This window comes from Channa argus, chromosome 3, assembly GCF_033026475.1.
Source record: "Channa argus isolate prfri chromosome 3, Channa argus male v1.0, whole genome shotgun sequence".
Lineage (NCBI taxonomy): Eukaryota > Metazoa > Chordata > Actinopteri > Anabantiformes > Channidae > Channa > Channa argus.
Window position 1 is genome coordinate 28,343,489 of NC_090199.1, and position 123,036 is coordinate 28,466,524.

Sequence of the window (123,036 nt, forward strand, 5' to 3'; positions counted from 1 at the left end):
TTTGGAATTCCAATGGTTTCACTTGTTCTGGATCACAATAAAACTGGAAGCAACAGATAAGTCCTGTCTCTCCCGTAGGAAACCCTGTCAAACTCGGAAGAGAACATGCTCCACACAGAAAGGCCACAGCCAGCCAGGGATTCGAACCAGGGACCCTCTAGCTATGAGCAGACAGTGCCATAAATACATATTGTCAAGAAAATAGAATCGGGGGATTAAGAACAGAGCAACGTCAAAAGGCTGTATAAAGGACAAGACTTGGTTTTAAGGTTGAAATTAGAATTAGCACATATGTTTACAGGGATAAGCATTTAAGGTTGGGACAAGAGGAATGTTATGTCCTCACAGATACAATGCTCATAAAAAATATTCCACCCCCGTATTTGACCTTTTGTTTTATTACAACATTGAATCATGTTCGATTTAATTTGGCTTTTTTTTTTTTTACTAAAATGTACAAAAAAAGGTTAATGTAAAAACAAAACAGATGTCTACAAAGTATTAATGTAACTCAACTAAATCCTCAGTGGTGCAGCCAGTTAGTTTCCAAATGTCCCACAGTTAGTTTGAGATCACCTCGGTGCAGTGAATGTGTTGAAAGGATTGTAGTATAAATACGTTTATCTAGAAGGTCCAGTCACACGTGAATCGGTATCTTGGCAAACAACATGCTTATGCAATGACCTATTTTTTATTTCTTATTGTTTTGTTTCATTGGTTTAGATTTTGTACTGGACAGATTTCTGAAATATGTAAAGGGGTTGTTTACATATATAAAGTGGCCATGTGAATATGTTTATGTGGGGAAAGGAAAGAAAGGAAGCATTAGGAAGCAGGATTTAACCTCTTCTCATGTGGGATGTGAACAGCTTATCCTGTGAGTTCAGGGTCGCCACAGTGGATCATTTGTCTGCATGTTGATTTGGCACAGTTTTTACGCCGGATGCTCTTCCTGACACAACCCGCACTGCACAGCTGGGGGACGGGGATGGGCTGTTGGGGTCCAGTGTCCTGCCTACGGACACTTTGACATGGGGTCAGGAAGAGCAGGGCGCAACTCTACCAACTGAGCGACTGCTGACCCTACATTGTCACTGTACAAGAGGGAGGATTAATTAAAGTCTTTGATTTTAATGAGCATCATTATTTGGGAGGTTTTGGCAGGTAACACAAATGATAAATTGATTTCTGACGTATGTGCGAGATCCTGCTGCAATTTAACAACAGTTCCAAGGTTACAGATGTGAATCCTGAAGTGCTTCTTTATTTGATTTTTTAAACCAGAGCACAAAATATAACATAAATATGACACAGCAATTTAACAATAGTCCACTCAACAGTTATGGTAATAAATGCTGAGCTGATACAGTGACATTTTGAAGTACATATTGAAGTATATAGAATTAATAATCTGGGGACACTGAAAAGTATGTGTCTAATTTTGTAGCAATGAATGTCAGTCGACATAATTTTGGCCAAAATAGTTCACTCTGACATACAAATGTCAATCTCATGGTGGAGCTAGAGGGATTAAAATGTAATTCAGGGGCCCTGTTATTACCACTAAAATAAAAAATAAAACCCCTAAATTACTTGTTTAAGTACACTTTTTAATTTAAAAACCTACTTTCATGAGTTGTGTTGAAATAATGACACCTTAGTTTTAGTTTTGTGTGTCACGTGCGCTCAAATTTCTGCATTCATCGATGTAAAATCGAATTTAATTCATGGTTACTTAATAAAATGGACTTAACTCAATTTTGTTCTACCTCGAGTGCAGGATTTTAAGTCCTCACCTCCATCCACTTAACACAAAACAATTAGAGACTGTGTCTTACAGGACCTGCTGTACATGGCACAGAAATCTTAAAGACATTTTCATTTTTAAAATAATTTGCTTTACAAAGAAATTGTACTATTGAATGTCTTATAGCCAATAGTTCTAGTGGACTGATGGATACAGGACAACACAGCCTAACAGACTTTAACCTTCTGTCCTTCTACACATAGTGTTGGTTGTATTTAGCCATGTAAACCATTGTTGCCTCGTGTCAGTGGATAAGATAATTAGAGTGCCCTTTATGAATTTTTGGATTTTTATTTGTGCCAGCGTGTGTTAGAGCTTTTTCTTCTTCAGAAAAACTTACTTGAAAAACAATTGGCCACAATTTAATATTTATGAGTACCTTTAAAATTTATGAGTCAACTTTAAAATATTAGTTTAGAAGCCAGTAATTAAATGTATGCAGGCATTAAATAGAAATGTTAATTTCCTCTACACAACGTTGCTTCCACTTAATTTCACCTGACATTGTCATAACAAAAGCTGCAAACTGTTAATTGTCACCTTTTGCGTTAATGTTTTTGTTGAGCCATAACGTCAGTTTTTAAAGTGCATGATTCATTTTCAGCGTCACTCATTTTGAGTTTGTTCACATTAGAAACAGATGTTCCTCTACTGCCTTGAAAATGCAAGTTAACTCAACATATGTTAAGGTTTGACATAACCACACATTTTTTTAGTTTAAAGAGTGAAGACGTTACAGCTGCATGCTGTTGACATTTGTAAGTGTTTCTGACTGATTTCAACACTGTAGCCTTTGTCATGGTTTTTCTTTTCCTTTCGGCTGTTCCCTTTTTGTGGTCAGCCAAAGGGAATCATGTGCCTCCATCTCACCCTTTCTTCTGCATCCTCTTCTCTCACACCAACTAACTTCATGTCCTCTCTCTCTACATGCATAAATCTCCTCTTTGGTCTTCCTGTAGACCTCCTGCCTGGCAGCTCCAACCTCAGCATCATTCTATCGATATATTCATTATTCGTACCTTATATATGCACTATATCCATAGCACTATTTGTATTATGTAATAAAAAGAGAGAAAGTTTCCAATATGTTTTTAAGAGCTGAAATCGATCATTTTAAAGAATGAGTGGATAGTTGATTTTGACAAACTACAAAAAAAAAAAAGAGTCAGGAGAGTTTTACCTCTCAATTGCTGGACTTGTTTGCTTGAAAACTGAATTTATTGTCTCTCAGCACTTAATTCATTGATTTCATTATTTCAATTCATAATAAATGCTAATGTTTGTGGAAGTTCTAAGGTTGTTGGAGTTGAATGACAGCAACAATATTTATATTTACAATAATTTAATAAAAAAAGCTGGGTTGTTTCAAATACATTTCTGTATCACGTTTTAATGTGTATGTTTTAATATCTGTACAATATTTCAAGCCACATACAGAAGTTGCCTTTATCCAAGTGGTTGACCGAAAGACATAACAGCCTCACCTAAACATTCATCTGTTCTAGTTACAGTGTCATTCTTATTGGTGAGAAATGACCATTTGATACTTATTTTTATGTACAGAAGATCCCAGAATTAAAGGAGCACGTCAGCTCTTTCTCACATACCCACTGTAGGTTTTGAGAACCGAGCTCACTAGTCCAGGATTTAGCCGGCCTTTTAGAGGTTTGATAGCTGTTAAAAGCAGCAGAGTTCCTGCTCTGTGGGGTTGATGGGTGTCCTTGTTGCCAGTACCTAGAAAGAAAGTTCCAATTCCGAGGAAAAAATAAAGGTAAAACAAAGAAAAGGAGAGAAATGGAAGACAAAACACTTTGTCAAACTTTGGCTTAAATTATGTAACTGAACAATATTATTATATATTATTATACTCCACCAAATTCACTTGTGTGTGGGGACCATGAACTTTTAGTCTTAAGAATGTTATTGAAGTAAAATTATTTGTTGTTATTGGCTTGAGGTGACATAACAAGATGACACACAACCCAGAATTCCTCCATCCTCCTATATAGGTCAACAGCTTCTGGCTAGTGCCTTTAGGGGTCACCACAGAAGAGCATGTTCCAAGGTGGCCTTTGGTGGTTGGGCGGAGCCACACCTGGTGGGGTTGGATTCGAACCTTTTGCCCTTTTATATCCCAACCCAATGCTTTACCACTGATCCACCAGACCCCATCCCTCCTCCTATATAACTCTGCTCAACTGTGCAGGGAGCTGGAAAACTATGAAAGTGTGTATTGTGTGTCTTTTTGTTTTTTATAGACTTAACATTTATATTTTCAAAAGATTGGAAATGATCCTTTTACACCTACGAAGTACTCAGTGATCCTCCATCCGTCCATTTCCACGTTTTTTGGCTGGTCGAATAATTTAAACCTATCCAGAACTTTAAACGAACTCCAAGTTGATTCAGAAACACCTTAGGGGAAACATGACATCATTACCTTACATTGCAACATACAGTGCAGACAGTGTAGAAGGTTTTCAGACCCCCTTCACTTTTTACAATTGTTATGTTGCTGCCTGATACTACAGTCGTTTACATTAACTATTTCCTAATTAATCTACAGTCAATCAGTACTCCATGAATACAAAGTGAAAACTGAATTTTAAACATGTCAGTAAATGTATTAAAAAGAAAAAATAAAGAAATATCACATGTAAGTATTCAGACCCTGCAACAACACTTGGTAGTTGTTGCAGGGTAGTTGTAGCATCATGTTGTGGGGGTGTTTTTCAGCAGCAGGGGCTGGGAGACTTAAAAGCTGAATTGAGAAAATACAAAGATATTCTCAATGTAAACCAGTTCCACAGAGCTTAGGAGCCTTAGACTAAGCTGAAGGTTTACCTTCCAACATGCACACAGCCAAAACACCACATAGTGGCCCAGCCAGAGCCATGACTTGACCCTAATAAACATCTCTGGAGAGACCTGCAAATGGCTGTCCATCGACAGTCTCCATACAACCTCACTGAGTTTGAGAGGATTTGCAAAGAAAAATGGCTGAAAATCTCCCATCCAGGTGTGCAAAGCTTGTTGTGTCCTACCCAAAAAGACTCAAGGCTGTAATTGATGCCAAAGAGGCTTCAACAAAGTACAGAGTAAAGGGTCTGAATACTTGTACATGTGATATATATATATATATATATATATATATATATATATATATATATATATTTTTTTTTTTTTTTAATTTTTTAAATTTACAGACATCTCTAAAATCAGTTTATATTTACTGTAGTATCAGGCTGCAACTTAACAAAACTTTTAAATTTTTTTTCTAAATGCATTGATTAATCTATACAGTTTTTACAAAACACTGCAAACGTTACCATTTCTTCCTTGCTGTTAATGATCACGAGATGTGCTCCTTTGTTTACGCACTGTTGTTTGCTGGTAGTCCATGTGCCCTTTATTGGAGAAAGGAAGTAACAACTGCAGTGAAACCTCCTCCAGTCACTCGGGCAAGTTCCTGAGGAAACACACAACCAGGAAACAGTAATTTGTCTTGCTGTACTGGTAAATACATATCTCTTTAAAAAATGACTTGGCTGAAGAATTGAGTATTTATGAAACAGATAAGCAAGGGTGTGATTTAAAAACATACAGTATGGTTAGGAACTGGTTACTAATATTATGGCTGATGACTGTAAATGATATTCACTTGTCTGTGCAAAAATATATTAAACCATCTAGTGAAGACAGTACTTTCCAAACTTCCAAAAGATGCATGTCTTTGGACTGTGTGAGGAAAACCACGCAAGCAAAGGGGAGAACAAGTAAAGTCCACGCAGAAAAGCCGGGGATTCGAACCGAGGAGCTTTTAGTTGTGAGGCGGCAGTGCTAACCACTCCACCTTTAGGTAATTAGAATAATGGTCTGCACTTATATAGCATCTTTCTACACTTTACAACATTGCATCTCATTCACACACAGACAGCAGAGCTGCTATGCTGGACTGACCCAGTGGGAACAACTTGAGGTTCGGTGTCTTAAGCAGATGCACTTCACATATAGACAGAAGAAAATAGGAATTGAACCACTGACCTGCCATTACCTCTGGAGCCATAGTTACTCACAAGTAATGAAGCACAATATGGTCAGCGGTTCGAAAAGAAATCTCACCTGCCCTGTTGAAACTGCTTTGTAACTTGTCTTTCTCATCAATCAGATTCTGGTAATTGGCCAGGAGTTGCTGCTTCTCCGCTGTGTTATTGGCCAGTTCTCTGGACAGCTGATTAACATCTCTCGCATCTGGGAGGAGAGAAAGCAGAAAGATAGATACAAACGATAAATGTTACTTCTTTTGGTTTTCCAACATTGCCTCACACTCTTTCTCTGTAAATACTCACAGAATACACTGACTCCTACGACTGCAAACATCAGCAGGAAACACAGCAGTCCCAGACAAACTGTAGCCACTTTGAACGATGAACAGGTTTTACTTTTCTCTTCAGAAAAAGCACCTGTTCTCAAGGGTTTGATATCTGCAGATGTAGATTTGTAGTGTTAATAAATGACGGGATTATAAATGACTCTTACAAGCTATACTGTGTGTATATATGTATGTATGTACCTTATATTGTTGCATAAAACTGAAAATTAAAAAGGCTGCTACAATTATCCAACATTGGAGAAAAAAGACTCTTTCAACTATGCATTCATGACAATATGGGTCCTATTGTTTAATTTCAAATGTATTTACCATAAAATGACACCGTTGGATTTACATATTGAGTATGGATCAGGACATTAGACAGTATATTTAGTGCCTTATAGTAAATGCAGCCAGTATTAATGACAATACACAGCTGCACCTATCCCCAATCAGTCAATTCACCCATTTCTCCCCCAAGTCCTATTTACAAATTAGAAGCCCTGATTCAGGATATTACAAAAAGGAATTAAACGGTGTCAGTTTTTCAAAATAAAAGCATGGATAAGCAACTTTATCTTATCAAAACATTGGGAAATGTGCCAGATTATCAAACCAAAAGTACTAGTAAGCAACAGGATGTTACAAGGAAGCTGGAAAATATGGCAATATATGAAATAAAAGGGCCAGTGAGCAATAGATTGTTACTCGCGTTTTGGGAAATGTAACAGGCTTTCAAAATAAAGGCAACAGTGAGCAAATAGATAATATCAGGATGCTGGGAAATATGCCAGATTCCCAAACAAAAATCTCCAAATTCCTTTCTTAATTGATTTTTTAAAAAATTATTAAATTAATTAAAATTAATTATTCTTAAGAACAACAGATCTATAAAAATGTTTAAAAAAGTATCATTTAGGAACAAATGAAGCTGGAACTGACAATTATTTATATTCTATTATTTTCTAATTAATGCCCATTTCAAATCTGAAAACCCAAGCTGATATCTTTAAATTGACCAACTCAGTTAAAATTTTGAGTTTCATCCTGAGAAAAGCATAAGCGCAGTCATTTTGTTAAGGTTGTGGTTGTCTCCATACGCAAACTTCTGATGGTTCCTTCTGAGTTTTACCAAAACACACGGTACAGTTTCTTGTATATTATATGGTATTTTACAGACCTACCAGTTTTCCCTGGTCCTGTGTGAGAAGTGCTGCAGGCACCACGCAGCTCCTCCACATTGACATAAGTCTGTTCATTTAGATCCATCACAGCAGCACCTTCAGTCTGCTTTCAAATGTAGTGTTTGCCTGAGTGCCTGTTTAGCTCTATGTCTTTATGAAGATGCAAGTGGGCAGGAAACACAGAGTTATGCTTTGGAGTAATAGAAAGTATCTGTTCCTTAAAATGTGGTCACCGTTAATGTATGTAATATTATGTGTAATGTCTTCACATATAAATCACAACACCCATCAGCATGTTGACGGACAAACACAATTACACACCGACCCAAGTCAGCGTTGTTGCAATACTTGCCGGTAAAATGTGTGAAATTCTGGCATTTTCACAAATGTGTCATAATTTTGTGGCTCTATGGCTTAAGAGTTAGCACTGTCTTCTCAAAACAAGATACACACTTGTGGTACTGTGGTGTTTATGTTCTTCCCGTCTTAGTACAATTCCTTCCACTTTACAGGAAAAGGGCCCAGATTATCTTTAGCAGCGATGTATAGGTAGAAGTGGTGCAAGGTGGTAGAGCTATAGTAGTCTTTTAACTCGAGGGTTTTCAAAGGCGGAATCAAAAACGATTGTCATGGATAATTATCAGTAATTCTCCTTATTTAAATAAAGTCAGTTCACCTGATGTCAATAAGCCTTTTAGCAAACTAAGGAGTAACATTAACCAATGATAAAACTTTTTCAAATGAGAAAACTTATTTGGCTCTGATGATGTTCAGAGATTTTGAAGGGTCGTCCCATTTCATAGAGAGATATTCAGATCACTGAGGGGAAACTCAGAAATGAGGAAGAACTTGAAAACGAGGGGTAGAGGTAGAAACTATGAATTGGAATTGGGCATTTGTATCATTCTTGGTGAATCACCATCATGATTTAGAGATATACTTGTATACTTGGACCTGTTATCTGTCTCTAAGACTCTATCCAGGGTGTCCCTTCCTCCTATTCAATGCACAATTCTCTTCCAACAAGCCAACAAGTGTTAAGATTCCAGTACTCTGCAATAAGTGTGTTTCCATTTACCTCAACCTAAACTTAATTTTGTCTTCCATAACCAGCTATCTCTGTTTAACTTAGATGACTTTAACCTAGACAATGAGTAGACTAATTACTTTACTTCAACTTTAACGGTGCAGAATGATGTATGTGCAGTTTGACACTAGTTGGTTTAAAGTTTTAATATTGAGTGAAACAGTGACCATCTTCAGCAAACTCTATTAACAAACAAAATGTATACTTGTAGATTTTGGAATGTATTTATTTTTATATTATTCATAAAATGATATAAATAGTACAGTAAGTAGTATAGTAGCATTAGCTTGCCCTTCAGTTAGAAATACATTATTTATATTTTTTAAATGCTGATAAATCAGTTACAATTACTGCTTTATGTATATAACAGGATATTTGGTTGTCGGGTTATTAGAAATCCTTTTGAAAAAAAAATCCATACCATGATCATCCTACTAGTAGTATCTATAACTTCAAATTCGACTTATTACAGAATGAGAAACCCTTCATTAATAGATAAACTCACTTTATAAGCAGCAAAATATAAATCATGAATACACTTCACATCCATGCAACCCCAAAGTTGTACTTATTAATTGTTTATACCCGATCTCTAAAAAATTAGCCAGAGTTACAACTTATAAACCTTTTATACAGTAATGAATTGATGGGGTTTTTTTTATCTAAACAACACAGACCCATTGCTGGGCAATATATACATATGCTTAGATCTGGATCATTACACTATTTGATACTGCTATTTTCATACACACCAAGCAGAATTCTGTCACCTCTTTCTCTTCCTGAAGAGGTCAAACCTGCAGCCAATACTTGAAATGATGTAGAGTTTGTTTTTTCCCTGAGTTTGTCAACTCAATGCTGCCCTCTGCTGTTGTTACAAACTAAAGTTGTTCCAAGCAAAACTTTTACTAATCAAGCGGTTTTTCTGTGGCATCCCATGCTTGATTGAATAAATTGGATGAGGAAGAGGAGCAGGAAATGGATGCCTTACATAAGCAGACCTAACCCAAGGAGAACGACTCGTTCTTTTTGGCCATCTTAACATTTTTTCTCTATAAAAAATGTCCATGCTGGGCATTAAGACGACACTTTCTGATAAATCTCTATTTTAAGTCTTGCTATGAAATCATACTGTTTGAAAACAAAGATTACAACTTGAATTGAATGTTTTAGCAGACAGACTTAAAATTGTGAGCTTTTCTATTATTGTTTATATCTCAAAGCAGTGTATTTAAATGTCAGTCAAAGCTTGTTTTTCATTAACACATCACACCACGAGTTATGTTCATGGAAAGTAATATATAGTAAAAAAAAAAGTTTTAATTATATATATATATCTTTACTTACAGCTCATAATAATTTGAAAACTCTTGGTTGACTTGTTTGATGTGCTCAAAATTAAACTTAAAATCAGTTCAAGATCATTACAATAAAATCTGTTTTTCCAATATGGAATATACTATACTGAAAAAGTCCAATATGGAATATTATAATTTGAAAAAATAATGAAAGACCTCCAGACAGTACTTTCATTATTCAAATTTCCATTCGTGTGTATTGCAAATTACTATAAGCATCTACTTAGAATTTGATTGAGCAGAATTTGAGGGTTCTGATATCTGTTATCATTATTAAAACCTACACCCCAACATTTTAGTAAACATAATCCAGCATGATATGTGTATGTGTATGTTTATAAGTAGGAGTTCTCCATGGTATCATGTTGAGAATGTTTTCATCACAGCCCCCTTCCCACCAATCTCTCAGCCAGCCAAAACATTTCACTGCCAAGTAGAGGGCTCCAGCACCAAGGAGAAGCTTAATAAAGCCGAAACCACCTCCTCCGCTACCTCCATTTCTTTTCTTGGCTTCTTCCCAAAAGCCTAGAAGGAGGAATATACAAAGGTCAGGCAGCATCAATGCTCAATAAATGCTTTTTTATCATTAGAAGTAGCAGAAATAGTCAAGGAGTGTCTAAAACCATTGCATTACTAGTCTACATAGATATAGTATGTTCAAATTCATGTTGGTATGTTTTTGTCCCAGGAAATATTTTCACATGGAGGGGATTTTTAATTGTGGTGTTCACAGAATTGGAAATAAAAAAGAAAACAGCACATATCTCCCTTTTTAGGCATAAAAACCATATTACTAAATAATACACAGATTCACTGTCAAAAGTTATGTGGACAGGGTCTGGGGTTTTTTCAGGACACAGTAGTCACGGTGACATGGTAAAAGAAGTTGTGATGATTGCTGTGTCACAATGTAGTCAATTTATAAACGGAACTCCTTTTTGGAGTTGTGCCCACCCACTCTCATATTACATCTATTGCTTAAATTTGCTAAGTTGGAATGGTTTTCCAGAGCTCTATTCAGCCCACTAGCAGGTTTCCTTAAACTAGCTAACCAGAACAGAGAGCTTAAATTATCTGTTTTATTTAGAGCTGAAAAATTAGTACTGAAAGCCCCATCAGAGAAATAAGCAGGTTTCAGAACTAAAAATCCTTCAACACATACTAAAGATCTGAACCCATGATTAGTTATATGGCCTCTTTAATGCAATTTAAATGCAATTCAAAGTTGTGAGCACCACAAATAATGTTCATTTTATAGTCACTGTATTAAAGTGGTCAGGTAATCTCAAAGCCATGTAAATGAAAACCTTGACAAATAAAACTAAAGCTTTGTGCATGGTTCTTACCTGAGGTAAGAAAATATAAATGTAATTCTGGTGACCATTAAAGTAGGTTGCTAGTCACACATACTGCAAATTTACATATTAATATCTACTTGATGGGATTGAAAATTCTATCCTACTTAGTCCTTGTTCACTAATGCTGTTAGCATCCTTACCTTCATAGGGCTGAACCCATCTGCACGGCCAATAACCATGCCTCCTGTATTTATATTGCAGGTCATCGTAGATATCCACAAGTCTGCTGCTGTATGGGTTCACACTGCCAGCGTAGTAAACTTGCGGGTCATAGCTGAAGGATGGTATGGTGACATTTTGTTGCTGGTGGAAGGCATCTGAGCAGAACTGCCATCCAATAGTTTGCTCTGCTGTTCCTGCGGATCCACTGCAGGTCTGTACCACATTGAGCATTTGCTGAGCTGAAGGTTCAGGGTAGTATATGTCTCCTATAGCATTACCCTGAAACACCTGCATATCTCTGTAGTAGTCCATCTGAGTGAGAAAGGTGGTGAGCTCTAGCAGCGGACTTTGCAGGGCTTGGATCAGTTCAGAGCTAATTTCATAAGTTCTGTTAGGACAAAATCTCCCAGAGAATGCTCCATCATGCTCAGTGACATATACAGTGTCCACCACCCTGGATCTTACCTGGTAACTGATGATGATGCGGTCAATATTGTAAGTACTGCGGTTACCATCAAACCCATAATTTTCCCTTACATATGTTGGGAGGTTTGCAGAAGATGGGTAGGTTTCTGTGTTCAGGTTTCCAACTTCAAAGTACATAGCCTGGACAGAAAGAGAGTTTATTAACTGTATTTAAATGAGATGACTGTTAAAGAACAAACTTGTGAACTGTGTGAATGGGTAAATAAAAAAAAAAAATTGGTAGATGGAAGAGCATTTAGGTTTACAAAACACATTGAGAGCTAAGGGGAAACCTGAGCTTCGTAAACTAAACCTCATTTTAAATCCCACTGACACTGGTAAATAGTTTGATAACTAAAGATCTAGTTGTAGTAGAAGCTTGAAGGTCATAGGGAGTTGTATTGTGTCTTTGTAGATTTAGAGAAAGCGTATAACAGGGTGCAGAGAGAGGAGCTGTGGTATTGTATGAGGACGTCTGGAGTGGCAGAGAAGTATGTTAGAGTGGCACAGGACATGTATGAGAGCTGTAAGACAGTGGTGAGGTGCTGTAGGTGTGAAAGAAGAGTTCAAGGTGGAGGTGGGTCTGCATCAAGGATCGGCTCTGAGCCCCTTCTTGTTTGCTCTGGTGATGGACAGGCTGACAGATGAAGTTAGACAGAAATCTCCATGGACTATGATGTTTGCAGATGACATTGTGATTTGTAGCGAGGGCAGAGAGCAGGTGGAGGAAAATCTAGAGAGGTGGAGGTCTGCTCTGGAAAACAGAGGAATGAAGCTTAGCCGCAGCAAGACAGAATACATGTGTGTCAATGAGAGGGACCCAGGTGGAACAGTGAGGTTACAGGGAGCAGAGGTGAAGAAGGTGCAGGACTTTAAGAACTTAGGGTCAACGGTTCAGAGCAACGGAGAGTGTGGAAAAGAGGTGAAGCAAGATTTGTGCAAGCAGGTCAGAACGGGTGGAGAAAGGTGTCATGGGGAGGAGGTTGCAGAGCTTAAGATGTTGGTTGGATAGGACCATGAATGAGGACATCAGAGGGACAGCTCTTGTTAGATGTTTCGGAGATAAAGTAAGAGTCAGATAAGGTCAGATTGAGGTGGTTTGGACATGTTCAGAGGAGAAACTGTGAATATATCAGTAAAAGGATGCTGAGGTTGGAGCTGCCAGGCAGGAGGTCTAGAGGAAGAACAAAGAGGAGATTTATGGATGTAGTGAGAGGGTTGGTGACCCCTGAAAAGAAACAGCCGAAAGGAAAAAAAGCAAGTTGTAATAAAATGATCACACATTGTTGTTTATTCAATATTTACTGTTTTTAATAGCTTCCAGTGAACACGTCCCAGTCATTTGTGGGGTAAATTACATGACATGAAGTGAGTTGTGCTGCTTGAAGTGTTTTCATGGCAGCTGTATTTTTTTACGTGCTCAAAAATACTGCTTAACTTCAGAAATATGACCAATGAAATGAAGACCAATGAAAAAAATGTTGAATAACAACAGGCTAGTGGATCGGGGCTAACACAGGAGTGATATCATGACTTTTGGCTCTAAACTTTAACCACACAGTACTGCACTTTCAAATTTTGAGGGGCTTTGAAGAGACACATTTTAAAATGGTCAACATCGAAGGGGCAAAATAACAGTGAGAAAACATTGCTCAAACTTCAAATACATTTCAAATAATATTCTTACAATCGCATTTTAGCAGGCATTCTGCTATAAGTTACAAGTTTATAGCCTAGACATAACACAGAGAGGTACTCGCAGTGAGGAGTAGATTAATGTTATATACACCACTATTACAATGAAAGAATGAATTAAAGATCAATGCAAACAACAAACCTGACTTTTACTGTTGGACTTCCGTGGCCTGGTCAGTACAGGAAGAAGTCCTTAAGCATTCCCAAACCAGTGAAAGCCATAGGAACCTCTCTCTGGTTGACAATCTGACACCAACTGCAGCAACATATTGTGCACTTAATTCTTTCCTTTACATATAAAGTTGGAAACAGTCAATATCACCACAGTGACAATGTTCATAACCCTGCTGCTCCAAACCTCATATAGGGCAAAGCTGTAAATAGCCTACACTTAATCTCCATCAACATAATTCTTAATGTATTGTAACTAGAGGTGGTAGACATACACATAGTTAAGTAAAAGTGCAAGTACTTGAATTGATGTACTTCTACCAATCTAATGTACTCCACTTCAAGTAAAAGTACCACTTCCATTTCCTAACTGAAGGTGAAGACCTAAGTACATGTACATAAAAGTACAAAAGTGCTAGTAAGGAAAAAAAAACATAATGCTGTTAATAACATGAATATACACGTCTACCCCATGTATGTTGAGGAAAAAAGAAATTATGACAAAGACTAGTTTCTAGTAATGAAAGAAACTAATAAAACAGATCAATTTAAATACTTGACAGCTGGTGCATTCACAGTAACACTACCATTTATTTGTTCATTGGATTTTATATTGAAAAATGCAAAATAAGTTAAAAAAAAAAAGTACAATATTTTCCTCTGTATTGTAAGTGAACTGTAATTGTAAGTAAAAGTAACACACAGTGGAAATACAACACTGTATCTCTAATATCCTAATACCTTATAACTGGCTTTCCCTGAAGTGTTATTACACATTAATATCTGAAACCTATAAGTATTAAGGATGTATCATCTAATTTCTTACCTTCATGATTACTACAAGGTTTATGATTTTGCAGGTCACACATTCGTTGGCAAACCAAAACAGAAGCTGAAGACCGTGCCGTGGAAAAGGGCGACCGTACCCCGAGTTCCTCAGGTGTTCTAAAGAGCAGAGCTGCCTTTGAACCATGCTGCCACACAGGCACCCAAACACATACACACTTACTATATATCAATGAACACACACACAAGACATTTATTAATACACTCAGATTACCTTGGGACATACATATAGAATAAATATAGAAAGGAAAAATACAATTGCACAAAATAGAATTATGGGAGGTTCTTCATGGCAATGGTAAATATTAGAATTAAATTAAAGAACCTCCAGAACCGTTGGCTATAATTTCTCCTTCCAACATGAATCTGAAAACGGATAATTACTGAACGTTACTACTTTACGTTTAGCTTAAGGAAAACGTCGAGTTTTTAAGTAACCTTAAGGCTTTATTATGTAGTGACATTAGGCTAACTCGGTGTAGCCTAACGAAAGGCTGCATTTTCAACTATTTAAAATATAAACGATTGTAAGGTGTATATCACAGTAATTTGACGTTGCCCACTTTGATTTACCGTTTGTGGTGTTGTCTCCAATCTACGTCCGAGCTAAACTAACTTCCTCATTTTCTAAATGGAAAGCAAATACGTTCCTCGTGTAAATAGGATAGACTGTGCGTGCTCGTTCACGTCGCTCCGAAACGCACATTGAAAGGAACGTCCCTGCAGCGTCATTTGCGTGCCGCCTCGCCGCCGATGCACTTTTTTTTTTTTACCGAAAGCATAACGATAACGTTTTCGATTTCAGGTGAGTATTGTACCCTGAAAACGTACTTGCCTTTATAAACTTTTTCTGAGATATTGTTGTAATTCCACGTTGAATGTGATTTGTGTGGTGAATGTTGTCTTTTGTTTATGTGACTGGCAAATTGAATATGGTTGGCGGCCTGTGAAACAGCCCTTTCGCCTGGTGACATGAACCAGAGGGAAGGTGAGCGCTCCCAGCTCGTGGTGACCTGAATGAGACCTGAATAATCGAATCGTCGTTATGAACAGCCAGTGTATGCTAGATGTGCACGGGGGCCAGTCTGCATCATATTTGTTAGCTCAAGGACAGCAGTTTGTGATCGACGTGTGTCCTGCGTGATGTAACGTCAGCACTAGCATTGTGGCTAACGGGTATTGTTGCTACTGCGGGCGTTAGAGGGGCTGAGCAGTGTTAAAAGTCCCCAGTTGTATTTGTTCGTATATTACATTTTTTTTAGTAAAACGAATATGGGGTACTGCCTGGCACACGTCCTTCCCCCTCACCATTTATGCTTCTTTTTCTTGTACCATCTCCTCTCCAACCTCAATCACTTGTATTCTTACTTTTGACCACATGTCCAGGTCCTGCTTTCTTTTTCATCTTTCTTTTACTAAATTGCTTCTTCTTCTATCGTTTTATTTATCCTTTTGCAGCCCATGGATGAAGACTGTAAATTGGAGGAGGAAGATGATGGAGTGATCGAAGATGAAGATGAAATAGATCAGTTCAATGATGACACTTTTGGAGCTGGGGCAATCGGTGAGTCTTGCATAAAACTAATTAAAGTGTATGGGTACACCAATAGCAATTTCCAGACCAAGTAAAAGTGTGAGTTCTTACATTTTGTTATTTACAACTAACGTGTACAATGTAATAATGCAGTGTTTCTACCGAGTTCTAAGTCCAGAAATGTGCAGTGATTAAAGAGACATTCTGAGATCTTGTTTATGTTCTGTTTCTGATATGTGTTGTCCAGTTGGTAAAAAGGATGGTTACTTTGATCATCTCTACATTGGTTCTGTAGGTGTTGTTGAACACATCATGAACCTTCTTCATTGTTGCTATTGTTGTGACCTCACCTTTGAGTTGCTTTGGTAAAGTCACTGTAAACAAATGTACACAGATGAGTCCCTGTCACAGAATAAACAACCACTCTATCTGGCTTCTCTCCACCAGATGACGACTGGCAGGAGGAACACAAGCGCCTTGCTGAGCTCGATGAGCGGGAGCTTGGAGTGGGGCTGGGGTTGGGAGGAGGGGGGATGGGAGGAGAATCTGATTTAGGTAGAGCTGAGCACACATCCTCAACTTTTGTCCCTTCCTCTGCGGGCTCTCTCCCCCTTCCATGTTCCTTTCCTTTACTCAACTTCTCCTCTTCTTCCTCTGGACTGCCTCTCCCAGGTCAGTAATGAAATTAGAAGATTGAGTGAAGTTAAGAATTGTGTTCATTTGTCAGCAAAATTCTATATGGTTGTGGTTATTTTCTGTTTTTGACATTGTCTACGTTATTTTATAAAGTTAAATAATAGAGGTAGAAACAAAAAGTTATTTCAGTTAATGGGTAGACTAATAAAACAGATTGAAAAAGTAAAAACTGTTTCAGATGTGGAAGAGCGAGGGAGGGGGGGCAACTTGGCAGAGTCCCTGGCCAGACTTATTTTTGAGGCTGACCCGGCCATCGCTGGAGTTGGGGCAGCTGAGAGGCCCAGTCCATCCCCCAGCTCTTCAGGATCCAGCCTGCCAGCTCTGCAGGGGGTAGAAAGACAGAATGTCCTGCACCAGACCTCCCCCATCTCACATCCCACTCAACCACACCCCCTGCCCCCTGGCCCCTCTACTTCAGGTGAGAATAAAATGCATGAAAACTTTTTTTTTGTATTGGTGCCATCTGTTTTCTTTACCCCAGTACCTTCCCTGCGTTTCCATTGGGTATATTCTACATGATGGCGTTTGTGAAAAATCGTATTTTAGAGAGAAGGTGTGACACGTGATCGACATAGTACATAGTACACAGTACTCAGGGTATTCGTTTACTCTTAATTATTCTTAAAGCCTTAAATTAGATTTTTAGAATTTAAGGCAATAAAGCAAATAAATTCTAGCTTTGAATCCATTGACTCTTATTCAAAGAGACAGAATTTTTAAAAATATGGCAGCTGCAGCAATGTTTCCTCAATGTTTAAGGATGAGAGGTTAATACAAAACTGCTGGAATTACCATTACTCTCCGAACAGGTTTCTCAGAACACATATGACTTGATATTCAAAGAGAGGGAGGGACATCGAGAAGAAGTGAGCGTGTAGTTGTGGGAGAACAGTACGTGTAGCAAAGAATTACGAGGGCGATTAGCTGTATTCTGAATGGGAGCAGCCCTAATTTCTGGCCTTGTACAGTGAAGAGCAGTATGTTGACATGGTTAAAAGCAGCTGGTCTGTAAGATGCAGGCCAATGGTCTGGATGTAATTATACATGCAGCCAGATGCTGGACTCTTTATTTCCAAAGTTTCTGCTCTAAGTTAATGGGGATGACATGACTGAGTAATAATAAATACTAATACATTTTATTTATAGGCGCATTTCTCAACACTCTGGTGGGCTGAGGATGAACGTAGGGAGCGTGAGGGTGTATATGACTGAAGGAGGTCTGACAGGTATGGCTGTGCAAGGTTATGAAGGGCTTTGAATGTGAGAGGTAAAATCTTTTCTAGTTAATGTGGAGATGGACTGAGAGCCAGTGGAGTTGTCTGAGGATGGGGTTAACATGATCTGTGAAGAGTATTCCAGTGAAAATGCGGGCAGCCGAGTACTGAACCAGTTGAAGTTTATGGAGGGATTTTTTTGAGGCAAATCAAACGAGAGAGAATTACAATAATCTAATGTGTGTAACTAAAGCATGAATGAGAGTGGCTGTACTGTGGGGAGTGAGTAATGGTCAGAGGCGGTTGATATTACAAAGATGGAAGTAGGCAGATTGTGCTATATTGATGATGATGATACCCAGACTCTTAACCTGAGGGAGGTAGGCTTCACCATGTTGGCTGATGTTCCTGTATAATCAATTCTGAACTCAAAATATTCCCACCCTGGGAGTCCCATAATGCACCAGTTGCTGCTGACTGACATCAGGTCCATATTCACCAAATCCCTTATGCCATCTGTAGGAAGTTCATTGTGTGTTTCCTCTTACTTCATACTAGCTTCTTTATGACTGTATGTTTTACTTTGTTGTACTGCTTTGTGTTTTCCATTCTACTGACTGTTCTGCTCTGCCCTGCACTACTCCAGGCCTTCCTGCTGGCCCTTCTCCCTCATCCATGCTAAGCTACCAACAGCACCAGCACCTGCTGCGCAGAGGGACGGCTCCTCTGAGCCAGGTTAGTTTACACTTGTCTCTTTGTACTAGTATGTATACTACAAAACAGTTGAAAAAAGTTCTATCATCTTGAAGTTTTCCATGTTTAGATAGTGTATTTAAATCAGCACCTTGCACCAAAACACCATTATAAGGCGATGCCAGCTTATGTAATGTGTGTGTTTTTTTTTAATTATATTTTATAAAATACATACATCTACTCGAAAATTGGATGTTTCTTGATCGCCTGGAAGTCCGATGTGAATTAGTATTTTCAATCTATCAAAACGCTATGTAACCATCAGTTAAACTTTGTGTAAAATTATTTTCGCTTTTATTCAGTTTCTCTCATTCTCTCTATTAGATGAACCCCCACAGTATCTGGGAGAACAGTATGGGTTTTGGGCCTGTGAGTGTGGGACCAGGACTGGGTACACAAATACAGGTAAGAGACGGCCACTCAGCTTTGATGTATCTCTGCATAACTGAATTATTGTGTGACTACAGTATGTAAATCAGTGTACTTGTAATTTGATGGCCTTTGGTTTATAACAGAAATAATCCCTCGGTATGTACAGATTTTATTTACCATTTTGTTCTTGTTCAGGAGAGTCCACTTATGTCCATAATAAAAGAAGTGGGTCTTCCTAAACAACCTCCTCAGGGTAGGAATGATGAAGAACGGGATTTGTCTGAAAGGGTCCCGCCTCCACGGTCCTCCTCTCCTGTGATTGGCTCCCCTCCAGTGAGGGCAGTTCCTATTGGAACTCCACCCAAACAGCCCATGAGTCATGCTCTGAATCATCAGGTAGGAGCAGAGAACTATTCTCACTCTATAGTGCTTCCTTACTGCCTCTGTCATTCCTTTGTTACTGTCTCTAAGGACACAATGTACACTACACTAAATATTACGTGTCAAAAAAGAGTTCGATGAGATCAAAGCTTCTATTAGACATACACTACAAACCTGAACGTCTGTGTGATTACCTGAAGGAAATGCATGTGAGAACACAATTGTCAGAGTAACTTGGCCCAGACATCACTCAGACTTTATCCTGGTAGCTGCCTAGTACAAAGTCTGAGTGATGTCCGATTTAGTCCTCGTGTAAAGAGAGAACTGTCAGAAGAATTTACACCAAGCTCCTTTAATGTGCTATAAACAAAACAGACTCCTGCAGTGTAGTTTCATGTTTTGCTTCCTGCATACATTGACCAGGCAACACTCCTTGCTGAACTATTGAGGAGTTTCTCCTCATCTAACATGGCTGGTCCTCTGTGAAAATATCTAAAGCTGACTTTTGTTCCCACGTAGATCCTAGCAGAACACGATGCATTGTGAATGTCCCTGTTAACCCCATACTCTGTGTTTGTGTGTGCACCATTTGTCTGTATGTGTAGATCCACCATCCCACGGCGGTTCATGTGAGAGCCCCGGCCCAGCACAGATACCCTTCTCCTTTCTCTGAGCGTCTGTCACCCAACACCTTCCTTAATATGGCTGTGAGTTTTTCCTCTCCACCATCCCCTCAGTTGTTGAGCTTTGCACAATCAAAGAATGTCCCGAGAGCCTTTTTTGAAAGAAACTGTGTCTTGGCTGTAAGTGTGTGCAGTTTGAATAACAACTGGTCCTGCTCCAGAAGTAGTTCAGCCTGTAGTTCTTGCTAAACACCAAAGTGTCTTTATTGCCTATTTTTAAAAGACCTAATTCGTGAGGCTTAGCGTTGTTTGGTTTTTGACCCTCTGACAGAGCCAGACTAGCTGTTTCCTCCTACAGTCGTAATGGTCCAAAGTCTATATTTACCTTACAGATGTAAGAGTTGTCTTTTTAACTTTCTGCAAAAAAGTGCGTTTTACAATATATACTTTTTTAAATTAATATTTACAGCTGTTAATATGTTCCGTTTATGTTCAGAACTCTCCGCTGTGTCGTGGTCCATTTCCTCCCGGAGTTGGTCCAGTTCTGTCTCAGATTCAACGGGCCCAGCTGCTCAACTCTCAGGTTACTAACACATACACATGCTCACACATATAGGTTTTTTTAGGTTGGTATGGTGCTGGTACCAGATATTACTTTATGAAAAAGTAACTGTAATGATCTTACCTGAGAAGTCTGGTTGCCAGAGGAAACACAAATACAGAAAAAAAAAAAAGTTCATAATACAATTATGTCTAAAGTGATTGATTTCCATTCCATCTTCTCAGTTATGCTTTTAGTGTTAGACATTTTAAGCCCAAAAAGTCTGCATTGGTTTGATCAGCTTCACAAGATTATGGAAGCCTGGTACCTAAACTAGAAGGTCATTCTTTTGCAGGTTTAAAAAAATAATACTGGCACAACAATCCTAATATTGGAATACTGCACCTTGGAGGATTAGATTATCGTCTCAAACTATCTGTCTCTTTGTCCAGGTGGCAGGTTTTCCTCGTGGTGGTCCAGCACCTCCTTTGTTAGCAGGTGGAGGAGGCTTCAGGCCATTTTTTAGCGGCCCTCCTCCACACGGTCACCGAATGGGCCCACTGCCTCCTCATGCCCCCCCCAACCACACGGCTCCATTTCGGCACAACACCATGCACCTCCATCCCCAACACCACCGCATGCTCACCCAGCGCATGCAGAACCGAGGAGGGTAAGGAAGAGTGAAGAGTGACCCATCACACTCAGAAACCTCCAGTTTCACCTTCAGTTACAAGACGTTTAAAATGACATTAGATCATGGATTGTCTCTCCCCTGTAGGGACCGTAGCAGGACTATAGGGGACCGGCGCAACAGGGACCCATATAGTAACCTGATGACTCAGAAAGAGAAGGAGTGGGTAACTAAGATTCAGATGATGCAGCTCCAAAGCACTGACCCTTATTTGGATGACTACTACTATCAGGTTTGTATGACATGTACTGAGCTCAAAGCCTTTAATAGCAGGCTTGTTTTATTTGACCCTGAAAACTGTAAAGGATTCATTTCATTCCTACACACTCACTGATCTGCCAAACTATTACCATCACCTGGCTGTTGTTCTTCTGATTAATTGCAATCAATTAATACATTTTACTGTTTACTCTGTCAGTTAGAAAGCTAGTTGAAGTTCACTGTGTGTGTGTGTGTGTGTGTGTGTGTGTGTGTGTGTGTGTGTGTGTGTGTGTGTGTGTGTGTTGTAATACATGTAGAATTACTATGAAAAGATGGAGAAACGTCAGGAAAAAGAGAGGGACAGCAGCAGCAAGAAGGAACACACCACCAAGCTCATCACTCCGCAAGTTGCAAAGGTTGAACACACATACAGACCAGGTAAATGGCAAAATAACGCAAATGTTATTTGCTCTCCAAGGTTTGCTACCACAGCACTAGAGTCTTGTAAATGTGGACTTATGTTTTTTAAACAGTCCAATTTGCCGGCTCTTTGGGGAAGCTGACGGTCTCAAGTGTCAACAACCCTCGCAAGATGATCGATGCTGTGGTGACAACTCGCACAGATGATGAGGTCTGTTTCTTTTCTTCTACAATCATATTGTATTTTGTAGAAAACTGATTTAAACTGAATTTGCAAAATAACAGAATGTTTAAATAAAAACCATACACTAGTTTGTATTGCCATAATGTTCTTTCAACATGTCATTTCATTCTTGATGAGTGACTCTGGTTTGTTTGAAGTTCTCTTGGTCGGTTTGACTGATGTTTAATTTGTCTGTCTGCCACCAGGAGAAAAGAGAGAAACAAGTTTGGAACAAGAGGCGACAGATCTTGTACATCGTGGAGAAGGTAGGAAAAAGACAGCTTCAGTGAAACTGCTGGAAGCCCTCCTGTATCCTAAGTAAATCTGTGTGACCCCTTTCCCTGTTTCTCATCTGTCCCCATTCTCCAGATGTACAGTTTGCTGCTGGAGGTTCAAGACTTTGAGAAGCGTTTTATGATTGCACCAGAGGAAGAAAGGGAAGCCCTCCTGGAGCAGCATAAAACAAATAATGTGCAGCTGTACAACCTCCTGCTGGAAAAAGAGTGGGATGACAAGTAGGGAGGAGAGACAGACTAACTTGAACACAAATACCTACTATCTACAATATATTATGTGATTATGTTGTGACAGTACTGTACAGTACTGCGGAGAGTGGGCGTTGTCTAACCTCACTAATTCTTATTTTTTTCTCCTCTTGATAAGAGTGAGTGATGAGCAGTGTGTGATGATCATGTCAGTAAGAAAGGGCAAGCGGCTCATCTCCAGGCTCATCCCCTTGCTAACCCCTTCCCAGGCTGCCGCCGTTGTCATGGCGATTGCCCGCAACGTTCCTGCCCTTGCCAAGAAGGACAAGCAGGACCAAGTAAGCATTTCTCAATGAAACCTCATTTCTGCACAGACATCACCGCTAAAACTGCGGAACATTCCACAAAATGTCCAGTTTATGATGGAGCAGTGATCTTCCACAACACAGTGTCCATCTGAAAGAGGTGTCCCCATCCAATCCATGTAAAATACATAAAAATGTATAAAAAGTGAAATGAGTTGATGATGCAGTAACAAAATTATTTCCTCTACTGAGGAATTTACAGTGATGTTTGTTAGGATAGTTTAGGTTGTTCAGAAACACCCACAGTCATTGAATAGTGTTTTTCCTAAGGATAAGCATTAACCCATGTTGTTTGTAAAAAGAAGTTCTACTCATGCTCCTGGTCTCCATAAAGGTTTGTACACTTTATTGCCCTGTAATTTTAACATTCAAAAAAAAAAAAAACAAACAAAACATTTAAAAACAAGCAGAAATAACATTTAAATCATATTGGTGAAATGGAAAAAAGGGTAGTCAAATATTTTTGCAAAATTAAAAATCGAAAGAAGAAACTGACATGTACCTCATTATAGTTAGACAGACGCTACAGCTTGTTTTATCACAACTCTACCAACATTTAAAGGACACTGAGAGCATTGGGTTCTGTGCTCTGATGGGACAGATTATGGGCAGAACTCCAAGACCTGTGTATGTCAGACACCAGGCTGCCACTACTTATGTAATACCACCCAGAGAGGGATGGTGGTGGCAGCATCATGCCATTGGGGCTTCTCAGTAGCAGGGAAAGAGTGAGTGGTCAGAAATGACAGAATGAAAAAATGCAGCCTAAACCAGAGAACTTCTGTTGCTTCTGGACATTGTTCCGGAAAGAGGACAGAATGAGCACGCAATAGGGAGGCAACAGACTAAAGAAAAAACCGATATAATACAGGGCTGGGCAACCTAGAGGATCAGAAGTGAACCTAAATACAGGAGTGAGTGGAAGTAGAGAAACTAAACATGAGCAAGAAACTAAGAAGGCGAGAAACTAATCACAATGGCGCCAGGGAATACAAAAAAATACAGGGAACTGCTGGGCAGATATTAACAGAACCAATCACACGATCTGGACAAGTAGTAATAATTAACCGAAAGGGCTGCGCACATACAAGGACTGAATTAGAAACGGTAACAAATAATAAACCAAAAAATATGCTCGTGTAAAGACGGATCAGGAGCGGGAATAACAAAGACAAGAAAAAAGACAGTGTGTATATACAGCGGCAGGGATAAACAAATGGCCAACAGCTCACAGACCTTGACATGGTGAGGTCTTCGCGCATTCCCGAACTGAGAGTCTGCACTTTGTCACCCAGCAGCTGCCTGTCATCCCATCTCTCCAGGTCCTGTGCTGGTTGGTGGAGCCAGTTTCTGCAGTAATCCAGACATTGTCGAGTTCTGCACTCACAGACATGCTCCAGGAGCTTCAAGGCACTGAGGGCCAACTAGCTGCAGTACTGCACAACAAGGTATGCACGCGCACACACGCCACATTCTGCAGTGACGTAACCCACATCAGCTCAAAACAACAAAATGACTTTGTCAATGTTGTGTATTTTCAAACAGTCATGATATTTAAAGTTACCTAAACACTTTTCTTGTTGCAAAGTCCAACAAAGGGCCAAACACAAACGTTTTACCCAGCCTGTCCTTTTCTGTCTAGTTTGGTGTGACACTGTTGTATCTGATCCTGAGTGAAGGCGAGAGGATGCAAAGCTCTGAACCCAACTGTCAACTCATGGATGACAATCGATGGTAACCTGTTTGTCTCTCATTGTTGTTAACTTGTGTTTCTATACTAACACACATCCCAAACTGGATCGTTTCCCTTGGTTCCCCATTAACCCACACTGACCCGTCTCTCCCTCTCCAGGACTGAGTTGATGTTTTCAGTGACGAGGGAGTTGCTCAGTGTTCCTGCCTCCTCCCTCTCTCCACCACTCTTCACCCCTCCAAACCTCATCTCTCTCTTCTCAAGATATGTGGATCGGCAGAGGCTGGAGCAATTACAGGACAAGCTACAGTGAGTAAAACCAACATATGCTGAATTGGTTGTAGCATTAAATGTGTTACTTCTTTAAATATTTTTTGCTATTTTATTGTTGTAATAAGACTTTGTTCTTGGTGTCTCTCAGGATTTCTGCGTTGTCCAGGTAGAAGTTACTAAAAACATCGACAAAATCCTGTCCCCACTTCATGCAGACCCTGGTGCGCATTGGAAGAGTGTATGATGTATGAGTGGATGGGTGTGTGTGTGCACGCTCTTACGGTGAATCCATGGTGGATCATTTTAATCCAGCAGAGTCTTGAGTTACTTGTTTTTTTTTTTGTTTGTTTTTTTGTTTACTCGTGTGTGTGTGTGTGTGTGTGTGAGAGAGAGAGAGAGAAAATGACAGAACATGAGAGTCTGACATTAAAAATCAAATTTGCATTTTTAAATATCTTGTTTACGATTATGCCTGTGATGAACCTTCAAATTAAAAGTATTTCTATTATATAAAAATGAGGGCTATATTTTTTTTTTTCCCTACACACTCACAGTCTGGTCTCACACTGCTGCCCCCAAAATGGTGTCAAAATTTGTAAAATGACTCCCTTAATTTAGTATAACACTAAGAACTGTCACGATCGAATTGCAGCAGTTGCTACATCAATCCCAGCCATTTTTAAAAAATTATTATTAATTCTTAAATGGTTTTAAGGAAGCTTAAGGAAGAGTGCAGAGGTCTGGTTAGGTCACTTCACTTCCTAAGCTACACCAATTTTTTATTTTGTAATCTTAAGACCCAACCAAAACTTTAGTTAAATAATATATTAGACATTTTACAATTACAAATTTTTCTACACAACTAAGACTTGCAGACATCTTGATGTTTACAATTAGTGGAGATCCCCTTTACAACTAATGACAAGAAACCAGGGATCAAACCAGCAAACCTGAGATGAGTGGACCACGTGCTCCATCTCCTGAGCAAGCACGATTTTAATACTAACCAACAGTTGTTGATGTGTAAAAGTTCATATAATTTAAAAATGCAGTTCTATGTTCCAAAACTTGACAGTGAAATCTTTTTTTTTTAAGATTAATGTTCTTTGTTTCTTACATAAAATAGAAGAATACAATGAAAAAGGAGCAAAGTAATAATATAGTAATATGTAATACAGGCGACTGTGGCGCAGGAAGGTACCGCGGTCTCGCAGTTGTTGGTTCGATCCCTGGCTCCTCCGGTCACATGTCGAAGTGTCCTTGAGCAAGACACTGAACCCCAACTTAGCTGCTCCCAGTGAGCGTTGCCATCAGTGTATGTGTGTGTGTGATTGTGAATGGGAGAATAAGAAGCAGTGTAAAACGGATTACAAAGGCTTAGAGAAATAAAGTTGGATACAGGTGAATGTGTATTAAAAATGTCTGTTAGCTCACATAGGCGGCCACCCAGGGCCCTGTCATGCCCAAGGGCCCTCCTTATGGCATCATGAGATATATTATTTATATCTTAAATGTTTTTGATAGCAGAAATAAATGAAAATTAAAATGTGCCCTTTACATTGTGTTTTTTTTTCTTCCTTGAATGAAACATGCATAGCCAGAGGTACAACCTCATGTTTGGGGAGACTGTGAGTAAAGAGTCAGTCGGCGTTTAGTTCAGATTATATCAGGGCATTGGTGCAAAGTGAAAACGAAAATCTACAGGTGGGAAGGTGCTGGGATTATTAAGCAGTGAGGGGCCGAGTTACTCAGTTTTCATGGATTTAGAGCAAAACGATGAATTTTAAAGGACATGAAATCTAAATGTCAATCTTAAATATAAATTTCACGTTATATTTAACTCCTAAAGTATTGTTTCAATTCACAACATAGAGTTCAGAATGTTTGTTTGCCAGAAATATACATATTCTGTTTAGTGGGGTCATAGAATTATAGGAACGCAGAATAGTAACGTGGTCCAGTAAAATATAAAATATTTTACCTCTAGGATAAACATAATTAAATTTGGAAATGTCTGATAATTTCCATTGGCTACCAAGATGGAAAGGTTATCTGTTATCTTGGGCTGGTCAGTGTGTTTTCTCTGTTTTTCTCAATTAAAAATCTTTTTCATCATTATAGTTTGTAAATCATGTTATTGTTGATGAATTAGCAAATTCTAAAAAAAAAGTCTTAACAATGCAATGAATCAGTTTACTATGTTTTTTCTGACACATACCCACATGCACACGCTAACACAAATGACAAAAACATGTAACCACTGTGACAAAATAATTAAAAAAAGCATTTATTCAATTATGTTTGAAAGATGTTGAGACTATGAGTGTAAAGACATGAAAACTAATTACACTTAATGTTATCCATTAATTAATATTTTACTATTAATTCATATATTAAGGCGCGTGCAATGTTTTTGTGTAAAAATGCTAACTTGTAGAAATATATATATTGAAAAAACATAAATATTTTAACCAACAAATCATAAATGTATTTATACAATTTGTTTTATTTAGTGTCCTGCATTTATTGAGTATTGTGGTTAGGTCACAGAAACATCTTTCCAGTGTTTGTGGAGGGGAAGATGTAAGAATAGATCACCACATCATTCCAAACCTCTTCCTGTCTAACCTGCAGTCTGATACTGTCCTCAGTCTAGTAAGTCTCACTCAAGTAAATGTCCTCCAGTGGTTGTCACTGATGCGGCCCTCTTAACATTTGAGAAGACCACTCTTTCTGTATGTAAAACATATGAATTACAATATTTATAATTTTACAAAACACAAATAATATAGCCGACAAGCAGAGAAAAACAAAGCAAAGGTTTGTTACAAGAGATGAGCTACTGAAGGGAGCAGACCTGACACGATAACTGGAGCTTAGGAACTAACTACAAGGTAGTGGGGACCCCAACAAGGTAGAAGTAAAAGGTTCTATGTGTAGCTGTGGAGACACACAGTTTCTTACCAAGTCCTGGGGGTTCAGCCATACTTTCAGAAACGGGGTCTGTGGGTTTAGCCATACTTTGAGAAGCTTGTTTGATGAAACTGTCTGTGAACGTGTTTGTGAGATTACTGTTCTTAAACTTTTAGTCTGTCATTGATTAAGTTGAGAAGCAAATAAATGTTCAATGTTCGTCATACAACGATCTCCAGAGTGAAGTACTTGCTGGACCATCAGACACGAGTAAGATCCCTTCTACAAATATTAAATGTTCTGTTTTTATTCTGAAATAAACACAGGTATTAATTAGGAACAAAGAGGTTATTTGGTGAGTCACATCTGACAGAACTCTGATAATAACTGATTGTAAAGCCCAGCAGAGCACGTTAGTCTTTCCCTCCCCTTGAAATGTCCTCTGCCTGTCTTTGCGTTCAGTTTCCCATATTTGCGTTCACTCTTACGTCACATTTTCAAACGAATTAGAAGCTAAGTTTTTGAAATAGCTAAGATAAATTTATTAAAACTTGGATCCAGTTTTTCTTCATTATCACAAGTCGCTTTTGAATGTTTTAACACTTTTCCACTGGTTTCACACAATTTTTATAAAACTGTTCGGTATCAGAATTTATTTGACATATGTCCTTTATTAAAACCTAGGACAGGTCTTAAAGAATGGTCGCCCGAACAGGGACTTGAACCCTGGACCCTCAGATTAAAAGTCTGATGCTCTACCGACTGAGCTATCCGGGCTCTTATTTTGAAAGTAAAAGACCTCTTTTTACACAATTCTCGACAATTCAACCGAAATCATATTTATATGTTAGGTAACAAATATCAAAGCTCTAGTGCAGTAGCTGCCACAACACGTGTGTCTGCAAACAATGTTAAGCAGATAAGATAACGATTAAACAACGAAGCCCAGAAACGCAATTATAGACTAAGTCTTTCGCTCTAGGTTTACCTCATTATGGATTTGTGTCTCCATACACCATCCCCACGTCCCCGTTATCCACAACACTTCCGATTTCGGATTTTCAACATAAAAGCGCGTACATCAGCACATAACTATAATCCCAACAAATAGTTAAACATTTCAATTAAAACGTTACATGCGTTGTACGATTATCGCAGTTTGGTGTAAATAAGATCGACTTGAACTGTTCTTTGCAGAAATGCAGGTTCTCAGCGGCATTGTGGAGTTTGGTTACAGACTGATTACAGCAGGCAGAGGATCTGTAATGCCAACTGTCTGTAGCGTTAGATGTCAACCTTTATATTGAAGGCTCAGACAGACGAACAGGAAGTATGATCAGGTTTGGGCGCTGTGCATGAAACTGCGGAGAGGAATGGGAGGACGACAGACCCACCAGCTTTCCGATACAACAATTAAAATTTATAACACCCTTTTATAGCTTTTGCTAAACCAATGAATAAAGCCGTTACCGTGAAAGAGACGGATTCTGTCAGTGTACGAGCAGAATATATCAGAGGCGAGTGGGTGACAGCGGCCTGGTCGCTAGCTATCATCGGCTCGGTCTGTTCACTAACTGTTATTGTCGCAATAGCCGTATCCATTTGTTTCTCTTTAGTGCTGCTGTGGGAATAGCAACGCACCTCCCTATTTTATAGGTGCTCTGATGCTAATGAACACAAGATAAAACCACACATACAAAGTTAGTTTATCAATGGTCCTGTCGGTTCGTTCAACAGGTGGCTCCGTGGCGCAATGGATAGCGCATTGGACTTCTAGTCAAGCACTTGAGGAGTGATTCAAAGGTTGTGGGTTCGAGTCCCACCGGAGTCGCATTTTTGATTTCACCACACTAATTTCTTTCATATAAAAGGGGAAGTAGTTTGTTTTTTTTTTTTATGAGAGGGGAAGAGAGAAACCGTATCTTCCTCCACGTATTTCTCCCGGACAACGCCGATTTCTAACCAGCTTTCTCAGGAAAACAAAGGGGGGAGGGGCACGAACGTAGTCTGTGTTCACTTTGACACGTGACCAGAGGAGCCAGGGATTGAGCCAACAACTGCGAGATTGGTGGACTCTACCTACCTGAGCCACAGTCAAGAAACAGTGAAAACAGGAGACCATGACTAGTTACTCCAACCACTAGATAGAGTCAACTGTACAGTAGAATCAGACTGTGCAGTCTTGAGAAGCTCCAGCTATACCAGGTGACCGTGAGAAAGAACACTGATGACACAATCATCAGACAGGGCAGAAGAGAGAGAGGACGTGAGAATAAACAGTGGTAGTGACTATGGGAATGCTGAGGACAGTAGTGGCCAGAAGAGAAGATAATGCAGAGGACAGATGGAGGCACATGGTTCCCCTGAAAGGGAACAGCCGAAAGGAAAAGAATACTTTTTGCATAGGAACTTATTTTAGTTATGAAAAATCTATCTTAACTTACTTATTGAAGCAGCTTCTTCATTCTGAATAAAGTGGCTAGGGAACAGTTATATCCTCCGGAGTAGGCATTTTGTAGAGGCGAACTTGTGTATCATGGTCCAACAACTACTTCACTCCGGAGACTGTTCTATGACGAACATTGAACGTTTATTGTATTTGCTTCTCAACTTAGCCGGTGACGGACTAATTGTACATACAAGTTAAAGTACAGTAATCTCACATTTCATCAAACAAGCTTCTCAAAGTGTGGCTAAACTTACAGAACTCGTTAAGAAACAGTGTGCCTGCACAGCTACACACTGAACCTTTCACTTTCCCGTTGTTGTGGTCCACAGTACCTTGTAAGTCAGTTCCTTTGCTCCAGTTACATGTAAGGTCTGCGCCCTTGACTCTTGTACCAAACCTTTGCTTTAAGTACGCTCCCTTGACCACTGGACAACAAAATTAAAAGGTAAACTACAAAGGCAATCATCAAAGGCAGCTATTAAAGATGTGATGTCACTAATGACATCATCACTACACATAAACGTAACGCAATACAGTACAGTACAGAATACACAACATAAACAAAAACAGGAAACCCTGGTTGGCTCATACACCTTTGTTCCAACCCTGGCCTGAATAGGCTTGTTAATGTAGGAGGAGGGAACAAGGTGGTGGTATGGTGGACGTGTGAAGTGGTCTTAATCTTCCTGGGGGTGGATGAAAGGGCAGCGTGAAAAGAAAAATGGGAGAGCAATTGTGCCTGAGGCCTCCTCCTCTGTTGAGATGACGTACTCTTCTCTGTCAAAAATGTTGACCATGTCATCCTCAAATGAGTCCACTGCTAGAGGCCGTTTGGCTTCTCCAGTGTAGAGCTCCGAGCACTCTGCACTGGACTGCATACACTAGGTTGCTCTTCTTTTGTGTTTAGCTGTTTGGTCTATCGAGTGGACTAGTCTTTGTCTCAATGTGTCGGCGGGTTCGAGGTGAACAGGTATGTGGTGTTTTCTGAATATCCTTTTGAGCTTCTCTGACACTCCAGCCATTTAAGGCATCACCAGGTTTTTTCTTTGACTCTGAGTCTCTTCTCTGTCCGTGGACTATTTGTTGGACCTGGACAACATCTTATTTAAGACCCACTCAGGATAACCACAGGCCTTGGAAGCTGTCCATCCTCCTTCTTTTTGGCTTTAGAGGATGTTGGCTCTATTTTTTTCTGCGCTGTGGTGCAGGGTCCTGATGACTCCTATTTTGTGTTGTGGTGGGAGTCAAATTGTAGGCACTGGTCTGTGTCTTTGGGTTTCCTATAGCTTTCTATTTCTAGGTTGCCAGAAGTCCCAACATTCCTTGCATAGTCCAGGAAGGACACCGTGTTGTCATTGGTGTCCTGCCAGGGAAACTGGATGTTGTTGTCAACTGCATTTATGTGGTGTGTGAAACCCTGTACCTCTTGGATCTTGATCTTTACCCAGGTGTCATCTACTTATCTGAACCAGTGGGTTGGTGCTGTTCCTGGGAAAAAGTTGAATACTATCTTCTCCACTTCGTGCACGTATTGGCTGCCAACGATAGGTGACACTGGAGAACCTATGACACAGACATGTTCCTGTCTGTAGAAGTCACCTTTGTAGGTGAAGTAAGTTCAGAAACAAGTCTAGGATGGAGCAGATCTGATCTGGGTTGAGGTTGCTTCTGCTGTCTATTCTTTTCTATTCTTTTCCTAACGACTGTCAGGCCATCAGTGGTGGGGATGCTGGGGAAGGATACCATAGTTTCATCATTATCCATTTTCAGCTCTCTGACATTGACTGCAGAATCCTCTGAGTTTTGTATGTGCTGATCAGTGTGTCCAACTAATGGTAATTCGATGGTGGCCAACTGTTTTGCGATGTTGTAGTTACTTAGGTACTGCTGCTTACAATGGGTCTGAGGGGTGCACCTTCCTTCTGTATCTTAGTTGCACCATGCCCTCCGTGGCAGACGTGTTTGCTCGCTCCGCGCTCGAATGTCGGCTTTTCCTTCTTTCATAACATAACATAACATAACTGTTACACGGACACAACTGATACATGGACACAACTGCTCACGAATCACATTTTGTATTTGCACACAAATTATTTTTTGAATTGCACTACCGCACTGACAACGGCACTACCTCACTTTATTGCCTTTTTTAAGAACTGCACTACCTCACCTTACTGCTCTTATTTGTTTGCTCTTATTTTTTTACTTTTTTTATTTCATTTGTATTTTATTTTATTTCCATTTTTTGTAAATTCTCTTCTTTACTGTGTGACATTCAGAGTGGAGGGCAAAGTAAGAATTTCATTGTACAGGGAAACATGCGTTCTATCTGTGCATATGACAATAAACACTTTGAATCTTGAATCTTTGAATCTAGTGTCCATATATGCAAAGGGCAGCTTCTCCTGAATAAAAGGCAGCGGTAGGTCATCCTCTCAACGGCGTGGTCTCTTTCCAGTTAGTTTTTTTTTTCCACTTTTTTTAAAAAGAGAGGGTGGAAACACAACAACTAAAGACTATATGCAATAACAATTTAAAACCTGACTTTATATTGATTGACAGTAGGAGATGGTGAAGCCAATAAGGCCCCATAATGTTGAGTGCTGCAGCAGCCCTATAGTGCCCTTAACCTTGGCCCCACAGGATTCACATCTCTCCTCAGCATGGTTGTCAGAAAGGTGCTCTGAGAATCTTTCTCCATCCTAAACCCACAACAACACATTGAATATTCCAATCCCTGTGCTACCTGTGATGCCCCTGCCTCCCTGACAGCTGTGCCTGACTGAGATGCCTCTGCCTCACTTGAGCAGCTGCCTCTCTTTGAATTTGTTCCTGCCTCCGTCCTTACTTGTTCTGCTGATTGAGGGCAGGGGAAGAAGTAGTAAGTTCATAAGGGTCAAACTATTTGTAATTTGAGTTTTATGCAGAAATATGCATAATATAATTGTTTTCACTTGTAACACAGGATATTTAACATACTGAAGCTCTGTGACCACCAAAAACCACCTCTTAATACAATCTCCAGTAGTATAAACCTTGTAAAAGTAGAATTTATGTCAGAGAGGTAAATTTCACTGTGATGTTGCCAAGATATCCCAAAATTCACCCCATGGCCTTTAGCATTGTAATGTTAAGATGTAAGCTAATGCATTTAGAAGCTAGTTCTGCTTTAAGAAATGAAACCCAACAAATACTCGAACCACAATTTCATCTCCACTCATACAGAAAATATGTAACAGTAACGTAACTAGTGAACTACACGTTAACCAAGGATATGACAGCTACGCTACCGAGGTTTTCACTCACTTCACTCAATGTAATAAATAAGTTAAAATTTTCTCTTTAATTCATTCAGTGTTTGACAAAATTTACCTGTAACCTCCCTCCAGCGGCCGGAATTCGTGATAAATTTTTGATTAAGAACGGCAACTTCTTGAAGCTTGGCCGTTATGAACTCTACGACCCTCCCACCGAGAAAAAACGTCCAATCAACGGGCGAGCTTCTGTTAGGACGTGATTGGCTCTTTTGCCCCGTTTGTTCGGAGTGTTCGCATCTGTGTTCGGACCTCGTTCGGAAGTGTTCGGACCTGGAGGAGCAGCTGGTGGGATTTTTCCGGCGGGTAATAAAATCCACAGCTGGAACCTGTTTGGGGGTAATTGCAAAGTTTATCGACATCACTTACAGCAGCTACAGTATCACTGACCACTTTATTTTCCTCATCTTTATTGCCTTATCTCACTTTATTCGGGGAACCTGCAGTTATTGCTACACACTGATAAGTAATGAGTGAAGGCGATGTGCTGTGAGACTCCATCAATCTGTGGTCGTCGTCGTCATCATCACCACATTCCCAGGTGTTAGTGATCATCATGGCTCAAACGTGAAAGCAAGTACGGAACCAGCATTGTCTCTCCTCCCTGGAGCTGAAGCACAAAACACTTACCTGGTGCAAACATCTTGCCTAAGACTTCCATATCTTCTTGCTGTTCGACTGTTTCAAAAACGTACTATTTAATTTAAAATATGAAATAAAAACATCCTGCTTTATGTCATACAGTATTTATTTTGTGTCCAAATAAAAGAACATTGTACACTGAGGCATTTTGGGTACATCTGAGGGTAGAAGAACAGACAGAGAGATTTGTTTTTGGATTCACAAAAACAGAGGCCAGTGTCTGTTAGTTAAGGACAGATTAGGTCTGTGTGGTGATTTTATATATGAGCCAAAGCAAAGAAATTTGAACTTATCATTCAACAGCTCAGCTTTGCCTTGTTTCTGTGTGGGAACAAAGTAGTTGTGAGGGATGTTGAAAAGTTGTTTCCTCTTGTCACTGAGGAATTTAAGGGAAAACATATATAGGAAGGGGGATAAACACTGTTCTGGCCTTTGGTAAACTACATATTTGATAGTGTGTGTGTGTGTGTGTGTGTGTGCGCGCAAGTGTGTGTTTTTTGTGAGAGAAAATGAGACTGGCCTGCTCAGATTTAACATCCTAGGGTGATTACATTCCACATAGTATATTAAGGTAGAGGTTGTGAGGAGCTTACATTGAGGAACAGATATTCACTTGATCAAAAGTTCAGGTTTATAAGACAGTGTCAGTTTCTTAGGAAAAAAATATGGGATGAGTATATGACACCACTTCTTCTAGAGTTCCGAAGCAAATTAGTGATTGAGCTTCGCTCTTTGGGAAAAAAAAAAAAAACACAAACTATTTAAATTAAGGTAAAAGGCAAAACCGTCCATTCATATCCACCAACAAATACCCGTCATTTAAGAGCTGCCACACAATCTCTGCTTTGCTAAAGATGTGGCAGGTGCAGCAGAGCAAAATACAACCTCATGTTCTAACACCATGAGCCTATTTCCACAAGCTTACACAGACTAAACATTTGACTTTTCCCCCCCTCATCCATCTCTTTAGAGAACAGGATGATCTAAATTTAAAATGTGCAACTTAAAACAAAAGGGTAAAGGGAGTCCTAATGAGATCGAGAAGCTATGTACAGACCCTGAGGTTTGCCATTTCCTTTGTTTTCTTCAGAAAAGGAAGAAAGGTTTGTTGGACCACCAGGTGTTTGGTAGAGAGAGCAGTCCCACGCTCAGACTTAAGTGCATTGGTGCCACTGCATTTTCTTTGCGCCCTTTAAAACAAGCGTCTTTAATTCCAAACTTACGAGTTAATCTTCTGATCCATATCCAGTAAGATTGCTGTGAATCAGTCTTTCTGTAGATGTGGAACAGCTTCCATCCTTGCAAGAATTTAAAAAAGGACAAGCAGAATCAGGAGGTCAGGGGGAAAGGACGGGGATTAATGTTCGCTGCGTGGTTATCTGGGCGATAACGGTGCAGCTGTGGGGAAGGAGGCAGAGTTCCTTGGAGAGGTGAAGGGTGAGGTGGGGGAGAGGCGACGGGGACTCGCTATGAGGTCGCCATTGTGCAGCTTCCACAGCAGCTCCTCATTCTCCATAGACAGGCGCTTATTGACCTTGGACTCTTTCTGCAGTGTCTGCTGGAGTTTGGCTTGCTCACTGGACAGCTGCCTGCAGGGGGAGAAAGAGAGCTGTAAAAAAAACTGTGGCTATGACACAGAGAAAAACAGAAGGAAGAGAGCAAAGTGTGTGTGGATTATTACTCTGTGATGTTGCACTGTCAAGGACGAATTCTCAAATAAGAAGAGCTGAGCCATCCATATGTTAACCTCTCCCCCAAAAAAGAAGCACTTAACTAATTCTTATTGGACACATGACAGACTAATTACAGAACCATATACATTCATTCATGTAAACTTATTATCAGTGTCAAAGTTAATGTTGATATTGCATGTAGGCCTACAGTATCCTATAGACTATTATGAGGAAAGGAAAATGTGAGAGAAGTCAGTACTGACATAAACCCACATGAAAGTCAGACTGATGGATTCCCTGTAAAGTGAGTGACTTTTTACAGTTTTATTGTGTTTTAGATTTACCGATTATAAAAATGGCCTTTTGCCAACAGTCTACACTGAATGATCCAATAATGTGTGAAAAGTGAAAACGTATTCCGCAAAAGATTTATACATTTAATAAAGACGAAATATATAATCTCTCCTTGATAACAGTCTTCATGTCTTGGTTTCTGTCCTGATATGCAGTGTGAATTGTGTGATAATGTATAAACAGGTCTGTTTCTAATAGCCTAATTAGCCTGGTGTTCCAGGCCAGATTAATTAACCAGTAAAAGTCTTGTGTCAAAGATCGGATGAAGCCGATAGAATCACTAGATAGAGGTAGTGCAGCAGGGAAAGACAAGAGACAGAAAAATCCTGCTGCCTATGCCTCTGCAGAGAGATGAGTCATCATCACACCTCACTCCCACACACACACACACAGAGTAGGAGTATGTACTTTGAGAGAGCAGCATGTTTATCCATTCTGGCCTTGTAGTCCTCATTCTCCTGCTGGACCTTCTTCAGACATTCCTCCAGTTTTACATTAGTCTCCACCTGTGAAACACACAGTTGGATTGATGGTACAATTGGGGGTGTATGAGCACAAAAGAGGTTCAGATGAATGTATGTTTGAAAATTTCATATATGGATTTAATGTATGTGAGAGTGAATAATTGTGGCTTACCAGTTTATCCATCTCCATGAGCTTCTTCTCCTTTTGGTGCAGCTGGTTTGTCTTAATTTCAAGCACCACCTTCAGACTCTCCAGCTCCTGCTCCAGGTACAGTGTGTGGGAGTCCTTCTGCACAAACACAAATAACAATTAAGCTACTTAATCCTGTGTGGGTTACTGTGGCAGCTCAGACTACAAGAAAGCGGAAACAAAGCTTTTTTCTGAGTGAATAATATCTGTAGTTGTAATTATAGTTCTGACATTTTAGGGAGTTGAACACTAGTGGGCATAAGAATGTGTGTTGTTCAGACCCACACTGAGCTTCAACTACATGATGCTGACTGTTTGTTGTACGTAACTACAACCACAGTTCCCAAAAAATTGGGACAATGTTTAAAGCCTAAACAAAAACAGAATGCAATAATCTAAAATCTCACCAACCCATATTTTATTCACAATAGAACATAAACAACATATCAGGTGTTGAAACCGACATTTTACAATTTCATGGAAAATATTAGCTCATTTTGAATTTGATGGCAGCAACACATGTCAAAAACTTGGAACTGTAATGTTTACCATTGTGTAGCATCCCCTCTTCTTTTAACAGCTCTCTATAAATATCTGATAAGTGAGGAGACGAAAAAAAAGAACGTTGTCTTACTCTTGTCTGATGCAGGATTCCAGCTGTTCAACAGTCATGGGCCTTTGTTGCTGAATTATAGTTATGATGCACCAAATGTCTATTGCAGTTCAGCACCCTAGCAAATCTATTTTAAATAAAAACCCTTTCTGCTCTTTCTTGCACTTGCATTTCCGAGATGTGTTGCTGCCATCAAATTCAAAATGGATGGAGGGACTAACCATCTTGTACACCTTGTATGGACTTTACTTAAAATTAGCTAATATTTTCCATGAAATGGTAAAACTTCTCAGTTTCAACATCTGATATGTTATTTACATTCTATTGTGAATAAAATATGGTTTGATGAGATTTGCAACTCATCGCATTCTATTCTTATTTATGTTTTCACAACTTCCCAACATTTTAGGAATTGGGGTTGCACTTGGTGTGTGAACATGAAAGCAGGTAATGGCCCAGCTTAATCATCTCAACAATGAGTTTTGTCTTGTGCACTAACTGCATCTCTAACAATCTTCACTATATAGTTTGGAATTTACCAGATTTTTGTCTGAGAGTATCCTCTTCCTCCTTTCCTCTTCTGCCTGCAGCTTCTCATTCAGCGCCTCTTTCTCTTCTGACAGCTCAGATATTCTCTCCTGGTCAGAGGGAGAAAACAGATATTAGTGAACAAACAAACTGCAAAAAACAACAGAAGGGAGAAACAGGCAGGCCATCTTCTAGAAATAATTTCCATTCGGTGTGTGCTTGGCTACATTGTGTGAAAGATTTGCTTTCAAATTTACAACTGAACTCATCCAATGTTATGTGTGGAGTCTGGCAGGCAGCACACACTTCCTATCAGTTCTTCTATGATAAATCATCTCTACGTCTCCAAAGGAATTTGGAGAATTTAAACCTTTTTCCTTGAGTCCTAATTACAGATGAAATCGTTGTGGTTAGCAAGGCAACTTTTTCTCCAACCAAACCAAAAAGAATCTCCCTAAAATGTCTTTATCAGCTGTTAAATGAGCAAAACACTAACCCTCTAAGCAGCCTGCACTGGAAATATCCATGGATACAAACAAGCCTTTTACACATAATGTTAATACTTGCTCTTGCTATCACAGACGGTATGTTTATAGTTCCATAGTATAGTTAACTAAGAAATCCTTTACAATTGACAGCTCAAAGATTTGGCTTAGTGTAAAGTAAATACTAACACGTGAATGACTCACAGAGAGAGAAGTTTCAGTCTCCTTCAGTGTTTTCTCCAGGTTCTCTCTGTCTGTCTGATGGATCAGCTTCAGCTCTAAAAGTACACAAACATATATACAAACAAAGCAAGCAAGAAAAATCCCATAAAGTGATGACTAATGGTGAAAGTGCTCATTCAGTTTAAAATGCAGAGGTCTGTTGATGACAGTGTTCATCTGATAAGAGAATTAAAAGCAGTCCTGCACACACCCTGTATAGAGGCCTCATACTCCTGTTTAAGAGACTCAATCTTCTGGCTGTGACTCACTTCCTGGTTCTTCCTCTCAGCTTCCTGCCGGCTCCTCAGCTCCTCCACCTGGAGGATGCAGACACAATCAGTAAAGTACACAAAGAAAGCACCAGATACGGAGGTCTGCTGCAAACCACTCCGCGTACAGGTTCGTAGTTTGAGCTTCTAGTGCAGCATGTCATATGTACAGGAAATATTCTTTACAAATGTAGAAAAATAGGCCAAAAGTAGAATAACTCATTATCCAGAATAATATATATAAGATTCTAATTATTAATATGTTAATGTGTAGATATGTCATTTAGCTAGAAAGGTCTGAAGGCACCAGAGCACAGTATAATTACGAGTGAGCTTTCACTACTTGTACGTACATTTGTACATCAGAGTTAGTGTTAGAAATCCGATGTCTCACAGTGAGACACTGTGCTTCCTGACACTCTTTAACTTTATTTACATGTCATCAGGGATGATGACAACTGTTACAATGAGCTGTGGGAACACGAGCAGTGTAGAAGTAAAACTGCATGAAATTATTGTTTAATTATTGTTCTATAAATGACCTATTGAGGAGATGTTTGTGGAAATTGATGTAAATGTTTAAAGTTTTCAGTAGAGAGCTGTAGGAATTATCATTATATACTGTATTCTTATCGGGAACACTCAAACCAATCCGTTTCTCAAATCACAATAATAACTTTAAAATTGCTCAGACATAAAGCCAGTAAGAAAAATTGCTACCCAAAATATATAAAATAAATTTCAAGAGTCATTTTAATCCATAAGAAAACTTTATGTAAAAAAAGAGGCCTGAACCAATTTGAAAAGCAGATGTGTTTCTGGGTGAATACATGGAACAAACAAGGAGGAATTCAAATGTGTAAAACTCTCAATGGTAGACTGGTAGGAGAAGCAAATTATTCAGCAAAGGCTGTCTTCCAGTTTATTTATCACATGGAAAACTCCTAGGTATGTATATATTACTTATTTATCTAGGATATGAAGGAAAAATGACATGTGTAGGCGATTACGAAGGACAACGGTCATCATATTTTAGAGGGCTGACTGTAAATTGTACAAAGATACAATGATTTGTATGTTGACTTTAAATATAAAATAATAATAATAAAAAAACAACAATCAATTATTTATAATTAACAGATTAAAATGTTCATAGCCTACAGTAACTAAACTAAAAACTAATACCATAATCGTGTATTGATTCTGTTGGTGGTCCCAGCTAGTATTTGAGAAAGCCAAAAAAAGTCGAGCTACAGTACAGTCTACATTTGTTTATTGAGAGAAACATTGAATGAAGTTCAGCTCAGGTGAAACCTTCGTGAAGACAAAAACAACTATGTCAACTTGAAGGTCTGATGTTAGAAAATACTTCCACCTCCTCTCAGTCTCATATATAGTATGAAAACTGGGCTTGGACTTGGATAAAGTTACCAAAGCCATAAATATTATGTACATGTCTATCTTATACAGTAACAGCCTTTTTTATTTACAGACTCAGAGCATAAAGTACAATTTATTAATAGAAGTGAAGGGTTCCTTGTGGCTGTATAAGTATGTATATATATTGTTACAGCACATAGTTAAAACGAAGCCTAATAAACATTTTCTAAAGACACTGTATTATCAGTTTTCAAAAATGGCCCAGACCTCGTGCTGGATGTACCCATGTAACTGCTGAGCCTCTTCATTTTGCAATATATTTAACTGCAATTAAACACACTGCACATGTAACTATGGTTCAATTCAATTTTCAACTCAATTCAACTTTATTTATATAGCGCCAATTCACAACAAAGTCATCGCTCTCATTATAGACTATAATGATGTATAGAGAGAACCGAACTAGTCCCCCTGGAGCAAGCCCTGGGTCACAGTGGTGAGGAAAAACTCCTTTGTGTCCTGCTGCACCTCCCCAATAATTAACAAGTTCCTTCTGAGCAGCTACAGTATGGACCATGTGCTAAATCCAATCAGAGTGTTTATATTTGTGCATGAGCCAGGAAAATCCTCCCCAGAACCGGAGATCTTCGTGAGCTTCCATCATGTCAGATGTAAAGCACCGATTGCTGAGGACCAATTAGAGGTCAGTCTAAGGGAAGAAGGATGTGTGGCATCTCTGGCAGTTTCTCTCGATTGTCTCAGATAATAACATTTAGATTCAGAGAGCTGATCAGAAAATCACTAAACTGCTTCTAACACAATGGCAATTACAGATTGCCTCCCTATGAAAGCTGTGCAGCAGTAAATTACTACATCAATTTTTCAAAGACACCATGTCCTGTTGCATTTTGTGTGTGAGATCCATCTTTATCACCTGCCCTGTTTTAACTGTGTTAATATTTCATTACTAACAGAGTGTTGACAGTCCTCACAAGGGCAGTTTGACCGTTAAGACCTTTTTTTAGGTTTAAAGTTAGAATTATTAGGTATCATGGTAGGGACAGTGTAAGTTTGTTTGTGTGTGTGCACATGAGTGTGCATGCTCTGACCTGCTGTTCCATCAACATGCGACATTTGTCAGCCTCCTCCTGGTAAGTCTGGTGGACTTTGTCCCACTCTGTTTGGTAGAAACTTCTCAGTCTAACACAGAGAAACATATGATTAAAAACACCACAAAACATATTCAAGAAATAGCTGAATCTGTGCAAACTATCATATCATAAAAATCCCAACTATGTAAGGATGATTGTACAGTCTGTGATCATATCAGTGGAGGTGGATGCCACACCTGTGCTCCAGCTGTACCAGCTCCTCCTTGTGCTGCTCCTCCAGCCTCCTTAAAGCCTCACTGAAGCTGACGCGCACTTCTTCCTTCTCCTTCTGCAGTCGCTCATAGCACTGTGATGATGAGACTTAAAAGAGAGACAAGAGGAGCAAGAGAAAGTGTTAGATTGGAATTCTGTCCTGATAACATGTCAACTTCCTGCTACATTGTCAAACCTTCATTATTTAAGAATGTAAACAAAGAGCATAAGATCAAATTTAGTGAAACTTTTTAAAGCAAAAACAAAAAAGCAAGAAAAAAACAGATACAGTATGCACACATGGGTTCCAAGTATCCTCCTGGTCCAAATGTACGGAACAAGTTAGGAATCAGCCGTCTATTAAAAAACATATAACCTCAGGGATCCTAGATGTGGAGAGGAGGCCAGATGTGGAGTCAGTCATCACTGACTTAATCTTAAGACCATTCTCCTCTTTCCTGTTAAACACAGCAATAAAACTATCATGTCACATTATGACGGTTTAGATTGTACCGAGATTGGACTTGTCTCAAACACTTGGCATCTAGGCATATAATAAGTAACAGATTTGTGTGTGTGTGTGTGTGTGTGTGTACACGTATTTCCTCAGCAATCCCTTCCCTGACAGCCACATTCCAGTTTAATTACTTTTACGGTACAAATGTGATCCAACCCTGAAATGTGTGCAAGTCACTTTAGAAGAATGCGTCCTGCTGCATGCTTTTGATGACTAATCCAAACTCTCGCAAGCACACGCAAGCTTCCCTCTGCTTGTTTCGAGTGCGAAATATTTGGGAAAACACCCAGATAGAAGAATATGGAGCACCTAGACAACCTGAGCCTCTCACTGTTTTTGCGGAATGTGGTTTTCCCTGCACTCAGTAAAATGTTAGCATGAAGCAGCCAAACCAGACAGATGCTTGAAGAGTTTATCTGACCAAAATCCACCCTGAACAACTCTACTAATAATATAATAATAATATGATAATAATTATAATAATATAATATAACAACAACAACGATAATAATAATAATTTTAAAAACAAATAAAATAAAACAACAACTACAATAAGAATAATAATAGAAGACATCATACACGACTATGGTAACAACTGTAACAACTGTAACAGCTGGAGCAGTTGCCGTTTCGCTCTGAATGGAGCTCTATATGTGTGCATCTGTCATCGTGGTGATAGAAGCACAAAGCTAACAACAGCTGAGAGCAGCTTTGACACGTGTGCTTAACAACTGTGTGCGCGCGCGTTTCTTTACACAATGATTGGCCACAATACTAGCTATACCTGTACAGTCGAATGCAATCTAATGGTTCATAAATAGTTCAGCCCACCCTTTGCAGCTATAACAGCTTAAGCTCTTCTGGGAAGGTTTTCCACGAGGTTTAGGAGTGTGTTTATGAAATACATAATACACAGTGCTCGCAGTCTTCGCTCTAATTCATCCCAAAGGTTTTCTATCGGGTTGAGGTCAGGACTCTGTGCAGGCCAGTCAGGTTCTTCCACACCAAACTCACTCATCCACTTGCTTTGTGCACCTGAATTCATTTATTTGGATTGGTGAGCGAATACTTTTGGCAATATAGTGCATATAGTATGACAGCCAAATCAGCATTTCAGGTCAACTGTTGTCAGCAGTGAACAATGTTGCACAATTGAGGGCACTTGCTTCACATCGGGGACAGCATAGTGGGCTCTTTTGTAATATATGCCCAGATGAGAATTCATGATCACTAATGGTAAATGGTCTGCACTCATATAGCGCTTTTCTACCTATTTGCACTCAAAGGGCTTTACACTGCTTTTTATTCACCCATTCATACACACACACCGATGATGGAGCAGCGTTTCGCTCAAGGACACTTCCACATGTGACCGGAGGAGCCGGGGATTGAACCAACAATTGCGGGATTGGTGGACACCCGCTCTACCTTCCTTAATGACAGCTGTAAAGACCTGCTACTGCTCAGTATTGGCTAAAAAACCAGAAGCACCAGGTCAAGTAGTCAAAGTTTGCTGATTTTTTTTTGAGTAACATTAGTGTCTGAATTCAGAGTCACTCTTCTGTTCGTACAAATAGGTTTTCACATTCACACACTTATCTTTTTTCATTGCAGCAGAATGCTGCCCTGTAGAGCTGCTGTTAAGGAGAATGCTGTGCTGCACAACTATCAGGTTGAGACAAAGCACATTAGGGTAAATGAGGATTGGACTTGGATGGGCTGCAATAATTCTGTAACTAGGTCAAAACAGATGCAGCATTTACATAGAAAACTATTAAACCTACCAAAAAATACCCAGTGACCCCGGGACAGGTTGTTCCCATTTATTCTGATGTGAGGTTTAATAGACAGCTGTGTGTGCATATATGGGGTGACTGCTATATGTACATTGCTAAAATTCCTTGGCTCTGTGTGCAAAGAAATGAGCCAAAGGTCAAATACGCTCTAAGAGTAAAGATTATAGCCACTCCTGCTCAACACGATGAACGCTGGGGGGGGGGGGGGTCTTTTATAGATGAGCTCTGTGTGTCTGTGTGTGTGTACTGCATGTGGAGCCTGAGCATCTGAAATTCACAAGCAGTTTCAGAGTGTAGTATGGCAGCCAAATTTAAGATGCTATTTACAGCAAATGTTTGTGTGTGTGTCCTACTTGAATGTACTTAAATTACAGGCATGGTTATTTTCAATATCCGTGTGTGTGTGTATGTCATGTATAAAATAAGTTTTATCTATATATAGAATTTCAATTGTAATTGCTTTAAACCATCAATGCTTTGTTAAATGGTCATTTACCAAATGCTACAGAACTACTAAGTAGCTCACCCATGACACACATGAAGTGAACCGGAAGTTTCCTAGTTGTTGTCTGAAAACTCCCTGGCACAGCTTAGAGATACTGTGTATTTGCATGATTTATCTTCTAGTATTACTCATCTGCTGATAAACTTTATAATGATTTTTACTTGAGGTGTTTCTGAAGGGCAGTGGTTGACTGTAGAATGAAGAGAATGCCATGGCTGACAATATAATCATTTACTGTATTTGTGTCTGTGCTTTAAATCCCCCGATTTCATTCCAGCGGCCAGTGCTGGTTGCAGGAATGTTGTTAAATGCAGACACTACTGTCGCCTGCCCATTCTTTTGTTGTTACTTACAGTAACTAAACTAATGATGTGAAAATAAAACATGTGAGTCCTTATGTACACACCAACTTATCTGCACACAGGTGCACCGCAAAGATGACAGACAGGTTTTGGCCTTTGTTGAGGCTTCTCTTGCTCTAGGCCTTTCTTGAGAATGAAAGCAGCGGCACAAGAATTACAACTGCAACACTGAGTTTTGAATGGCAGTTGACTTTTCCTTGATAACCTTTAGTGTGGGTGTGTGTATGAGTAGAAAAATCATTTTCTAGAAGATCTCTTACCCAGTTCAGCACGTAGGTTTTCCAGTTCCAGTGACAGCTCCTTTTTCTGCTTCAGGGTCTCCTCACGCTGCACACAGGAGAATAAGAGAATCCACTTACACTTAGATATGATGACAGACTGATTGACTGGTACAAAAAGGCAAACAGCATGAGCTGGACATGCAGTGAGTAAGAGACAATTTTTCCAATATTTTAACACCACAATAAAACCAGAATGTAAATATTATATAAATATCTTGTCATAGGATAATCTTCTAAACAATATGGCTGCAAACATCTGATCTTGTGTAGCTTTAAATGAGCAGGAAAAACATTCAAAAATATCTCCCTGAGCAAATAAAGTTTTAAAACTCCAGCTACAGATGAACAAATAATATTCTGAAAGGACAACCGGAAATACCAACTCCCTGCCCCGCAGGATAAGACGCAAAGTTAGATTAAGAACTGCCTCATGTATTTATATGAAGAAGAGAGACAGGCATCAAGGAAAGCCCATTCATTTCCATTCATGTCACTAACACACACACACACACACACACGTGTCAACAAGTGGACGAACGCACTGTAGATAATCTTAGTAAAGAGCACATCTAGCTTTGAAAACAGAACATTGTCATTCTGTAGTCCCATTTCAATCAATTACTATGACGATTACTCATTCTAGCAAACACACACACGAACACACACATAAAATAAAAACAACTTAACAGCTGGGGAAGTGGAACTTACAATAAAAATGCAAGACATTCGTTCTCTCACACACCTACATACACACACACACACACACACCCATAAAGGCCATCTGCTCTCTGAGGAGTCAGTTAAGTGAAACAGCAGATAAAGACAATAATGTGTGGGGAAGGAGAGCAACAAGCACATAACCTTAATGTGTCTAGCAGAAAAGCACTGTCAGATTACTGGGTAAACAAGAGAGAAGATGATGGTCATAAGAAGGCCTGAGAGGGAAGAGTTCACTGTCACATTGTCTTTTTCAGTTTGGAATGAAACCCAGCAGCTATTACAATAAATGCGTTACACAAGGTGGAAAACAACTCCTTACTTATCCCCAACTTCTCATATTTTGAAAGGTCACTACAGCTCTGCCTGAAAGATCAACGTCCGAAAAGAGAAAGAACAGTGGCACACGATTAAACATAAACCAATGTTCATGTACACACACCTTGCGTTTCTTCTTGTGACGATGAGGGGGGCCCTTCCTGGGCTTTGCACGGGCTTTGCTGGCCGAGGAGCCCATGTCTCCGTAAACTAAGACACACTTATACACACATAATAAAACTGCTCCTCTCTCGTTTCTTCAGTCCTCCTTCTATCAACAGTGGATAACACAGACACTCGTGCTCTCCCCCCCTCTCTCTCTCTCTGTGTTACCAACTGCTCACTCTGCCATTTTCACTCCTCCCACTTTCTACCTGTTCACCACAGAGCTCCCTGTCCTCCCTCCTACTTGCATCTGGTTCTCCTCCTCTTGTCTGAATGCTCTGTGATGGAGGAATGCAAGTTATTTCTGCACCACTTTCCTTACTTCCTATCTTTACTCTTACCTCCTTTTGCCCCTGTCGTTTATTGACAAAACTTTAGATCTTTGACTTGATCTAAAGTCTGTTATCTTAGAGAAACTTTACAGGGCTATTTTATTTTTTAACAAGAACAAACATCATTTAAGGCAAGAGCACAATTTGAAACCCCTCTGTTTTCTTGCTGGAGAAAAACCAGCCAGCACTCTGTATGATGATTTATAATTTTTAACTCCATTTACAGAATATCTATTTTTTTATGAAATGCAGCTACTAAGTGTAACAAGTAGAGACATCCTAACCAAAAGATATCTACAAATATTAACTGCATGTACAAGCTGCTAAATTACACTCCCTCTTGCTGTACAGTATACATGCCAACATAAAACACCCACAAAGTGCAAAAAAGAAGTTGTACTGGAAAAACTACCAGTGTGGGTTTTAAGAGTAGAGTAAAGCACCACCCCCATTCAACTACACCAAACACCGACCCCACCCCCACTCGCAGCCCACCCTCAGGGGAAAGTAGCTCTGCACAAAGTGTTCCGTTTATATTGGCCAGTCACCTTTCAAGTGTGTAGGACAGATTAGATAACACTGGTATTTGGCTTTAGATAAAAACACACACGTTATCTCAGATACACAAATTAAAGAGCTCCAGGGCCTGAACTGCAGCTGCTGCATTCCTCCACATCTCCCTCTGCCCTATCCATCACACCCCCTCTTCACCTCCACTCTCCACCAGGCTTTTCTTGTCATCAATAAGTTTGAAAAGCTAATGCCATGGGTTATGCAATATTCACTGGAGTTGACACACACAATCACACTTTTACACTGAGTGTGTGCAGGGTTGTATGCTGATAACACTTAATTCTGAAGATAATGAGCTACTTTTCCTAAATGAAGCATGCAGGCAGATAACAGCTGTCCTCTGTGTCTCTCTCACACACACACACACTCTCACTGAAAACTGTGTGTCCTTGTCTACACAAGTATATGCAAGGTCATACAGTAGATATTTTCATTACATTGAAAGCAAGACTACAGTAAATAAATTATATATAAATGATTTAACAAGTAAGACCTGTTATATCATCTGTTATAAGTAATTGCCCCCCTTATGTATGACATAATGTATTTATGCATATGTACGTCTGTATGTATGGTTGTGTGGACAAATTTTACTTTAATTCATCGCTGTGGAAACATTTCGGCTTGCTGAAAGTTCAAGTGTTTAAAAATAAGACCAGGGTTTAGGGCTATGGATAGGATTGACTTAGGGCGAGTATTAGCATTGCTTTATGTCAATGTGTGCATGTGTTTGTGTGTGTGTGTGTGTACACACGATTTTGTCACATGGTGGAGACCAAAGTCTCATTAACCTTTGAGGATTTGTCATGTAAATAACTGAATTTTAAAGCGATTAATCTATTTAAGGTTAGGGTATATTAGGTTTAGCTTAGGGTTATGTGAAAGTGTGTTAGTATAGTATAGGGTTATGGTCAAATGGGTCATTGTGTGTGTCATATGTACCAAATTCGACCAGCTTTTAGATAAATATATGAAAAACCTATATTTTACATTTGGGCTAGGTATTTGGGAGGTACACAAAAAGGTGAGGCTGACCGGCAGAAGTGATTCATACTTCAACTGAAAAGCAGCTACATATTTATTTGATAAATCAGGTCAAGATATGAAAAATACACAATCTTACAGCAACTTCAGCTGATTGAGTAAAATGTATGAAAACAAGCCTGTAAAGGCATTAATTTTACCCTGCATATGCGTCAGGCTCCAACACACACACACACACACACCTAGCCAGAGAGTCTCATAGAAAGGTCAGTCAGAATTCAAAGTGGCAAAACAAGAGTTCATATACAAACATGGGCTTAAACATACACAAGGTCTGATGAATGGTTTTGCACATGGAGTAAGTTGTGCCCAGCAGAATAATGGTGATTGTGGCTCATCCAAAAAAATAAAATAAAATAAATAAAAATAAAAAAAGACTCCAATTATTGTCTGTTTGTGTGCATTAATTTTCCTAAGCAAGCCACCAGCTCCACTAATCAGACAGCAAATATTTACTGAGCAGCCGATCCATGTCGTAACTCAATGATTGACACATCCTGGTAACTGTCATCACCTTTAAACCTTTGAAGAACAAGGCCTTTACACTATGAACTAATTTACCTCCCTAGGCAATACTATGCATTGTCCTAAAAAGGCACATTTTATTAGTCTTCTAGTGAGATTTTCTATGGTTCAATCCACTTTAATGAGGACATATCCAAGGGAATGCTTTATTAAAAAAAAAAAAAATAAAAAATAAGCTCGACTGAAGTCACAGAGACAGTATGTGAAGGAAACCTCTCAAGATGTGATGTACTGGCACACACACCTTCGAGCACTTATTTGCATACAAAAGGAATTTATTGTGGGATCAGCAAATCACAATCACACAGCTATTATACATGACACACACTCTCTCTCTCCCTCTCACACTCACAAACACAAATCCATCATCAACACGTCAACACAGCAGCAGGATATTTCTGTGGCATCATGTGTTGTTGCTAATGGCAGCTGGGTGTGGACAGGCCTCTCCCTGCTGCCTCAATGCTTCCAGCTAAAAACAGCCATTACCCCACTCCTCTACAAGCACACCATCCTGCACCGTTAATAGCAGCACAGCAAAATCACAACTATATGACTGATGCCCTAATTATAGGCTGTAGGTGCTCTGCTCAGATATGCCAGAGGGTAAGGACACAAACAGGTACAAACACATCCACCATGACTCAAAAGTCACACGGTGCTATAGCAAAAGTGAGGGACCCATCCACATTAAATGAAATACACCCTATTTTTCAGAAACGGTAAAATTACTGTTGGGGGAACCTTCACTGGCTAATAGTAGGCACAACACAGGGTGCAAACATGACATTCACAAGGTCTAACAACTAAACAAGAAACAAGACAGTTTGTACTGTCAACACATATACTGTGCAAATGTCCTCTCTGAAACTAATTATTATTACTAACAATATTTCATCTTTTAATCTGGGTTATAAAACAGTAAATAGGGCATTGAAGCTTTTCCTCCACAGCAGGAGAAGTGACCTACACACTGGGTAAAGATGAAAATGAGTCAATCACCTCAGTAAAGAGATGTTGGATGACTGTAGCCAGAGCTTCCACTCTCCTGTTACCCTGGATGAGCAGCTTCCTCAGCTGATTGATTGCCTGGTTCTTCTTCTCTGCCTGCTCCTTGCTCTGGTTCTGCTTAGCCGTGACTGTCCCATCCACAACAACTGGTCCGGATCCACCAGCTCTACATGCACCATGTATGTGGGATCCAGCTTTGGGGCTGGATCGTGAACTGGTTCTTGCTTTGAACCCATGACCAGAGGCTCCAGCTGTGCCCGATCCAGTGGTGGAGTTTTCTTTGACAAGCACTGGAGAACCCGGTGCCACAGGGGTATTAAGATTTACCACATCTGCTACCTGGCAAAAAGAAAAAAACACTTATTCAATATAGACACTTTTAAAAGACATTTGAAACTTGACTTAGATTTTTGCTGCCTTGTACCTCACTTGTAAGTCGCTTTGGATAAAAGCGTTTGCTAAAGGACTAAATGTAAATGTTAATGTGAAACTTAAATATTGAGCTACATTCTCATAACTTAAACATAATAGATCATATAGTTTTAAAGCAAGTTTTTAAATATTTGATTGTGGGGCAGCTCTGGTGCAGGAGGTAGAGCGGTTGTCCACCAATCCCCCCAGTTGCTGGTTCGATCGCTGGCTCCTCTGGTCACATGTTGAAGTGTCCTTGAGCAAGACACTGACCCCAATTTAGTTGCTCCTGGTGAGTGTTGGCCAGCTGCATAGCAGCTTCCCCATCGTTGTGAGAGTGTGTGCAAATGGGTGAATGAGAAGCAGTGTAAAGCGCTTTGAGCAGCAATAGGTAGAAAAGCGTTACATAATGGCACCATTTAAATCAATACATGTAAATGTTACTTATTGATGGATAATTACCCTGAACTTTAAAATCTATTAAACTTGTGAAATATTTCGCGTGAGCAAAGTGAGAAAACAGATGAAGGGAGAAAACAGAGAAAGAGGTTTGTTAAACATCCCTCCCAAACACTATACCCAATGCTTTCTTTTATCATGTGAAGCTGCTCAGTAATGGCATCCTGTTTATAGTCAATGACTGAACTGACTTTACATCTTAAAAGTTCAAAACTGATAAAAGAAGAGCATGTACCAGGTCAGGTGGAGGTTGCTGCTGGGTTTGGTCTATTCCTCTTGCAGGTACCGCTGCATAGGAGCTGCTGCTGGCGTGTCTTCCTGGAGCCTCCCGGGGCTTGTTTTTGTCCACTGCATGACAACGACAACCTCTTAAAGTGTGTGTGGCAACATTCAACATGATGTCCACTCACTGCCCCCCTTCCCCAACACAAACTCAGCCCATTAACAAGTGCAAATAACAGGGTAAAACTACATCCTGTGAATAGCAAATAAAAACAGAAGACAGACTATGAACAAACACACATACATAGACAGTGTGTCCGCAAGTCTGGGGTTTTAACCACAACAACATCCAAACATAAGAACACTGCACACACACACACACAAACACATACACGTCTCATACATTCGCTCTCATCTGGTAAATGAGAAAACGCCCTGCTGACTGTTCCAGGCTGAGGCAGATGCATCATGGGATTGAATGGTAATGATGGCCTTTGCACGCGCACGTGTGTGTGTGTGTGTGTGTTACAGTAGGTCCTGGCTGCATTAAGGAGTGCATTACCAGAGACAAAGCAATTACAGAGAGCGACCAACACACATCTCTTATTTCTCCTACTCTGCTCTGTCTTCCATTTCTTTTATCTAATCCATCTTGTTACGCACAAGAATCTCCACACACACACACACACTTTTACAAACAACCCCCATCTTTCCATCTATGTATTGGTGGTCAGTGGTTCCAGAGCATCCAGAATTGCTCATTGACTGTACAACATACAAAGAATCTTCTTATAATTTAGAAGTGCGGTGGTATTACCTGGATGTTCTGAACAAGGAGGTTGTTTTTACGTGCAGACACTAATGAGTATTGTTTTATTTAATTTATTTGACAACCAGAATTAATTAGCTGAAAGTAATTTATTTGTCAGACCTCAATGCCAGTTTTAAGATGTACACAGAGAGAACAATCTTCATGTTTTATCCTTAATGAGTTTAGGGGTGTGCATTTTAAAACATGTAACATTGAATAAATTTTTCCTACACCTGCAAATTCAAACCATTACACCCACATGTGGACTGTATTCCGTGTAATAGAAATTCTGCACCCATTTGAAACTTGATCCAAATTGTAAATTAAAGGTCTAAATTATTAAAGCCTGCTGGTGCTCACTAAGGCTGAGCATAGTAATGACTTCCTTAAAGATACTGCCACCTACTGGTAACCACCAAGCTGAAACACGCAGCTCTGACTATTCCAGTGTTTGAGCAAGCAGAGTTGTTTTCACAGAATGTGGGTGAGGAACAAGAACTTGATTAAAATGACTTGGACTGCTGATGTGCATCAATGTGAGAGCAATTAGAGGAAGAGGGAATTATTAGCACACGTTGACATTTGAGCAACAGTGGAATTAAAAGCTGCAAAGCACCAACTCAGTCTTACTTAGACTCATCCTTAGCAGTAGCTATCAACAAGAGTAAACACCCTCAACGCTCTGCAGTACCTGTTGTTATCTTAGAGACCAACACTAAAGGAAAAGCAGGAGTCAAGACATTTGCTGTGTGTGAGTGGCCAAAATCAAAAAGCAGCCCAAAAGCATCAAGGATGGGGCAGAGGTGGTGGGAGTACACAAACATAATACTTAAATAAAAGTGCCAGTATAGTTGCCTAAAAGAATACTCCAATTTTATCCAGAGTGACTTCAGTGAAAGGAATACACACAACCAAAAGTTCACTATCTTGTCCCATAACATTTCAACACTGTACTACTATGCCTGGGGTTCATAGATGACAGAACCAAGTGAGCCACAGCCACAAAACCTCAAATTCTTTACTTGAAGTAAGAAGTACACACTTTAAATTGCTTAAAACACAAAACACACTATATTACAAGTAGTCCACTGGGAAAGGAGTAGCTATTTTATGCCAAAAAACTGCAATTTCTGTTGCCTAGCTGGAGATCTTTGTCGCATGTCCTGTCCTCTCTCTCTCCCTATGTTTTCGGTCTCTCTTCATTAGCAACTAACAAAACACAGGCAAGTGACCATTAGATAGACAATAGATATATGGCAATGCCTAGCTTAGCTCAGATGGATGTAGACAATATAGAAAACATTATGGATGGATACAGTAATAAAAGCTGTTTGATCAACTTTCAGCAATATCATTTCGTGGAGAAGCCTCTTCCCACCTGTTGAGCTGTCATCCTGTGTCACTGTGACTGCTTTTTCAGAGTGATGAACACAGTGATGTGACTTGGTACGTGTGACTTTTTTTTTTTTAACCACAATACCCTTTAAAATATGTTCCACCTTCACCCAGGTGTTTTCGCATTTTGTATTGCTTCAGCTACATGGACCATAATAGCAGGTGACTTCAGACGTCCACACAGTGTGTCTGCATGACATGTATTGCTGATAGTTAAAAATGGGTTCTGAATGAGCACTGACACCAGTAAAGTCCTTGTTTTAATCAACAAAACTATCAATAATTAAACAATCATTAAAAGTAAACATATAAATGATGCTGATAATGGACACAAGCATACTCTGTATAATATACAGTTATATTTAGGTTTGTTTTTCTTTATTTAAGTGCTAAATAATAAATAACTTCAATTTCGTTTCTACATTTGTAAGGCTGACTGGCAGCTTAGGGGTTTATTTCAACAATAATAATGATATAAAATTTTTAATTATCTTTTGTAAATTTCAGGTAGCTGCCAATAAGAGTCAACACATCTCATTTTGTTGAAGTGTGTGTGCTGCTGCTGATGGGTTGTACCTGGAATCTGCCAAGCAGTCATGCAGAGCTGCTGAGCCCACACTGAGGGAGAAACCAGACAGTTAGCATGCATCATGTCACTACAGCACTGCAGACGGTTCCTGCTGTGTCATGAGAATCTTCAGTACACAGTAAGATGACCGACATAACCGTGATTACATAGGAAAACATGGGTTATTGGAAGGATGCATGATTAATATTGGCTTTGTTTTCATCCGTTTGCTGCCTCAGTGGTAAGAAAATCCAAATATTTATTAATCACAGATCAAGAGAGATTTACCTTTTTTTCCCCACATTTTCATGATCATATACTGCGTGTTTCCTAAGTACCACTTATCTGTCTGTGTACACTGTCAGCCATCTTATTTGTACTAGTCTCACAATCACCCTCTAGGATAGTCTGCTATATATTTAACATCAGTTAGTAGGTAAGGATGAAGTTGTAAGGGGTTGGAGCTGGGGAACACAATAATACAAAAGGTTAGGTGAAGGGGGAGATGTATGTCTAGTTCTAACTACTACTGTAACACACATTTACAGTGTCTTAATAGTGGTATTATGATCAACTGTATGCACTGTATGTCTTCACTGAAAAAAGCTGACAGAGCTTCCTCTATGAGCACCTTCAGTGAGTGGTGTTCACGGGTTACATGATGAAGATGCGACCAAAACTCCTCCCTTTGAGTAGACCAACAGGCTGAAATCAACACAAATCATTAACAGATCACAGCCTCCCTAAAAGACAACCAGGATTTTAAGAGACATAAGAAGCTCATTTAGATTCCCCCTCATTAGCATAGACTCAAACAAATCCTCTAAAACAGATGCGGCAGACGGGGACAACAGTGAACTGTTTGCCAAATGTAAATCAGAGACAGATTACAGCTACATTACTCTGCATATGTGTTTGCATGACAAAGGGCACTCGCATAGCTGGAAAAACAGGGACAGCCTGCCACACACACACACCACAGTGTTAGTGCCTGTAGTCTCTTTAATTTACTGTATTCACATCCTTCTTTATAAAAAGTTAGATTTCAGCTGATGTTTGATTAAGAAAAGTTAGTTTTAGATATTAGACTGGACTTGCCTGTTCTTTTACTGGCTTCGCCTTTTTTCAGAGACTGTATTGATAAAACATCATGCCCTCTAGTGGCTGGGTTCATACAAAAACAGACACAAATTATCCCACAAGTATCCCAGTACAAAGACCTTAGCATCAATTGTGAGGTGGATTTCCTCAGAAGATAGAGAAGGTTGTCCACTAGGTCGGCAGTGTATTTCCCAGCTCATCAATCCAGGCCAACTGTAAATGGGAGTTTTACATCTAAACCCTCAACAAGGAAAATTCTACTCATATTAATGTAACTACACATACTATTGAAAGTTCGGTATCACTATAAGCCATTTCCTGACACACAAAAAACCAAGCTGACTGCAGGATGGGAAACTTTTATATAGTGTATACTGTCTATGGATTAGAGATTGCAATTCCACATGTCACCATGGAAACAAATGTGCAAAGCATGCCAGTGTTCGCATTTCTACTATCTAGTAAACCGCAAACTAGAGCATCCTGTAACCTAGCAACAACCAGTTAGTCATTTTCACCACCTGTTTAATAAGAACACTGAAAAAGGAAAGGGTAGCCTTATGTTTTTACTGACTGTGACACACATGTCTTAGGTAAACTAAACACAGCAGTAATGTACCGCACTTTAGAGGCCATTTTCCTTATATGATGTGTCTGCACGTAAGTACTGATGGAAGCTGGAGATGTTAACTGCTTCACACAGGTGTATAGCAAACTTTAAACCTGAATCTTATCTTGAATGCAATGCAAGAACCTGCTGATGCACAACTGATACTTCAACAGGATGTGTCAGACCACTAGTCATGTAGTCAAGTCACAGTAATTTTTCAAACATAGCTTGGAGGGAGCAAGCTTAGCTTTAGCAAACATAAAATTATACATTGTATTGCTTCAGCAATGTAACAGAAAGAAACAGAAATATACAGCAATCAGGCATAACATTGTGACCATTTATGCAGTTTAATGCAATCCAATACAGTGTCTCTGCCATGAATTCTACTTTTACAAGGTTATAATTTCTCAGTTTTTAGGTGAAAACTGCCAGAAAGGTTATAACTCTACTATGTGTTTATTATTGAGGTCAAAGTGGGTAGTGAAGTCGTATCGTGGTGCATTGTATGAAGAGGTGTTTCAAATGTTTTGGCCACACTATTCAAATGAAAGAAAAAATAAAAAAGAAATCTGAAGCATAGCCAGTGGCTTTATATGGCCTTATGAATGGGTCACACTGCATTGTCTGACATTCAATTAAAGATTCTAAACTACAACAAAGGGCACAGGTTGTTTATCAGCATGAGCTAAATGTAACAGTGGCATGGCAAGAGTCAAAACAAAAAAAAAAAAACAGGACCAGACTAATATTGAAATACTCAATATAAAGATTATCCCCAGCTTCTCAGTAACGAAGGAGTTAAACTGCTGTGACATACAGATAATTTTAACTACTTTGGCCACTGGCTGGTTTTCAGTGAAACATGAAGCAGTTGTTGGCACAAACAGACACTATAAAACAACTGTGACTCATTTCAAATAAGGTTTTACAAATCAGAGCCAGATGTGGAAAAACAAACTGCACATGACTGTCCCTGATTTCCATCTCTAGAGAACATCTCTACCCAAAATTAAGAATACTACATCCCAAATCTACCGTACATCTCTGCTGAGCCTGGGGGGAATGTTCCAGTCCAGCAGATCTAGCCTCTAATACCCTCATCTGCCACCACATCAGGAAAAAAACTGCAGCCTCCCCATCAGATTAAAGCTTGCACGATTGGCCAGCCTCAGCTGAACCACTGTGGTGCGTGCGTGGAGTCTGTTGAGTGTGTGGACACGCACACAGTGACTAAAGCCTGCTCTAACCTACATTTCAGTGCGATGGCAGGCAGCAGCAGGGAAGTGGGTCTGTGGAGCTCAGACTTAAAAAAAACAGACTGCAGCCAAACACGTGCTGATGAGCTCAGATGGACTGGCAGTAACAGTACAGCTCAGAGAGGAGCAGATCCAGCGGGCTGGATATGTAGTGAAGAACAGGGAAAAACGTGCTGATATTAGCTAAATACTGGTCACAGAACATGAGCTGCTTTGTAGATGACTTGCTGCTGAACATAAAAAAAACATGCAGAGAATTTAAAAGTTTAAACGGATCAAGACAATTTGTCAAAGATTAAATAATTTGTAATTTAGCCAAGACTTGTGAAAGAAATCCACAAGAAGTCCAGTGGCCTAATAATACTGGCAGATACAAAAGCAAAAAAGCATAATGAAGATTTTGAAGTCAAATCACAGATAACTGATGTTACTGTAGCTCTTTGTTCCTTGTAAATAAAGCAAACCACATGATGGCGTTGGATAATCCAGTTTGAATCAGTTTCATACACTAAACAATGTTTTTGTCCAAAATGGGCCTGGCAGTGGCTCATATTTTTGACTTTACCCTCTCGAACGTGCTACATGCAACCATGCAGCTTTTTCTGATGCGTTTACAGATTCTGCTCTGGTTCACTGCCTTATTTTGATTTCAGCTTAGACGACACAACAGAATTGAGGTTCATTCAAACCCATTTTAATCCCAAGATTCTGTGTCTTGTTAGCTCGCAGGCTAAACCCAATGAAAGGGTTTTCACAATGACAGTGTTCTGTCTCCCTGAGGTTCTCTTTCACACAGCACTATGCATCAGAGTTCACATGTTCAGGGGACCACGGCAGAATACACTGGTGCCTAATGCACTACAAAACGAAACCCATTAAACTGAACATGGACTCTCTGCCATGTTTCTCAAAAGAAAAGCCTTTTAGAAATAGAATGGCTGCATAAGTAAAAGCTAGACTGGCAATTTCTGGTTTGTGTATGTGTTTATGTCACGTGATAGATGCCCCTCAAGGCCTGGGTATCATGGCTAAAAAGGAGCCCACCGCCACAGCTACTCATCATTGCCGCTGAGGCACTCTTGCAGAAAGCCCCCGTACACAGGCACAGGCGTGTGTGCACACAACTGACGGGCCTATTGTTACCCTATACATCCATGACCACTGTGGTAGCCAGAATTCACAGGGCTGATAGCCCCCATGTTGGAGGAGAGACAGAAGCAACAATGGCTGCCAACAGCATGCGAGAAAACAGGGGGAAGAGGGGGAGGAAGCTTGAGAGGGTGAAGTGGCCTTTGAGGCTGATCTGGAGCCAGGCTTATACAACTAATAGCCAAGAAACTGTACTCAAAGGCAACCTCTTTCGAGACAATGTGGAAAGAGGACATTTTTCAAGAGGGATGGAAAAATATAAAATACATCTTTTTGTGTTAAGGCAAAGAAGCACAAGGTACATGAAGGCATTTTTGGGTGATGCCACATTAGCTTCAAGAACTGATTTTAAAAATCTATTCACAAAACCCAAACAGCTAGAGCCCAGATCTGGTCCAGAGCACCAATCTGGGCTAGGTGACTTTTGCAATCAGTGGAAGGACAACTACAACGGAATGTATGAATAGTCATAAACACAATTAGCTCTTTTGCTAGGGTGTGGCAGCATCCCACTAATGCCCCACCTACTCGCATCTACAGGGGATACTGGTATCAGACCTGCATGGAGGGATTTTAGCACTTCAAGCACATGGTGGGAAGACAGATATGCTGATGTAAAACTAATACTATTTTCTGTCAAAACAGCCGCTACTGAGAACGGGGTCCCAGATAGTTGAAGACACACAATAGTGATGTTTGCCTGAAGCTTGTGTCAGTGGAAAAGTGGGAAGATGAATGTGTTGATGTGATGAAAAGCCAGATGGTTGAATGAGAGCATTCAGACCTGCTTGGAAGACCACAGTGTTCTTCCTGCATCCAGGCAGAAGCTGAAGATTCCGGAAAAGTCCTTTGGCCGTCAGCTTCACGTGGAAGTTGGACAACGACAGTCTGGGAGACCATAACATTGTCTTGTTTGTACTCCGGTGTTTGTTGAGACTGTGGTTTGTAGTCTGGATGTGTAAAACTTTGACCTTCAACCCTTCCTCCAATTCTTTGGACTCATACAATCCTGAGTTGCACAGAATTGTGTCCCAGTTGTTTCTCCTTGTCATTCAAATTCCCAAAATTGCCTGTCTGACCAGGTTATTGTCACCACCTATTTCAAGAAATCTATTGCAGTACATATAAAGGACCCAAAATATTTTTGTAGAATAATTGGTGGATGGACGACAGTTGCTTCAAACTGAAGACCTACTTCTCTCTTAAGTTGTGTAATTCCATATTTTCCAACAAGAAGAGATACTTAGCGGCTGCTGCTGCTGCTGGAAGTTGTGCCTTGCATCTTTATGTAAGTCACATGGAGATAAGACAAGAAGAAGATTTCAAAAATGATTTGGAAAAAGACTTGACTTTGCACAGATGAAAAAGAAGCCCAAAGGAGAGGAAAAAAATAAAAAATAAAAAATGGTTAAGCCACTAGCTGCCCTTCATTGATTCAAAGCCTCAGAGTTGCTACTACAAAACAAAAAAAAAAAGAACTGGTGTCTGTAGCCCAGCCAACAGACGAAGCAAAGAAAATGGCGCCAAAAATAGCGTTGTGCTTCACCGCTATCCAGGTGGTGGCGAATCATCCAACGATTAAAGATGAAGAGAGAGAAGGAGGAGGTAAACGAGAGAGGTAGCACTGGTGTGTGTGTGTGTGTGAGGAAGGAGAGAAAACCCTGGTGATGATAAGCAGTCCATCTCTGGTGTTACATGCAAAAACACAGCGATCCACCCCATTGACCTACACGACTGACGTGTGTACGCTCACAGAAATGCAGCTTGGTGGTTGGACAAAAACAAGCATCCAACACTCCCTCTATCTTACTGCCATTTCTAAACCACTGTGAACCCACAATACACACACTGACAAACAGACACATACACACAGAGGAGGGAGGGATGCTGCAGGGGAGGAGGGGGGAAGGGCAGTGGGTGGGATTTAAATCATTTCTGCTTCTCGCTCACTTCATCTCCCTCCCTCACTTCGTTCTTCACTCTCTCCCCATTATTTTCTCGGTTCTCGCTCCCTCTACATATTAAAAGTGTCAGATATGACTCAGTTCAAGGTTGGATGGGATGAAAGAACTGCAAGAAAGAACAAACTGAAGAGTGGGGGGAGCCTCTCTCAAACAAAGCTCGTCTTTCCATCTCAGTGGCAGGTGCCATATTAAGCCTATTCAAACAAGCGCCTTGTGAAGAGACGCTTTGTTTTACACAAACATTAATTCTCTGTACTGTTCCTCGCAAAGCAAGATTAATTTATTTCTTTCTACTGCACACTGAAGACATAGGAATTAAACATACAAATATTATTTTGAGATGAAAGTTTAGTCTTCATTTCCTAGAAATATTTAGCAACACAGAACATAGCACATATTGTGTCAGATCACCCAAATTATGCAAGAGATGATAAGTACATAAACATCAATGAAAATGTCCACTCGACTTTCTGATTCTTCCTCATGATGAGGAGTGTACATCATGTGGTTCGGTAGTTTTCTTCAAAGAGTGGACTGATACCTTCATCTCTACTCTGTGGACGTTGCTTGTATTACGGTTTTAGGTTTTCTTCACAGCTCTTAATACATCTGTCAACAATGGTTTTCACTCACTGACCTGTGTATGTTGCTCAGTACACCAGTGGTTTTCTTTTTTTAAGACATGTTCTAGTTTTCTTCTATTTAAAATAGCCTGCCTTTCCCCATCGACAGCTCGTTGGTTTTGGGGTTGATTTATCCTGGACAACATCCAATACAGTGTTCACAAGTAAAGCCCAAGGCTAAAACCAGAAGTAATCATTTGAAACCACCACCATTTGGACAATCAATGTCACAGGATATCCCTGAGTAACAAGAAAACAAATTTGGGCCATCTGATACAGAAAGTGCATTTGTCTATGTTGTTTAATACATATGTAAATGTGAATACCAAGAAACAAAAGCTGGAATTGTTACATTTTTATTTCATAATGATCTTTAGATCTTAAGCATATTTAGTGTATTGATTGTAACTAATTTAACTGATTGTAATACTTTTGCAGGTTGTTATACATGCATCTTGTCCCAGTAACCCTTGCGATTTGGCTGTGCTAAATGAAAAAATTACAGAAACATGCTGACGGTTTTGCATAAAGTGTATTACTGCTCGCTGCCAATGAAGACTGCACTATATTAACAGCTACATGTTTACTACAGTTACCTTAGAACGCTGAGCACATGCTTATTCAATATTTTGTCATAAATTTGTATTTGAATCATGTATCATATGTATATATATATATATATATATATATATATATATATATATATATATATATATATATATATAAAAAAAACAAGAGCTTTTACTGGTTCCTTTAGGAGCAGAGATTTAAAGCAGCAGCTCATTCTCACAGACTATTGAAAAGAATTACGTGCTTTAAGTGATCAACCATAAGCACACTCATTATCAGTATGAAAGAAAATCTCAAGAGTAACATAATTGAAATACTGAATGACAGTGATGGCAGTAGTTATAGAAACCTTTACTTACTGTATCTAAAAGTACCAATACAAACTCAGAATTACATTACAAGTAAAAGTGCTGCTTTCAAGATCCTACTTAAGGCAAGGAAAAGGAATATAATTAAGAGAATGTGTCAAAAGTACATAGCTCCTACAATTGATAAAGGATTTTTGTACAAACCTCTTTTTGTGAAACAGAATGCTGCATTCTCAGTGCTGACGTGATTCCAAGATTTTGCATTCATTTTTTTTGTCTTTATCCCCTGAGGTTAGGGTCGCCACAGCCGATCATTGTCTGCAACCCCCGGTTTCTGTTCAGCACTGTAGCCAGGCTGACTATGAGCCATAGTTCTGTTGAGCCTAGTTTTCCCTTAACCCTGAGCAGCAATGACTTCATGACTTTCTTTATGAATAAAATTGTATCTATTAGAGAAAGAATTCACCAGATCCTGCCTCCAAATATTACAGATAGATCTTCACATACAGCAGTGCTAGAATCATGGATAAGGCCCCACTCCCTCTTAGACTGCTTTTTACCCATAGATCTCTCTGAGCTAACTTCAATTATTACTTCATCTAAACTAACAACCTGTCTGCTAGACCCTATTCCAACTAAGCTGCTCAAGGAAGCTTTACCCTTAATAGATACGTTTATTAGATATCATAAATCTATCTTTAGAAGCAGGCTATGTACCACAGGCCTATAAGGCAAAAAACCCTGTCTTGACCCAGGTGTTTTAGCCAATTACAGACCAATATCTAATCTCCCCTTTATTTCTAAAATAACTGAAAAAGTAGTTGCAAAACAATTATGTGATCACCTTTATAGGTATAATTTGTATGAAGACTCTCAGTCAGGATTTAGAGTTCATCATAGTACAGAAACAGCACTGGTAAAAGTCACCAACGATCTTCTCATGGCATCAGATAATGGACTAGTCTATATACTTGTTCTGTTAGATCTTAGTGCTGCATTTGATACCATTGATCATAACATTTTATTACAGAGACTGGAACATGAAATTGGAAATACAGGAACTGCACTAGGTTGGTTTAAATCTTATCTATCTGATAGATTTCAATTTGTTCATGTTAATGATGAATCCTCCATGCACACAAAGGTTAGCTATGGAGTTCCACAAGGCTCTGTGTTAGGACCAATACTTTTTACTTTCTCCTTTAGGCAACATTATTAGAAAACACTCCAATGAAATTTCCACTGCTATGCTGATGATACCCAGCTATATTTATCTATGGAACCAGATGAAAATAATCAGTTAAAGCTTCAAGCATGTCTACAACACAAAGGCCTGGATGTCTCACAATTGTTTAAGTCTAAACTCAGACAAAACTGAAGTCATAGTATTTGGGCCGAAAAATCTAAGAAATATGATGTCCAACCATATTGTTACTCTAGTTGGCATAAGTCTGGCCTCCAGTACTACTGCAAGGAACCTTGGGGTTATTTTTTTTTACCAGGATTTGTGATTTACCTCACATAGAAAACAAATCTCTAGAACAGCCTTCTTCCACCTACGTAACTTTGCCAAAATTAAGAGCATCCTGTCTCAAGGTGATGCTGAAAAACTGGTCCATGCATTTGTTACCTCTAGGTTGGACTACTGTAATTCCCTACTTTCAGGATGTCCCAGTAACTCCCTAAAGAGCCTGCAATAAATCCAAAATGCTTCAGCAAGAGTGCTGACTGTAACTAGCAAGAGAGATCATATTTCACCTTCACTAGCTTCTCTCCATTGGCTTCCCATTAAATTTAGAATAGAATTTAAAGCCCTGCTTCTTACATATAAAGCTCTGAATGGTCAGGCTCCATCATATATAGAAGACCTCATAGCACCATATCATCCCAGTAGACCAGTTAGATCTCAGAATGCAGGCCTACTTGTAGTTCCCAGAATTTCCAAAGGTAGAATGGGAGGTAGAGCCTTTAGCTATCAAGCTCCTCTCCTGTGGAACCAGCATATAGTTAGTTAGAGTTATGCTGCTATAGGCTTAGCTCCTTTCCTCCTCTTGACCCTCTCTCCTCTCACCCCGCAATTGTCACCACTGTATGCCATTAACTCTGTGTGTTTTCTACCGTAGATGTCTTTGTCCCTCTCTGTCCCCCTCTCTCTGTTCTTTTCTGCAGGTGTCCCCAGCTTTGAAGCTGTGTGTCTTCCAGTGTGCAGCTACTGGTCCTACCAACCTGCCCGATGTTTTGTTGTTGCTTTCTGTTGCCCTTTTGTTTTTTTCTCTTCACTTTCCACTCAACCCAACCCGTTAAAGGGCGTTTTCCTCTCCACTGTCGCCTAGGGCTTGCTCAAGGGGTAATTGTTGGGTTCTCTCTATACATCATTATCGTCTTGACTTTATTCTGTAAAGTGCCAAATTGAATGTTGATTTGGCACAGTTTTTACACTGGATGCTCTTTCTGACGCAACCCTCCCCAATTTCTACTGGGTTTGGACCAGCACTGCACAGCTGGGGATGGGAATGGGCTGTTAGGGGTTTAGTTTCTTGTAAATGGTCTGCACTTATATAGCGCTTTTCTACCTATTGGCACTCAAAGCGCTTTACACTGCTTCTTATTTACCCATTCACACTCACAATCACACACACATTCATACACCGATGGGGGAGCTGCTATGCAGCTGGCCAACAATCACCGGGAGCAACTAAGTTGGGGTTCAGTGTCTTGCTCAAGGACACTTCGACATGTGACCGGAGGAGCCAGGGATTGAACCAACAACTGTGAGATTGGTGGACAACCGCTCTACCTTCCTGCGCCACAGTCGCCCACTTGTACACTTCGACATATAGCCAGAACCACTGACACTGTGGTTCGTGGACGACTGGCTCACCAACTGAGCTACAGCCGCCCATGTAACATTTAATAAATGTAGGTGTAGGTAAATGCCTAATACCTCAGTGGATTTTCTTTAATCTGTGCTTTTTGTCCAAAACCCTGATTCTCTTTGAGGCGGGAGAAATCTCCGGGAGGGGGAATCACAAGGATGCGGCTGCGCCATGAACTAATCTAACAGCACCTTAGGAGTTTTTTAAAGCAAAAGCTTGGAGAAGCTTCATTCTTGGGTGAAAATAAAATTTGGAATTGGACTAATTACCTAATAATAAAATTGAGCAGATTACAAGAACAAATAGAATATGTTACATTCATATAGTAGCTTTAAGATACAATTAACTTTTTGAACTCTACAGTGCATGCAACCTAAAGAAAACAACAAGTCTGTGTTTAACAGTGCAAAGCCACCAGTGATTTAAAAACTGCCAACTATTGTCATCTGAGTACTGCTGTGATGTATATGTGAATGAGAGTGTGATGTGTATGAATCAAATGCATGTGTGGGGCTTATGAAGAGTGTCACTGTGTTTGGTGGTTAAGCCATCAAGAGGGCGACAGCATGTCTGTGACTAGTTGCTCCCCACAGGCCCCATAGAGACTTCCAGGACTGGCCACAGAGGGGAGGCAGCCAGGCGCCCAGGCCCTTACCAGAGCCACCACATATGGGAGATGTAAAAACCACAGGCCCAGGCTTCACAAGGCCCACATGGAGGCAAGCAGCAGCACTTTACAGTAGAAAAGCTTAATACAACCAGTGTATTTGAACATCTGTGACTGTTTGCTTCTCATAGTAAATAGTCCTGATACAAAAATTACTTTGAAAGCTCGTTTAAAGTGAGTTTTTTGCGTGGCACTACATTGGACTGCAAGTTACTGCACCCAAAGATTAAATTCAACTCTGGTTCTGCTTACTGCGAATGGCGTTCCACTCTAAATCCACACAAATGTGTGTGTGTGTCTGTGTGTGTCTGTGTGTCATGGGCAAAGAAAAATTACAGAGAGACTGAAGAGAAGATAGTATGTTTGCTTAAGCTTCTAGTGTGCAGAGCTGTAGACTAACAGCATGGATCTGTGGGAGCAACTGAATATTAATCATCCAATGAGCCAAACACCAAACTTAAACTATTAGCCTCATACTACACACCCTCGTCCAATTAAAATAATTATACACAACATTTGCGACAAAATTACATCAAGACGATAATCAGACTAAACGTAGGTGTCTAAATATTGGGATGACACAGAGTAATTTAATATTTCGCCAAATGCACCAACACTATTCAATACAGATAATTGACATTGCAACTCCAAAAGTGCTTGTCAGTGTGCCCCAGCCAAGAATCCTGGAATTAATGTAGCTTTGGCATGCTAACACTGACACACACACTTTTTACATTCTTACCTGCACTGTTGAGTCGACTGAGTCTTGCTGAGCCACTTCGTTGCAAGGGATAGTGAGATTGCTGCTTCAACAGGCCCTGACTGGCAGCAGGAGCTGTCTTTGATGGTGTTTGACTGGCAGCTGTCATCTTGGCTGTGTTGTGGTTGGCTGGTGTTGGGGTCTTCAGACCTGTGGGGAACAGGCAAGACAAGTCAAAGCCCATTACTCTCCAATGCGATTTTGTGAACATGAGTTCACCATGAACAAGAAGTTGGATTTCATTCTTTCTTGATTCTCTTGTTCTTCAGGCCTCATTTTCTTGGAGTTTTTTTCATGTATGTAATAAACCTCGTACAACCAATATACAAATCTATTTTCCACAGTTTACTTTAATAATATGTATAAATTGTCATGGCATTCATTATAAAACACGACGTACTAAAAATACTAAACTTTTACTGTACTGAAGACCTTTATTGTTTTGGTATGATTATTCTATGAAAGAAGTTCCATATACATTCACCTGTAGCAGTGGTCCTGGCCTGCAGAGACAGAGCTCTACTCCTCATGGCAAGAGGCTTTGGAGCAGCAGTAATACCAGTAACTGCATCACTACTGGTAGCTGGTATGCTGGAGCTGGAGGACTTTGTTGCTCCGTGGCTGCCTGCAAGAAGAATGCTTCTGCTGGACCGCTCATCTGGCTTGTTCCCTGTTGGTGCTGGAGCTCCTGCAGATGCTGGAGAAGCTGAAGGAAAAGTAGACACAGGTTGTGTTAAAATATCTAATGTTTTGTACAGATAGAGGAGAACCTTTGTGGGGCTGCAGTAGGTAATTGAGAGAGTAAAGTAGATAAACAGAGAAAAAAAATAAGAGAAGAAGATGAGGAGGAAGAGGAGACCTCATGGAGACATTTGTCCACCATCATCCAACCCACAGTGCTTCAGCTATAGTCCCTTTTTTTACGATGCTTTGAATATCACATTCCGACCCACCTAACATCCATTCTGCTTTATTAAAGTCCCTCAGGGAATTTCTATTCTGTACCTATGAGATTGGGATGATGATTTTAAAGTTATTAAATAGCTGGCAAATACAAAGACTGTAATTTAAGTAGTTGCATTGCATGTGGTTGCGTCACTGCATTCTTACTAATACAGTAGAAGAGCATAGAAATGAAAGCATGTGGACTGTATCATTTGGAGGGAGACTCAAGTCACAGCATCTTATTTGTTTGAGGAACAAACAATCAGAGGGAAACATTAACCTTTTGTTTTTTTGGAAACAATCATATCGGAGGTGTTTTAAATAAAGTGTGGAGAGTGATCCAGAATGATATGTAATCTACAGGTGTTATGTGGTTTGACATTCCAGTTGTGTTTGCCTGACAAACAGCAGAAATAATTTTGTATTCGGTGCTGCATAACAAGATTTTAATTTACTCCTCTAAATAAATTAAATCCTAAACACGGATTTAAATTAGCAAAAAACAACAATTGTCCATTTTACACATCTGCAGAGAATGTACAATAACATATTAACAAACATATTTTATTACCAGAGAGAAAAAAAACATTTAATCTAAAATACACGATAATAATTTTCCAAACACTAAACTTTAAACAGTCAATTTTTGCAACAGATAAGGTATGCAGCTAGAAAATAAAAATCCCAACTTATTGCATCACATGTTTTAAACGTACTTTATAACTGTGTTTTACTCTGTCATCTTGCTTCTTCTCTTACTGCAAAGCCCTTACATCTTTCCGCAGAGACTTCGCTTGCAAGCAGTTTTTCTATGTGCAGGTCATTATTTCCCATTTGTAACAATCCCATACATAAATACTATTGATGAATCTTCCATGTGCAGGTGAAAGGTTTAACAATTTTTCAGGTCTTTCATACAACAACAGTCAGGTGCCAATGTGAACAATGCTGCATTAATTACTTCATACTGGCCATAAAGAGATGCTTCCTAAAGCTCTTTCAATTCAAGTTATGGGGTGTAGTCACAAAGTACCAAAAAGGGAGTTTTGCACTAAAAGGTTTGAGACTTTGGATCATATCCACTTAATGTGACTAATGTGGAACGTTAGCGGCTTAGATTGTCTTCAGATAAACTTTAATACATTTTAGTACAGATGGAGGACTGTGGGTTTTGGCTCCCTTCACTGAGATAGGAAAATCATTTGGAAGAATGTCTTGCAGGCCAGTAATATCAAGGGGAACGATAAAAGCAAGATAAACCTGTTTCAGTATTCATATGAGGCTGACTGTTTGAAGGCATGCTTAAAACATTAATTTAGTGTAAACGTGCATGGTTAGTTTTATCCATTTTTATATACTCTATATATTTCAGGTTTGAGTCTATGCATGTTTTATGTTGCACCTAGCTGCCAGACATTACCTCTGAGGGAAAATAAAATTGAGCTAAATGTCAGTATAAGAAGCAGAGCACTAAAGCAAGTACTTTTGCTTTAGTGGATTGTCTCTATAGTGGGTACTTTCAGGCACAGTATTCACCTGTGATTTAGTACTACTTGGATCTAAATTCACAATCACTGTATTAAAAAAGAGCTTCTGTATGGACAGTAAGGCTGATTGAAATAAAAGAGAAACTGTTTGGTCAGATGCATGTAAATGACAGATGACCCAAAAAACAAAAACAAAAACAAAAAAAAGGTTAAAAAGCCTTTTTCAGCAACCACTTTTACACTCCTCTTTAATAAAGCATATAATTTATTATAGTTATGCTGCTATAGGCTTAGACTGCTGGGACCCCCCTCCTCCTGTCACTCTCTCCTCTCACTTCAAAATTGTAACTACTGTATGACATTAACTCTGTGTGTTTTGTCCCGTAGTTGTCTTTGTCCTTCTCTGTCCTCCTCTCTCTGTCCGTTTCTGCAGGTGTCCCCAGCTTTGAAGCTGTGTGTCTTCCAGCATGCAGCTACTGGTCCTACCAACCTGCCCGATGTTTTGTTGTTGCTTTTTGTTGCTCTGTTCTTTCCTCTCCTTACTTTCCACTCACCCCAACCGGTCAAGGCAGATGGCCGCCCATCCTGAGCCTGGTTCTGCTGGAGGTTTCTTCCGTTAAAGGGAGTTTTTCCTCTCCACTGTTGCATATGGCTTGCTCCAGGGGGAATTGTTGGGTTGTCTTTATACATCTTTATAATCTTGACTTTATTCTGTAAAGTGCCCTGAGATGACTTTGTTGTGAATTGACGCTATATAAATAAAGTTGAATTGAATTGAATTGGCAACCAAATATCATCCGGCTGTTATTCTGCACCATTTACAAAAGAAAATACTTAGAGCAGAGTAATACAAAGTATATCACAGAGCTATTTCATAAGTAAGGTGGATTTTACCTTTAAAGAATAGTGCTGCAAACGCACATGTATGCACACACACACACACACACAAACACAGCATGAGTGGAGGTGATGACAGTGAAACAAAGTGAGAGGAACTGACCATATATTTCGGACTAACTGCTTGTTATAAACTTTTTACACAGGAACTGTCATGAATGTCACTACACGCTAAGCAGTTGATTTTCCTTGAATAAAGCCTCGGAATGGAAACAGCAGTGGAAGTGAAGTCAGCAGTGAGAGGGAAACCACACCAAAGTAAACCACCTCACTGACACTGTGTGTGTGTGTGTGTGTGTGTGTGTGTGTGTGTGTGCGCTTGTCAGTGTGAGAGAGAAAAAAACCTCAACTAAACCCACCACCTCACCTTTGCTTGTGGCTCCAGTATTCTCATTACTCCCAAGTGCTGAAGAATTTGGGCTTATCAGTAATCCCTTAACAGGAAGCTTCGATGCAGCTGGTAATGCAGGTCGCCCAGGCAACCCCAATCCTGGCTGCTGAATGGCTGTAGGTTTGGAGGTGGATGTGGTGGGAGCTAGGTCAGTCAGTGCTGATGCTCGGTCTGCGCTGGTGCGAGGTTTGGGGATGCCTGGAAGATGAAATACAATTTACAAATACAATAAGCTCAACATTCTTTCAACACTGCAGACACAAAACAGAGAAGAAAGATCTGATGCATGAGCAATACACAGTCTAGTTAATAGTTGTATGCATGAGTTTTGTTTAGTGTGTATAGTTAAGAAATTAAGATTTATTTTTTAAATCCAAAAATGATTTAATATGTGCTATGTATGCTATTATATAGTGCTAGTTCAATATGCTACAGTCAAGTTCTAGCTCAACCACACACACACACACACACACAGAATCCGAATATAATTCTGCAGTCTGACAATGAGTCTAAACATTCAGCTAGAGTCGTAAAGAAATAACTTCAAAGACAAAAGCAGCAAGGCGTCCTGAAACAGATGGCGCCCCCCCACTGAGCTATGAACTCAGTATCATGGAGTCAGAATACATGAAGAGACAGAAGACACTGAGAGAGGATAAACCCACAGGACAACTGTGGGATTTTCTCCAAGATGAGATAGAACAACCTACCTGCAAAACCTTTGAAGACATTGTCCACAGAGGAGGACTAGTGGTGTCACAAAAATATCAACTGTCTATAAACTTTGATAAAAAAAACAATAGTAATACAAACAAAATGCTGAATTTGTGTACAGGACTTTCTATTGTTGTTGTTGTGTGGACAAAAGTTACTTTGGCATCACTGTTGTAAGAAAGTATTTAGACAGTCCTAAAACTTCAAAAGGGGCTGTTTGCAGGTTAAGATATGGACCCTTATGAGTTAGCGGCTAGGCAATACCTTACGTTTGTAAATGTCATCATAACTAACCAATAAAAAATTGGCTATAGCACAAAGAAATACAAATAACTTCAAAAATAGGGGATGTCTGCTTTGATTTTTCTGTAAACAGTAAAATATTTCAAGTGTGCATAATAGAGATCCACTCTCTACCCATCTTACATTTTTTTTATGCTCTTCACGCAATAAATGATTCCATGGCAACAGCACCAATATCTTGTTACTGTTTGAGGTTGTCAAAAAACAATTATACTTTGTTTCATTTACAAAAACTGAATGGAGCAGCAGCACAGATGGGTCCAGCAGCCTTGCTAAATCAGGATGAACAAGGCTTTAATGCCAAATGTTTGTTACCTATTGATTGTCAATAAGTAGGACTAGACTAGATTTTTAACTCCTTTTCAAACTCTCTGGATGTTTTTGTAACATGCATATCAATTAGTGAGAAAAAAAAAATCCCTTAGAAAAAGAAAAGTGATTTTATTCCTGAATAAAACATTGTGATCAAATGAATGGATATGACAATAAGGACTATCAAATACAAATAGAACTTTAGCCACTCCAGATAATTTTATCTAAAATATATACAAGCCTCTTGTCCAATCCTAGAAAGGCCCCAGCCTAATCTTAAAGTTAAAGGTGTGTCTTATCAGTTACTGCACCAAATGTTCATAACACTCTTATAAACATTGGGTTTTGGTGTTGGACTATGTGTACAAGTAATGTCACTAATTTCTTGAGTCTCATTAGCAGACATTTTGTCACATAAATTATATTTACTTAAACTCTTGGCTGTACATTTGTGAAATATGTGTGTGCTGTGTTCAATACATCTTGACTTAATAGTGTTGGATCTGACGTTTGTCATATTTTTCCACATTTAGCCACAGTGATCATTCACGTTTCATTCAAACTTTGACTGGTGAGACAAACTCTCACCTGCAACAATTATTAGTCTTGCCTGAGAAAGGGGAGAGGTGGGGGAGTGTTGGCAGGTTGGGGTTGCTTGTTATAGAGTGAGGGGGGAAAAAAGGTTACACATTTTCAACTTAAGTGAATTGCCTCACACACACATATACATGATAGTAAAATTGTGAAGGCATGCACTGTGAAAAGAAATAGCCTAGTTCCCTAACCTCACCATACCATTATAACTACGTAAATGTCTAACATAAAGCTGAACCCTAAAACCAGGTAATATTCCTCAAACAGCCCTTTGATGACTGGCCACAATGTCCGCACAATACTAAAAATCACACAAAAAAAATGGGTCCACACAACCATAAAGGGAAGTCCACACACAGACACTCAGAATCTCTGTTGATGAAGACAGATTTGCAATAAAACCTGCAGAGCAACTGGAGCCAGCAGGAAACATCTGGCTTCATTTGGTTTCAGCTCTGATGAAATCCCAGGCAGAGGGGAGAGCAGACTAAGGAATCTGTGTTAGGTAAGGGCTGGCTCACGACAGATCTACCTCGTGCTTACTGTTGATACACAAAAGCACACATGTACAAAGTTGTCTAGCAGCCTGGCTGTTTTAGTGACTGTGTTCCTTCTATAATCCCTAACTTCATCCTAATTTAAACCATAGACCAAAATCTAAACCTTTTTACACATTTTTAAAGCCGAAAATAATTCACATTGTCTTCCATGGTTTTGGTGTTTAGTTGATGTTTTTCTCCTGCAATTCATTTTACAGCATAGCTTGTAAATGCTTGTCAACAGCCAACACTATAATTTCCATTCTTCCAGTGGAACCACATGAAGTTACCAACAAGATATTCCCACCTGATGTGCTCTTGCTTTCAACTGTGTGACCCTAAGATTACTAAGGTAACACATTTATTTATTTTTTTTACACTGGCATTAATAGAAAATAATTGCTGAAGCTCGATTATTGATGCTGATGTTTTGAGTCCTTAAAAATATATATCATAACAAAATTAAGGTTAACAAATAAACTTAAATCGGTTCTTGAGTCATCTTTTGAGACAAAGTCATTGTGTCATTTCCCTGCTATTTGACTATTTACATAAATGTATCATATATTAAAAAAAACAACAACAACACTAAACTCACACAGTAATAGTTAAAGCTGTAATGGAAACTCAAAGATTTAATGAAGAAATTTTGTAGTGAGATGGTCAAGTCAGGACCAAATTTAAAATGACCCATTGTAAGCGGATACTTAAAGGAATCCATTGATAGAAATATCAGAGTGAGGTCAAACGGCTTCTGTTTGCTCCTGCGTGTCAGCAAAGAGGACAGATATGTTTTTGTCCCTTAGAATGTGACCTTAACCAAGAAGAATGAGCCCCCACTCCCACACACACAGCCGCTATGTTAGTTAACAAGTGATATGTCCCATGTCCCACAAAAGTGTCTCAAAATCAAAATAAACTGATCTCCAGTTATAATGCAAAATGGCCTTGAAAACTCAAGCCCTGTAATTTGAAAAAAAAAAAACAATAAAAATGTGATGGAAACTGACATGACAGTTGGTTCCGGGGTGAACTATAAAGTGACGTACAGGACACTGGTTGTTGCTGTTGCGATTTATTAAGTTGCTGGAGTGGACGGATTATGGGAAATGTACAAACATAGTCGTTTTCTAATTGTTTGTACATTTCACACAAACAAACGTTCTAATACTAGCAAGATGTAGGTATGTAGATATAGTAGCTGCTCTCTTGAATAGTTTTCATTGTCCTTTTCACCATCTGGATAGTTTGGGTATTTGGTGTTTTCTCTAATTGCAGTGTTTTTTTAAGTTGTTGTCTCATGCGTTTTTGTTTAGTGTAATTTTGTTTATTGCAAAAGGAAAATTTCATCTGAAATGTGTAACTGGCTGCAATAATTACATGAAAAGTGAGAAAAGTTACCCGTTATAGGAAACTGAAAACAACTTATTTTAATGCCTTTAATGATATAATATATAGTACCTCAATTTTGACTCATCACTAAAAACACAAGAGAGTTTGATGCAAGATTTTGCATTCCCTTATTTTAAAAATTAAACATAATATTTAATGCACATTCAACTGGTACAAATTGTTTATCGATTGTTAAAGTTAATTTTTAGTTTATCAAAAGGGATGCGAACTTTGGCATTCAAATAAGTTTCATTGTTTTACACTGAATAGGCATGTAAGGGGTGCAAGTACAAATGCAAACTTTTTCACCAAATCATATATATTTTGATATTTACTACGTATGTGACTGACTACACACCAACACCTTTCATTTTACAAAACAACACAAATAACAATGTATGTCACATAAACTTGAATAGAGCGACAGACAGGAACAAACAGCAGTCTGACATCCCCTTACGGAAAAAGACTAAGAGAAGTAAAACAAAATGTGGAAGACAGAAAAAAAAAAGAAAAAGAGAGAGAGAGGTAGAGAGAGAGAGAGAGAGAGAGAGAGAGAGAGAGAGAGAGAGGTAGAGAGAGAGAGAGAGAGGTAGAGAGAGAGAGAGGTAGAGAGAGAGAGGTAGAGAGAGATAGAGAGAGGTAGAGAGAGAGGTAGGGAGAGATAGAGAGAGGTAGAGAGAGAGAGAGAGAGTCCCAGCTCAGTGTGTGCAGTGTCAGCCTGCTCATTTCCTGAGTCTGCTTCAGAGACTAAGCTTTTTTCTTTCATAAATACACATGCACATGCACACACACATACCCTTAAGTGTTGTGTTGAACAGTCCATTGAAACAGTCCGTGTGCAACATGCTGTTGCATGTTGACGTTTCAGTTTTCCTGGAGTCACTATGTGTGTGTACTGAAATAACTAATGTTTATGTTTCTCTATACAGAGAACAACCATGTTAACTCACCCTGACTGTGACTTTGGGTCTGCTTGGCTTTCATTGGAGATCCAGCGCTAGCATTCTGTCCATTCTTTTCCAACACTGAACCATCACTCTGGGCTTTCCTTGGCTCGGGGTTCCCCGGTGTGTGAAGATCACTCGATGAACCAGGAGGTAGAGCTGATCCAGAGGCTTTGTCCACTCTGGTGCCTTTTCCCTGCAGCCTGGCACTGGGCCCCAGCTTGGAGGACACTTTCTGTAAGAATAACTGACGTTTAGTGACAGCATCCCAGCTGAGGGGTCCCAGCTCCGAGCTGCGCACTGAGACCATGGTATAAGCCATTTCCCAATCAGATTCAAAAATGTGGGCCGAGGAAAGAGAGAGGGGCAGTAAAGGAGCACTGGGAGGAGAGTGTGTTAAGACAGAGGGGGAGGAGGAGGAAATGAGAGAGCGAGAAGGAAAGAGAGGGAGGAGGGAAAATTGGGAGTATGCTTGCAACCACAAGTAAAAAAAAAAAAAAAGAAAAAAAAGTTGCTATTGTGTTTTACATTCCCCTTGAGAGTGCTGGTTCTGACTGGGCCGAATTGTTTCTCTTTCAGTGTCCCCACCCCCTTCCTTTCACATTTCTGCCCTCTGACTGAAATGCCAAACCTCATTGAGCACGTTTGTGGATGAGGACCTAGCATCTGTCTCAGCCTTTCCAGAGAAAGGAATAGACTTATAGAAACTGGCACTGCACAGATATTTGTGCTCATAAACCAGTCAGGTGTAGAAGTAAAAAACAGCCAGTGCTTAAAAAAAACTGTCACACAACCCCCCCCCCCCCCCCCCCCCCCCACCCGTTATAATTAGTTATAATCATCAGTCAGTTATAATCATCAAAATTATATCAGTCTGTGTGGAATGAATGTATACATTATACAAGTTTCACTTCTTGAATGGAATTAGTGAAATAAATCAACTTTGTGAAGATATTCTAGTTATATGACCAGCACTTGTATGTGTGTGTGTGCATTGCACAGTAGATTGATTTTAAACACACCTTCTGCTGAGACAACACCTGAGGCTGCATACGAGAGAATATGCTGGGACAGGTTTTAAAACTGTCACTGGCTTAAACACATACCAGAAATAGAGCACATGCACTACCATGTACCAGTCCCTCATGTAAAACACAATGTACACTTTAAAGTACTTTACAGATTTATATTTCCTATGTATGTAAACTATGCTAAACAGTAACACCTCTTAACAAAACATGCACGTTTTTGTGGTACTATGCCGAGCACATTTACAGTAGTTACAAAATTAAATATTAATACATTAAATATTTCTGACATTTTATTAACACAAAGTTTTTCTGTTTTGTCTAAATCCATATTTACAAAACAGCCCAGATTACCCTCCAGGATTTCTCCTGTCACTCCCTCCCACAGTACAAAGATAGGTTAGGTTAACCCGTGAATCTATTAACTGTGTCTATAGGTGGGTCTGTGATAGACTGGTGACCTGTTGAGTGGGTGCCTGCCTTTCACCCAGCAACAGCTACCGTTCTTACGTAGTTAAGATTTCACCGTCCCCAAGTCGTGAGTTAATGCATTTAAAAAACAAAAAAACAAAAAGGTAATTAACCCTACAACTCTCCTGACAGAGTCTTTTCTCATTTTAAAGCACAAGAGGACCCTAGCATTACCATGATACACCCCAAAGCAAACATTTGAACAAATAAAGAAAAAAAGAAATACTTTTTTCAGATGCTATGTTTTCATTTATAGGATATACACAGAAGAAATGATATTTTCTCTAGTATACTAAACCCAATGACTCCTCTACAGAAACTACACCCCAGATGGTGTGCCAGGTGACTGAACCATTTTGATTTTTCACCAATGGTTGTTGCCCAACTATCATCTTGAGACAGAACTGTTTCTGGATCCATTTGAAACCAAAATCATATTTTAGCATGCCAACAGTGAGTGAACACACAAGCCTGAGGGAGAGACATTTAGTTTAAATACATTTCACAGTACTCACCCTGCAGTGACTTCTTTTCTTCACAATCACATCGGTCTTTAAAGTCTCTGGAGCAACAATCCCTTGGTCCTCCTCAGACTCTTTACCAGCATCTTCGATTGGATGTGCTGTCTCCACAAACTTAGCTGGTTTACATTCATCAAGCACTTCCTGGACAGATTTTGTGGGAGTGTCCAGGGATCCTTCTTCAACCATCTCAGACCCCAGAGAGCTGGTTGAAGTAGAGTGTGTACGATTAATGGGTGGCTGAGCAGAGTCACTAGCTGTTGCCTTGTGCTGGATTTTAATGTTATTGCCCTTTCCTCTAATGGGTTTCAGCACCACAACCACTTTAATAGGACTTGCAGATGGTCTTTGTCCTCTACCGCCGTCCCCAGTCTTCACGTCCTGCTTCCTAGGGACAACTTTCTTCCCAGCAGCAGGAGCAGGTTTATTGTGCTAAATAAGGAGAAAGATAAAATGTTTGACAAAAAACAGCTGAAGAACATAATTTTGATACACCCGAGCTTTCCAGTGACACTACAGTACCTGGCTGAGGGTTCTAGATGGTGATGAGGTGGGCCGAGATCCATCTTTTGCCTTCACATTTTTTAGGTCTACACAGGGAACTCTCTTTGACTCCAAACTGGTTGATTTGAAGCCTGTGGGAGCCACTGTCTTGGTAATAGCTAAAGTAGCAGTGGTAAGTTTGGTTTTTGCTGCTCTGGCTGGATGACTGCTGTGAGGCAGAGTGGGTTTGGAGTCTAATGCACATCTTTCAGCTTTCTCAGGGGAGGTAGGAGGTTGTGTCTGATAGTCCAGAGGTAGATCCAAAGGACAAGTTATCTCTGGTCTATCATCAGGCACAGCAGAATCACCTAGGAGTACAAGGCCGTCGCTTGATTGGCTGATTGAACTTTGTATGCCCATATCTGAGCTCAGAGACAGAAACAAAGCCTCCTCCTCATCATTATCATCATCAGCAGGAATTTCCGTGGCATCAGAGTCTGAAGTTGTTGAGCCATGTCTTCTTCCTCTTCCACTGCTTAGCTCATCATTATTGCTATTTTGCGTCACGGACAGAGCCTGTGTCAGATTGTCATTATCGTCCCATGTGTCATGTCGGTATATGCCACTGTTGGCATCCAGGTAGACGGACACAGAGTTGTCGTTGGATTCTGACAGCTCTGTTATCATCTGTAACTTTCCAACTGACTTGTCTTCACTGTCGTCTTGTTTATCATCTTCTTCGGATGCCCATTTTGAAATTACACCTGTCACTTTTTTCATTTCAGTCACCACTGTCGTCATCAGGGTGACCTCAAGCATATCATAGTCCAAAGGACTGTCAGTCCGCCCCCCACTGAGGCTGCTAATGCTCCGCAGGGACTCAGGAGAGGACTCCCCAAGACAGAAGGAAGAAGAGGAGGAGGAGGAGGAAGAAGAAATTGGGAAAGCATTTCCATTCTGGTCCCCTACTTTGTGGAGAGTTAGCCTTTCGCTGGATCCAGCTCTCCCTATGCCAAGGAAGCTTTCTCTGGGTTTAGAAACACTCATATCTGGGCCAGGGGGGCAGTCACTGTGTACAAGACTGCACTTTCAAATCTTTGATGTACAAGGGTCTACCTGCCCATTGGCTTTGTTACTCTTCTATGGGATTATAAAAAATACTTTAGCACTTAACATTTTAGACACTGAAAAATATGCAGCAGTATTTCCAAGCCACCATGTCCGTGTCAAGTGCAGAACGCTAATTTAGAAATTCTTCGTTTGCAGCGCCGTTGATCGTTGTATTTTATTTGAAGTCAAGATTCTGCTGTTGAAAACATCTGGATAAACAGAAATAAGAAAAAAAAAATTAACACAAAAACAGTGGCATGACAGTGTCAGTGTAACTAGACACAATGTGACCTGTGGCCTACAGGAGCACATTTGGTCTGCTGAAAGAAAACTCTTCTGTACAAAAATGACTAATGTTCACATTAAACAAGTAGATGAAAATTTGCAGTCATATTCTACAAATGTCCCAGCTCTTTCTATCTACGCTGTATAGTCACAACCCATTGTCAGCACACTGATTGTAAAAAGGCTAAGAAATGTTGCCCTCTGCAGGCTAAAATCAAGAACTTACACATCAGTGAAAAGTCTCTGATGACTTGATAGAGGAATTGTCCCAGCAAGTCAAGTGCACTGATCACAGCTTTCAGTATCTCACATGGGTTAGGGAATGCAATGGATTATGAACCTAATGTCAACTAGCTGAATACATCAACAACGTAAAATCTTGGTCTGATTTCTATCTATTTTATGTGTGTGGATGTAAGTGTTTGTGTATGTGGGTCAGGGACAGAAAGAAAGGAGAGGAGCAGCTATATAAAGGCAAGCAGATTGAGGACAGTGCTCCATCTCCATTTTCCACTAATGACAGCAGGGCCCTGGGACAACACAGAAAGTTGACTAATTTCCAGGTAGACAGAGCACAGTAAATGGGAACCATTACCTCAATGAAACAGGATATATGGATTTGTGGTTTTAAGAGAAGCAGCGTTATCTGTGGCAAACAGTCCACCCATTCCATAAACTTTTATGTTAGTTCTTTTGAATACTGAGTATCCTTCTCACCTCTATACATTTCTAGTGTAATATGTGACATTTCTGAGATAAAAGACAGCCTAAATAAATTCCAAAGGTTTTAACAGTGGGAGGGCAAAGTTAAAATAAACAGTAAAAGTTGAGTTCTGTAATAACAATCCCAGCCTTGGGGGATAGACTCTCACTTGCTACATAATCTCCACGATCTACCTCTGCATTAATTTATCATGAATGTGTTAAGGTTGGGTCAAATGACAGCCAGGTTCAGGTACACTAACACTTCTGTCCCTCTGGTTCTACTGTAGGACTAATTATAGTGTCTACACAAGTAAACATGCAGTACATTACAAATTGAAAACAGGGTTGTTTGCCAATTCAAAATCCTGTGGCTGTGAATGTCAGTGTATTTGTCTGTATTGGCCCTAAGATACACTGGCAACCTGTCTAGGGTTTACCCCGCCTATTACCAATGAGAGCTGGAATAAGCAGATTGATGGATGGATGATCTCTAGCCAATTTTAACGTAACACAAAATTGTTGCCAGCGAAAATGCTGTGTCCCAACTTTGGAAAACAACTAGCCACGGTGGCAAATAAGCAAAAAGTTATTGTTTAGCCCCGCTGACTATGACATTCCCAGTTTTCTTCACTCTCTCATTCATTAGTCCCTGTAGAAGAGAAATTTAGTAGTTTAGTCTTTGAATCATTAGTCTATGAATTTGTGCGTTATTGTTGCGGATAACGGCACCTCGAGGACATTGCTTTGATAAGCATGAGACAGATGGCTGGACAACCCAAAAATGTAATGTCCCTGTCTACGTCAGTGCAAAGTCATAAAAAGGTGACACACTACATTTTAAATTGCACAGATTAGTGAACATGTCACAGATATTGTTGTGATCCTTTGCTGAACTATGACGTATCACTGTGTTTACATGTCAGTTTACAGTATCTAAAATAACCTGAATTCTTAACAGTCCTATAAACAGGAATCTTGGTTACCATTATCATAGGGGAGGGGATCAGAGAAGGCAGTGAAGTGAAAGGCTGAATGAAAGATCATTACATGCAGTGATCCCTATTTAAAACAGAAGTCCACCTAAAGTCTAAACAAAAATCCAACTAAAACAGATCGCAGAATGTTCTGTGACAACCTGTGAACCATGCTTTCAAAATCTAGTGAAACCAATCTCAGTGGGTCTGCATTTGCACACTTAGGTGAAGCACAAGTCTACTGAGTTTATCAATGCAAACAAGATTGTTTTAGAGAACTTTATGGAACCAAAATACCAATGTTTATAATCCAAAGTAAAGACCAAAGATAGAAAGACTGCCCGACATCACGTCCTACATTGTAAGCAGCCACTTCTCCATGAAGCCTCTTAAAATGAACTGACTTTCTCTGGCTTAAGCTCCATCAACCAAATATCTCATCCATTCCTGTTAGAATCATATTCACCATCGAGCTCTGGCAACCTCATTGTGACATTGTGTGTGTGTGTGTGTGTGTGTGTAAGGGAATATGAAGTGAATGTTCCACAGTTATAATGACTCCTGTTTGGACCCTGCTACGCATTAAGACGTGGCTGTCTAACAGGGTATGCCCAGAGCGGCATAAAGTGTAACAAAATAGGAAGAGAGTCACACAAGTGAACACAAAAAGAGGAATATTTGAGCAAATACAACAAGGGGCTTATTTAGCAATGGGTATATAAAATCAATTAAAATTTAAAAAAAAATTAATTTCTTGATTACTGGGTATTTTAATCCATCTGAGAAAAAAAAACAATATGGGGGGGAATTATTTTAATGCTCAGTCAAGCCAGAGCTCTCCCTCTTTCATTCAAATTTATTTATATAGCACCAATTCACAACAAATTCATCTCAAGGCACTTAACAGAATAAAGTCAAGAATATAATGATGTATAGAGAGTACCCAATAATTAGCCCTGGAGCAAGCCCTAGGGAACAGTGGAGAGGAAAAACTCCTCTGCCTTGACCGGTTGGGGTGAGGGGAAAGTGGAGAGCGAAGAGAAAAAAGCAACAACAAAACATCGGCCAGGTTGGTAGGACCAGTAGCTGCACACTGGAAAACACACAGCTTCCAAGCTCGGGGACACCTGCAAAAAGAGAGAGGGAGACAGAGAAGGAAAATGACAACTATGGTCGAAAACACACAGAGTTAATGTCATACAGTGGTGACAATTGTGGGTTAAGAGGAGAGGGGAGAGGGACGGAAGGAGGAAAGGAGCTCAGTGCATTGGGGGCTGGTTCCCCAGCAGTCTAAGCCTATAACAGCATAACTGTAACTAAGGTTTATCAAAGAGGAAGGTTTTAAGCCTAGACTTAAAAGTAGAGAGGGTGTCTGCTTCCTGAATCTGAACTGGGAGCTGGTTCCACAGGAAAGGAGCTTGATAGCTAAAGGCTCTGCCTTCCATTCTACCTTAGGAAATTCTGGGAACCACAAGTAGGCCTGCATTTTGAGAGCGAAGTGGTCTACTGGGATGATATGGTGCTATGAAGGTCTTTTTTTGATGGAGCCTGACCATTCAGAGCTTCATATGTAAGAAGCAGGATTTTGAATTCTATTCTAAATTTAATGGGAAGCCAATGGAGAGAAGCTAGTGAAGGTGAAATATGATCTCTCTTGCTAGTTCCAGTCAGCACTCTTGCTGAAGCATTTTGGATTAATTGCAGGCTCTTTAGGGAGTTACTGGGGCATCCTGAAAGTAGGGAATTACAGTAGTCCAACCTAGAGGTAACAAATGCATAGACCAGTTTTTCGGCATCACTTTGAGACAGATGCTCCTAATTTTGGTAATGTTCCGTAGGTGGAAGAAGGCTGTTCTAGAGATTTGTTTTATATGTGAGGTGAAATCCTTTTTGGCCCCAAAATACTATGACTTAAGTTTTGTCTGAGTTTGGGGACATCCAGGCCTTTATGTCTTATAGGCATATGCTTGAAGCTTGATTAACTGATTTTTTTTCTGATCTGGTTCCATAGATAGATATAGCTGGGTATCATCAGCATAGCAATTGAAATTTATGGAGTGTTTTCCAATAATTTTGCCTAAAGCTTGAGCAAGACACTGAACCCCAACTTAGTTGCTCCCGGTGAGTTATGCTCCCCCATCGGTGTATGAATGTGTGTGTGATTGTGAGTGTGAATGGGTAAATATGAAGCAGTATAAAGCGCTTTTAGTGCCAATAGGTAGAAAAGCGCTATATAAGTGCAGAACATTTAGATAGATAAGATTTAAACCAACCTAGTGCAGTTCCTTTAATCCCAATTTCATGTTCCAGTCTCTGTAATAAAATGTTGTGATCAATGGTATCGAATGCAGCACTCGCTCTCTCTCCCTCTCGCTATTATATATATCTGTAGCTATCCATCTCTCTCTAAACCTCTCTCTATATATAGATATATAGTCTATTGTCTATATGTTGTATAGATCAGTGTGTTTGTATGTTTGTTTTGTTTAGGGGATCAGCCCTCAGCTTGGCTGGGATAACGGATCATGATATAACCTCTCTTTTCTTGGCTCTGATCACTGTATGTAGAAGCTGATTCAAACAACAGAAGCACATAACAAACGAAGGAAAACTAGCAGGAAGAGGCGGACCTGGCTCTGAGCCCTCAGACCAACTTGAACAAAAAGCTGTAGCAGGAGCTGAGGTTGTGGTTACCTCCTTGTTCATTATGGTTACATACCAATACACACAAAAATGATAGAATCGAAATCATCTTGAGAACAACACAGAAACCAATGCAAACATCCCCGTTTTTTTTTCTTTCAGAGCCACTTTCCCTTTCCTTGGTGATCTTTAAAGAGAACAGCATGTTGTTTTTCCAACTTTTAGAATCACTCAACAGTTCTCCTTCTCCATGCCCAAGTTTTTAGTCCTGTTTAGTACAATTTTCTGATAGTCATACAGCCTGTATCAAGCTGCCAAATGCTTAAAAGTTACATTAATATTTGGTTAATTGTTCACTAATTTTAACTACATATTAATCAACGATCGACTCTGTATTTGTCCTGCTGTCCCAGGTTACCTCAACCCTAATTCTGCTAATTCCCACTGTTCTTTCACCCTCCAATTCATTAGCAAAAATAAAGAGGCTAAGTCTGTAGCCTTTTTGCACCATAGCCAAGCTGACTAAAAGCTATAGTTCTGTGAGCCTAGTTTTCCCTTAACTCTGAGCAGCAATGACTTCATGACTTTCTTTATGAATAAAATTGTAGCTATTAGAGAAAGAATTCACCAGATTCTCCCACAAATATTACAGATAGATCTTATACAGTGCTAGAATAATCAATAAGGCCCCACTCCCTCTTAGACTGCTTTTTACCATTAGATCTCTCTGAGCTAACTTCAATTATTACCTCATCTAAACTAACAATCTGTCTGCTAGACCCTATTCCAACTAAGCTGCTCAAGGAAGCTTTACCCTTAATAGATACATTCATATTAGATATCATAAATCTATCTTTAGAAACAGGCTATGTACCACAGGCCTATAAGGTAGCTGTAATTAAACCACTACTTAAAAAACCCTGTCTTGACCCAGGTGTTTTGCCAATTACAGACCAATATCTAATCTCCCCTTTATTTCTAAAATCCTTGAAAAAGTAGTTGCAAAGCAAATATGTGACCACCTGTGCAGGAATGATTAGTTCGAAGACTTTCAGTCAGGATTTAGGGTTCATCATAATACAGAAACAGGACTGGTAAAAGTCACCAACGATCGTCTCATGGCATAAGATAATGGACTAGTCTCTACACTTGTTCTGTTAGATCTTGGTGCTGCATTTGATACCTTTGATCACAACATTTTATTACAGAGACTGGAACATGAAATTGGGATTAAAGGAACTGCACTAGGTTGGTTTAAATCGTATTTATCTGATAGACTCCAATTTGTTCACATTAATGAGTCCTCCATGGACACAAAAGGTTAGCTATGGAGTTCCACAAGGCTCTGTGTTAGGACCAATACTTTTTACTTTATACATGTCTCCTTTAGGCAACATTATTAGAGAACACTCCATAAATTTCTATTGCTATGCCGATTGATACCCAGCTAGATCTATGGAACCAGATGGAAAAAAAAAAAAATCAGTTAATCATTCACTTCAATCTCAGAATGCAGGCCTACTTGTGGTTCCCAAAATTTCCTAAGGTAGAATGGAAGGCAGAGCCTTTAGCTATCAAGCTCCTTTCCTGTGGAACCAGCTCCCAGTTCAGATTCAGGAAGCAGACACCCTCTCTACTTTTAAGTCTAGGAATAAAAGTTTCCTCTTTGATAAACCTTATACTTAGTTACAGTTATGCTGTTATAGGCTTAGACTGCTGGGGGACCACCTCCCAATGCACCGAGCTCCTTTCCTCCTCTTGTCCCTCTCCCCTCTCCTCTTAACCCACAATTGTAACCACTGTATGACATTAACTCTGTGTGTTTTCTCCCATAGTTGTCCTGCTCCTTCTCTGTCCCTTTCTGGAGGTGTCCCCGGCTTTGGAGCTGTGTGTTTTCTAGTGTGCAGCTACTGGTCCTATAAACCTGCCCAATGTTTTGTTGTTGCTTTTGTTGCCCTTTTCTTTTTGCAATTTTTTGCAAAATCTCTTCTTTAACTTTCAGCTTGTAATTCTGGCTTGTATTCAGCTTCTGCTGCGTTCTTCCTTTTCATTAGATTTTAAACATGTCATCTTAATTGTTATAAGTCTATCACTGGTTAATTTGTGATAAGTGAGGGACATTCTGCTGTCCATGAGAGTGTTAGTGTGTGCGCACACACACACACTTATGTAACAACCAGGCAATAACCAAGTCAGAGTGGCCTGTACCAGCCACAGCTGACTGCACTATAAGCTGTGGTGACTAACAGTCAGCTTCATTGTCTTCGGCTGATCATTATGGGATTTACCACCTGGCTAAAGATTCACTTCATAAATCCTTGTGAGTGACAAAGTATGTGACAGTACTAAGAAATACCAATGCATACATAGATTGAACACGATAATTTGTCAGAAGAATTCGAGACTTCTGTAAGTGATGTTCTGCAGTGCATCTAAACACCCAATAATTCATCCATTCATTCAAAAACAAACTACAGATGAAAAATACACTCTTCCTTCTTGCAAAATACAATAAATTTCAAAGTTCAACATGCAGAATGCCACATAAATTAATCATAGCAGTGGTGGCATATAACTAAGAACATATGACATATATGACATATAACATAAGAGCATATGAAATGTACAACTTTTAGATACACAATATAATATTCAAATTTTACTACATACTGACTATTTGTTACATTTGACTCTGTCAATGCAGTCTGGTATTTTGCAGTGGTGTAAAGCACGCCGCCAATGGACTATAGAGCAGTGGAGACGCGTTCTCTGGAGTGATGAATCACGCTTCACCATCTGGCAATCTGATGGACGAGTCTGGGTTTGGCGACTGCCAGGAGAATGGTACTTGTCTGACTGCATTGTGCCAACTGTGAAGTTTGGTGGAGGGGGGATTATGGTGTGGGGCTGTCTTTCAGGAGCTGGGCGTGGCCCCTTAGTTCCAGTGAGCAGAACTCTGAATGCTACAGTGTACCAAGAGATTTAGAGCGAAGACTGGGAGCCAGGGCTTCTCGTCCAACATCAGTGTCTGAACTTACAAATGCACTTCTGGAAGAATGGTCAAAAATTCCCATAAACACATTCCTAAACCTTGTGGAAAGCCTTCCCAGAAGAGTTGAAGCTGTTATAGCTGCAAAGGGTGGGCCGACATCATATTAAACCCTATGAATTAAGAATGGGATGTTACTAAAGTTCATATGGGTCTAAAGGCAGGTGAGCGAATACTTTTGGCAATATAGTGTATTTCACCATGTGCAGTCAGTCACCATTTAAAATAAAGCCAGAGTAGCTGGAAATGGACAGAAAAGGACAGAATAGAATAATGTGCTGGGATTTTATGCCAGCAACATCTTTCAAAAACTTTGCTGGTCAAAAAGGGTATAAAAAGTGCATTCAGGAGAAGCTGAGTGTTTCAGAAGTAAGAATAGGGCAACGCGCTATCAAAGCTGTATGGGCAAATAATTCAACACCTTAAGATAATGATTTAGTGCAAATTGCAAAGAATTTGGGAATGGTATCATAATATCATTGGATTCAGAGAATTTGAAAAAAATATAGGCAAAAACCAATAGTAAATAGTTTTGAATCTCAGGATCTCTAGCAGAACTACATTGAAAATAGACATAATTTTGTAGCAGAAAGTCGGCAATTCATGGGCTCAGGAACAGTGCAACCAGTGAAAATTCTCTAGCATATGAATGATACTCTGAGAGAGATGACGGAGGAAAGAGTTGAGAGAGACTACAAACTTATAAATGTAATTATAAATGCTGCAACAGAAACAAGATGATGCCTCAATTCTCTTACTGTGGAAAACAAACCTCCTGCACAGAGACTTATTCATATCCTCTGATCGCATCATCACGAACATAGCATGACATAAGGTGAAGTCAAGGAAATACTATTAACAAATATTGTTTCAGGATGTGATGCTCCTGCAGCTCAGGCCAGCTTTCATCAGATTTGATCTTGTGATCTCAGTGTGCTACACTTAGTACTGCAGTGTGCGGTAGTTGCAACAGCAGTACGGCATTAAAATTACCAGCACTGCACTGGCAGAAACTTATTACACAGGTGGTTTTACTTTACACAGGGTGTCACATAAGCTGCGTTTAAGGTGATTAAAAGTGCACACAGTATAGAGATCTTTTACTGACAGTGATATGCTACCTCACAAAAACAGTTCAGATTCTGAAATTGAAATCCCTTCCAGCTATCAGCTGAACAGATTTCAAAATTACTTTGATTATTCATGATGTAAAAGAATGCGGGCTGTGTGCTGATGGTGTCATTTCAGCCAGGCAAGCAACCTATCAAGGAGCTTGTAACAGGCACGAGGCAGCAGGCTCATCTTTCCATAATAGACACCATTGGCGAGCGTCAGCAGTGCATCATACACAGTGCCTGTATCACCATACAAACACAGCTCTGCAGTCACACAATAGATGTGTCACATATAAAGCAATACTGACGCAGGCTAGTCGGTACTACACAGGTGGTGATGAAACTGATCTTACAATGTGTGTGATGCAGTGCAAGGACCACCCATACAGCAAAAAGCGGTTGCCATAGAAATAAGGATACTGCTTAGTCATTCTGAGTGCCTGAATGTTCATATCTTCCGTTAGTTTAACCTTCATTTATCTAGTTATTCTCTTTTGCCCCCCCACAATCACTGCAGAGGTGTTTGTGCTCAAAGAGGCATGTGTGCATACGCTTGCGTAGGTTTGTGTGTGAGCATCTGCAATTCATTCTGCACTGAAGGGACCTAAGCACCACATGTGTGTAGCACAGAATGTGACGTTGCTGACTTAGTGTGTAAGCTGACAAGACATTCAAGACAGAGACGCACACCCTTTTACCTTATTCTCTAGATTATGCCACAGTGAGCATGGTAGTGAAACAGAAGTGGTGAGAGACATCAAGTAACATTAGCACTCATTAATGCTAATATTATAACAGTAGCAAGATTTTAATTTTTTTTAATTTTAAGTGTATAAATGACCACTAGGTTGGTTCCGGTGCTCAAACAGTGTCTCACTTCTGAAACAGAGCAATGAGAGAAAACTAATGGGCAGTGAGAGCGGTGTAGAGCAACGAAGGTGCTAGAAACAGGACTCAAGCATGTTGGCCTGCTGCCAGTCCAATCGGCACTGGTCCTGAGGTTACACAGCACAAGATGTTATTACATAACCACTTAGTCCTCCCTTATGAGCTCTGACACCCGGAATCACAATCTTAATAGAATAATACCTGGATAAATGACAGTTGATGAGAATTTTTGCACTGTAGCATATAAATATTATGACCAAAATACACTAATAAAAACTCCACTTTTGTAGGAAAAAGGTTTGTCTTTCACAGCATCACTGGTTCAATTTTGATAATAATATCAAGTGTTTTCACTTGTAAACCTTTCATTAAATGAAGGCTAAACAGTTATTATGCAAGTGAGAACCCATGCAGTCTTAGTGCAGTTATTGAAAGGGCACTGCAGTGGTGGTAGAGGGGAATGAAGTGTTTCCCATCACTGAAATACCGGACCAGAGCATGTGATCTGTCCATACATGGTCAGAAACACTTACACAATCAGAGCTAAAGTACGCAACATAAAATTCCTGGATAAAAGTGAAAATGCACCAGCGGACTTACTTCACCCCCCTTGTCACTTTTTTTGGTTTTAATTTAGCATTTTATAGAATGTAATCTTTAAAGTTGGAGTTATTTTAGTCTCCATTCTGGTGTTAAAGTGTCCATGCTGCTCCTGTAAGGTCTCTCTCTGCCTCTGTGTGACCTGTTAGATGTGTTGCTGCTTGTTATGCCGCTCTGTAATTCAGTTTACACAGCTTGAGCTTTAGAAACAGTAACTCCTTAGCTCTTACTGCTGAACTTCATCACTAGCAGGCGACAAAGGCTTCAATCCATCACTCATTACAGTTTTACTTGGGACCTGAAAGTAATAACGAAGTGGGCAAAACATACAGAAGATCGCTTTTCCTAACATTACTAAAGTATGGTTCTTGACATATGTCTAGACCAAAATTTGTAATTCAGTACCGATTTGGCCACTCAGTATTTAATTTAATTAAAGCCTTTAATGTCCTCTGTATTAAATCACATTTGAATAAAAGACAAATGCAAGCCTGCCACAACAACGCTTTCACTGTGTGTATATTGTGAAGGGATTTAGTTACATGTGCAATCATCTGGAATACAAAGCATCTGGAAATCATCGTACCCACCGTCATGTTCAGAGGGAAGACCACACGAATAGTTTTAATTCTTCAGTTTGGCCACAGAAATGCCATACTGACATAACCATCTTATTGTCTAATCAGAACCATGGTGTTTTCTAGCTATGATAAAACGTACTGCCAACTTCAGTTTATCCTGCACTGGATTCCACAGCGCATACTGCAACATGTCAAGTTAATGCTTTAGGCAAACATTTACTCAAAAAAAAATAAAATAAAACACACACTACCACGCTGAGAAACTAAGCACTTACTACACTCTCTAATAACTGTGAAAATTGTTATTAATATGTAGGAAATTAGTTGCCTACATTAGTCATTTAAGCCATAGAGAGTTAAATGACTGATTTGTTTTGCACCAGCTAACATATCAAAGTGCACAAGCCATTTGCTCTTCAACAGACCTATGCCCCAGAGAACACACATGCTGAGCCCATGTATAACTGTTGCCATAGTCAACACTTACTTTTCTGTCACCGTCTTCTTAGGCTTTACTGACGCAAAGACATCCAGCACAAAATTATGGAAGATCCTTCAGCTTGCTCACAGACTGCCATGCACTTGGCTGTCTGTTTTCTCTCTCTCACACACACTCTCTCACACACACACACACACACACACACAGGCTCTCTCTCATTACACTCTGGCTGCACTGCGTGTTGTTGCGTTGTATCTTATCCCATCTCTGCTATGTTTAAACGCAAAGTGTGTGTGAGCACAGAGGCAACGAAAGACTACACAGGCTGTGACGTTGGTCAAGAGAGGGAGGGAGCAGACAAGGAGAGGGAGGGATACAGTTCCCTTCTGAAACACAAGCATGTGGCTCAGTGCTGCAGTAACAAAATGATAGAGTTGTTATGTGAGCAAATGCTAGTTCAATACTTATGCTGTGATAACATTTCAGCATTGTAAAGATATTTTGTCCAAATCTGAAAACTTTAAAAGGCAGTGTGATGGTTTTAAGTTTCAGGTCAGAATCAGATTAGGGTCAAAGTTTAGGGTTATTGATAGACATTAGGATGAGGGACTTATGAAGTACCAACGTGTACCCTGAGACCTATGGTAAGTTTTTTTTTTAAAGCAGGTAACTTTATCCTAGTCAGGGGCCACCATCCACTCCCAGAGATGCAGTGTAGGCCAGTCCTCACTGATCTGACAGGGTTGGCTGTTGCTACGCAGCACTGGGCCCCCTCTCTGTTATTGGTTGCAGAAGTCTAATGGGAAACAGAGGGAGGTTTTGGACCGAAGAGAACAAAAAGAAAAAAGAAAAAGGAGAAAAAAAAAGGATCCATGGATTCTGATAGAGTGAAGGCAGGAGGAGAAGTAGAGAGCAACTATCCAACTAAGATTAAAGAACAATTGGACATACAGTGGAAATACGAAAAATAAAAATCATCCCTTTAGAAAACGCTTCCATTTTGTAGTTTCACAGCCTAAAATGAAAATGGACACAATTATTCCAGCTTGATTTACTCAATACATGTTACAAGATAAAAGTAAAAATGAAAACAGCTCTGCAAATTTATAAATAACTGTAATAACTTGATTAGGAAAAGGATCAACACTCCGCATTACTATTTTGTGGAACCACATTTTGTTTTAACAGCTTTACAGCCTGGAGTCAGTATACTTCTCCACAATCTTTGCTCACATATTGAGCATTGTTTGCACATTTTTCCTTACAGAACTGTCCCAAATCAATTCAAAAGGATGGTGACTGGTCTTTTTACAGATTTTCAATAGGATGCAAGTCTCGGCTCTAACTAGGCCATGCCACGACATGCATTTTTACCTCCTTCAGCCACCGTATGTTCAATTTGGCTGTGTGGTTTTGGTCGTTGTCATGTTAAAAAAATTAAGCTTCTTCACATCTTCAACGTCCTGGCAGAAGAGTAGCAGGCTTTCCTTGGAATTTGACAGTACTTTTGCTTGTATCCTGACAAGTGCTGGAGCACCAGTTGAAGAGCAACATCCCTAGGATGCCACCTCCATATTTTAGTGTAGGTATGATGTTCCTTAGATTGTATCTTGCATGGTCTTTCTGACAGACATACCATGGACTAACTTGACCATTGCAACTCTTTTCCATTGGCATCAGAATCATCCAGGCACTCTTTGGCAAAACTTAAATTAACTTAATGTCCCCTTTCTAGAAGAATATTTTTTATAATTTCTTGAAAACTTCCCATACTGCCCAGACCTCTGGAATACTTTTAACATCGCTATCAAATTACCACAATGACCACTCTTCACAATGAAGTCTGGTACTTCCTTCAAAGTTGTTAGTGGCCTCTTTGTAGACTCTCAGACCACCTTCAATGTGCTATTCAGTTTAGAGAGATGGCCTGACCTGGACAGACTCATGATAGCGCCAAACACCTTCCACTTTTATAAACTTGACTGTACTCCTAGGGATAGATCAATTATTTGAAACCCTTTTGTACCAATCTCCTGACTTGTGCCTTTATCACAACTTTGTTCCATGCTAGCCACAATTGCTTTTAGATGCACTAACAAGCATTGTAATGTACTGGGAATAGCTTCTTGAATTCAGAATTAAACGTATTAAAACTGATCGCAGAAGATTCAGAAGGTAATTAGTAACAAATGACTGAGTTTACAAGTGATCCGGGAGCCGAAATGTGCGTTCTGGGCCTTTTCGAAAATCAAGTCATTCCTTTTTCTTATTAGTTTTGTTTTGCATATATTTTTATAGAGGTTACGTTTATAAAAATAAATAAAAACAAAAAATATATATAAAATCACACATACATAGTATTCACCGCCATGGCTTAATACTTTGTTAAAGCACCTTTGGGACCAATTACAACCTCAAGTCTTTTTGAGTATGATGCTACAAGCTTGGCACACTTGGCAGTTTCTCCCATTCTTCTTTGCAGTACTTCTCAAGGTCCATCGGGTTGGATGGGGAGCGTCAGTGGGTCTAAATAAATTTGTAACATGTTAACCTGTTACCAGAAGCAGTCTGATAATCTTTTTGTGGTCAATATCAATCACTTATCAATAGCCCTGTGTCTGCATACACTTTAAATGTGTGTGTGTTAGTCAGTGGTGAAAAAACACAAACCAGAAAATAAAAGGAATGTCTCAATTTAAATTAATTAACCTGCAGTAATGTCTCTACAAATGTTAGTATAGAGCTGAGAGACACTATATTGCTGAATATTTTTGTAACTTTACTTTCACCAGATTTAAAAGTTACACTTACTTGCTGCAAACATAATGCATATATTGTATAAATGATTCACCATTAGACTTCATGCAATCATAATGCACATGTAATTAGAAACAGATACAGCAAATATAAGATGGAGGTAAAACGTCTCAAGTGTAGATATGTGATCTAGTCAGCAACCAAAAGACCATATAGTTATCCCAGATAATAAAATCTATTTTTTTAAAAATCCAGACATAACAAACCAACATAACGGAAGAACTTTATACAGGATTACAACATCCATCATTAGTCATTTGCTCTTGAATGTGTTTAGCTGCGTTAAAAGAACACTCCCCTAGATTTAATCTTATCTAATTGAAGTGATTTTGAAAGCCTAAATACAATCCTGACTGTAATTTTTTTTGTTTCAGGAGAGAAACTGCATTACAAAAAATCCATGGCAACTAATTTGCTGAACATCGCTCAGCATCTGCATACATGAAAAATAACTAATTTCCCAACAGAACATTCTCCTACTATTATCCAAACAGTTAGCCAGTACACCAAGTGCATAAATCAAGACTCTGCAGGAAAACCCTATTGCTAGTGAAAATAACTGTATCCAACACAGGCAGTTCAGCAATCTAGTGGCACGGTTCTAAACAAGAGGACTTTCATGTCTTTCACCCACACCTTAAACTCATGTGGATTAAGGCAAGAGTGATTAAATTATTTTAGCACTGCCTGTTCAAAATGTTTTGAACAACCATCTCATTAAACAAAAAACAAAAGTTGACAGAATACAAAAGGAGTGTCCAATCTATATAGAAGAAAAAAAGTAAAGACAAAAAAAAAGAAATCACCCTCCCAATATCATGCAGCCCTAGCCCTAATAGGAATACTAAAATCCATTTCACAAATAAACAGAAGGTGCAGTGGCCATGCTCAAAAGAAAAAAGTGCAGATGGAATTAATACAATCTTATTAGACTTTGATCTTAAAAAGTGGCCTTGAAGTCCTCCTCAAGTTGAGGCTTATATGGTCGTGTGGGCTGGATTATTAAGGTTTGAAACCATGGAAAGGCTGAGGTGTCGGACAAAACATGCATACACAAAAAGGACCACATGTGCACACACAATTATTTTGAAAATAAAGCTGGGATAGTAAACCCAGAATAACAAATAAAGGGTAGGCGCAGAATGTTAGTCTCAGTGCATAAGGGTATGACTGTTCTCTTCTCATGCATATATATGGCCCCTATACTGGCCAGCTAATCAAAAGAAAGTATCAAACTCTTTGTCACAAAGCCTTTTTCCCCGCAAAAAGTCAAAATGTCGACGGAAAAATACCATAGACTTTTTGTCAAGGGAACCAGGAAGATGCAACTTCAGAAAAGGGTTATATAAGTGCAGACCATTTAGCGATGGTCTGCCAAGCACAGCGCTGCAAAAAGGAACTGACTACTCTCCACCGACTACCCTGAGGTAAAAAGTATAGATATTTGCTGTGGAGTAAAAGTCAAAGTAGCTATAATTAAATCTACCTAAATAAAAATATGTGAAGTACAGTAACAAAGTACTTTGTTACTTCACACCACTGCCTTCCAGCATAAGAACATTATCCCATCTCTGAAATATGGCAATATTATGATGTGGGCCGTCTTTGCTGCCTCTGGGTTCAGATTCTGAAATGGCATGGTATCCGTAAGACAACACAAAATATATAAAAGGGCAGGCAACAACCCTCAACACACAACTCATTCTACCAAAGAATGCTTAAAGCAGAGGGAAAGCAATGTTTTGCAAATCAAAGTCCTGACCTTAATCCTACAGAAATGCTGTGGTAGGACCTTAAGCAGACAGTTTATGCAAAAAGCCAACTATCATTTCCAAATCTAAGCTGTTCTGTAAGGAGGAACGGGCTAAAATCCTTCCAAGCTGATATGCAGGGCTGATATACTGTGGCTGGTAATGTTTAGTTATTTCTGCACAAGGGATCCACAGCAGTTACTGAAGGCACGCGGTTATACGTTTCCAACACAAATGTTTCAGATACAATAATTTCCCAAAATACATAAATATGTTAAATGTTTTTGTCTCATTTATTTAATTCTCTTTATCTAGTTTTAGAACTTGCATGAATATCTGATCATATTTTAGGTTATGTTTGCAGAAATAGACACCATTCACAAACTATATTCACAAAAACTATACATTTTAAGAACATAAATGAAGATGCCTTATGTTTTTATTATAGATTCAAACACTAATAGGGCTGTAACTAACTATAATGTTCCTTTTCCTACTAATATACTGCTGATTTTTCATTTGCCTGGTTTAAAAATAACGCTTTAGTGACTTTACGTTTAGAGGTGATAAAAAAAAACCTTTTTACAAGTGAAACCCTACACAAAAAAGATTGTCGTAATAAATGTATGTTTTTTGTCTGAAGTTTTCACTTTTTGACGTATTACATGACACATGTGAAGGCCAAATGAAAACTAAAATCATGCATAAAAGAATTAATAAGCATAAAGGGAAGAACAATTAACAACTTTTGAAAGAACATGTTTCTGCATGTGTTCACTACTTCAGAGCAATGTTTCTACAAATTCCCAAACCTACCTATGGGGCAGTTAATTAAGCTCAGTCATCATTAATACTATAGCTCAAACATTTGGCAATTTATTAAGTGGAACAATGAGACCGTGACACATTTGTCAAAGTATGTATACAACGTGGGGACACTTTTCTAAAGCTGACACTGGCAGCAGGAGATAATGTAACTCTTAACCACTGGTCTTCATAGAAACTCAGACTGAAATAGATGTTTTAATCAATTCCTGCCTGTCTGACACAAGGCCTGTGGGGGTAAAACTGTGTGCAGCAGCGGTCATGATAGTCTTGTTAAGAGCTGTTCTCCATTGCCTGCTCCCACAGCAGCTACTCCCCAGTTGTCATGTCTGGCTTTGTGTATTGTATTTCACAATTTTTTTTCAAGGGATAAACAATTTAATCAAAAGATATTATTTCTAAAAGATTTTTCTATAACAGCTATAAAATGACAGATTACAGATTACTTAAAGAGCTGAACTAAAAAAACCAAGATGAAACAAAAGGGAAACAAACTATGAACTAGTGGAGAAACTTGTTATATTTACATGTCAACCCTAAATGTCCTGATAGTAAACATATGTACATGTTTGAAAATACAGATACGAGCATCATTCATGCTGGTCATTCATCGTAGGTCCAGCATTAAGAGCCATGACCACCTCATGCCACAATGTTGTTTATGCACCAGCTCTCTCTTCTCTGAGCAACTGGTGCACAGGAAGGTAGAGCAGTCGCCCACCAATCCTGCAGTTGTAGGTTCGATCCCCGGCTCCTCTGGTCAGATGTCGAAGTGTCCTGGAGCACTAAATTACAACTTGGTTGCTCCCAGTGAGAGTTGGCCAGCTACATAGCAGCTCCCCAGTGCGTCATTGTGTGTGATTGTGAGTGCAAATGGGTGAATAAGAAGTGTAAATAGGTAGAAAAGCACTAAATAAGACCAGACCATTTATTGAGGTGAGGTGTGGAGATGAGAGGAAGGGAGTGCTGCTCAATGTGCATGAAAGGCAGCAAAACAACCAAAAATAGACTGCAGCCACAGACGGAGAAAAGTGTGTGGGTTGTTGAACTGAGTAGCATAGATCTCCATCTGCTTAGGAGGCCCAGTGAAAATACATCATAACAAATGTGCATGATCTTCTGAATATACATTTCTCAAAGCAAAATCACAGATTCTGTTCTTTGCTGTCGCAAAGACCATGCCCTTGCAGTTTAAAACACATACTGCAAAATCCTGATACAGTTTACTGTATCTAATAGTTAACTCACAAGTACGTACAAGTTTTAGAAAGGTCCACTTAATTATTTACATTTTATGTTATTTTTTACGCAACTATAATTGACAGCTTTAGTTACTCCCCAGATGTAGGTTCAAACAAATAAGTTGTCAAAACACAAAGAGGTTAAAAATCTGTTCTACCAATTTCTGCACAAAAATTATTTATGAAGAATATTAGTAACCAATCAAAACATTCCTCATAACCAAAAAGGATCCAAACATTAGGTCATGGTTTAAAAAAGATCCATCAAGCAAAATGTCCAAAGCCAGGGCAGATTTCTTGTGAAACCATGTAGATCAATTCTCCTGAATTTTGGTTAACTGTAACCCGGCAGTGCTGTGGTAAAATGATATGTTAAATTGCCAAGAAGGTTTAGGGTTGCATTAAAAGAGAACATAGCATCAAAGTGGGAAGTTTTCTTTGTTAAGGCATTCTTCTACATAATAACCATCACTCACTACAAGTTACACTGGTAATCTCAGCGACAGGTCTGGGCAGAGGACTGCTTCCAACAGCCTTATACAGTCTCACACACCATGTCACCGTTGTATATGCTCACAGACACAATCACACTCTTGGACAAGGATTGGTTATTTCAGACCTGCAGAAACTTTTCACAAGATACCTCAAAAGCAAATTCTGTATGAAAAAGGCTGCAATACTTCCCGCTTACTTTATGGAATGCTAGTTCTTGAAGGAGGTCCATATTAAAATATACTGTTACATACTTTTTTCTAAAAATTCTGGGTAATGCTAAACAATGCTAGCTAATACATGCAGATTAGAGATTAACCACCTGTCAGAAAATACTGTAAAGTGGTAATAATCAGCACCCCATTTACAGTGTACTCACATTTTTTGCTGTAAATACCTTATCAGTGCTGTTTAAAGTACATAGTTTTCTTAGTTAAGTACTTTTACTTTTGTACTTTAAATTTAAAAAAAATAAGAAAAACTACTAAATCTGCTCAATACTTTTACTTACATAGTGATTTAAAGTGGTACTTGAGGTGAAGATTTTGTTTGGGCCAATGCTTGTACTTTTGAGTATAGAGTTTCTACCACCTCTGTACACAGTGTATCACATTTTGCCGTGTAGCTGCAGACCACACAGAATGGCAATGCTGAGCCTGGTTCTCCATGAAATTACTACCATGACTACCGGTAACTGCATTTACGTGCACTTAAGTAACTGGGGTGCTCGGAGAAATCTGCTTTCTTAAGTAATCAGGAGAACAGTGTTAACATGCACTTAAGAAACCTGGTTAAAAGGAAATCTGCATCTACATGCAGCAGGAGAGTAATCTAATGTCTCCTCCACCTATGACTTATTGCTATCTGTACGGCTTTTGTTATACACATGCGCAGTTGGAGAAAGCAGATTACAAACCTGGTTACTCGTATACATGGCAAAGTTCTGCGTTCTGCAACAGAGGATCCCTAACTCCCTACCCTGATTTCGGAAACAAACTAACAAACTAACCTGGTTACTTAAGTCCATGTTAACGCACTCACTGTTATTGTTGAGTGTGGCTGGTGTATAAGGCAAGAAATTCCCACACACATTTACAGCAGTGCAAACATGAAGACAAACACACACTGCACACTTTCCAAGAATAACACCACCCATGCACGTGTCTTTTGCTATGGCGTAGACAGGTTTCAATTACATAAAAATGAACGCATGCAAACATGGAATGCAGGCTAACACGTAATTCTACATAGATTAAAGTGAACTCCACTCAAAAAAAGCTAAATCCTAAGAGCACTGATAGATGTCACGAAAGTAGGAGAAAGACATTACAGTAGGGAGTCATAGAATTCTTGGAAGAGAGAAACAAAATGCAGTCTGAGGGAGGAATAGGACTAGGCAAGAGATGTAGTTAAACTCACTCCAGTAATGGAGTCTATCTATAGGAAATACAATTGATTGGACATGATTTGGATTTGGAAAGGCACACACCTGTCTAGATAAGGTCTCACAGTTAACAGGGCATGTCAGAGCACAAACCAACCCATGAAGTCCAAGGAACTGTCTGTAGACCTCAGAGACAGGATTGTATTGGAGCACAAATCTGGGAAAGGGTAGTAGGAAAATATCTGCAACATTGAAGGTCCCAATGAGCATAGTGGCCTAAATCATCTGTTAATGGAAGAAGTTTGGAACCACCAGGACTCTTCCTGAAGTGGGCCTGCCAGCCAAACTGAGCGATCGAGAGAGAAGGGCCTTAGTCAGGGAGGTGACCAAGAACCTGATGATAACTTTTAAAGAGCTCCAGCATTCTCTGTGAAAAGATGAGTACCTTCCATAAACACTCTCAGAAGAATTCTCTGGTCTGATCAAACAAAGATCGAACTCTTTGGCCTCTCTGCCAAGGGTCATGTCTGGATATAACCAGCCACCACTCACCACCTGGCCAATACCATCTCTATACTAAAGCATGGTGATGGCAGCATCATACTGTGGGGATGTTTTTCAGCAGCAGGAACCGGGAGACTAATCAGGATGGAGGAAAAGATGAATGCAACAATGTCCAGAGACATTCTTGATGAAAACCTGTTCCAGAGCACTCTGGACCTCAGACTGGGACGATGGTTTATCTTCCAATAGGACAACGACCCTAAGCACACAGCCAAGATAACAAAGGAGTGGCTACGGGACAACTCTGTGAATATTCTTGAGTGGCCCAGCCAGGGCCCAGACTTGAAATGGATTAAACATCTGTGGAGAGATGTGAAAATGGCTGTGCACCAACACTCGAGAGGTGCAAAAGATGAATGGGAGAAACTGCTCAAAAAAAAAGGTGTGCCAAGCTTATAGCATCATTCTCAAAAAGACTTGAGGCTTTAATAGTTTCTAAAGGTGCTTTAACAAAGTTTTCAGCAATGGCCATGAATACTTATGTATGTCTTTTTTCCCCCATTTTAAATAAATTAAGAATTTTAAGATTTCAAACTTTTTTCACGTTGTCGTTTTGAGGCATTGTTTGTAGATTTTTTAGGAAAATAATGAATTTGATCCACTTTGAAATAAGGTTATAACGTAACAAAATGTAAAAAAAAGTCCAATGCTGCTAGTACTTTCTGGATGTACTGTACATACCACCATTCTTTTGTTTGAATGATTACTGTAATAAAGAGAAACAACTTTTACTAACAGTTTGAAGAGTAAATTACAATTTTTATTTGCTCCTAGATTTTTTTTTAACTAGAATATAGAAACTTTTATTGTCATCATTGAGTACATACACTGATCAGGCATAATATTATGAGCAATTTAATGCAATCTATTACAGTGGCTCTGCCGTGAATTCGTTATAATTTACCAGTTTTTAGGTTAAAATAATGATAATTCTACTATGCATTTACTATATTATATATTGAATATATATTATATGAAGAGGTCATTCTATAGTTTTGGCCACCTCATTTATCATAAATAGGGTAACCAAAACATCAAAATGCACTTAAGGGAAAGTTTACTGTACATAGGCTACATTTAGTTAAACATTTGCCACGTTGCAACAAATGTTAAAGCTTAGCAACTTCTGGTGGACTTTGCCAGCTGCCTATGAGTCCTTAACCCACCCCTCCCTCTACCAGAAGCAGACTACCTGCTTAGCAGAGTCAAATTACAGAAAAAGCAAGAGACCGGTGAAAGTGACACCCAGTGACTAATGTCATGGTTCCAAAAATGAATAAATTTTAACTTGGTTGACAGTTTAGGGCAACCTACAGTTAAAACCAAAAAGTCACTTCTTAGCACTGTTTTGGTATTGATAGTGATTAACACTTGTATTAACAGAAGCCTTAAAAATCATGATTTTCTTGTGTGGAAAATGAATTATTGTTATTACATCCTCAAACCAGACACAGAGAAAGCACTCTGCCATGCCAAGGAGAAGCACTCAGTTAGCCCTGCAGAATGTTGCAGAGGACAACCTGTTATGTAACAGAGTGCTGCTGCTGCAGAAATGTTCATTATACACCAGCACACAACACTGCAAACACACAAGCAACAAACACACTCAGTAGTACAAGATACAGCACTGGACTGTCCCGTTCATAAATGCAAAGGCAGACCACCAAGCACAAAGCCCTAAACAGATCAACACAAACATGCATAGCAAACAGTACACAGCTCCACAGCTACAGACAGATGTGCACACAGACATCAGCCCGAAACATCTGAGTTTACATGGATGGGATGACTTATTCGAATTGGAGATCTTGCATGTAGAAGTGTGGGAGGAGTGATATAACTTGGCTGCGTGGGGTTAAATTAACATTCTTACAGAAACAGTCAGCATCAGGATACGTTTACAGCAATTAAAGGATGTACTGTGACAACTTGGAACTTTCCTTCTTGAGGTTTAGTAGTCTAATCTTTGCAGGAATAATTCCGTATGAATTCCGTTCATATTGTGTCATATTTGGTAAACCCAACCACTTGATTTATCACGTAAGGAATGTCTAAAATAAATACTGTACAAGGAAGTACTCAGTTTTCAATTAACTTAACCCCCTTCTGTGACAATGGCACGGAGGGCAACAGCCACCACAGCAAGTTGGAATTTATTAAAAATAACATGGTTACACACACACACACCTAAGTTCTTATAAATGTCTGTCGACTTGTAAAAAGTGTTACGTCGGATTTATAGAGGCATCATCTTCCCATGTAGACGAGCAAACATTACACCGTAAAATTCTCAATAAATGTAGCGTTTACCTGTTTGGACAAAACATTTGAACTCGGTTACCTGCTCGTCGTTAACCCTGACAGGACTGCTGGGTAAACAAATGGTCTCAATCGTGACCAAAGTAAGTTAACATTCACATACCGTGGTCAGTGGTTTTCTCCGGAAATACCCTGAGCAACTTGCCGTCTGCTGTTCTCACATGGACCGGGTACAGCTCCATTTCCATCCCTTTAAATCACTGCGGGATCTCCATGTTGTAACATCACTGATCGCTGCAGTCCTCGACAGCAAAACGAGACGGGCGCGCGCGCACGAACGCGAGAATGTGACACCTAACAGCCAAACTACGCTCATGTCTTAACCCAAATATTAGAATATAGTGTCCTTATGTCCTCATAATCATAGTTGGAAACTGAAATGAGATTTGTCCACATAGCCATCGATGCCACACACCTGAGGATACCGGGACCTAATTAATCCAGCCCGCTCACGTAGATATTAGCTGCAGTGGAGGAACCTTCTCTTGCGCATTTATTTCTTTCTTAAATACGAGTTAAGCCTCCCAGGTAGTGCTGGAGAAAATTATGTTTTTGGAAGGACTGAAATAACGTGAAGCAACTGTACTGAAAAAGAGTCAGTGTTACGAAGCATTTCAAATAGAACAGTTAAATGGCGACATCTGCTGCCTAAACTCTGGTGTTACACGTGAGTGCGAGAAATAAATGATAAAACAGATGGTCAGAATTTAAATTGTTTTTTATGCTGAAATTGATATTTTGCTCAATAAAGCATTCATTAGAAAATCAGATCCCTTTTTTTAAAAAAAGACTCTGTAACTCTGAATGAGCAGAATATGAAGTATATATCACCTTCAATGTCAGCACGACACCTCTGGACGAGTGTGAAGTTATGACTCATCATTTGGGCTTTTCACGCGATTTTTAGTGCCGTGAAACGAGGCTTCGAAAAGTCGTGTCGCAATGGAATGTGTTATTGTATACTTGTATATATGTATTTTTTCTTTTTTTGTCCTTTTGGCTTATCTCGTGAGTTCAGGGTTGCCACAGCAGATCATTGTCTGCATTTTGGAATTGGCACAGTTTTTACGCCGGATGCCCTTCCTGATGCAACCCTCCCCATTATCTACTGGACTTGGACTGGCACTGCACAGCTGGGATGGGGACGGGCTGTTAGGCATTCAGTGTCTTGCCCAGAGACACTTTGATATATATAGTTATATGGCACTGGGGATTGAAACACTGACCCTGTGGTCCATGGACGACTGCCTTACCAACTGAGCTACAGCATCACTTAAATATGTATATATAGTCCTAATTAGGTCAATAGGTTAGCAGCTAATTCAGTGCTGTCAGACCTGGACAGGAATTAAATGTATTGCATTCAATACATTAATGGATTAATGCAATTTAAAGAATGCCAGCTGCCAGAAACGATTAATTATTCATAGAGTTCTCACTGGTTGTTTAGTGTAAAGCCCAATTATTTGTGTGGGATAGTAAAGCCAGTAAGTGACATATAGCTGCATCGAAGTAAATAAGTAAATGTGCAAATATATCTTTCAACTCTACGTTGCGTGTGTGATTATGATTTATCTTCTGTGACTTTCACGCTCTCTTCTAATAAATAACCATAACCATGGACGATTGATTTTCTAGCTTTTTTTGTTCTGAACATCTCATTCAAACTTTATTAGCTTCAGCTATTTCCAAAGTCAACTGTATTCTCCAAAGTAAGCAGTCCATATGTTCTTTTGCTATGCAACTGAAACCATCAAAACTCATGCTCACAATAACTGTTTTTATAATAACAGGCACAGTCTGTACCACCCATTAATTTAAAGCAGGTAGGATAAAAGCTATTCATTCTCTCTTGAATCCCCCATTTTTTAAGAAAGATATGTTTGTAAATATTATTATATGCTGCCCCATTCCCAATGATCTTTTTCACACAGTTTTAACAGTTTGTGTTGTTACCTATTCAGGAAATTAACAGGAAACTTATTTAAAATAAGTTTTGGTGGAAACTTATTATTTTATATATTGTATTATATTTTATTTATTTATTTTTTTATTAAAACCAATGGCAACAGAACCGAGGTTATAAAAGGACTGGCTTCCTTTGCGCTTTTCCCCTTTTTGCACTGGAACCTGGTTCAAATAGACCTGCGAAAGCTGACCGGAAAACCTTGGAGATAGAGGGCATGTACAGAAGTGGAAACCTTGCTGAAAAATCAACAAAAGTGCTTTACTGCTAAAAGACAAAACCCGGTCAACCGGAGAAATGACTCGATCCAAACACCTGCGCACTGTTGGCGATCAACATGCAGGTAAAATATAAATATATTAGTAATAATTAATCTGTTTACTTAATATAAATTAAATAATTGTCTTTCTAAATACTTTGAGGTATATTTAAGAACAAAAATTAAGATAAGTTGTTGAACTCAAACGTGGAAAAGTGACAATATTTGATCATTCGTGTAAAATCACATATTGGATGATACTTCATATATCCTTTTATGTAACTTGATTTTTAGTTTTTGTAAACGTATTCAAACTCGCGGGAAATGTGCGAAATAGATTAACAACGGTGTAATGATTTAAAAACACACAGGCTTAATGTCGTCGAATTGGACTTTGACATGTTAAGAAACAAGATATTTAAAAAATATATCTTTTGTTGGAAGCCATTTTAAAAAAAAATACACCATTTATTTTTGGTAACCATGGAGATGAACGGACTATCAGTAGACGTATTGGGACCACACGTCAGCTGATGCCCATCGAGCCCTTTTAGGAATATATATTTATTTTTAACAAACTATCGATTTTCCTTAAACGCACATCAGAAGCAAGTTTGTGGACGTTTATTGGACCTTTGCAGCTAAAGTGCTATTTTTATTACAGTGAACTGTAGTTTCATGAAGACTTTAAAACGGATGTTTTGGTGCTTTGTTTTGCACGTGCGTGTTTGTGCAGGACACACAGATAATTGCAACTGGAAAACTAACTCAAAAGTGAGCAGCCTTAGCAATCACAGAAGCCCAGCTGTTTTGTGGTTATTTTGAAGAACACTGAGACCCGAGATGAAGTGTGCGAAATTATGCATTTGGATTTGTACACATATGTCACATCCCTTGTCTAAAGTCAACATCCTCACATGAGTGTGTTCCCATTTATCTCACTGACTTTGTTTAAAATGACACGTTTTTTTCAGCATTGTGACTAATGATGAAATGATGGTTTGGCAAATTTTGTGCTGTGCTGAGTCCTTTTTAAATGCACTGTAAAACAAAACTGTTGTTTTTATGGAAAAAACTGGCAGGTGTGGTTGCCGGAATAATTCTGTAAAAAAACAATACCAGTGTACCTTTATAGAAAAAACTGTACACTTTAAATTTTAAAACTGTGGAAATTCTACAGAAAATTTACATTTTAAACCTGTAAACCTAACAACTCTCATCTGCTGTACATGACTATGCTGTAGAAACTATGAATTCTTTCAGTACGATTTTACATTTACATACACACAAAGCTGTGTTATGGTTAAGGAAAACTAAGGTTACCTTAGGGCATGGTTTAGTTAAATGGCCACTTATAAAGTGCTTTACAATATTGCCTCTCATTAACCCACTCACTCACACACCAATGGCAGTGGCTGCTATACAAGGTGCTCTCCTGACCCACCGGGAGCAACTTGGGAAAGGAGGGACAGGGACTCAAACCAACTTAGCTATAGCTCATGAGCATGTGTGTGACTTGTCACTGTATGTAGTTGTTTTTTTGCAGTTTGTCGTAACAAACAGAAAATGCTTCCTGAGTGTTATGTTGTCTAATAACCACCATTGAATCACATAACATCAAACACTGAGTTGGATTCTGGCCTATTGTGGGACAGTCCTGTGTCCTGGTAGATTTTGAGGAGGAAACCAGAGTACTCAGAGAAAACCCTCCCAAGCACACAGACAGGCCATGGTCGGCCAGGGATGCGACCCCGCAACCTTAACTGTGACAAGCCATAATGCTGTGGTTCACCAACTGCTCCATCCCCGTGCTGCTCATTGTGCCCAATGTTACACTCAAACTCACTCTTACAATAACTTCTGAGTTCCATTTTTAGGAAGTAAAATATATCTTAAAGGATATGTAATGCAATCTATTTACATAATTCTACTTCAATTTTTCATATTTTTTCATAGTATTTATGTTTCTTTAAATTATCGCATGTGATTTTGTAAAATGTAATGCAGTTTCTTTTTCTTTTTTTTATTGGTTTTTATATTATAGTTTTTATGTGTTTAAGGTACAGTATTCTGTCAATTATACAATCAAATATGACTATTTTCACATATATTTAATTTAAAACTAACAGCTGTGTTTGGTTCACTACTTTAATTTTACTGTAAATTAAACATTGCATTAGTGTTTTTCTATTTACATTTTTTTGATTTTTCGATTTTACAGCAATTTACTGTAAATGTAACATTTCTTACAGTGTGTGTAGAGACTGTATTTTTTTATGTATGGTTGTAATTTTAGACAGAGAGCTAAAGTTCTATACATTATCCAGATTCACTTTGACTGTTGTAAAGAATAAATAGCAGAGACAGAAATGTCCCAATTATTGCCCCACGCTTTCATAGTGAACGTTTGTTCTAACTTGACACCTGCAAGTAGCTGGTTTCACTAACGATTTAATGGTTTAATGGACCGTTTAATGTCTCTTAAATGTCGATTGCCTTGTTTGTGATTTAGTCGACATGTCTGCTGCCCATTGGGGAACTAGGCAACTTATTATATGGACCCAGTTCTTTATATACAAGGTAATAATCAGCATGCTGTGTTGTTGCATGCTGCATGTCTGGTTCTCTGCTGATGTGTTGGAGTGTATGTTGGGATTTGAGCCAGGATCCAAAGAGCCGTCTGTGTGTATGTTTTCTTTACTCAACCTGTAATTTGTGATTGATATTAAGTGGTTGACTATTATTTCACCACATATGTTTGCATGTGTGTTTTGTGTGTGTTCTTCTTGTGAATGGGTCTGTGTTAGAGAAATGTCATACCTGTCATTTCTCTTGTTTAACAATGTGAGAATCAAGGCCATTAGTTGTACCAATTATGTCAAATGCTGCTAATGATCCTATTATCTCAAATCACACACACTTTAAGTAACCCTCAAGCTATTAGTTCTTCATAATAAATGTACACAAATTTAACACGAAGGTATTTTTATTTACCAATATTGAAATTCATATTAATTTATTGCTCGTTTGTAACTAACTGCATTTATAATAAATAATTTCTTATTTTAACCCAAACACTGCATTTTTTAAAAACTTTTAAAGTTGTGACATGGTCAAACCTTTGTCACTACAGGGGTCCCGTATGTTGTAGATCATCGTGCCGCTGAGGAGATCCCTGAGGAGCTCAGGTTTATCGATGATGATCAAGGTAACCATCCCCCCATCTACATCTTCTCTGATGACGAGGGAGCGGAGATAGTTGTTATCATTGAGGATGATGAAGCTGAGGACAGTCCCCCATTCTCCTTTGATGATGAAGAAGAGGGGGATCAAAATGGGGACATGCTTCCCCGAGCTGCCTCCGATTACAGCGATGAATGGTCTAACTGGTCTGAATTTTCATTGGATTCTGGTTATAAGTCCATGTCACCGGAGGCAGACGAGGATGATGACAACAGGGATGGTCCTGATGGTGATGAAGAGTCTGAGGGGGAGGAGGAGGAAGAATTTGTTATTTATGATGACAACCTCGAACTTGCTGACTTTGAGGAAATTCCATTTTCTCACATCCCCGCCTCCAGCAAGAGGAGCAGGGAGGAGAGCCTTAAGGTACAACATGCTGTGAAGTGGCAGAGGACAAATGAGTAAAACCCCAGAGAGGAGTTCTGTCCTGATGAGCCAACTTCCTCAAACTCTGGACTCAGCTTCTCGACTAGGATGAGCAGAGGTGGATCCTGGGAAGATCCAGAGAAGCGATGGTTCTGTAATGACAGTGACTCAGATTAGGAGTTAGCCCTGTAGTGCAGGACTGAGCATCCATCTTTATATAGCTGCTCTGGTTGCCCTGGACTGCTGGCCCTGCCAGTGCCCTAGTTGGCATCTAGTACCAGGCCCTGTCTTTATTCCATAACTGGACTTTGGGTCTCAAGTCTTTAGAGGTGGCCATGGGGTCTGGCAGTGCTGGTGGTAAGTAGCATGTTACATAAGGGTCTGCCATCACCCAGTGGCTTGAGATTTTATGTTGTTCATAAAGAGAAGCTTCAACAGCCTGGTGTCTGGATGACACCAAATGGGGACAGGAGAATCTAATCAAAGGGTTAACGGTTGGATCTCCAGTTCCAGTCCAGAAAGTTTGTATCTGATTATGGTCATTATTATTATTAATAATATTAATAATCATTACTATTACAAGTAACATGTAAACAACATTTATTTCCTAAAATACAATGGAAGAAATTGCAATAAATCTAGGATGTCACATATTTCATGTTAATGTCTGCCAAAGTTTGACATCTTTATTATTTGCATTTTTTTGTTTTAATTTTTTTTGTCCTTTCGGCTTATCCCGTGAGTTCAGGGTCGCCACAGCGGATCATTGTCTGCATGTTGATTTGGCACCGTTTTTATGCCGGATGCCCTTCCTGACGCAACCCTCCCCAATTTCTACCGGGCTTGGACCAGCACTGCACAGCTGGGGAGGGAAATGGGCTGCTAGGGGTTGAGTGTCTTGCCCAGGGACACTTTGACATATATCCGTGGTGTTTACATAATACTTTTTATAATAACTGGAAATTTTCTGATTGTTTTTACTGTGTGTAAACTATAAATGGTAAATGGTCTGACCTTATATAGCGCTTTTCTAACTATTGGCACTCAAAGCACTTTACACTGCTTCTTATTCACTCATTCGCACTCACACACACACCGATGGGGGAGCTGCTATGCAGCTGGCCAACGCTCACTGGGAGCAACTAAGTTGGGGTTCAGTGTCTTGCTAAAGGACACTTTGACATGTGACTGGAGGAGGTGGGGATTGAACCAACAGGGCTCTACCTTCCTGCGCCACAGTCACCCTATATCATGCTGTGACATATTTATGGTATGATGATAATACTGTAAACTGAATATAATAACTTTTTCTATATCTTTGGTGACTGTGGTACAGGAAGATAGAGCAGTTTTCCACCAATCTCGCAGTTGTTGGTTCAATCCCCACCTCCTCCATTCACATGTCAAAGTGTCCTTGAAGACACTGAACCCAAACTTAGTTGCTCCCGGTGAGTTGGCCAGCTGCATAGCACCTGTGTGTGTGGTTGTGAGTGCGAATGGGTGAATCAGAAGCCGTGTAAAGTGCTTTGAATGCAAATAGGCGCTATATAAGTGCAGACAATATGTATAAAAGTTTTAGTTTAAAGTACTACTTTATGTTACAATTCAGTCATAATTGTTACAAATAACATTTATTTGCTCAGATAAACCTTTTTATATTGTTATATATTAAGTGCTTATGTGTACCAAAGCTTGAAATCTTCATTTGAAAAGCTGGGACTTTGCTGAGTGCTTTTATCATACATAATGTGACATTTTGATATTTTAATCCTGTAAACATATTAACTCTGTCTACATCTACCTCCTATGTAAAAATGTTAAGGTACAGTTTTGTGTCATCATTATACTTACAGTTGTTTACGTCATGAAGCCAGTAAAAAGTGTATGTGTGTATCTGAAATGATCCACTGTTTAGGCAAATCCTTTCAACGGTAACACAAATCCTCTTATATTATAAAACAAACTGCAAGTGTCCCACTGTTTAGGTTGGTAAATCTTAAACTAAGTTATCTGGCTCCTGTTGCACAAAACCAGATTAGTGCGTTATCCAGTATTAATAAGACTTAATTCAAGTTATCATGTAGCATGAATCAGCCTCACTTTCCACCAGGTTCAATCACTACAGTAACCTATGCGGCACAACTAACCTGCTGCTGAGTAGTTTCACATCAGAGGATCAGCCTGTCAGCAGTCCAATTACTGACCAACCAGATCATTGAAGAGATGGTTCATCTTTCCAAAAAAGGATCCAAAAAAGAAAGAATTAAGTTTTATTTGCAACTTGCAGGGGCACATCTGTACATGTACCTATGATAGCTACACAGTTCTCTCAATCCGGTTTAAAGGCAGGATATACCACAACCACAAATAGTACAAAAAAAAAATTTCAAAGGAAAAAAAAACAATTGATAAGTTAAAAGACTTTCTCAAAGTGGGAGGAAAAGGGGAGTACTTTTACCTAGTATGAGGCAATGCATTATTAATACAGTATGCAGGACAATAAGGAAAGACATTTATGTTGCGCTGAGAAAGAGACTGATATTGCAGATTAAATAATAGAATATTGTACCAAGTAATGGCACACTGAGGGTGTTACCACACAAAAATTGGACTAATAGTCAGGTATTGCACAAAGTAATGAACTGATATACAGTATGCTGCAAAGTACTAGGAGTATTATATATACTGTTAGTATATATAATATTTTTTACATATTTTACATTTCATTCATCTGGAATCCGGGAGGTTCACATGGAGAAACCTTCTCTCATCAGAGTAGGAGGCCTCAGGTCGTAATCGTTACATCTTGATGCGTCCACCCTGATCCCACTTTTAAAATACAGCAGGGGTTCACGCGGGTCTTCCTTCACCACCACCTTCTATATGACCTTTTTTTATCCAGGCTCTGCTCTTTAAATCTGGTTCTTATTTTGAAAGATTTAACCGGCAACTGAGCGCTTATTACAAGTACTGGGTTTTATTTTGAAAAGTATAACCGGAAGTGGGTGCTTTATTATTGTTGGCGTGACCGTGGCAGAGGCAGGTTTATCAGAGACAGAAACCGGGAGCGCGGCAGCCGTTACAGTTAATCACGGGCAGTGCTTCTTTGCTGTCCCTTCCCGTTTAACGTACCCGGGCATATGAAAAATATAAAAGGACAAAAATAATGGAAGCTATTCAACGGAAGAGCAGTGACAACAGCCACGGAGAACACAGGTCGTTTGCTGACACGAAACAGGGAATATAACCGCTGACGGTAGAATCCACAAAAGACGTCGGGCCATTCTTTCTCCATCTCCACCATTTTTGTTGTCAGTGATGGAGCACATCCGGACGCCCAAGGTAATAAGTCGTTTGTCTTTGACTCTTCACCGCTGCTGCTGATATTGGTGGGGGTATAATGTTAGCTTAGTACCAATTCGTTTATCTTTCTTCTTCAGTGACACGCTAACGTTCTGTCTCTGTGTCCATCTCTGCAATTCACATCTCTCTGCCTCCTTTACGCTCAGCATGGGTATGAGAACCTAATGTCCTAATGGGACACAGCCTGCAGGAAGGCGTCCACTGATCACTCTAAAATCGGCCATCATCTGGCACTTTGTGGCACCTCAGACTTTCAAAGACCTTGTGTCAGTCTGTTATCTCGTTGCCCAAAAGTAAGCTACTGGATTCACAGGAAAACAGATTTCTTTGGACCTAACCTCATGTGTCCATGATGGACTGGCAGCCACTTAATAAACTTGACTTATCCATAAACACCCTTGGCACATGTGACTGTACACTGGTGCTCATGTGGATTGAACTATGCTGAGCATATTCTACCCATACACGTCTGATCAACCCTGACATAGGATGCTCATAACAATCCTGTCTGCCAGGCTGGCGAAGACACACATTCCTCGTATGTGTGTCCTCAAATGTACATTCATACACTTGACAGAGACATGTATGTTTGTTGCACACAACTCTACAGTGCATTCCATACAAAACCAATCCATAATCTGCTGAGTCATGCTAGAGGAAGATGTGAGCTGTTGGGGCTGCAGCATAATCCGTTTTAGTTTTATGTGTGTCCATATTTGTCAGTGTAAGGACATAACTTATCCTATTAAATAAATATGCGTTTTTCCACCTTTGTCAATGTTAACAACCATATTCTCCTGTCAGGTGGAAAACGTGCGTCTCCTGAACCGATCATCAGGCCAGAGAAAGGTCAGCATTGGGACTCTATACCTTTCTGCCACGCACACTATCTTTGTGGACAACAACCCTGAGACACGGAAGGAGACATGGGTAAGTTGAACCCAGGGTGCTGTGGTAGTGAGCTCACCATGACGGCTACCCTTAAAACTTGATTCACGTGCGTCGTTTATACGAGGACTATTTCTCTCTGCTGGTCATCATGTTGCTGGCTGACTGTAATCTCATATTGCTCATATTAATCTCATAATTTAGCTTTCTTTGTTCATTTATTGACAGATGCTTACATTTTTACTCTGAATAGGGTTTTCATACACAACTATATTTCCTGCTTTCAGAAATCTTTCGATACATACAATTACCAAGAAACAGACTATTTCACTATTTATAGCTAAAGAACAGATATCTTTTGACTCTCTAAATTCTCTGCAGTAGGTGTCCTGTAAAGCAAAGAGCTTAAAAAACTAGTGATGCTCCAACTGTAACCAATAAGAGAAATAAATGAATTTAGTGTACACACATTTCTGTTTATTAGGCTGGGCTAAGTGTGATTTGTTTTTCAGTCACCTTCCTAACAATACGCAGACATATTTGTGTCCAACTGAGCGACAAGCGACAAGATGAAGACATGTTGTGACAGAACATGTTTGGCAGTTAGTAAAAGGCTCATTTTAAATACCATATTACAGAAAAATTAATTACTTTTATCCAAGAAAAATCTCAAACGTATTAGTAATGTAAGTAAAAGCTTAATGAAGTCTTTTTTTGACTAATGGGGAAAGACTGGATAAAGAATGCCATTTAAATTTAAGCAGCATTAGGCTGTCAAAGGACTGTGTACAAATGACAGATGAAGTGGTTAAGATTCAAAAAGAAGAAACGTGTTAATTACTTAGATTCAGGACATTCCGTATAAACAGGTTATAAAAAATAAAGCAGTTGCATAAATAACACAGGTAGAATTTACTTTATTCAGTGTAGGCTGATAGTGAGGCACTGGGAAGTTGATGATGGCAGATCACTGGGCCATTTGAGCTTCACTATGATTTAACTCAAACCAAGTGAAATCTTTTTTTGTCGTGACAATCTTACCACCCTTCGAGAACTGCTAGCGTTGCGTCACTGCTGGGATTTTGTGCGAGTACTGAGTTTCCAGACACGTGAAGGAAAGATGCCACCCTTCCCCCCTCCCTTTCAAATCTTGTGCTGGAGGTAGGTGAGGAGTCTGCCTCGTCCCACTGGACTATACTAGATAATAAAGGAGTGTCACATTTCAGCCAGCCGGCATCAGAAGCAGGGAAGACGGATTTCAATCAGCTTGTGTGGGGGGAAGAAGGGAGGCAGCTGGTAAAGCAACTAGCTACTTCTTCTTATTTTACTTCCTATAAGAAAAGCCCAAGAGCTTCCCCATGCACTGAAGAACACATGTATTTCTCAATATTTTAGCTCACAAGACAGATTACCCAATAATGTGGCACACATTGGATATGATGCTACTTCTTGTTTTTCATAGTGCTGATTCGTACTACTGACTTTCTATATGTACGGATAACAGCCTCATTAGTTATTCACAGAAGGACCTGATAGAAAAACTAGTTTTGTTTTGAAGCTGGTTAAGCATATCCTCTCTGTGTGTATGTGTGTCTGTCTATCTTAGGTATTACACAGCATGGTGAGCAGTGTGGAGAAGCTGCCAACAACCCCCCAGGGAAGTCAGCTGATCCTCCATTGTAAGGACTTCCGGGTCTTCCAGATCCTCATCCCACTGGAGAGAGACTGTTTGGATGTCCACACCTCATTAGTCAGGTTGTCACGACCAGGTGTGTGTTTGTGTTTGTGTGTTTTAATACACAAAATCTTTGTCTGGCAGGGTATCACGAACAGCCGTGTTTTGGTCTTGTGTCTCCTGTCCTCCCCTCTCCTCTCTCAGAGAAGTACAGTGAGCTATACTGCCTTTCCTTCAATCCCAATGTGAACAAAGTGGAAAGAGAGGAGTCATGGAACTTCATTGACCTCATGGGCGACTACAAGAGGATGGGAGTTCCTAACAACCTGTGGGTCATTACAGCTGCCAACAGTGAATACAGGGTCAGTTTGTGACAGGTTGTTTTCACCCAGTTTTCAAATTTGGTCCCACTTAGACACACACGGAAAAACCAGAGTAAACCAACATTCATCACAAGTCATGTTAAAGGGATCTGGGGCAGAAACACAAGAAACACAAGAAGTAGCTCCTGTTCTGTACACATAAACATTCCTATGAAATGCCAAACAACTGCATTATTTAGAACAGTGGTTATCTGCGTAATAAACAAAATAAACATTTGCAGCAGATGCAGAACACAGTTCGAAAAAAACATACAGAATATACAACTGTTAAGCTGAAAACAACTCTTTTTGGCTGATCAACTGTGATTGCTACCTCTTGTATAAAACAAGGTGAAGCAGAAATATAGGTCTATAGTTCTGCCTCTTTTAAGCCATTACTCTAATATACTGTACTCTATGGTCTGTTGTTGTTTAACTAGTTCTCTTCTTAAGTGCAGTGAATATGCCCTGTACTCAGAACATTTACAATGTCATTGATAAGGGAGCTCAGAGCTCCCTTCAGCTCGCCCGCTTATCAGGAGGCTCTTAAAGTCTGACCATAGAATCAGCTGTTTAACTCACAGCTGTTCGCATAGTCTAGCTTCACACTTTTTTTAAAAATGCATGTACATTTCTGACTGTATACGAACTGACCAGTTTTTAAATAGTCAGGTATTTAATAGTATAGTAATGAATAGTAATGAAGTTCTTACTTAGACACATGCAGTCGTGAGCTTTAAAATTAATAGTTTGTTTATTTTTCTTGCCAACCAACAGTTGGTAACCAGTCATTTACTTCACTACCACAGGCAGCAATGTGATAGGGAAGTAAATGACAAAATTGTGAGAGGCAATGTTTGAGAGTGTGCAGGCACAGATTTGTGAAGCTAGAATTTGATTTGAAGGTGAGAAAGGACCGGATAGTGAGTAAGCCACAGCAGTCCTCATGGTCATGATGATGAACACTTTTCACTTTTTGAGTCAGTGAGCTTCCTTTTTTTTTGTAAGTTATGAGACATGTAGACAAATACACCTCATTGAAATAATTGGTAATCACCATAAAATAATGTGTAACGAAATGTGGTGTCTCTGACATCATAACAATTTGTGTGTCCTCCTAGGTGTGTGATACATACCCCTCAGAACTGTTTGTTCCAAAGTCAGTCACGCCTGCCGTAATTGTGGGCAGCTCGAAGTTCAGGAGTCGAGGAAGATTTCCTGCTCTGTCCTACTTTCACCAGGATACACTGGTTGGTGTGATGCATACATGCATGCATGTACACACACACACACACACACACACACACACACACACACACACACACACACACACACACACACTACAGACATGAAGAAAATATTGAAAATAACAGTATTTTATTGCTCAATAGGCAGCAGTGTGTCGGTGTAGTCAGCCACTGTCAGGTTTTAGTGGACGCTGTCAAGAGGATGAGATGATGCTTCAGGCTATAATGAAGTCCAACCCTGGTAGTGACTACATCTATGTAGTGGATACTAGGCCCAAGGTAACACATAGATACATTTTTATCCATATATTGAGCAATGAGCAATAATGCTCAAACACACACTGTGTATTTTGCAGCTGAATGCCATGGCAAACCGAGCAGCGGGTAAAGGCTATGAGAATGAGGACCACTACACCAACATCAAGCTACAGTTCATCGGCATTGAAAACATTCACGTGATGAGAAGCAGCCAGCAGAAAATTATAGACAGTAAGAAGTGTGTGTGTGTGTGTGTGTGTGTGTAAGTGTAAGAAGCAGAAAGTTATCACACAGCTGCTATCAGTAAATGCAAAGACTTTCTTCTTCTTTCCTGCGTGTGTGGGTTTTGTTGCATGGTGGGACCCAAAATTAGCTAACACACTCACTTATGAGGACATGCCTGTTCTTTGAATGAGAATCAATGGAAAGTCACCATGGGGTAACAAAAACAAATTCTGTATTTGAGTTTGTGTTTGTTTATGGATGTTCTTTCTCCTTTCTGTGCAGTGGGTGAGATGCGATCTCCTTCCATGACTGACTTTTTGTGGGGTCTGGAGAACTCAGGTTGGCTAAAACACATTAAAGCCATTCTAGATGCCGGGGTCTTCATTTCCAGGGTGTGTACACAGTCTCTCTTTCTCTCTCTCACACACACACACACACACACACACACACAGAGGTATGCAGGCTGTCTAATGTAAATGCTCATACAACTCAGGCGTAAGGACACAGGGCTTGACTTTAAGCTTTTTTCATCTGCGATTTTTTTACTTTTTGTTTTACTTTTGTTATTTTTTTCTTCCATTGGCTTATCCCATGTGCCCTTCCTGATGCAACCCTCCCGAATTTCTACCGGGCATGGGACTGGCACTGAATGGCTGGGGATGGGAACAGGCTGTTGTGGGTTCAGTGTCTTGCCCAGGGACAGTTCAATGTGTGATGGGGAAGAGCGGGGCACAAACCTCCGACACAATGGTTGGTAGGTGGCCAATGTACCTACTGAGCCACTGCTGCCTTACTTACCAAAATGTAAAACCTATTAGATAAAAAACTAGCTGATTTTTTTGCTGACATTGTTTATGACATTAGTAGATACCAGATGATCCCTTACTTGATGCACATGCAGATAACGAAGATACCTGGAGGTAGCAACTTGGACGTTGTTTGCATTATGGAATACACGAACAACATATGTATAAGGTATTAACAGTTTTACCAGAGGCTTGAAATCTTGGGAATGTTCAAACGTTACTATAATATTGCCTATTTTACTGTAAATAACCATCCAAAACAGGGGTGCTACCTGCAGCGTTTTGTGCGTTGAGTAAGGGACCGTCTGCCATTTAGTGATATCAATGGAAAATCAGTAATTAAATCAATAAATTCTTTTTAGCAAGATGTTAGATTTTTTTCTTTTCACGATAAATTGTCTGTTCAATTTAACAATGTTACAGTCTGGGCTCCATTTATTTTAGATGTAATAAAACACAGGCATAACACTTCTGCCTGTATGTTACTATATATTTATAATAATTTTGCATTATTCAAAGGCTGCTTACTATCATTTACGTCATGTCAATGTTTTAAGATGGAAAATGTAATATATGTGAGTCAGACCCTTAGTGGACGACCATTTCTAGCAGCTGAGATGTTTTCGAGCATATTTGTACTAAAAAGTATATGATAAAAATGGTGAAGTGTCATCTGGCAAGGTACTGTGTATAAAGTTTGTATAAAGGTGCATGTTCCCTGTTGATTATTTTCTAATGCTCGCAATCTTCAAATTGCTGCAATGAAAGATAAAATATTTGCCTCCATTTCTTTAGCATGACATGCTTTTTCATAAAACTGTAAATCTATATTTTGTTGGTATTTCTTGGTATTACTGATAGCTGTAGTTATACCATTATCTCTCTTTATTTTGCTTTCTCTTCCAGGCTGTGTGTGATGAAGGTGTCAGTGTGTTAGTTCACTGTTCAGATGGCTGGGACAGGACAGCCCAGGCCTGCTCTGTAGCCAGTATACTGCTGGACCCTTTTTACAGAACCATCAAAGGACTCATGGTAACACACACACACAGTGTTGACAATCTCTTAATCTGAGACAAACCATGATATTCTCAGTTAGTATTTTCCTCTTTGTCGTGACCTTGGTCTTAGAACTTGGGAATTGGTCTTAGCAATGCTTCTTCTTCTAACTCTCTTCTAGGTACTGATAGAGAGAGACTGGGTTTCCTTTGGACACAAGTTCTCCCACAGGTCAGTAACTGATGTCAACTTTGTCAGCGGGACATTGTCATTACAATATGCTTCTGAACTTATTTTTAACAGCAGAGAATTTATAAGAGAACTTATTTTTACTCTCCAACAGTTGGACCTTGCCATTGTATATTTTACATGCAATTAGAATTTCATGTAATCTGATTCTATAGAAGTCCCAAACATCATATATACCTGTAAGAGTAACAGTGAGATGATAATGTGCACATGTGTTTTCAATCTGCAGTTGTGTTTTTTCATTAAAAAGAAAGTGGTTTTCTTATTGCTCTTTGTATAACTTATGCTAAAGAATGCAGAAGGAAAAATGGCAGAGAAAGGAGAATAAAGTACCTACAATAAAATGTGACAGAGAAAGATAGAAGACACAGAGAGCAAGAGGTTTAACTCTGCCAACATCTGTGGGTCAGCACAAAAATCCCTTTCCACAATTGAGAGCATTCCTAAATAATACTGATGCAGAGGTCACATTCAGATATCATAAGATGAAAAGTCAGAGATGGCTATAAATAAACTGATAATATACTGTGGGATCCATAAATGAGGACACTATTTTGCATTTCTTTTACATGTAATACAACATTTTTCATTACAAGTGATAATATCAGCTTAGTTATTTGAGTGAAAGGTTGACTGTTGAATGTAAACCAATTCAAGAACATTTCTGTACAAACCACATTTCCAGAAAGGTTGGGACATTGTCAAAATGTAAAAAACAACAGAAATGATTTACAAATTATTTGAAGCCTATTGTAAATAGTACAAAAACAACATATCAAATGTTGGAAGTGAGAAATTAGTCTTTTGTATTTTGAATTTAATCCCAACAATGCTTTAAAAAAGTTGTTCCTTTACTTCTTCTTTCAAATCTGTGTTTAGAAAATGGGGAGTGGCATGTTTCCAACTACAGCAACAGCAACATTTCCCCATTGTTGTTTGCTTTAGGATTTCAGCGCTTTGAGTGCCAATAGGTAGAAAAGCTCTATATAAGTGTAGACCATTTACCATACAGAATGTGATATTGCGTTGATAAAATAAGAAAGGATACATTTTTAAGGATATTTTGTATCATGGATTAAATCTATGATGAAATCCCCAAATTCTTTGCAATTGTATGTTGCGAATTGTTTTTATCTGGACCAGGTGAAACATTTCCAGTCTTTTCTAGTCTCTATCATGGATTTTTGTTTTATTATTTGAGAGCAAATGATAAATCTCTTTAATAAAATAAATCAAATTTCTTCAACATTTAGTATGTAGGTGTTGGACTATTTGAAATCAAGAACAGGTTCCAAAGATTGGCAAATCATTATGTTGTCTCTTTATTTTACAACACATCCCAACTTTTCTGAATATGTGGTTTGTTTTTACAACTGTTTTGCTTTAAAACAGCATTGCACAACTTTTTGTGTGTCCTGATGACCCATCAAGATATAAATAGTCTTGTTTTATAAATTTGGCTTTCTCAGTGCCCCCATAAATGTGAAGTTTAGGTCAGGTGACTTTGAAGGACAGCCCAGGACAGTCAGCACTTCTTTGGTATTCAGGTAGTTCTTGCAAAGCAAGGCATGTTCAGGGTCATATCCTGCTGCAGTATCAGTCATTCACCACAAACCAGAGGGTCTCCAAATAATAGAGTTAACAGTAAAGAGAGTCTTGTCCCTGCAGGTACGCCCACCTAGATGGAGATTCTAAAGAGGTGTCCCCTGTCATTGATCAGTTTCTCGAGAGTGTTTGGCAGCTGTCTGAGCAGTTCCCCTGTGCCTTCGAGTTTAATGAGCGCTTCCTCATTGCAATACATGCACATGTCTACTCCTGTCAGTATGGGACCTTCTTAGGCAACTGCCAGAAGGAACGCAGGGACATGAGGTACAGCTGAACACACTGGACTAAAGACACTTGTTATAGCATCCATAACAATGTTAACACAATGTCAAAATGTTAAATGGATCTGATATCCAGTCCATCAATTTGCTGTGTTCGTTCTTCACAGCTCTACAGCTAATAATCAGTTTCATATGTGGATGTGTTTTCTGTTTTCTTTGACTCTGTTGTTATTGGTGTATGAATGCATGTGTTGATTGCAGGCTCCATGAAAGGACTCACTCTTTATGGCCTCAGTTATGGAAAGACAGAACTGAGTACACCAACCCCCTTTATAGGGCTGAGCTGAGCAAGAGTCAGGGCGTCCTCAGACCCAACACCACCCCCTACTGCTTCAAGTGAGTCACTACAGTACATGCATCCAGTGACATGGATATTCTTTCTGAAGAGCCAAAGATATTGATGATTGACAAGTGCATGGTGACAATGTATTGGCATTTTAACAATTGAAAGGACAAAATCAAATAAAAATCCTTCGTGCAGAATGTGGAAGGGTCTCTACAACCACATGGAGAAATCGATGCCTGCTCGACAGTCACCTAACGATTTCCTGTCTGCTGTAAGAGAGGAGACCCAGCAGCTGGAGGAGGAGCTGACCAATCACCAGGAGGTACCACCAGGAGGAACCGCCCACCACCACCAACAACAACCGGGCTCCAGACAAGGCATACAGCACAAACACCACCTAATATGACACCACCATAAACCCCAAGTCAATGGTCATCGGTGCATGAATCTGGAAATTTCTCTCTAGGGTGCTAAAAGGCCACCTAAAAAAAAAAACATGTTTTTCTTTCACCAAATTTGTGCCCACAGCCAAACAAACTTTTGAACTGAAGCATGCATACAGTTTGTCAGATAGCTGATTACTTTAAACAGAAAGCCCGACACAAATATGCCACTGTATGTTTTTAATCATTTGGATTTATGGGAATTTAGGTTGAAAAAAGGGACTTTCATCAAAAACATTTACTCTACTTGTTTTTAGGTTAACGAAAATCATGTCAGTATGTACATAAAGCATAATACAATTCCTTTTAAAAAAACATTTTTGGCCACTTTTTACTGAAAAAGGTTTTACTTGAACTGAATGTTTGATCTTCACTGTCCAGAAGAGTGCACATGCAGAGATACATGTTTTTGTTTTTTAAATTGACATTCATCTTCCGCCAGAATGAACTGTTGAACTACTGTCCATGTAGTAGAAAGGAGCTAATACCGCTACTAATAATCTGGCAGTTTTTGTTTTGCAAAAAACAAGACCAATTAGTTTTTGTGCCTCCTAATCCTAGAATACTAAAGCTGATCATCATCATGTTTGAAGGGGAACTTGATTTTACACAAAATTACCTGGTGTCAGGTGTTCAGCCATCCACAATTTTCATTTCTGAAACAGACTCGGTGAGAAAAAGTGAACGAATACCAGAGCTCTTAGCTACCATTGAATGAAGGTATGTCTTATTGTTCCATCTCTGCAGAGAATAGTGGCTCTGACCGGGAAGCCGATTGCATGGGAGAACATCAAGGTTCCAAGGAGGAGGACTAGCCATCTGCAGCAGAGACATTGTGGGCCGGACCCGCCCTCCACTTACACAGACCCAGTCACCAGCCCTGAACAGGAAGGTCCCACACTCTCCTCTAAACCAGCCAATCAGAAGGATCAGTCCAAGGAGACTGCTCTCACCCTGCCGTTAGGACCACACATTCAGCTCAAGACGTACGATCCTGATGACCGCTCTGCCTGCAGCGACCTGGAGTCAGGGGTGGCTGATCTCAGCAGCCGCTCATCCAGCAGCGGGGAATATGGTAAGGACCCAGACTTGGAATGAGGCTGCTATTCCTTCATGTCCTACTGCCTGACCGGTAGAAACGGAGCTGGCTGAAAGGCGAGGTGAGGAGGAAAGTATTTATCACACAGCTGGAGGAAAGCGGAGGATGACAAGTTCAAAATGGTTTATGACTGACAGCTAGTGTTTGTCCTTTGTTTCCTAGTAGACGACTAGTAATTTGTATTATTCCTTCTCAGTGTAAAGGGAGTCTCTGTGAATGAGGGAGAAACATAGCTGCTTTATTTACTAAGGCACTGAAAGATTTGTTGATTTTAATGGGACCTTTTTTTAAATTTTATTCTTCAGGTTTTTTTTTTATGTGGATGTTGTTTTGAGTTGGAATTACCTACTGACATTTGTTTAAGATATGCACTATTACTATTGTGAGATGGACAAATGTTAGACTGAAGTAATGTACAACATAGGCTCAATGAAGGAGACTGTGATAAAACACACTTATCAACTTTTGTCTATACTTATGACATCCACTTATCCTCTTTAAACTAACTTAAAAAAATAATTTAATTTATTTACATGCAGTCTTCCTTCACCATAAGATCATATGCATTGTGTTACTAGTAATAATAGTTCTGGGATAGGCCCAGCACACATTAGTGCGCACTGCAGCAGGAGAATTGTCTGGACCTGGATCACTACTTTAGTGAGAGTTGCACAGATTTCATTCCTATGGAAAATATGTCATTTGTGTAATGTAAAGAATGTGAACATTTCCAGAAAGACGTTTAACAGTGGTGCTTAAAAGCTTGTAAACCTTCAGAATGTTTTGTGCTGCGTATGTGAATTCAAATGTGATCAGACTTTTATGATTTGGCTACCAGCATGATTTACTTCATGTAGAGCTTTACTTTATAGATAAGTACCCTAACATTTTCCTGTATAATTTGCTTGTCCAATTCCAAAGTCATGTAAGATTATGTATTTATTTATTGTGGAAAATTATCTAAGTTAACAAGTAATTTTTGTCTCCTTTTTTTAAAAAAAGGGTTCCCTTTATCTAGTTGTTGGGCTTGAGTGAAAATCTGATCGTTTGGGTCATGTTTATGCCAAAAAAGAGAAAATTCTAAAGTGTTCACAAACATTCAAGCACCACTGTAATGTGTATGGTCCTTTGCTCTCTAACCCACTGAAGCAGCATCTCTAAATTGAAAAAAACTAACAATGAAGAGCTGGTGCAATGAAAATGTAAATGTGATTATGATGTAGTTTAAACACTGGGAACCTGATGTGAACTTGACGTGCACCCGAGTCTTAAATTATTTACTTACCTGTTACTTTTCTTGGATTTCTCCAAAGACAAAAAACAAAACCTGACACTGTGGTTTAACAGGTAAAATAAAACACATGAACACATAGATTAGAAAGATCAACAACCTAAATAAAATGGAGATTTCCCAAAAGAACTGTATAAGTAGTACACATGCTGTGGTGGAGATAAAGGAAAAGTATAACAGGTTGGGAATCTGACAGAACTAGTATCTAAAATCACACAACAAAATGTTTATAATACAGGATAATAGTGTTTTCTTTTGTCTTATTGTGTGCAATATTTTTTTTAATGTGAGCCAGTTTTATTTTTTAATGTACTGTAAAGTTTCTCTCCTAGGACCTGATATCCATACTGATGGTAAAGTGTCACTGAGGCTCCCTGCTGTGGTACTGAAGGTAGAAGATGACCAAATATTTCAGCACAGCTATTATTCAGTCCAGTTTCTAACTATGGATTTTAAGATATAAATATTAATATTTAATATATATATAGATATAAATATTTTTTAAATGCTTCACCTAAGGCACTATACAGGTTTAAAACAAGTGAATTTTGATTTGCTAAAGCAGAACAAACAGAAATAATCCTTTCAATATAACAACCAGTGACAACCATACTGGATGTCTGTGGATCTTCTCTCCCTCTTAACTTTCACTGTTTCACTGTAGCCTGTGGTGTATGTGTACGTACACACATGCACGTGTGTGTATGTGTGTGTATTCTGTATGACCGATCAATAAATAAACTGTTTAAGGGAATTACAACATACTACATGTTTTTGAATGATAGTATTTAAATGTACATTGAATAACAGAACATGTCACCTTTTACCTGTTTAGAATTTCCTGAAAAGGACAGAAACCACTGGTGGATGGGGCAACATACACAGAGTGAGGGAAAACATCAGCAGCTAGTGACAGCATAATTGGGAGCGCTGCCAAGAAAAAAGTATTTGCAGAAATACAGAGGTTCCAATACTTTTAAACTCTACGGCCAGTATAACAGGGAGGACATCGCTCTCGTCTCTTTCATAGTGGACTGTTGTTTTAACAGACTGAGAAAAATTTAGTCTTTGTTTCCAAATGCTAAACATCCTTCTCATTGTGCATCCTACAGCTAATTATTTCATCCTTTGTTACATTTATTTCCAGTTTATTATTTCCTAATAACTCTAACCTCACAAATCCAGTATGAATGCCAATCTAACTATCCCCTCATGTATAAGACTGTTCAGCCTGATAAGTTACAAGACACATTATTGAAAGTTGTTCACATATTTTATTTCTCACCCCTCACAAGCCGATAATTCACTTTTTATTAAATGCGATACATTGGGAACATTGCACTGTTCAGAAATATCTATAAAGAAACATAGGGGTCACAATATTAACAGATTTCATACATGTTTGGTGAAATAACCTCTTCACATCCCACAAGGTTTGGTCCAGTCTGCGACTTGACCCACGGCTGCTGTTACTCTGACATAACATCACTAACTTGTTTTTATTCTTTCCTCTTCTCCATCAACCCTTAATATTTCTTCCATAAGAGTTTTTAATAACAGCTGAAAACACACAGCATACAGAAGATGATGTGT

The 123,036-nt window shown here is 39.4% G+C and overlaps 6 protein-coding genes and 2 non-coding genes across 16 annotated transcripts in view; 3 read left to right on the forward strand and 5 right to left on the reverse strand.

The window, feature by feature from the left end:
- Window positions 1–3,132: 3,132 nt before the first annotated feature.
- LOC137124176 (CD209 antigen-like protein C) lies at window positions 3,133–7,527 on the reverse strand. Of its 3 annotated transcripts, none has more exons than XM_067498898.1 (6): window positions 7,364–7,524; window positions 6,157–6,291; window positions 5,930–6,058; window positions 5,137–5,276; window positions 4,116–4,222; window positions 3,133–3,541 (listed from the first exon to the last, which is right to left on the reverse strand). In XM_067498898.1, exons 1-6 carry the CDS (start codon window positions 7,446–7,448, stop codon window positions 3,361–3,363), a joined length of 777 nt encoding a protein of 258 aa, XP_067354999.1. In that variant the 5' UTR covers window positions 7,449–7,524; the 3' UTR covers window positions 3,133–3,360. The 3 variants fall into 3 exon arrangements, with proteins under 3 accessions (XP_067354999.1, XP_067355000.1, XP_067355001.1); XM_067498899.1 differs by having other exon boundaries at window positions 7,360–7,506; XM_067498900.1 differs by having other exon boundaries at window positions 3,410–3,541; window positions 4,112–4,222; window positions 7,364–7,527.
- Window positions 7,528–8,690: 1,163 nt separating this feature from the next.
- LOC137124040 (uncharacterized) lies at window positions 8,691–15,190 on the reverse strand. The gene is made up of 6 exons (XM_067498644.1): window positions 15,079–15,190; window positions 14,486–14,604; window positions 13,631–13,744; window positions 11,794–11,934; window positions 11,307–11,640; window positions 8,691–10,333 (listed from the first exon to the last, which is right to left on the reverse strand). Exons 4-6 carry the CDS (start codon window positions 11,929–11,931, stop codon window positions 10,104–10,106), a joined length of 702 nt encoding a protein of 233 aa, XP_067354745.1. The 5' UTR covers window positions 11,932–11,934; window positions 13,631–13,744; window positions 14,486–14,604; window positions 15,079–15,190; the 3' UTR covers window positions 8,691–10,103.
- patl1 (PAT1 homolog 1, processing body mRNA decay factor) lies at window positions 15,184–26,519 on the forward strand. 3 transcript variants are annotated; one of them, XM_067498641.1, is made up of 20 exons: window positions 15,184–15,310; window positions 15,964–16,069; window positions 16,487–16,711; window positions 16,914–17,153; window positions 18,596–18,684; window positions 19,027–19,107; window positions 19,270–19,470; window positions 20,061–20,162; window positions 20,575–20,661; window positions 21,072–21,289; window positions 21,398–21,542; window positions 21,829–21,949; window positions 22,045–22,142; window positions 22,361–22,420; window positions 22,524–22,669; window positions 22,818–22,977; window positions 24,300–24,452; window positions 24,647–24,738; window positions 24,857–25,006; window positions 25,119–26,519. In XM_067498641.1, exons 2-20 carry the CDS (start codon window positions 15,967–15,969, stop codon window positions 25,138–25,140), a joined length of 2,493 nt encoding a protein of 830 aa, XP_067354742.1. In that variant the 5' UTR covers window positions 15,184–15,310; window positions 15,964–15,966; the 3' UTR covers window positions 25,141–26,519. The 3 variants fall into 3 exon arrangements, with proteins under 3 accessions (XP_067354742.1, XP_067354744.1, XP_067354743.1); XM_067498643.1 differs by having other exon boundaries at window positions 24,327–24,452; XM_067498642.1 differs by lacking the exon at window positions 15,184–15,310 and adding an exon at window positions 15,330–15,493.
- Window positions 26,520–28,587: 2,068 nt separating this feature from the next.
- On the reverse strand, window positions 28,588–28,660 carry trnak-uuu (transfer RNA lysine (anticodon UUU)). The gene has a single exon. It is a non-coding gene; the product is annotated as a tRNA-Lys (tRNA).
- Window positions 28,661–29,622: 962 nt separating this feature from the next.
- On the forward strand, window positions 29,623–29,714 carry trnar-ucu (transfer RNA arginine (anticodon UCU)). Its single transcript is given in 2 exon segments — window positions 29,623–29,659; window positions 29,679–29,714. It is a non-coding gene; the product is annotated as a tRNA-Arg (tRNA).
- Window positions 29,715–34,376: 4,662 nt separating this feature from the next.
- LOC137124050 (microtubule-associated tumor suppressor 1 homolog) lies at window positions 34,377–100,976 on the reverse strand. Of its 4 annotated transcripts, XM_067498663.1 has the most exons (20): window positions 89,191–89,429; window positions 80,771–80,954; window positions 76,793–78,072; window positions 76,265–76,702; window positions 74,257–74,485; window positions 69,426–69,647; window positions 66,214–66,435; window positions 65,712–65,879; window positions 53,851–53,892; window positions 51,082–51,194; window positions 49,968–50,315; window positions 45,271–45,337; window positions 41,815–41,938; window positions 41,576–41,666; window positions 39,029–39,134; window positions 38,800–38,873; window positions 38,122–38,220; window positions 36,952–37,068; window positions 36,724–36,821; window positions 34,377–35,877 (listed from the first exon to the last, which is right to left on the reverse strand). In XM_067498663.1, exons 3-20 carry the CDS (start codon window positions 77,798–77,800, stop codon window positions 35,664–35,666), a joined length of 3,780 nt encoding a protein of 1,259 aa, XP_067354764.1. In that variant the 5' UTR covers window positions 77,801–78,072; window positions 80,771–80,954; window positions 89,191–89,429; the 3' UTR covers window positions 34,377–35,663. The 4 variants fall into 4 exon arrangements, with proteins under 4 accessions (XP_067354764.1, XP_067354763.1, XP_067354762.1 ...); XM_067498662.1 differs by lacking the exons at window positions 80,771–80,954; window positions 89,191–89,429 and adding an exon at window positions 100,639–100,976; XM_067498661.1 differs by lacking the exon at window positions 80,771–80,954.
- An 8,400-nt stretch (window positions 100,977–109,376) lies between these two features.
- On the forward strand, window positions 109,377–122,197 carry LOC137124053 (myotubularin-related protein 7-like). 2 transcript variants are annotated; one of them, XM_067498668.1, is made up of 14 exons: window positions 109,377–109,711; window positions 110,537–110,662; window positions 112,227–112,389; window positions 112,500–112,657; window positions 113,779–113,907; window positions 114,049–114,183; window positions 114,261–114,393; window positions 114,670–114,779; window positions 116,100–116,225; window positions 116,371–116,420; window positions 118,107–118,307; window positions 118,526–118,660; window positions 118,806–118,932; window positions 119,801–122,197. In XM_067498668.1, the coding sequence occupies exons 1-14, from the start codon at window positions 109,688–109,690 to the stop codon at window positions 120,149–120,151; spliced, it is 1,968 nt and encodes a 655-aa protein (XP_067354769.1). In that variant the 5' UTR covers window positions 109,377–109,687; the 3' UTR covers window positions 120,152–122,197. The 2 variants fall into 2 exon arrangements, with proteins under 2 accessions (XP_067354769.1, XP_067354770.1); XM_067498669.1 differs by having other exon boundaries at window positions 118,806–118,987; window positions 119,801–120,004.
- A 660-nt stretch (window positions 122,198–122,857) lies between these two features.
- Window positions 122,858–123,036, reverse strand: part of pmm2 (phosphomannomutase 2) — a 7,119-nt gene continuing 6,940 nt past the window's right edge. The window contains exon 8 of the mRNA XM_067498674.1: window positions 122,858–123,036. This exon is cut by the window's right edge and continues 626 nt beyond it. The gene's annotated coding sequence lies outside the window, so the exon portion shown is untranslated.

Coding starts and splice junctions, on each gene's coding strand:
- LOC137124176 (XM_067498898.1), bottom strand. CDS start 7,448: ATGGATCTAAATGAACAGACTTATGTCAATGTGGAGGAGCTGCGTGGT. Junction 6,059..6,156: donor CGTAGGAGTCAGTGTATTCT/GTGAGTATTTAC, acceptor CTCTCCTCCCAG/ATGCGAGAGATGTTAATCAG. Junction 5,277..5,929: donor AAGCAGTTTCAACAGGGCAG/GTGAGATTTCTT, acceptor GTGTTTCCTCAG/GAACTTGCCCGAGTGACTGG.
- LOC137124040 (XM_067498644.1), bottom strand. CDS start 11,931: ATGTACTTTGAAGTTGGAAACCTGAACACAGAAACCTACCCATCTTCT. Junction 11,641..11,793: donor GCATCATCATCAGTTACCAG/GTAAGATCCAGG, acceptor TTTCTCACTCAG/ATGGACTACTACAGAGATAT. Junction 10,334..11,306: donor ATGGGTTCAGCCCTATGAAG/GTAAGGATGCTA, acceptor TCCTCCTTCTAG/GCTTTTGGGAAGAAGCCAAG.
- patl1 (XM_067498641.1), top strand. CDS start 15,967: ATGGATGAAGACTGTAAATTGGAGGAGGAAGATGATGGAGTGATCGAA. Junction 16,712..16,913: donor CTCTGGACTGCCTCTCCCAG/GTCAGTAATGAA, acceptor AAACTGTTTCAG/ATGTGGAAGAGCGAGGGAGG. Junction 25,007..25,118: donor CAATTACAGGACAAGCTACA/GTGAGTAAAACC, acceptor GGTGTCTCTCAG/GATTTCTGCGTTGTCCAGGT.
- LOC137124050 (XM_067498662.1), bottom strand. CDS start 77,800: ATGAGTGTTTCTAAACCCAGAGAAAGCTTCCTTGGCATAGGGAGAGCT. Junction 76,703..76,792: donor CATCTAGAACCCTCAGCCAG/GTACTGTAGTGT, acceptor CTCCTTATTTAG/CACAATAAACCTGCTCCTGC. Junction 65,880..66,213: donor GGCCAGGACCACTGCTACAG/GTGAATGTATAT, acceptor TGTTCCCCACAG/GTCTGAAGACCCCAACACCA.
- LOC137124053 (XM_067498668.1), top strand. CDS start 109,688: ATGGAGCACATCCGGACGCCCAAG. Junction 113,908..114,048: donor ACTTTCACCAGGATACACTG/GTTGGTGTGATG, acceptor ATTGCTCAATAG/GCAGCAGTGTGTCGGTGTAG. Junction 116,226..116,370: donor GAACCATCAAAGGACTCATG/GTAACACACACA, acceptor ACTCTCTTCTAG/GTACTGATAGAGAGAGACTG.